The 144179-nt window shown below is 43.8% G+C and overlaps 2 protein-coding genes across 3 annotated transcripts; both read left to right on the top strand.

The window, feature by feature from the left end:
- The first annotated feature begins 19209 nt into the window (after positions 1–19209).
- On the top strand, positions 19210–31836 carry LOC311103154 (YTH domain-containing family protein 2-like). Its single transcript, XM_084144704.1, has 6 exons — positions 19210–19361; positions 19578–19602; positions 20927–21003; positions 21650–23293; positions 25653–25721; positions 31209–31836. The coding sequence occupies exons 1-6, from the start codon at positions 19335–19337 to the stop codon at positions 31230–31232; spliced, it is 1866 nt and encodes a 621-aa protein (XP_084000830.1). The 5' UTR covers positions 19210–19334; the 3' UTR covers positions 31233–31836.
- Positions 31837–96796: 64960 nt separating this feature from the next.
- On the top strand, positions 96797–143323 carry msrab (methionine sulfoxide reductase Ab). Of its 2 annotated transcripts, XM_084144370.1 has the most exons (7): positions 96797–96988; positions 102019–102087; positions 102375–102494; positions 108690–108794; positions 119798–119904; positions 137453–137653; positions 143240–143323. In XM_084144370.1, exons 1-6 carry the CDS (start codon positions 96808–96810, stop codon positions 137636–137638), a joined length of 768 nt encoding a protein of 255 aa, XP_084000496.1. In that variant the 5' UTR covers positions 96797–96807; the 3' UTR covers positions 137639–137653; positions 143240–143323. The 2 variants fall into 2 exon arrangements, with proteins under 2 accessions (XP_084000496.1, XP_084000495.1); XM_084144369.1 differs by lacking the exon at positions 143240–143323 and having other exon boundaries at positions 137453–137779.
- Positions 143324–144179: the final 856 nt, after the last annotated feature.

Here is a 144179-nt window from a genome sequence, read left to right as displayed (position 1 = left end):
AGGTTTGGATTTGATTTTCTTTAGGAAACCATTTAATGTAGTCTGGATTGTGGATAGAAAAACTTGACTATCAGCTTCCACGTCTGCATAGGACAAGAGATCATTCCAGTTAATTCCCTTAATTGCATTTTCAAAATAGCTTAATTCACTCTTAGGTATTCTTAGTTGATCAGGCTTTCTAACAGTAGAGAGGTTAAACCTGCTCTTAGACAGCTTTCTGGCTATAAGTGTCAGATTATGATCAGATAGCCCAGTAACTATATTGAATGATTTAGTCACTCTCTCTGGTTTATTACTGAACACCAAATCAATCTGTGTTTTAGAGCAACAAGTCACCCTGGTTGGCCCTTTAACTAGCTGTGTAAGGTCAAAGGTATTAGTGATCCGTTTGAGGGTTTTCCTACAACACTTGTCTTCATAATTAATGTTAAAATCTCCCATTAAGATGACCTCTTTCCCAAAATCACATTCCCTAAGCATGTTATTAAACTGATCAAAAAACACACTTTTGGTGGAAGGTGGCCTATACATTCCAATGAGGGTAAAAGACATTTGGGGAGACAGTGTAATGTTCAGGCCAATACATTCTAGTTCATTATCACCTGACCACTCAATTTGTTTACATCGGATATGTTCTTTAATATAAATCATCACACCCCCTCCTCTTCCTTCAGTCCTGTCTCTCCTGAAAACATTGTAGCCAGGCACAATCAAAGCAGCAGATGGAGAGTTTCTATGGAGCCATGTCTCTGAGAGGCAGAGAAAGTCAAGGTTGGAGTCTGTGAGTAGATGTTGAATTTGATCACTTTTTGGAATGACACTACGAATGTTCAAGTGCCCCCCTAGTAGTCCCTTGGGCTTAGCTCGTGGGTCCCAGATGACTCGAGAGTGATTGACACATTGAAAAAAGTTAAATTTTCTGTGTTTTCTGACGGCTGGGTTTAGGCCGTTTTGATTAGGGGCAGTTCGGTAGCGCAATTAACAATCCCTCCCGCCTGCACTGGATGCGGGAAACTAGTTAAAACAGCTTGCATACCAGAAGCAGAGTCAGGGATCGCATATAGCGACTTTGGTATGTTTGAAGAGTCAAAATCCATCCTGGAGCCGGGTGAGTCGAGAGAAACCACAGGACCATAGCACTCACCCACCTCCACAGCGGCGACGATCAGTGGACGAGGCCATCCACCACCCTCCACTCCGGTGCGTATCGCTGGCTCGGTGATGTTGGGCCCAGGATTTGAGTTGCACATCCCCGGAGAGCAGGAGGGTAGTGAACAGGTAGTTTAACAGTTTCCGATAAATGTTGGACTTGTGTTTGTTGCGCCTAAGCGCTTCAGTGAAATCAACTTTCTTGGTTGTGTGTGGTGCTCTCTTTGCTGAGGAAGATTATCGTCCAGGAGCTCCGATCACAGCAGGGTGTCAGATAGCCCAATAATGGACTAAAGGAGCCAAACATTACTCTTTATAGTCCAAGGACCTTACATATTCTGTTTAAAGCAAATTGGTTCTGGAAGGCAAAACAGCCAAATACTCCATCTAAACGTGAATCGATTCTCAATTGCGGTACGGTTCTAGAAACATAAATCCCTCTACTTTCATTTCACACCTAAATTATTTCACAAATACAAAATACACACTTACTGTACACTGTTTTAACCAGTTTTAACACAGTTGCAGCCAACTGTATTTTTCAGTGACAACGTGTTTGTGGCGTCCGTCTTCCGTTTATGACTCCGTTGGCAGTCATAATGTAAGTAACCTAATTTATGACCCTCTAACTTCCCTGAATGCCTCTGTCAATCCTACAGCTATTGTATGCAGTAATCATGCGCCTATGAACCTGAGTTATACTGTTAGCACTGAGGCGGTTTGCCCAAGTAGGAAGTCCATTGTGTGCAGCTCACCCTACACTATCAGCTCAAACATAAATATCACTGTCATGTCTACCTCTGATAAGCCTCCCAGTAAACAATAAAAACATTCAAGAATCCCTGAAAAGTGCTACAAATAGCCCACATTAACATACACTGAGTGTACAAAACATTAAGGGCACCTTCCTAATATTGAGTTGAACCTCCCACTTTTGCCCTCAGAACAGCCTCAATTCTTCGGGGCATGGACTATACAAGGTGTCGAAGGCGTTCCACAGGCGTGCTGGCCCATGTTGACGCCAGTGCTTCCCACAGTTGTGTCAGGTTGGCTGGATGTCCTTTGGGTGGTGGACCATTCTTGATACACACGGGAAACTGTTGAGCATGAAAACCCAGCAGTGTTGCAGTTCTTGACACAAACCAGTGAACCTGGCACCTACTACCATACCCCATTCAAAGGCACTTAAATATTTTGTCTTGCCCATTCACCCTATGAATGGTACACATACACAATACATGTCTCAATTGTCTCAAAGCTTTAAAATCCTTCTTTAACCTGTCTCCTCCTCTTCATCTACACTGATTGAAGTATATTTAAAATCAATAAGGGATCATAGCTTTCACCTGGATTCATCTGGTCAGTCTATGTCATGGAAATAGCAGGTGTCCTTAATTTTTTGTACACTCAGTGTATGTAGCCCAAGAAACAAGGTTAATGAAATCGACAACTTGCTAGTAACAGATAACATTCATATAGTGAAACTCACTTCAATTATACCTTTGATGATACAATGGTAGCAATACATTGTTTCAATATCTTCAGAAGAGACAGGAATGCCAATGATGGAGGTGTTGCCGTTTATGTTCAGAGTCATATTCCTGTAAGCTCAGAAAAGATCGCATGTCAAATGCTGTTGAAGTAATATGGCTACAGGTTCACCTGCCTTACCTAAAGCCCATTCTTGTGGGAAGCTGCTATAGACCACCAAGTGCTAACAGTCAGCATCTGGATAATATGTGTGAAATGCTTGATAATGTATGTGATATCAACTGAGATATATATTTTCTGGGTGACCTAAATATTGACTGGCTTTCATCAAGATGCCCACTCAAGAAAAAGCTTCAAACTGTAACCAGTGCCTGATACCTGGTTCAGGTTATCAGTCAACCTACCAGGGTATTTACAAACAGCACAGGAATTAAATCATCCACATGTATTGATCACATCTTTACTAATGCTGCCGAAATGTGCTCTTAAGCAGTATCCAAATCCACTGGATGTAGTGATGATAATATAGTAGCCATACCTAGGAAAACGAAAGTTCCAAAGGCTGGGCCTAATATAGTGTATAAGTGGTCATACAATAAGTTTTGCAGTGATTCCTATGTTGAATATGTAAAGAATATTTGCTGCTCTGAGGTGTGTAATGAGGAGCAACCAGACGCTGCACTTGACACATTTATGAAATTGCTTACTCCAGTTACTAAAAAGCATGCACCCATTAAGAAAATGACTGTAAAAACTGTTAAATCCACGTGGATTGATGAGGAATTCAAAAATGGTACTGTTGAGCGGGATGAGGCAAAAAGATTGGCAAATACAGTGCATTCGGAAAGTATTCAAACCCCTTGACTTTTTCCACATTTTGTTATGTTACAGCCTTATTCTAAAATGGATTGAATCGTTTTTTCCCCTCATCAATCTACACACAATACCCTATAGTGACAAAGCAAAAACGGAAATATAACATTTATGTAAGTATTCAGACCCTTTACTCATTACTTTGTTGAAGCATCTTTGGCAGCGATTACAGCCTCGAGTCTTCTTGGGTATGACACTACAAGCTTGGCACACCTGTATTTGGGGAGTTTCTCCCATTCGTCTCTGCAGATCCTCTCAAGCTCTGTCAGGTTGGATAGGGAGAGTCGCTGCACAGCTATTTTCAGGACTCTCCAGAGATGTTGGATCGGGTTCAAGTCCTGGCTCTGGCTGGGCCACTCAAGAGCATTCAGAGACTTGTCCCAAAGCCACTCCTGCGTTGTCTTGGCTGTGTGCTTAGGGTCGTTGTCCTGTTGGAAGGTGAACCTTTGCCCCAGTATGAGGTCCTTAGCGCTCTAGCGCAGGTTTTCATCAATGATCTCTCTGTACTTTGCTCCGTTCATCTCTCCCTCGATCCTGACTAGTCTCCCAGTCCCTGCCGCTGAAAAACATCCCTACAGCATGATGCTGCCACCACCATGCTTCACCATAGGCATGGTGCCAGGTTTCCTCCAGATGTGAGGTTTGGCATTCAGGCCAAAGAGTTCAATCTTGGTTTCATCAGACCAGAGAATCTTGTTTCTCATGGTCTGAGAGTCTTTAGGTGCATTTTGGCAAACTCCAAGCAGGCTATCATGTGCATTTTACTGAGGAATGGATTCCGTCTGGCCACTCTACCATAAAGACCTGATTGGTGGAGTGTGCAGAGATGGTTGTCCTTCTGGAAGGTTCTCCCATCTCCACAGATGAACTCTGGAGCTCTGTCAGAGTGACCGTCGGGCTCCCCTGATTGCTCAGTTTGGCCGGGCGGCCAGCTCTAGGAAGAGTCTTGGTGGTTCCAAACTTCTTCCATTTAAAAATGATGGAGGCCACTGTGTTCTTGGGGACCCTCAATGCTGCAGAAATTTTTTGGTACCCTTCCCCAGATCTGTGCCTCTACACAATCCTGTCTCGGAGCTCTACGGACAATTTCTTCGACCTCATGGCTTTATTTTTGCTCTGACCTTATATAGACAGGTGTGTGCCTTTCCAAATCATGCCTAATCAATTGAATGTACCACAGGACTCCAATCAAGTTGTATAAACATCTCAAGGATGATCAATGCAAACAGGATGCACCTGAGCTCAATTTCGAGTGATAGCAAAGGGTCTGAATACTTATGTAAATAAGGTATTTCTGTTTTTTATACATTTGCAAAAATGTATAAAAACCTGTTTTTGCTTTGTCATTATGGGGTATTGTGTGTAGATTGATGAGGGAAAACAATAATTTAATCAATTTGGAAAAAGTCAAGGGGTCTGAATACTTTTCTGAATGCACTGTAAGTGTGGCTGCACAGCCAATTGGCAAACATACTGTAAATTGAGAGATCATGTGACTAAACTGAACAAAAATAAAAAATAAACTGTACTATGAAACAAAGATAAATGATATAAAGAATGACAGTAAAAAAATTTGGATCGACTTAAATGAAATTTTGGGCAAAAAGGCGAACTCGGCTCCATCATTCATTGAATCAGATGGCTCATTCATCACAAAACCCACTGATATTGCCAACTACTTTAACCCCTAGAGTCAATGTCCGCGCCCCTGCGGAAATCTAATTAGCATAATTAAAAAATCCCCATAAAAATCTGTCACTTTAAACTAGAGATATCTGTTTTTGCATTGGATGCGTTTCAATCCACCGCATACACCGATGTTGCACTTCTGCATCTGCTGTGAAAGGTGACAGAGCTAGAGGGTGTTTATCAGACCATGAGACAACCCAAAAATCTTTCTTCTCACAAAATCATCTGTAGGGTCCGAAAAGTTTGGCCTACAAACTACTACACGATGGTGTTCTCCGTTTTGCTCTACGTCCCCCACAAGCATCTTGGGACTCTTGGGACTCTGCCAACTTCTGTCTGTAGCGTCCAAACAGTTTGGGCTACACACAATTATGACCCCTCTGTGGAAAGGTGAGACATGTACATGTCGTGTTGTTTTGCTCTAGGGCGCCCACAGGCCTCACAAGACTCGTCTGAAGGTCCCCGGTACCAGTTGAAAACATTTATTGAAGTATACAGTGGGGAGAACAAGTATTTGATACACTGCCGATTTTGCAGGTTTTCCTACTTACAAAGCATGTAGAGGTCTGTAATTTTTATCATAGGTACACTTCAACTGTGAGAGACGGAATCTAAAACAAAAATCCAGAAAATCACATTGTATGATTTTTAAGTCATTAATTTGCATTTTATTGCATGACATAAGTATTTGATACATCAGAAAAGCAGAACTTAATATTTCGTACAGAAACCTTTGTTTGCAATTACAGAGATCATACGTTTCCTGTAGGTCTTGACCAGGTTTGCACACATTGCAGCAGGGATTTTGGCCCACTCCTCCATACAGACCTTCTCCAGATCCTTCAGGTTTCGGGGCTGTCACTGGGCAATACGGACTTTCAGCTCCCTCCAAAGATGTTCTATTGGGTTCAGGTCTGGAGACTGGCTAGGCCACTCCAGGACCTTGAGATGCTTCTTACGGAGCCACTCCTTAGTTGCCCTGGCTGTGTGTTTCGGGTCGCTGTCATGCTGGAAGACCCAGCCACGACCCATCTTCAATGCTCTTACTGAGGGAAGGAGGTTGTTGGCCAAGATCTCGCGATACATGGCCCCATCCATCCTCCCCTCAATATGGTGCAGTCATCCTGTCCCCTTTGCAGAAAAGCATCCCCAAAGAATGATGTTTCCACCTCCATGCTTCACGGTTGGGATGGTGTTCTTGGGGTTGTACTCATCCTTCTTCTTCCTCCAAACACGGCGAGTGGAGTTTAGACCAAAAAGCTCTATTTTTGTCTCATCAGACCACATGACCTTCTCCCATTCCTCCTCTGGATCATCCAGATGGTCATTGGCAAACTTCAGACGGGCCTGAACATGCGCTGGCTTGAGCAGGGGGACCTTGTGTGCGCTGTAGGATTTTAATCCATGACGGTGTAGTGTGTTACTAATGGTTTTCTTTGAGACAGTGGTCCCAGCTCTCTTCAGGTCATTGACCAGGTCCTGCCGTGTAGTTCTGGGCTGATCCCTCACCTTCCTCATGATCATTGATGCTCCACGAGGTGAGATCTTGCATGGAGCCCCAGACTGAGGGTGATTGACCGTCATCTTGAACTTCTTCCATTTTCTAATAATTGCGCCAACAGTTGTTGCCTTCTCACCAAGCTGCTTGCCTATTGTCCTGTAGCCCATCCCAGCCTTGTGCAGGTCTACAATTTTATAATAATAATAATAATAATAATATGCCACTTAGCAGGCGCTTTTATCCAAAGCGACTTACAGTCATAATTTATCCCTGATGTCCTTACACAGCTCTCTGGTCTTGGCCATTGTGGAGAGGTTGGAGTCTGTTTGATTGAGTGTGTGGACAGGTGTCTTTTATACAGGTAACGAGTTCAATCAGGTGCAGTTAATACAGGTAATGAGTGGAGAACAGGAGGGCTTCTTAAAGAAAAACTAACAGGTCTGTGAGAGCCGGAATTCTTACTGGTTGGTAGGTGATCAAATACTTATGTCATGCAATAAAATGCAAATTAATGACTTCAAAATCATACAATGTGATTTTCTGGATTTTTGTTTTAGATTCCGTCTCTCACAGTTGAAGTGTACCTATGATAAAAATTACAGACCTCTACATGCTTTGTAAGTAGGAAAACCTGCAAAATCGGCAGTGTATCAAATACTTGTTCTCCCCACTGTATATGGAGACTGTTTGGTCACAAAAATAAGGGGTTAAATACATGTAAAATAAAAAATAAAAAAATATGCTTCTATCTCTCAGATAAAGGACAGACACTTCAGAACAAACTTATTTTTGGGGACCATCTGTTCTTCCATGTAGTGAATCTGTTATTCAATGTGTTTGTATGGGCTAATAGCAGTAAGGCCCCAAAATAATATCAGCAAACATTTTTTTGATACATCTAGGGATCTTAAAATTCTAAATCAAATAGCAAAATTATCCTTGTTATGACTTTTTTAAATGTATTAAAAAATATATTAAAACATACAATCTACCTGCAGTGAACCCGCTCAACATTTACATTACATGCAGTCATCTAACAGACTCCCATCCAGAGGGACCTACAGAAGCAACAAGGGTCAACCCTAACCCTAGATTTGTGTGTCGGGACTATATCTTGTGGAAGGTTGAACTAGTATGAATAAATTCATAAAAATAACAGTTTTAATGAAAATATGTCAATCATTATTTGAATATGTTGGTAACCCGTTGTATAAAAGTGATAAGGCCCTGGAAGCCGATGTTTGGAGGATATATTGGCACGATTTGCCGGCCCTCGACTTCGACTCAGGCCTAACAACATCTGTTCTAATATATCCTCTAAACACCGGCTTCTCGGGCATTATCACTTAATTAACAACAGTATTGTAACAAAGTCAGCAAATAAATGCTAGAATATGGACCTTAGCGCAGCATATTTACATAAAATAACACCTTAAACGTCATAAAACACATCACAAAGAAATTAGTTCATAACTGGAATATAATATATCTAACTCAAACGATACCATTTCCATAAAAATACCTTGGGAAAACAGGAATCTAATATCTGTAACTCAAACGATACCATTTCAGACGGACAGTCATTTCTCAACTACTTTCATCTTCTTAGTCACAGTCCTCTGATTCACTGTACACCTCCTCTACATCAGTCCTGATCATCCCCAGCCAACATTTGTCTGGAAGTTTGATAGAAATCTTTCATACACTGTACATATACCAATACAGTGGGACAAATATGATGGAGACAACATCCTAAAAAAGTGATTTACTTTTCAAGCGGAGTAGTCAGCTGTGTGTTCTTATCATCGGTGATTGTTGTTTACGCAATCCAAAAACGGTCCATTATAAATTGCAATCTGGTTCAGGTGGGCATGATTTGAAAGCTTGATCTATTGCCAACAAGACTAGCTAAGTTATAAAATATGATCTTAGTGTTAGGTTTTCACAATGCAATTCAGGGAAACATCATCATTTTGGTGCACAAGAGAGGATTCATGAGTCCAGGTGTGTGTGTGCCATGGCAAATTTTCTTCACAATAAACAAACATACAGTGCCTTCAGAAAGTATTCAGACCCCTTGACTTATTCCTCATTTTGTTGTGTAACAGCATGAATTCTAAATGGAATAAATAAATAAAACTCTCAGTCATCTACACACGATACCCCATAATGACAAAGTGAAAACATGTTTTTAGAAATGTTTGTAAATGTATTGGAAATTAAATACAGAAATATCTAATTTACATAAGTATTCATACCCCAGAGTCAATACTTTGTAGAAGCACCTTTGGCAGCGATTACAGCTGTGAGTCTTTCTGGGTAAGTCTCTAAGAGCTTTCCACACCTGGATTGTGCAACATTTGCCCATTATTCTTTTTAAAATTCTTCCAGCTCTGTCAAATTGGTTGTTGATCATTGCTAGACAACTATTTTCAGGTCTTGCTATAGATTTTCAAGTAGATTTAAGTCAAAACTGTAACCCGGCCACTCAGGAACATTCACAGTCTTCTTGGTAAGCAACTCCAGTGTATATTTGGCCTTGTGTTTAAGGTTATTGTCCTGCTGAATGGTGAATACATCTCCTAGTGTCTGGTGGAAAGCAGACTGAACCAGGTTTTCCTCAATGATTTTGCCCGTGCTTAGCAAAATTCAAAATTCAGTTTATTTTTTACCCTGAAAAACTCCCCATTCCTTAACGATTACAAGCATACCAATATCATAATGCAGCCACCACTATGCTTGAAAATATGGAGAGTGATACTCAGTAATTTGTTGTATTGGATTTGCCCCAAACATAACACTTTGTATTCAGGACAAAAAGGTAATTGCTTTGCCACATTTTTTGAATTATTACTTTAGTGCCTTGTTGCAAACAGGATGCATGTTTTGGAATATTTTTATTCTGTACAAGCTTCCTTCTTTTCACTCTGTCAATTAGGTTAGTATTGTTGTGTAACTAAAATGTTGTTGATCAATCCTCTGTTTTCTCCTATCACTGCCATTAAACTTTATAACTGTTTTAAAGTCACATGGTGAAATCACATGGTGAAATCACATGGTGAAATCCCTGAGCGGTTTCCTTCCTCTACGGCAACTGAGTTAGGAAGGACACCTGTATCTTTGTAGCGACTGGGTGTATTGATACACCATCCAAAGTGTAATTAATTGTCACGGTTTCGGCCGAGGCAGCTCCTCCTCCTTGTTCGGGCGGGTTTCGCCGGTCGTCGTCTCCGGAGTACTAGCTGCCACCGCTCCATGTTTCCTGTTTGATTAGTTTTGTCTGTTAGCCACACCTGTCTTGTGTTATGTCTCATTAAGCACCCTATTTAGTTTCCTTGTTGTTAGTGTAGTGTTGTGTGTAATTGTTTTGTGTCAGGTGTTTGTGCGTTACCCGTGTTTCGGTACGCCATTGCTATTTAGCGTCCTCCTCGGTTGAGGAGAGTTTTGCGCCCTGTGTTGTGCGCTCGTGTTTTGACGCCTGTGTGCGTCTTTTTGGCCTCTGGCTGTTTTGGATTTATTTTGCACTCTCCAGTAAAGTCTTGTTGGACTATCCATCTGCTTCTGCGCCTGATTCCACACCACACCATTTCTAACATCGTGACATTAATAACTTCACCATGCTCAAAGGGATATTCAATGTCTGCTTTTTTTAAATTACCCATCTACCAATAGGTGCCCTTCTTTGCGAGTTATTTGAAAACCTCCCTGGTCTTTATGGATGAATCTGTGATTGAAGAGATGAGGTAGTCATTCAAAACTCATGGTAAACACTATAATTGCACGCAGAGTGAGTCCATGCAACTTATTATGTGAATTGTTAAGAAAATCTTTACGCCTGAACTTATTTAGGCTTGCCATAACAAAAGGGTTGAATGTGTTCACCTTCATGTGTTTTAACACCAGCAATACAAGTCCATCGGCAGAAGGTCCTGAGGAGGAAACCGAGGCAAAGGAGGAGTTGGTGGTATTGCTAGACAGTATTCCAGGTTAGATTCCACGTGTTTTGCTTACATCTTTTGTTTATATGTAATAATCATTTTCTGCCCATTCAATCAGAGGAATTGGAAGCATTATGAAACAATTACTTTATGCAGATGTGCAAAAAATGGTGATGTAGATTTGTTTTTGTCATTGCTTGATCTATTTTAAATGTAAGAATATGTTGCAGATTTCAACTTTTAATTAGTGACTATGTAAACAAATAGAAATGTAATTAACAATGTTTTCAATATCCAACTTTTTCCTCTGTAATACTTTTAACAGTAGGTAATAAGCTGTAGTCAGGTGGTCATTACCAGGTTATGATGTCTTTACCAGGAGGCTACATAATATAGCACATAATAGTGGTCAGAATTATGACCAGCTGGTCAGATAAAGGTCACAATTACGACCAACTGGCCATATAGTGGTCAGAAAAAGACGTAATGTTCTGGTCAGTAACTGTAAGTCGCTCTGGATAAGAGCGTCTGCTAAATGACTTAAATGTAAATGTAAATGTCAGTAAAAATACCTTTAAAGAAACGTTGTCATAGTGACAGGTTTTGCCCACTGGGTTAGGTTCAGGGAAAAGTAAATGCTAAATATTATGGAATTCAAACTATCTGTTTACAGGTCCACAAATGTGTGTCTTTCAGAAATTGTCCCATTCAGCAGATGTCACTGCAAAATAAAACTGCCAACACCTCCAAAAACATTTGATGAAGTTTGCCATTGCTATTTCCTTTAGATACTGTACTGGCCTAATTCCAATACTTCCAAAGTATAGCCTACATCAAATAAGGGTGTTATTGTCACGTTGTTATTGTCACCATAAAAGGTTTATGATGGGCGTTGTTTCAGTTATGCCGTGTTCACGTGCTAGTCGGAACTCCGAAATGTCAGACTTGCTAACTAGTTGTATACTGAAGAAAAATATTAACGCAACATGTTGCATGAGCTAAAATAAAAGATCCCAGAAATGTTCAATTTGCACAAAAAGCTTATTTCTCTAAAATGTTGTGCACAAATTAGTTTACATCCCTGTTAGTGAGCATTTCTCCTTTGCCAAGATAATCCATCCACCTGACAGGGGTGGTATGTCAAGTAGCTGATTAAACAGCATGGTCATTACACAGGTGCACCTTGTGCTGGAGACAATAAAAGGCCACTCTAAAATGTGCAGTTTTGCCACTCAACACAATGCCACAGATGTCTCAGGTTTTGAGGGAGCGTGCAATTGGCATGCTGACTGCAGGTATGTCCACAGAAGCTCATCTGCGTGCTTGTTGTCCTAACAAGGATCTTGACCTGACTGAAGTTTGGCGTTGTAACCAAGTTCAGTGGGCAAATGGTCACCTTCGATGGCCACTGCCACGCTGGAGAAGTATGCTCTTCACTGATTAATCCCGTTTCCAACTGTACCGGGCAGATGGCAGACAGCGTAGCGTTTATGGCATCATGTGGGCGAGCGGTTTGCTGATGTCAATGTTGTGAACAGAGTGCCCCATGGTGGTGGTGGGGTTATGGTATGGGCAGGCATAAGCTATGGACAATGAACACAATTGCATTTAATCGATGGCAATGTGAATGCACAGAGATACCGTGACGAGTTCCTGAGGCCCATTGTCGTGCCATTCATTCGCGTCATCACCTAAAGTTTCCGCATGATAATGCACGGCCCCATGTCGCAAGGATCTGTACACAATTCCTGGAAGCTGAAAATGTCCCAGTTCTTACATGGCTTGCATACTCACCAGACATGTCACCCATTGAGCATGTTAGGAATGCTATGCATCGATGTGTACGGCAGCATGTTCCAGTTCCCGACAATATCCAGAAACTTCGCACAGCCATTGAAGAGGAGTGGGACAACATTCCACAAGCCAAAATCAACAGCCTGATCAACTCTATGTGAAGGAGATGTGTCGCGCTGCATGAGGCAAATGGTGGTCACAGCAGATTCTGACTGGTTTTCTGATCCAGTCATACCCTGGATCTAGTTTTGTCCCGTGAAATAAATATTGTGGATCAAAATGTTTTTCCTCATAATCCTGGACTATCAGACCACCATCTTATTATGTTTGCAATCGCAACAAATAATCTGCTCAGACCCCAACCAAGGATTATCAAAAGCTGCGCTATAAATTCTCGGACAACCCAAAGATTCCTAGATGCCCTTCCAGACTCCCTCCACCTACCCAAGGACGTCGGAGTACAAAAATCAGTTAACCACCTAACCAAGGATCTAAACTTAACCTTGAGTAATAACCTAGATGCAGTCACACCTCTAAAAACAAAAAACATTTGTCACAAGAAATTAGCTCCCTGGTATACCCGAGCCTGAAGCAAGCTTCCAGAAAATTGGAATGGAAATGGCGCTCCACCAAACTGGAAGTCTTCAGACTAGTTTGGAAAGACAGTACAATGCAATATTGAAGAGCCCTCACTGCTGCTCAATCAGCCTACTTTTCCAACCTGATTGAGGAGAATAAAAACAATCCTAAATGTATTTTTGATACTGTCGCAAAGCTAACTAAAAAGCACCATTCCCCAAGTGAGGATGGCATTCACTTCAGCAGTGCCCCCTCGGGCTCGTGCAATGGAGGTGATCTTCATGGGCTATACTCAGCCTTGTCTCAGGGTAGTACGTTGGTGGTCTGTTGATATCCATCTAGTGGTGTGGGTGCTGTGCTTTGGCAAAGTGGGTGGGGTTATGTCCTGCCTGGTTGGCCCTGTGTCCCCCGACCCCCCTGTCTCAGCTTCCAGTATCTATGCTGCAATAGTCTATGTTCCGGGGGGATAGGGTCAGTCTGTCCTATCTGGTGTAATTCTTCTGTCTCATCTGGTGTCCTGTGTGAACTTAAGTATGCTCCCTCTAATTCTCCCATCTCTCTCTCTCTCTTTCTCTCTCTCTCTACCCTCCTGGAGGACCTGAGCCTTAGGACCATGCCTCAGGACTACCTGACCTGATGACTCCTGGCTGTTCCTGTCCCCAGTCCACCTGGTCATGCTGTGTGACACTCTGGCTCCGGGACTTTTGTATTTGAGCCAGGGTGTATTTTGTTATGTTGGGTTTGGGTGTATTTTCTATGTTTGCTTTTCTGTTGGCTTCATTTCTAGGTTTGGTCTATGACTCCCAATCGGAGGTAACGAGTGTCAGCTGTTCGGCTCGTTATCTCTGATTGGGAGCCATATTTAATCTGAATGTTTTCCTGTGGGAATTGTGGGTTTTTGTTCCGTTTCGGTCAGTGTACCGTGGACTTCATTGAGTCGTCTTTTGTTTTGTAGTTCGATAACGTTTGTTTAATAAAGTCATGTTTCTTGGACACGCTGCGCCTTGGTCATACTTAGACGACATAGACGACCGTGACAGAAAAACCCACCATAAGAGGACCAAGCAGCGTGTCAAGCGGCAACAGGACCCAGCTCCAAAGGATTCATGGACATGGGAGGAGATACTGGCTGGAAAGGGTCCTTGGGCACAACCGGGAGAATATCGCCGCCCTCGTGAAGAGCTGGAGGCAGCTAAAGCCGAGAGGAGGTGGTATGAGGAGGCAGCACGGAGTCGAGGCTGGAAGCCCGTGGGTACTACCCAAAAATTTCTTGGGGGGGGGCTTAAAGGGAGTGTGGCGAAGTCAGGTAGGAGACCTGCGCCTACTCCCTGGACTTACCGTGGAGAGCGAGAGTACGGGCAGACACCGTGTTACGCAGTAGAGCGCATGGTGTCTCCTGTACGCAGGCATAGCCCGGTTCGGTACATTCCAGCTCCACGTATCGGCCGGGCTAGATTGAGCGTTGAGCCGGATGTCATGAAGCCGGTCCAACGCATCAGGCCACCAGTGCGTCTCCTCGGGCCGGCTTACATGGCACCAGCCTTACGCATGGTGTCCCCGGTTCGCCTACATAGCCCGGTGCGGGTTATTCCTCCTTCCCGTACTGGTCGGGCGACGGGGAGCATACAACCAGGTAAGGTTGGGCAGGCTCAGTGCTCAAGGGAGCCAGTAAGCCTGCACGGTCCGGTATTTCCGGCGCCACCTCTCCGCTCCAGCCCAGTACCACCAGTGCCTACACCACGCACCAAGCCTCCTGTGTGTCCCCAGAGTCCTGTGCGTCCTGTTGCTGCTCCCCGCACTAGCCCTGAGATGCGTGTCCTCAGCCCGGGACCACCAGTTCCGGCACCACGCACCAGGCCTATAGTGCGTCTCGGCCGGCCAGAGTCTGCCGTCTGCCCAACGGCGCCTGAACTGCCCGTCTGCCCAACGGCGCCTGAACTGCCCGTCTGCCCAACGGCGCCTGAACTGCCCGTCTGCCCAACGGCGCCTGAACTGCCCGTCTGCCCAACGGCGCCTGAACTGCCCGTCTGCCCAACGGCGCCTGAACTGCCTGTCTGCCCAACGCCGTCTGAACTGTCCGTCTGCCAAGCGCTGCATGAACTGCCCGTCTGTACTGAGCCTGCAAAGCTGCCCGTCTGCCATGAGCCTTCAGAGCCGTCCGCCAGACCGGAGCCGCTAAAGCCTTCCGCCAGACAGGAGCCGCTAGAGCCTTCCGCCAGACAGGATCAGCCAGAGCCTTCCGCCAGACAGGATCAGCCAGAGCCTTCCGCCAGACAGGATCAGCCAGAGCCTTCTGCCAGACAGGATCAGCCAGAGCCTTCCGCCAGACAGGATCAGCCAGAGCCTTCCGCCAGACAGGATCAGCCAGAGCCTTCCGCCAGACAGGATCCGTCAGCCTGCCATGAGCAGCCAGAGCCTTCCGCCAGCCATGAGCAGCCAGATCCGTCAGCCTGCCATGAGCAGCCAGATTCGTCAGCCGGCCATGAGCAGCCAGATCCGTCAGCCAGCCATGAGCAGCCAGATCCGTCAGCCAGCCATGAGCAGCCAGATCCTTCAGCCAGCCATGAGCAGCCAGATCCGTCGGCCAGCCATGAGCAGCCAGATCCGTCGGCCAGCCATGAGCAGCCAGATCCGTCGGCCAGCCATGAGCAGCCAGATCCGTCAGCCAGCCATGAGCAGCCAGATCCGTCAGCCAGCCATGAGCAGCCAGATCCTTCAGCCAGCCATGAGCCGTCCAGCCAGGATCCGCCAGAGCCAGCCAGCCAGGATCCGCCATTGAGTCCGGTGCTGTCCCTTAGCCCGGTGCTGCCCCTTATCCTGGTGCTGCCCCTTAGTCCGGTACTGCCCCTTAGTCCGGTGCTGCCCCTTAGTCCGGTGCTGCCCTTTAGTCCGGTGCCGCCCCTTAATCCAGTGGGGTTTAGTGGGGGGGTGGTCATGTGGAGGAGGCTACGGAAGCAGATAGTGACTAAGGTGGGGTGGGGACCACGACCAGGGCCAGAACCGCCACCGGGGACAGACGCCCACCCAGACCCTCCCCTAGACTGTATGCTGGTGCGCCCGGAGTTCGCACCTTTAGGGGGGGGTACTGTGACACTCTGGCTCCGGGACTTTTGTATTTGAGCCAGGGTGTATTTTGTTATGTTGGGTTTGGGTGTATTTTCTATGTTTGCTTTTCTGTTGGCTTCATTTCTAGGTTTGGTCTATGACTCCCAATCGGAGGTAACGAGTGTCAGCTGTTCGGCTCGTTATCTCTGATTGGGAGCCATATTTAATCTGAATGTTTTCCTGTGGGAATTGTGGGTTTTTGTTCCGTTTCGGTCAGTGTACCGTGGACTTCATTGAGTCGTCTTTTGTTTTGTAGTTCGATAACGTTTGTTTAATAAAGTCATGTTTCTTGGACACGCTGCGCCTTGGTCATACTTAGACGACATAGACGACCGTGACATGCTGCTGATTCAGTTTCTGCTGTTTTGCCTGTGGCTATGGAACCCTGGCCTGTTCACCAGATGTGCTACCTTGCCCTGGACCTGCTGTTTTTGACCCTCTCTCCCTCTCTCTCTCCCGCTCTACCGCACCTGCTGTCTCGACCTCTGAATGCTCGGCTATGAAAAGCCAACTGACATGTAGTCCTGAGGTGCTGACCTGTTACACCCCCTACAACCACTGTGATTATTATTCAACCCTGCTGGTCATCTATGAACGACTGAACATCTTGAAGAACGATCTGGCCTTAATGGCCATGTACTCTTATAATCTCCACCCGGCCACCCCTCAGAGCCTGGTTCCTCTCTAGGTTTCTTCCTAGGTTTCTGCCTTTCTAGGGAATTTTAACTAGCCACCGTGCTTCTACATATGCATTGCTTGCTGTTTGGGGTTTTAGGCTGGGTTTCTGTGACATCTGCTTTATAAATACATTTGATTGATTTGATTGATCCACACCCCTACCATTTTTTGTGACTAACAGATGCATATCTGTATTCCCAGTCATGTAAAATCCATAGATTCAGGCCTAATGAGTTTATTTAAATTGACTGATGTCCTTATATGAACTGTAAATTGTTGCATGTTGCGTTTACATTTTTGTTCAGTGTAGTTACAGTGAGGGAAAAAAGTATTTGATCCCCTGCTGATTTTGTACGTTTGCCAACTGACAAAAAAATTATCCGTTTATCATTTTAATGGTAGGTTTATTTGAACAGTGAGAGACAGAATAACAACAAAAAAATCCAGAAAAACGCATGTCAAAAATGTTATAAATTGATTTGCATTTTAATGAGGGAAATAAGTATTTGACCCCCTCTCAATCAGAAAGATTTCTGGCTACCAGGTGTCTTTTATACAGGTAACGAGCTGAGATTAGGAGCACACTCTTAAAGGGAGTGCTCCTAATCTCACCTTGTTACCTGTATAAAAGACACCTGTCCACAGAAGCAATCAATCAATCAGATTCCAAACTCTCCACCATGGCCAAGACCAAAGAGCTCTCCAAGGATGTCAGGGACAAGATTGTAGACCTACAATTGGCTGGAATGGCTGGAATGGGCTACAAGACCATCGCCAAGCAGCTTGGTGAGAAGGTGACAACAGTTGGTGCGATCATTCGCAAATGGAAGAAACACAAAATAACTGTCAATCTCCCTCGGCCTGGGGCTCCATGGAGTTGCAATGATCATGAGAACGGTGAGGAATCAGCCCAGAACTACACGGGAGGATCTTGTCAATGATCTCAAGGCAGCTGGGACCATAGTCACCAAGAAAACAATTGGTAACACACTACGCCGTGAAGGACTGAAATCCTGCAGCGCCCGCAATGTCCCCCTGCTCAAGAAAGCACATATACATGCCCGTCTGAAGTTTGCCAATGAACATCTGAATGATTCAGAGGACAACTGGGTGAAAGTGTTGTGGTCAGATGAGACCAAAATGGAGCTCTTTGGCATCAATTCAACTCGCCGTGTTTGGAGGAGGAGGAATGCTGCCTATGACCCCAAGAACACCATCCCCACCGTCAAACATGGAGGTGGAAACATTATGCTTTGGGGGTGTTTTTCTGCTAAGGGGACAGGACAACTTCACCGCATCAAAGGGACGATGGATGGGGCCATCTTGGGTGAGAACCTCCTTCCCTCAGCCAGGGCTTTGAAAATGGGTCGTGGATGGGTATTCCAGCATGACAATGACCCAAAACACACGGCCAAGGCAACAAAGGAGTGGCTCAAGAAGAAGCACATTAAGGTCCTGGAGTGGCCTAGCCAGTCTCCAGACCTTAATCCCATAGAAAATCTGTGGAGGGAGCTGAAGGTTTGAGTTGCCAAACGTCAGCCTTGAAACCTTAATTACTTGGAGAAGATCTGCAAAGAGGAGTGGGACAAAATCCCTCCTGAGTTGTGTGCAAACCTGGTGGCCAACTACAAGAAACGTCTGACCTATGTGATTGCCAACAAGGGTTTTGCCACCAAGTCATGTTTTGCAGAGGGGTCAAATACTTATTTCCCTCATTAAAATGCAAATCGATTTATAACATTTTTGACATGCGTTTTTCTGGATTTCTTTGTTGTTATTCTGTCTCTCACTGTTCAAATAAACCTACCATTAAATTATAGACTGATCATTTCTTTGTCAGTGGGCAAACGTACAAAATCAGCAGGGGATGAAATACTTTTTTCTCTCACTGTATACACCTGCCACATTCAACCAGATAGCAAGTTGGACATTTCTTAGTTTCCTAGTTCCGACTAGCACTTGAACACGGCATTATAATGCTCGTTCACGTGCGCACAGTTTTACTAAAGGTCTAATTTATAACGGGAAACATGTATGGCATGCGCCAAGTTTTTGTGCATGTGCAATCTTTTCAGAAATGGAGCACGCAGATATTTAGTGTAAAATGTACTTAATGGTTATAAAGAATGTATGGATGAAACTTTGTAAAAAAATAAAATAATTAAATGCTATGTTATGTGCGGGAAATGTATGCCTAAATCAATCAACTTTCCTAATTAAAGACAATCTCCCTTTGTCTATTATACTAATATTTCCAATAGCCTATTTTAAAAGCCTACATGCATAATATAGTTCCTCCATGCCATTGAGGGGCGCATTTTCGTAATAAATAAATGCTATCGATAAACCCGGCCTCTCAGCCATGTTGAGAAATCGCTCAGCGCTGAGAGAGCGAAGGAGCTGCAGCCCGCCATTGTGTAGATTCTAAGCTCTGTAGAGAGACAGGGGCACTTGGCTAACTCTCAAATATAAATTTCATACACCCTGCCGCTTAAATTAAAAACCAATTAAAATACAAAGGCTCCAGTGAGAAAGACATGTCAGCCAGCAGCCTTCTTGAACAGGTAAAGAGAGTCACTTTCTGAATATTTACGAGGCCAAATTTCCATCGAAACGTAGCTAGTTAGGATAGCTTGTTCCAGAGGCAGTGACTCTCTGTAGTGCAGTAGGCCTGACCACCTGCTAAAGGACTGACTGGTGAATATACATTTCTTCATTTATTTTTCCCTTCCTCTTTTCTCATAAATCAAACCTTCATGAATCACCTGGACCCAATCCAGAGACCGAAAGGCCAAGGAAACAAAGGTAAGCTATCGTAACATGACAAGTTTGCTGGCTCTGTATGCGGATCTTTTCCGTGTGGTGTGTTCGGAAACCCTCTTCTGCGTGCGCAGATGTGATGATGGCTCGCTAGCCAGCCAGATAGCAGGCCAGTATCACCAAAGCGGCCATTTAGCTTCTATAGTTGATTGGATACGTGAAGAAATTTCCGATAAGTTGGTAGTACTTACTTAGTTAATCATTTAGTTGTATTACATTTACTGTCAGTTGTGCTAATACACCATTTTGTATTTTGAGGCAATCCGTCAGCGCTAGCTTTAATGTTAGCTAGTTAGCCTGGCTAGCTTGGGAGTTAGCTTGCGCTACCTAACTGAGATTACTCTACATTTGCAAACTAGCTGGCTAGGCATTTCTAAAGCCAGACATCTAGTTGGTGGTTTACTTAGTAGTTGGTTAAATGCTAGCGACTACCTTATTAATTTGAACCTTCCACTCAAAATAAACCGGTTGTGCCTTGTAGTTCCTTGCTAGCTGGCTAACCTCGCGATTTAAAGGATTCTTCGCGCTCGTGAACATAAGCATGAATTGCCTGCCAATGACACGTCTTCGAGCATGCTGTTCTCACCGTACCAGTAGCTCAGCTATTTTCACAATAACCATTAACTTTAAATGTTTTGGTTCTGACTGTCAATATTTTGAGGTAACTTTGTTTACTAGCCAGGCCTGTTTTCCAGTTTGGCTATTCGTTTTCAGTTTCTGCTTATGTCAGGACGAATTGACACATGTCGGGCACAAATTAAACATATGTCATGACCCCAATCACTGATATTTAATACCAATCGATTGGGTTTACTCCTCGAAAGTTGCAGCTAGAAACAATATACTACAGCGACACATCACCTATTTCCATTCCCATTGGTGGCTGTCAAGAGACTTATGCAACTGATTCACTGTAATAAACAGGCCGTTTTCGCATGTTTTAACATATACCGCAGCACCTGACACAATTCATGCCTATGGCCTACAGTTATTTGTTTTAAAGGTGGAACAGTAGCAATAGGTCTAGCCAACATGAAAGACAACTGTTGTCCAACTCAACCAATCCACATGCATTTGGATATGCTACCCATTTTAGTGCATTCAAACAGCATATTGTGCCATTTGTGCCTGTGAACTGAAGTTGTGCAATACTAGGGATGTATTATTAAATGTAATGACTGCCTGACGCTTATTGTCATGCTCACCACCAACCGCAAGTGTGTAGGCCTATGACTAGTTGCAACAATTTCCACCTTATGCAAACCGATATATTCAATGTCTTACATTGATGTCTACTCCTCTTTTCCAGTGCAAAACGGAGCTGTGACCCAAAAGGATACTTTGAATGATGAGTTTGAGCCTTACCTGAACACTCAGGCCAGACAGGTGAGTACCACTTCCATCAGTTTGACTAGGCCACACACTGCTCCTAACATTTGCCTGCTTAGTCTGCCTTATTTATAGCATTCGTTCACGTAACATTTAAAAACCGCCTCAGTTTTAATATAAATAATCAGGATAATCAACAAGCTACATGACTCATAGGTTACGATGGTAAATATGCAAAACAGGGAGATTTTGCTCTATAGCTTTATAGTAAATTACTTTTATACTGTTGCAATTCATCATGTGTCCATGCCAGGGCATTTAGCGCAGAAAGACTCTTCTCTCCCGGTTTACTACGTAGTCCATTTGCTTTCCTAGAATTCCGACTCCTAATTAAACTGGCCTTCATCTTGTCGTAACGGCCTCGGTTGGCATCTATTATTGGGTGCCCCTCAGTAGAGTGGGCACTTCCCAGAAAAGTGGGCCACAATGGAAATAATGGAGCCTGTATTCCTCCAGTCAAAGGAATGCTGCATCCTTTTGTTGAGTAGCAATGCCACTGTTTCTCTTCATAAAGCAGTTCACTGGTGTGAAAATGGCCACTGTCGTCCTAGTCTAGGTGGCGAAAGAGGCTGAGGGAGATCCAGAAAAGGATGTAATGATTGAAATACAGTCAGCAGTCTAATTAGTGTTCTTCTCTCCGCAGAGCAATGCCTATACGGCCATGTCAGACTCCTACATGCCCAGTTACTACAGCCCTTCCATAGGATTCTCTTACTCCCTGAACGAGGCAGCATGGTCCACCGGCGGCGACCCCCCCATGCCTTACCTGGCCTCGTATGGACAGCTGAGCAACGGGGAGCACCACTTCCTGCCCGACGCCATGTTCAGCCAGCCCGGCCCGCTGGGCAGCAACCCCTTCTTGGGCCAGCACGGCTTCAACTTCTTCCCCAGCGGCATCGACTTCTCGGCCTGGGGCAACAACAGCTCTCAGGGACAGTCCACACAGAGCTCTGGCTACAGCAGCAGCTACGCCTACGCGCCCAGCTCGCTAGGGGGCGCCATGATCGACGGACAGTCCCCCTTCACCCAGAACGAGCCCCTCAACAAGGCCCCCGGCATGAACAGCTTGGACAGCTTGGCGGGCCTTAAGATTGGCAGTGGTGCCGGGGACATGGGGGCGCCCAAGGTGGTGGGCTCCGGCCTCCCCGGGGGACCCCTGGGTCACGGCCACAGCCAGGTGTCTGGTGGAGCTCCCAGCATGCCACTGCCCCTCATCTCCATCGCCCCCACCAAACCCGCCTCCTGGGCGGACATTGCCAGCAAGCCTGCCAAGCCGCAGCCGAAGCTGAAAACCAAAGGGGGCATAGCGGGGACCAACCTGCCCCCTCCGCCCATCAAACACAACATGGACATCGGCACTTGGGACAACAAGGGGAACATGCCTAAAGTGTCCACCCCACAGCATGCGCCTATCCCCAGCAACGGGCAGCCGCCCAACCAGGCCTCCCCTCAGCCCGGCGCCACGGTCGGAGGGACCCCGCAACTGCATCTCAGCAACGGACAGTTGGTGGCCCCTTCGGCCCAGCTTGGGCAGCACCAGCTCCCCCCCAATGGGCAGCAGGGCATGGGGGGGCAGCTGCAGCTCTCCCAGGGCCCCCCGCCTGCCACCCAGCCCCCTCAGCCCACTCGCTGGGTCCCTCCACGGAACCGTGCTAACGGCTTTGGGGATGGCGGGGTGGGGCAGTCTCCCCCCAACGTGGGCGTGGTGCCAGTACCTTCGGAGCCCCACCCGGTGCTTGAGAAACTGCGCCTGGTCAACAACTACAACCCCAAGGACTTTGACTGGAACCCCAAGCAGGGGCGCGTGTTCATCATCAAGAGCTACTCTGAAGATGACATCCACCGCTCCATCAAGTACAACATCTGGTGTAGCACGGAGCACGGCAATAAGCGGCTGGACGCCGCCTACCGCTCGCTGGGTGCTAAGGGCCCCCTCTACCTGCTTTTCAGCGTCAACGGCAGTGGCCACTTCTGCGGTGTGGCGGAGATGCGCTCGCCCGTGGACTATAACACCTGTGCTGGCGTGTGGTCGCAGGACAAGTGGAAAGGGCGCTTTGACGTGCGCTGGATCTTTGTTAAGGACGTTCCCAACAGCCAGCTACGGCACATCCGCCTGGAGAACAACGAGAACAAGCCAGTGACCAACTCGCGGGACACGCAGGAGGTGCCCCTGGACAAGGCACGGCAGGTGCTGAAGATTATCGCCGGCTACAAGCACACCACCTCCATCTTCGACGACTTCTCCCACTACGAGAAGCGCCAGGAGGAGGAGGAGTGTGTGAAAAAGGTAACGGCCTGCCCTCCACCCACCTGGGGAAATGAATAGGCCCTACACCTTGGCTGTATGCTTGGGGGGAGGGGCATGGGAAGCCGTGTGTGTGCGTAAAGGTTCTGAGAGCATCTGGAGAGCAAATAATTGTTGGAGTTATGTTGTTGATGTAGATCATCAGTCACTATGCATGTGTTAATCTTACAATGTGCCATTCCTACAGAAAATGTAGATATGCCAGAAACAAAATGCAGTAAATAATATTTGTTTATATATATACACACACACACTACCAGTCAAAAGTTTGGACACACCTACTCATTCAAGGGTTTTTCTTTATTTTTACTATTTTCTATATTGTAGATTAATAGTGAAGACATCAAAACTATGAAATAACACATGGAATCATGTAGTAACCAAAAAAGTGTTAAACAAATCAAAATGCATTTTATATTTGAGATTCTTCAAATAGCCACCCTTTGCCTTGATGACAGCTTTGTACAATAGAAAATAGTAAAAATAAAGAAAAACCCTTGAATGAGTAGGTGTCCAAACTTTTGACAGGTACTGTGTGTATTTATGTATGTGTGTTCCATGTTACTTTCAAAAAGTGTTGATCAGTAGTGTCTGTATGAAATTGAATGTATATTTCCAATTCGGTATTTAATCAATGAGCAATTTCACATTTTTTGTTCTGTTGGAAATGTATTAGGAATTGATGCATTTTGCATAGGCATTTACAGTTGAAAATGATGCCCTCTTTGCCTGAGCTGTGGTTTCTGTAATTATTTAGGAAATGGTTCAGATGCTTGGCTCACCAAATCAATGCTCTAGGCCAGTAAGGCCACTATGTTCCTATATACAATAAAAAGGTTTTTGCAAGAATCAAGTAAACCAAATGCTAAATGCCAGCAGTCACCCTTGTGACCACCAAAATGCATTTTGTTGACCTTTTCTAGTGACTCCCAAAATAATTAGAATATTCATTATTATGCTCAGTCTTTTCCAAAGGCTTCTATTCACATATGAAATGCATGTTTACATTGGCCCTTCAGTCTAAATGGCCATTGATGTATGTTCATCCTTTGTTTGGAACAAATGCTTGCTCAATGTACTAATGTTGATGACTTCCACTCACAGCAGTGCGACGTGACTTGTTTTGAAGATGATACATTGAAGGCCATGTTAGCAAAAGCTGTCTAAGTAGGATGATAACATATTCAAATCTTACCCTACAAGGTCCGGATTACTGCTGATTTTCTTTTTTACTTAGTCATTTATTGCACCCACCTGGTGTCCCAGATCTAAATCAGTCCATGATTAGAAGGAAATAATGTGGGGTGGGTGGGGGGGGGGGGAGCAGTGGAACTGGCTTTGAGGTACAGATTTGAATTTGAGGGGCCTATAGGCTAGCTTGGGTTCTGACTCCTTGCCAAGCTGTGTAAATCATAATAGATTGTCAGAAAGGGTTACACTCACTGTAGTTCTGTAACTCTGTATTACCGACCCTGTTTTTATACGGACTACAGAGTGCTTGTTTGTCAGATCTGAGATGTGGAAGCGGCTTTCTTTACATCAAAACATAGGCCTAGTTATTGGGTTATATTGGACAGTCCTGCCTGCTGTTGCAACAATATGTTGCAAATTTAAATTCTGTCTTGTATGTTTCCTTCAAGCTTATTTTGCTGAAACTCAAATCATGCTTCCTTACATGGTGCTATCTGATAACATTTGATTTATTTTGGAACTTGAAGCGTAGCGTACTTTCCCATCAGTAACTTCACATTGCATGACTGCGGTTGTGTGCAAAACACGGTCTGCATTATTTACTGCGACAAGGAAACTGCTCTGCACCTGGGGGTATTTCTCAGAGAAACTCCCCTGTAAATATTACAAAGACTCAATATTTACTAGTTATCAAAGATCAATGTATAACCAGTGTTTTTATCATTTAATTAAATATATTAACTCTTATCTAGAAAAAACGAGATGCGTGTTAATCATAGTTTTGTGGCTAACACATTGATCCCGGTGATTACCACTGATTTGGTATTGATGTAATATCAACATGCACTTAGGTTCAGAATTCAGAGTAGAGCTGAGAGGCATGTGCACTAGGAAGGCGATATACTGACAACTCAAATGAATGTTCCTTGCTGTATAATGTAACAATGAAACAAAATATTAATGTTTTAGATTCCGATCATGGTTGACTGATTGCGATTCAAATGTAATTTTTCATCTGTCCACTTAAAGACCACAAAGTCAATTTTTGTAAATCAATTGAAAGTTGATGCATGTATGCCTGAGATCGATTGAGGCCTCACATCCTTCCTGTCTTGTTCCAAAACTAAAGCCTGATGTTTTGTGTTACCAGGTGGAGGTCCAGGGAAGCGAGCCGTACCCCAGCAACCCAAACCCCAGCAGGAGTCATTACAGACTTCAGGTAACACGCCCTAGTGCTCCCACCTACCTCTCGTCCTCTTGTGCTAACCTTTTTGTATGGATTTTTACTTCATTAGGCCAGGTAGCCTAGTGGTTAAGAGCGTTGGGCCAGTAATCAAAAGGTCGCAGGTTCGAATCCCCGAGCTGACTAGGTGAGAAATCTCTCTGCTCTTGAGCAAGGCACTTAACCCTAATTGCTCCTATAGGTCGCTCTGGACAAGAGCGTCTGCTAAATGACTAAAATGTAATGTTATTAATGGGGTAGTGAAGTCAAAAACATGATTTACTGTTTTATTGCTGATATTTCCACACAGAGGTCGAAATAACACTCTGAAATTGTGAAAATGATCATCATGCCCTTTCAATTTAAGCTTTTTGAAAATAATGCCTGGAATTTCAGCTTGTTCAGGTGGGATGGTATTTTTGGCCCACAACATGACCAATAACCAGTTAACTTTTATTTGCATACAGTGCCTTCGGAAAGTATTCAGACCCCTTGACTTTTCCCACATTTTGTTACATTACAGCCTTATTTTAAAATTGATTAAATAAATATAAATCTTCAGCAATCTACACAAAATACCCCATAATGACAAAGCAAAAACAGTTTTTTACAAATGTTTGCAAATTTATAAAAAACGGAAATGCCTTATTCACATAAGTATTCAGGCCCTTTGCTATGAGACTCGAAATTGAGCTCAGGTGCATCATGTTTCCATTGATCATCCTTCAGATGTTTCTACAATTTGATTGGAGTCCACCTGTGGTAAATTCAATTGATTGGACATGATTTGGAAAGGCACACACCTGTCTATATAAGGTCCCACAGTTGACAGTGCAAAAACCAAGCCATGAGATCGAAGGAATTGTCCGTAGAGCTCCGAGACAGGATTGTCTTGAGGCACAGATCTGGGGAAGGGTACCAAAACATTTCTGCAGCATTGACGGTCCCCGAGAACAGTGGCCTCCATTATTCTTAAATTGAAAATGTTTTGGAACCACTAAGACTCTTCCTAGAGCTGGCCACCCGGCCAAACTGAGCAATCAGGGGAGATAGGCCTTGGTCAGGGAGGTGACCAAGAACCCTATGGTCACTCTGACAGTGCTCTAGAGTTTCTCTGTGGAGATGGGAGAACCTTCGAGAAGGACAACCATCTCTGCAGCACTCCACCAATCAGGCCTTTATGGTAGAGTGGCTAGACGGAAGCCACTCCTCAGTAAAAGGCACATGACAGCCTGCTTGGAGTTTGCCAAAAGGCACCTAAATGACTCTCAGACCATGAGAAACAAGATTGTCTGGTCTGATGAAACCAAGATTGAACTCTTTGGCCTGAATGCCAAGCGCAAACTACAGAGATCCTTGATGAAAACCTGCTCCAGAGCGCTGAGGACCTAAGCACACAGCCAAGACAACGCAGGAGTGGCTTTATTATATCTGTTTTGGGCTTTTTGCGGTCAATTTGCTGTCTACTAATAATTTGTAATTATGTTTGGGCCCCTGACCATCCGCAAGAAAACAACGGCCCGCGGCTGATTCTAGTTGATCCCTGCTCTAGAGTCTAGACGATCTTATCTGCTAATCAGGGCTGTGTACATAAACATACGGAACAAAAATATAAACGCAACGTGCTATGATTTCAATGATTTTACTGAGTTACAGTTCATAAGGAATTCAGTCAATTGAAATAAATTCATTAGGCCCTAATCTATTTCACATGACTAGGAATACAGATATGCATCTGTTGGTCACAGATCCCTTAAGAACCAGTCGGTGTCTGGTGTGACCACCATTTGCCTCATGCAGCGCGACACATCTCCTTCTCATGGAGTTGATCAGGCTGTTGATTGTGGAATGTTGTCCCACTCCTCTTCAATGGCTGTGCGAATTTGCTGGATATTGGCAGGAACTGGAACATGCTGTCGATCCAGAGCATCCCAAACATGCTCAATGGTTGACATGTCTGGTGAGTATGCAGGCCATGGAAGAACTGGGACATTTTCAGCTTTGTTTCAGAACATTCAATTCTCTGTTAACGGCTCTGGTAGTAATTCCTACAGTCAGCATGCTAATTGCACACTCCCTCAACGTGAGACATCTGTGGCATTGTTGGGTGACACAACTGCACATTTTAGAGTGGCCTTTTATTGTCCCCAGTACAAGGTGCACCAGTGTAATGATCATGCTGTTTAATCAGCTTCTGACTGTGGTCCTCTGTAGCTCAGCTGGTAGAGCACGGCGCTTGTAATGCCAAGGTAGTGGGTTCGATCCCCGGGACCACCCATACACAAAAATGTATGCACGCATGACTGTAAGTCGCTTTGGATAAAAGCGTCTGCTAAATGGCATATTATTGATATGCCACACCTGTCAGGTGGATGGATTATCTTGGAAAAGGAGAAATGCTCACTAACCGGGATGTAAACACATTTGTGCAGAACATTTGAGAGCAATACGTTTTTTGTGCTTTTGGAAAGTTTCTGGAATCCTTTTCTGTTCATGAAACATGGGACCAGCACTTAAGATGTTGCGTTTTATATTTGTATTCAGTGTACCTGACTTCGTTGCTAATGTATAAAAGAATGAGCTACCAAACACGCTTTGAGGTCCCTCTGGTCTCGACCAATTTAGGTAAGTCCTCCTTTAATTTTAGTGCCCCCCACTGTTGGAATAACCTACAAAATTCCTTGCATCTTGATTCCCTGGTGCCGCTAGGGCAGTTTAGGGCTCTGGTGTTGAATGAATTAATTGAGGATTTAAATTTTGATTGTAGTGGTTTATTTGTTGAAATTGTGGTTTTGAGGTTGTGCTTTTATTTGTTTATTTGTAATGTACATTTTTCACCCTGTTTGTGGAAATGTTTACTTGGGTCACCATTGGGAGTGAGACCATGGTCTCAATTGGGCTCCCCTGAATACAGTTTTATATATATAAATGATTTCACTATACACTGCACAGAGATTTTGGTGCATGCCAGAATTAGAAACTTTACGGACGTGTTGGTTAAATTTTGGTCTGGAGAACAAGTGGAGAGTAAACCCAGCCTAACAGGCCTGCTACAGTGAGGGGGAAGAAAGTATTTGATCCCCTGCTGATTTTGTACGTTTGCCCACTGACAAAGACATAATCAGTCTATAATTTTAATAGTAGGTTTATTTGAACAGTGAGAGACAGAATAACAACAAAAAAGAAAAACGCATGTCAAAAATGATAAATACATTTGCATTTTAATGAGGGAAATAAGTATTTGACCCCTCTGCAAAACATGACTTAGTACTTGGTGGCAAAACCCTTGTTGGAAATCACAGAGGTCAGATGTTTCTTGTAGTTGGCCACCAGGTTTGCACACATCTCAGGAGGGATTTTGTCCCACTCCTCTTTGCAGATCTTCTCCAAGTCATTAAGGTTTCAAGGCTGATGTTTGGCAACTCGAACCTTCAGCTCCCTCCACAGATTTTCTATGGGATTAAGGTCTGGTGACTGGCTAGGCCACTCCAGGACCTTAATGTGCTTCTTCTTGAGCCACTCCTTTGTTGCCTTGGCCATGTGTTTTGGGTCATTGTCATGCTGGAATACCCATCCACGACCCATTTTCAATGCCCTGGCTGAGGGAAGGAGGTTCTCACCCAAGATTTGACGGTATATGGCCCCGTCCATCCTCCCTTTGATGCGGTGAAGTTGTCCTGTCCCCTTAGCAGAAAAACACCCCCAAAGCATAATGTTTCCACCTTCATGTTTGACGGTGGGGATGGTGTTCTTGGGGTCATAGGCAGCATTCCTCCTCCAAACACGTTGAGTTGATGCCAAAGAACTCGATTTTGGTCTCATCTGACCACAACACTTTCCCCCAGTTCTCCTCTGAATCATTCAGATGTTCATTGGCAAACTTCAGACGGGTATGTATATGTGCTTTCTTGACCAGGGGGACCTTGCGGGCGCTGCAGGATTTCAGTCCTTCACGGCATAGTGTGTTACCAATTGTTTTCTTGGTGACTATGGTCCCAGCTGCCTTGAGATCCTTGACAAGATCCTCCCGTGTAGTTCTGGGCTGATTCCTCACCGTTCTCATGATCATTGCAACTCCACGAGGTGAGATCTTGCATGGAGCCCTAGGCTGAGGGAGATTGACAGTTATTTTGTGTTTCTTCCATTTGCGAATAATCGCACCAACTGTTGTCACCTTCTCACCAAGCTTGGCGATGGTCTTGTAGCCCATTCCAGCCTTGTGTAGGTCTACAGTTTTGTCCCTGACATCCTTGGAGAGCTCTTTGGTCTTGGCCATGGTGGAGAGTTTGGAATCTGATTGATTGCTTCTGTGGACAGGTGTCTTTTATACAGGTAACGAGCTGAGATTAGGAGCACTCCATTTAAGAGTGTGCTCCTAATCTCAGCTCGTTACCTGTATAAAAGACACCTGGGAGCCAGAAATCTTTCTGATTGAGAGGGGGTCAAATACTTATTTCCCTCATTCAAATGCAAATCAATTTATAACATTTTTGACATGTGTTTTTCTGGATTTTTTTGTTATTCTGTCTCTCACTGTTCAAATAAACCTACCATAAAAATTATAGACTGATCATTTCTTTGTCAGTGGGCAAATGTACAAAATCAGCAGGGGATCAAATACTTTTGTCCCTCACTGTATGTGAGACACTCATTCAAATAAATTACACTCGGGTTCTATTTTCAAGAATTCTATGCGTGGCTCACGCCCGAGAACACTTGAGAAAGTGTCTCACTTTCTCCTCACGCTGGCAAAAAATTACACTTCCAGTGTAAAACCTACTGTTTTCCTGCTCCCCTGTTAGACAGCCACCTTTGTTTTGGAATCAGAGGACATTTCATCAAGTTAAATTCCCTTTCTCTCAAGTGATCAAAATGCAGATGTACTTTGACATTTTGTGCTCAATGTACTCTTGACTGAATGAGGACAAATGGCCCATGTCTTGCCCTGGATGAATATTGCAAATGTCTGAAAAGGTGATCAGAACTGCATGTTGTAGGCTATACACATCCTGTTTATGTATTCGTGTAGAACTACTCGGTGGGACTGTTGGGACCTGGTGGTAGGGAGATGTTTAGCACCAGCAGACATGGGGCTTGCTTTTAAACATAAAAACAAAACAAAAAATGCAATTTATAATAATAATAATAATATGCCATTTAGCAGACGCTTTTATCCAAAGCGACTTACAGTCATGCGTGCATACATTTATTTTGTGTATGGGTGGTCCCGGGGATCGAACCCACTACCTTGGCGTTACAAGCGCCGTGCTCTACCAGCTGAGCTACAGCTACAGAGGACAAGGACATTTAAAGAATGACAAACTCCACTCTTAAATCCATTGATGGGAGTATAATAATTATGCCCACTGGTTACATTTAAAATTGGATCTAAAACATTCTGAAAAGCCCTAAATCTCTAACGTGTGTCATGTTTTGATGTGAGTCCCCAAACTGAACTCTTCCTGTTTTCTCTGTGTCCCACAGGAGCGCCAAGGACGTGTCAAGTAACAGTTACTGCTTTGGGCAAAAGACTGCAATAGCCCCCACTTTCCACCCCCATCTCACATTCAGATCTTTCAAGAAATGCAAAATGGGGGGGATTAACCAAGGACAAAAAAAAAACTAAATGAAGACTTTCTTGATTTCTTTTTACTTTAAAAGACTTACTTCGAACTTGTAGTAAAAGAAAAAGAAACGATTATTCATAGGACTACAACTTAATGCATAGTATCCTTAGGTGAATCTCTTTTGCCCCACCCCATTCCACTACATATGCTCTTTTTTTTTTTTTTTTTCCCTGGTATGCATTTCTTTTATCTTTTTTTTTTACATTGATCATCTGTTTTTACAGTCCGAGAGCAAGTCTGTAATTCTTCTCACACAAAATTCTAGTGGAAATGTTTAGTGTCGGCTACTATTAGTGCCCGGAAGTGAAGGCGGGCCGTTTGCCTAATTTCTTTGTAAACCCCTCCTGTGGAAGATGAAAGGATCCAACAGGACGCAGAGGGGTCTCCTCAGTGGATATTTGTCGTCGTGGGTACTTTCATCGCACCCTGCAAGAAGTTTGTTTCCTATGCTTCCATCTTCTGTCATAAAAAAGAACTAAAACGAATGTTTGAGATTACCCTATTTTTTTTTTGGGGGGGGGGGGGGGATTGAAACTAAAACATTAAGTTTAGAGCCTTGGTCATTGTATAATTATTTTCTAGTGTACAATTGTACAAAACGGGGCCCTGTTTGCAGTCTTCGGAACTTATTTACCCTCTTTCTTGGACCTGTTCATTAATGTTGCTTTCCTCTCGCCATATTTGTTTCTTCCTCCCCTTCCGTTTTCTTAAAGACCGCGCTGACGCGAGTGGCCTCGCCCTCACTCTTTCTATTAATCAGTTCAAAGTAATAAATGTGGTATACTCAGCAAGAACTTGTGCATTCCCCTTGTTTGACTGTAAGCACTTCTTGTCATGCTGTGTGCATCCTTTTTCTCTATTTAAGGGTAAATGAATGTTTTATTACTTGGTAATTAAGCCCTATACCCTCGCACTTAATTCTACCCCTAACACCCCTCTTGCACCACTATCCCCATCCACAATGTCCACCCCCCCCTTTTCTTCCCCCTCCCCAGCTGGCTGCTCAACCATAACACCACCACTACTCTCGCAGAATGTCAATGTTGGTGTAAAAAATAAGGTCCTCTTTCAAAAACGACTGGCTTTTAACTGTGGCATAATAAAGATGCTCCACAAAAGTCCAGTTTGCTATTTTCTCTTCTTGAAGCGAAGCTATGGGAGTTTTGTTAATGACAGCTTTGTTCATTGATTAGGCCAGTAGAATATTGAGTGGTATCTGTAGGTGTTTCCTATGTGCTGCTGTTTTCATGCTTGTTGTGATCTTTTCATTGTGCTCGACTCTGCATCTGTAACTACTACAACTCGGGTCACTGTCAAGTATGTGACTGGAGGCTCAGAGGAGGCATTGGAGTGAATTTCAGCCTACATTTTGGGCATTTCAGTCTCAAGGGAGGTTTGGGTGTTGTAATTGGAGATGCTGAACATGTAGGCCTATTTTATGACGCAGTCTTGCTGTTGAATATGTTAGTGAAACAACCTGTATAGCATTAGCACAGACGTGAGAAACATGCTTTCCGTATCTTGAATTCCCAAAGGTGCAGGGTCACTCGGTAGGACTCTGTTTAGGATCATCAGTATGCTATGTCTAACTCATCACTCTCACATTATGGCCCTTGAAATTACAGACCTCATTTAGTGTATGCCATAATTTTCAGTGTTAAGTACTATAATTAATCAGTCATACCTTGAAGTTATCACTGATCTGATGTCAGATTTGACCTGCAAAACATTGGCCTACTACTGGAAGTCTTGCTTATCAAAACATGTAAGATCAATGATTTACCATACTCAAATGGTGTGAAAAGTATTCTGACAGGGCTAAAGACTCATGTCAGTTCAAAAAGGTTAGAGACCAAGTGCTCTCCAACCTATGTGTTAGATCAGGGGTGTCAAACTCATTCCACGGCGGGCTAAGTGTCTGCAGGTTTTTGGTTTTTCCTTTCAATTAAGACCTAGACAACCAAGTGAGGGGAGTTCCTTACTAATTAGTGACCTTAATTCATCAATTGAGTACAAGGGTGGTGCGAAAACCCACAGACACTCGGCCCTCCATGGAAAGAGTTTGACACGTGTTAACTGCAAAGTACCTCCAGTGAAGTCCTCTTTCCTCTATAGGTTTTGCGTACCAATTATTATGTTTGCTATATATTTTGCCTATTGTCACTAAATGTATTCTCAATGTGAGTCCCTTCATGCAGGTGTCCTCAACACATACTGGTGATTAATCTGAAAATCAAGACTCTTTGTCAGGGGAGCGATACCTCACAGACCCCCCCCCCCCCCCCCCCCATCCATCCAGCACATGAGTCGGATTGTGCTTCAAGCCTTTAACACTTCTTCATGTAGCCTATTTTGCAGCCCAATTCAGATTTTTTTGCCCAATTATTGGTAAAATAACTATGGTCAAAAGATCTGAATTGGAAGGGTTAATAACCATGGCCTTTGTGTGCATTGATTACGTAGAAACACATTTTTTGGGGTGCAAGAGCACGTTCACTAGCCTCGCAAGTCGCCTGGTCTCATGAATGGTTCGCTACCACGGAATCATAGCGGTGCCGTGTTCGCGTCATGACGGAAACTGACACTTCTGACTTGCCAACCTGGACGGAAGATTCAAATCCAGAGTTTCCCACTTGGGAGGTACCATAATCAACCAATAGGAAGCTCTACGCAAATAACTTTTGTTCATGTTAACTCTGAGGTCCCGAGTTTCCGACATGATGTGAACATGGCAGGATAATACAGTGTGTTGCATTATGTGGATAACATTTGTCTGACGTGCCTACATGTCGACTGTATGAAAGAAAAAGTACAAAGTGATTGAAGGTCATTACATTTTGACTGCAAGTTTCTGCAGTTGCTCTTCACCAACTTCATCCTGCAGCCATCGCCTGGATTGTGGGAGGCTCTATTGTCAAGCAATTCTTAGGGTGTTTTTGTTTGATCCACGCGAAAGTGACCAAAGACATGACTGAAACAGGAACCAACTTTGCCGCGATTCATGTATTCAGTGGATATACAAATTAATTTAATATTTGAGGCTCTTTCAAATTAATTGATTGTGCAATCTACACATACAATTTAATTTTGTGAAGGTGTGATATGGGGGTTGGAGACATGTTTATTTCAACATTATTAAGACAAACTTCTATAAACAATGGCAACACTACCATGTTGATCTGATCCTTGCTGTTGGATAACCACATTATTGTCTGACTTTCGGCTGACACAGATGCACCTCCCCCGACTTCACTCCTCGACTTTCGTCTACGGTCTGTTGCTTCAGCCTTACCACTTAAACGCGCCCTGGGCTTCAAATCATAGGCGAAATTGCCACAGGGAATGGGGGGATATGTCCCCCCCCCCCCAATATATAGAACAGGTCTACTTAAAATCCCCTTGCGGTATGGGGTCCCCCAGATTGCATATGAACACGTCATAAGCATTAGCAAAATGTGTAGAATTGCAGGAAATTAGATTTAACAGTCGACTTCTGGGCACAAAAAATTGTCCTCTTTCTCAATTTTCAAACAGAAAAGGGGTGTGGTTTGGTGGTTCATCTGTGTCATTCTGGTCATGCGCGCCACGACCGTAGTAGCTAGTTCATTAGCTAAGCTAGTCACTTGTAACTAGCCAGTAACTCAGGGTTTCCCAAACTCGGTACTCGGGACCCCAAGGGTTGCACATTTTGGTTTTTGCCCTAGCACTACACCGCTGATTCAAATAAATACTAATCAACAAGCTTTGATCATTTGAATCAGCTGTGAAGTGTCAGGCAAAAAAACAAAATGTGCACCCCCTGGGGTCCCGTGGACCGAGTTTGGGAAACGCTGCAGTAACTCCTCCAGTATGTGTTGATGTCATTTCACAGGATTTGTTTTTGGACTGAAGCTGTAGGGATCGGTAATAAATGGCACATCCATAGCCAAATATCTTATTCATACAAAGAAATGTAAGCATTAAATAACCTGGGATGAAGGTGCATTGATCAGTTATACAGTTTAAAGCTGTTATTTATGCTTTTTGCCCAAAGACGACCTTTAAAGTAATTGTCCAGTGTTTCCAGATTTCTATGAAATATGACCTATAATTAATTATGAGTTAAATAGTTTTCCTTCCAAAAAATGGAAATGAAGTATGTTAAACAGCAGCTTTTCTGTGTTGGAACAACAGAATGGTGTGGACGTATACTGGTCATTAAACATTTTCATGTAAATAGACCACTGATTGGTCATCTATGAGGAAATAGCAAGCATTATTTACATGTTTGAGGTGGGGGTTTTTAAGTGTTTTTTCTCTCCAATTTATGCTTTGGCCACTAGAGTATAGGATGAGTCAACAACATTATTTGGGTATGAGTTAACAGAAAAATATATTTTAAAAGTGAGATTTTCACTGGACAGTTACTTTAAAACAGCATATTTTCCTCTCTGCCCCATGGCAAAATGTGTAAAATTCAGGAAATTAGCTTTAAAACTGCCAAAAAAAGTATCTCTGCCCCATTGGCAAAATGTGTTAAAATGCATGAAGTTAGTTATTTTCCTATATATATATTTGTAAAAATGTTGGGGGATGGGGGCCTTCCACTTATCCTTTCACTTATACTGTGTTTTCAAAATATCCCTCAATATACCCCTCAAAATACACCTCAAGAGAGGGATAATAAGTCAAGTCAAAATGTAAAAAAAATATCTGGGGGAGGAACCTCCATCTACTCCACAATTTCGCCCTTGCTGAAAATTAAAATGTATAGGTATTTCCGAGTGAATTAACTTACCATATGCCGGTTTTCAATGTATTTGACGGCCAAGAAGAAGCATGAAGCTGAATAGTAACCACCGTTTCATTAGAACTACACACATGAGCTACAACTCCCACCAAGTCTCTCTATACACCAAGTCACTTGGCTCTGTCATATCCTCACATGGTCTCTCCTATCATTGCTACGCAGACGACACACAATTCATTTTCTCCTTTCCCCCTTCTGATAACCAGGTGGCAAATCGCATCTCTGCATGTCTGGCAGACATATCAGTGTGGATGTCGGATCACCACCTCAAGCTGAACCTTGGCAAGACGGAGCTGCTCTTCCTCCCAGGGAAGGACTGCCCGCTCCATGATCTCGCCATCACGGTTGACAACTCCATTGTGTCCTCCCAGAGTGCAAAGAACCTTGGTGTGACCCTGGACAACTCCCTGTCATTCTCCGCTAACATCAAAGCGGTGACCTGATCCTGCAGGTTCATGCTCTACAACATTCGCAGAGTATGACCCTACCTTACACAGAAAGCGGCACAGGTCCTAATCCAGGCACTTGTCATCTCCCGTCTGGATTACTGCAACTTGCTGTTGGCTGGGCTCCCTGCCTGTGCCATTAAACCCCTACAACTTATCCAGAACGCTGCAGCCCGTCTGGTGTTCAACCTTCCCAAGTTCTCTCATGTCACCCCGCTCCTCCGCACACTCCACTGGCTTCCAGTTGAGGCTTGCATCTACTACAAGACCATGGTGCTTGCCTACGGAGGTGTGAGGGGAACGGAAACTCCTTACCTTCAGGCTCTGATCAGACCCTACACCCAAACGAGGGCGCTACGTTCATCCACCTCTGGCCTGCTAGCTCCCCTACCTCTATGGAAGCACAGTTCCCGCTCAGCCCAGTCAAAGCTATTCGCTGCTCTGGCACCCCAATGGTGGAACAAGCTCCCCCACGATGCCAGGACAGCGGAGTCACTGACCACCTTCCGGAGACACTTGAAACCCTACCTCTTTAAGGAATACCTGGAATAGTATAAAAGTAATCATTCTACCCCCCCTCCCCCACCCACCCATAAAAAAAAGTGGTTGTCCCACTGGCTATCATAAGTTGAATGCACAAATTTGTAAGTCGCTCTGGATAAGAGCGTCTGCTAAATTATGTAAATATAAGTGTATATGTCTCACTTTCGACACATTGCCAGTCCACAAAAATTGCATTTTTGCATTTTCAAAAGGTACTGGCTGGCAACGTTCAGTAAATAAAACTGCGTAATTTAATATATAACTAACAGGTTTTACCATCATGTGAGTCCTCAAGTCGAGCAGGCTAACAAGGCTGCAAGAGTTGTAGTTCAGGCATCGGGTATTAGCAAATAAATACACAAATATAATTTAAACAGTGCCTTCAGAAAGTGTTCACACCCCTTGACTTTTTCCACATTTTGTTGTGTTACAGCCTGAATTTAAAATTGATCAAATTGAGCTGTTTTGTCACTGGCCTACACACACAATACCTCATAATGTCATAGTGGAATCATGTTTTTCAAAAATTTCCCAAATTAATTAAATATGAAAAGCTGAAATGTTTTGAGTCAATAAGTATTCAACCCCTTTGTTATGGCAAGCCTAAATATGTTCAGGAGTAAAAATGTGCTTAACAAGTCACATAAGTTACATGGACTCATTCTGTATGCAATAATAGTGTTTAACATGATTTTTGAATGACTACCTCATCTCTGTACCCCACACATACAATTATCTGTAAGGTCCCTCTGTCGAGCAGTGAATTTCAAACACAGATTCAACCACAACGACTAGGGAGGTTTTCCAATGCTTCGCAAAGAAGGGCACCTATTGGTAGATGGGTAAAATTAAAAAAAGCAGACATTGAATGTCCCTTTTAGCATGGTGAAGTTATTAATTACACTTAGGATGGTGTACCAATACACCCAGTCACTACAAAGATACAGGCGTCCTTCGTAACTCAGTTGCTGTAGAGGAAGGAAACCGCTCAGGAATTTCACCATGAGGCCAATGGTGACTTTAAAACAGTTACAGAGTTTAATGGCTGTGATAGCAGAAACCTGAGGATGGATCAACAACATTGTAGTTACTCCACAATACTAACCTAATTGACAGAGTGAAAAGAAGGAAGCCTGTACAGAATGAAAATATTCCAAAACATGCATCCTATTTGCAACAAGGTACTAAAGTAATAATGCAAAAAATGTGGCAAAGCAATTAACTTTTGTTATGTTGGTGGCAAATCCAATATAACACATAACTGAGTACCACTCTCCATATTTTCAAGCATAGTGGTGGCTGCATTACAGTGCATTCGGAAAATATTCAGACCCCTTTTCCACATTTAGATATGTTACAGCCTTATTCTAAATACAGATATAGGCTGTAACATATACAATTGCCGCCCTGCTACCTCATAAGCTGTCTCAATGCCTTCACAAAGCCAGTGAGACAGCCTCTGTTTTGAAAGTGGTCTACCTAGTGCAGCCACACCGTGACACACAAACAACTGAGGCGATGACCTAATCGCTGCTGTGCGCTCGACGTAACACGCCAAAGCGCGTACCGGGCACAGGCGATGGAGCTTTTCCTCACTCCTCTCTCTATGAGGAGGAGGAGAAAAAGCCCACAGCTCCACGGTCTGTGACCTATATGAACTCTTAATAACCTTCGGCACAAATGCCGGGTTAGGACGTAACACTGCTCTGCTCAGGTCACCATTGATGGCCAGGCAATCAGGTCTCGTCGAAAGATCACACAAATCACTGACCCGCTTAGCTGTAGTCAAAGCGAGCAACAGTGCTGTCTTGATAGACAGCATCTTGAGGGGTATTTGATTCAATGGCTCGAACGGCGACTTATATAGCGTTTCGAGTACCAAAGCCAAATCCCACTGAGGAAGCGTGACTCTAGGTGTTGGCCTAAGTCGCCGCGTTCCTAATAGGAAGCGATTCACTAGAGGGTGAATAAAGACATTGTCTCTGCCAAAACCCTCATGACAAGCTGAAATCGCTGCTGCAAACACTCTAATCGTGGCAGGCGATTTTTGCTTATCAAACATGAGCTGCAGAAAAGAGAGAATACTCTCCACCTGACAGCTCATGGGGTCCACACTTTGTGTGACACACCATCGTGAAAACACGTTCCATCTACTGGCATACATCTTAGAAGTGGAACTGGCACGTGAACCCTGTATGGTCCTGATCACTGCATCAGATAACCCATGGCGCTCTAGCCTGTCCCTCTCAGCAGCCAGGCCTTCAGTGGTTGGCCGATTATGGGCAATTTCCCTATCGTGCCAGCCGCCTGAGACAACGCGTCCCGTCGATGTGGAATTGGCCAAGGTGGCGCAATCAACATCTGACTCATCTCCGCAAACCACAGAGCCCCCGGGCGATCGGGCGCTATCAGTATCACTGACAGCCCCCCTGACCTCACCCTGGCTAGCAGTGGGAGAATGCAGGACAGCGGAGGGAATGCATACAGGAGAACTCTCGGCCACGGTTGGTGCGCAAAGGCGTCCCTTCCCAGTGGCGGTTCGTCCTGTTCCCTCAGAGAGAACCACAGAGGACATTGCGCGTTCACGCGTGACGCGAATAGGTCCACCTCGGCTCTCCCGAATTGTTCCCAAATCTGGAGAACAATGTCTGGATGCAGACACCACTCGTCGTCTCGAGGACCCCCTCTTGACATGAGGTCTGCTCCTACGTTCAAGTAGCCCGGAATGTGTGCTGCTCTCAATGAGCGAAGGTGCTCGTGAGCCCACAGCCACAATTCCTCTGCCGCCCGATGGAGAGCAGGAGACCTGACTCCTCCCTGGCGATTTATGTGGGCTACTGTGGACCGGTTGTCTGACCAGACCAGCACATCGCGACCCCGAAGGGTAGACGCGAAGTGGGTCAGAACCAGTCGAACCGTTTCCAACTCCAGGAGGTTGATGTGACGACCTGATTGAGGCCACACACCTCCTATCGCTTGTGTCTGACATGTCCCTCCCCATCCCGTCAGGGACGCATCCGTGAATACTGGGATGTGAGAGGACACCTTTCCTATCGGGACTCCGTGCGTGAGAACGCGCGAGTTTCTCCAATAGTTTAGGTCTGCACTGAGCGAGAGGGGAACCACCACCAACCGATGACGTTGACGCAATGGGTCTAGTCTTAGTTGGGCGAACCATCACTGCGTCCTGCGCATGTGCAGGAGTCCCAGCGGAACCACAGAGTGGGCTGACGACATGAGACCCAAAAGTGACATGATCGACAGCGCCGTCACCGTGTGATTCGGACGACACTTCCTTAGGGCTAGCAACAAGGCTACCCTTCGGGGGTCCGAAATTCGAGCCCTCATCCTCACAGTGTCTAGCTGTATCCCCAGGTAGACAATCTGATGAGTGGGCCAGGGCGCGCTCTTTTTTCCAATTCACAGCAAACCCCAGACTTGTGAGATGCATCACTGTCTGTGTTGTGTGAGTGATCGCCAGCTCTGCTGACGGGGTGAGAACCAGTAGGTCGTCCAGGTAGGCTAGTAGCCGTATTCCCTGACGACGCAACGGTTCCAATGCCGCCTCCACACACCTGGAAAATGTGCGAGGTGCCAGGGCGTACCCAAATGGCATCCTCGTGTATTCGTATGCCACCCCTTGAAAGGCGAACCGCAGAAACTTCCTGTGACGCGGCTGAACCGGCACATGAAAGTACGCGTCCTTTAGGTCTATGCTCGTACAAAAGTCCCCTCTCTGGACACATTCCAGCAGACGTTTTGTCGTTAGCATTCGGAAGGGCCGTTTGGTTATGCTCTCGTTGAGAATGCGTAAATCCAAAATCGGCCTCACTCCCCCCGTCTTTTTGGGCACTAGGAAATAAGGCGAATATAGCCCTTTGTTCCTTTGCTCCCGGGGAACTACTGTCACCGCCTCCTTCGCCAAAAGTTCCGTAATCTCTGTCATCAGAGCGGCCACTTTGTCTGGCGTTTTCATCACCGTCTCCACCACTCCCCTGAACGGGAGTGGGGTCCGGTGGAATTGGAGAGCATAACCCTTCTGCAACGTCTGTTCTAGCCAGCGTGAGAGGGTGCAGCTTCTTCGCCACTGCCAGCAATGCAGAGAAAGTGGCTGGGCGCGAATCTGTGGTGCATCCAGTAGGAAGGACCTGTATTCCTCTATGGCCCTTACCGCCACTGTTCCCCAACATTGAAGTGGTGGAACAGCCCAAGGTGGGCCTCCCGTGAAAGGGAGAGGAAATGCGTTCTGAGAAAGAAAGAGGAGTAGGGACGTCGGTTAAACCCGTAACCGTCGTATTCCTGCCCTCCTTGAACGCATCGCGGGTCTGAATTGCGCTGACCGAGGCCACAGCCTGCGGCAGGGCACCATCCCCAGCGAGCGATTGCGTCATTTTAGGTGACTGCAATTCGCTATCAGAGCCCTTCACTACAGTACTCCTAGAAGTCTGTAGTATGAGGTCTCTATGAGGTAAAACAAGGCGGCGCCTTGATACCTTCTTAACTTTCACCTTCTGTGTGTGTTCAACTCTGCACCCCTGGTGGGTTGATTCACGCTCAGTGTGGTGAGTACTGGCTCGTTCTGTCAGGGGAGCTGATACTTTGGTTATACCCATAACGCTAGTAATCCTGCTCTCCGTGAACGTAGCATGGGTCTGAATCGCATTAACCGAGACCTTGGTCTGCGATAATGCGCCGTCCCCAGATAGCTGCTGTGTTACGATGCCTGGGGGCGCCGATACTCTGGGCACCTTGGTGACCGCGGTAATCGGGCCCTCCGTGAACGCAGCATGGGTCTGGCTCGTACTAACCGAGACCTTAGTCTGCGATAGTGCGCCATCCCCAACTAGCGGCTGCGTCATCATGTCTCCTGACTGAGACTGCAGCCTGCTATGAGAGGCACTCACTACAGTACTCCTTGGAGTCTGTAATGTGAGGTCTCTTTGAGATAAACCAAGACGGTGTCTTGGTATCTTTCCTCCCTTCACTTCCTGTGTGCGTTCAGCTCTGCACCTCTGGTGGGCTGAACTACGCTCAGTGTGGTGAGTATTAGCGCGTTCAGAATGAAGTGGGGGCGCCGATACACTGGGAACCTTCGTCACCGTGGTAATCGGGCCCTCCGTGAACGCAGCATGGGTCTGAATCGCACTAACCGAGACCTTAGTCTGCGATAGTGCGCCATCCCCAACTAGCGGCTGCGTCATCATGTCTCCTGACTGAGACTGCAGCCTGCTATGAGAGGCACTCACTACAGTACTCCTTGGAGTCTGTAATGTGAGGTCTCTTTGAGATAAACCAAGACGGCGTCTAGGTATTATTCCTCCTTTCACCTCCTGTGTGCGTTCAGCTCTGCACCTTTGGTGGGCTGAACTACACTCAGTGTGGTGAGCCTGGGCGCGTTCAGAAAAAGGTGGGGGCGCCGATACACTGGGCACCTTCGTGACCGTGGTAATCGGGCCCTTCCTGAACGCAGCATGGGTCTGGTTCGTACTAACAGAGACCTTAGTCTGTGATAGTGCGCCATCCCCAATGTGGTTATTATCAGCGCGTTCTGAGAGAAACGGGGGCACCGATACGTTGGTTACGCCCGTAACCGTAGTAATCAGGCCCTCCGTGAACGCAGCACGGGTCTGAACTGCACTGACTGAGGCGTTAGCCTGAGACAGAGCGCCGTCCCGAATAGCGGTCGCGTCATCATGCCATTATCTGGCTGAGACTGCAGCCTGCTATGTGAGACACTCACTACAGCACTCCTAGGAGTCTGTAAAGTGAGGTCTTTATAAGGTACACTTAATACCTTTTATATACCTGCCTTATGCGTGCATTCAGCAACGCACCATGGTGGGCTGAGCTGCACTCATAGTGGTAAGAGAGAGAGCGAGAGTGAGGAAGGTCGAACGCTCTCGGATGTATTATGGAAAAGGGGCTCTTTTTTGACAGTGTCAAGTAGAGCCAACTCTTTATTACACACATCAACAAAAAACATTCTCCTCCATACACTCAATGGTAGAGTGGTGGGGGACAGTGGGCTCGGTCACAGCAGGCGCTGTGCCGTCTTCCGTTCTCTCCCCCTCGCCTGTCATAAACGGCGTCTCTTCTGGCCACCCTTCGGGTGATGCCAGGATGACGCTTTAATGACCTCTCTCGCCGGCACCTCTGGCGCTGCAGGGGGGGCGTGGCCCGCTCCCTTGCTGCTGGAGGCCGCCGTCTGACGCCAAGCTGTAGCGAGAGTAACGGCCGCCCTTCCTCATATCCACTTCCGGGTTGGAGGGAATGGGGGGCAGCTTAATCTCCCGCTGTTTAGCAGCCCACTCAATGAGACCTGAGAATTCAGGCACAGAGAGGCTGTGGCGTCATCATCCAGGGATGTAATGACCTCACAATTTCCCGAAGGAAAAGGGGTGTTAAACATCTGGGTCAGTGTAATGAATTGTTCCAATAGAATATTCATTTCTTCCCCAATAGCCCTGTCATCTCCTGAGTCAGCGCCTTCAGATGATGCCTCAGAAGCTGAGACTAACACTGATAGCACATCCTCAAGAGGGATATCCTCCCTAAAAATGCCCAACGCTGCTTCCACTCCTTCAAAAAGGAGGGCGCAGCTGGCGCATAGTGGGGGATTAATGAAGCTGTCCCTGGCGTGCTGTGTCCCTCAACCCACGAAACATATGTCGGGGGGGTCGACAGCCGCCAAGGGGAACAGCGACATTGAGCTCTGAAAAGAGCTTTTGTTAAATACTTACCCTATGGATAAGCTTGGTGTGCTCATTGTAGGACGACGTCGATGATCTGGAAAATCGACGGCGTTTTCTTCGTCCTGAGTCTTCTCTTCGTCTCTTCTTGGCTTCTTCAGTCTAGTCCAGTCGCTGAAGAAAAAGGGAGGCTGATTGAGGGGAAGCGTCCCCTCTTATAGGGACACCTGTACTCCTATTGGCTGTAGGTGTGTGCATAATTTTGTCTCAGGCTGCTGCTGCCTTAGGGCAGAGGGTAAAACCATTAGGAGCAGAGCTCCCCTATGGGGCGGAGCTCCACGATATAGAACTAATTTACACAAGTATTCACCCGATTTGATATGGGACTCAAAATTGAGCTCAGGTGCATCCTGTTTCCATTGATCATCCACTCCTCAGTAAAAGGCACATGACAGCCCGCTTGGAGTTTGCCAAAATGCACCTAAAGGACTCTCAGAACATGAGAAACAAGATTCCCTGGTCTGATGAAACCAAGATTTAACTATTTGGCCTGAATGCCAAGCGTCACGTATGGAGGAAACCTGTCACCATTCCTACGGTGAAGCATGGTGGTGGCAGCATCATACTGTGGGGATGTTTTTCAGGACTCAGGATCGAGGGAACGATGAACGGAGCAAAGTACAGGGACATCCTTGATGAAAACCGTCTCCAGTGCGCTCAGGACCTCAGACTGGGGCGAAGGTTCATCTTCCAACAGGAGAACGACACTAAGCACACAACCAAGGCAACGCAGGAGTGGCTTCGGGGGAAGTTTCTGAGTGTCCTTGAGTGGCCCAGCCAGAGCCAGGACTTGAACCCGATCTAACATCTCTGGAGAGACCTGAAAATAGCTGTGCAGCGACGCTCCCCATCCAACCTGACAGAGCTTGAGAGGATCTGCAGAGAAGAATGTGAGAAACTCCCCAAATACAGGTGTGCCAAGCTAGTAGCATCATACCCAAGAAGTCTCGAGGCTGTAATCGCTGCCAAAGGTGCTTCAACAAAGTACTGACTAAAGGGTCTGAATACTTATGTAAATGTGATTTTTCAGTTGTTATGCTTTGTCATTATTATTATTATTATTAACCTTTATTTAACTAGGCAAGTCAGTTAAGAACAAATTCTTATTTACAATGACGGCCTACACCGGCCAAACCCGAACGACGCTGGGCCAATTGTGCGCCGACCTATGGGACTCCCAATCACGGCCGGTTGTGATACAGCCTGGAATCGAACCAGGGGGTCTGTAGTGACGACTCAAGCACTGAGATGCAGTGCCTTAGAACACTGCGCCACTCGGGAGCCCAATTATAGTGAATTGTGTGTAGATTGATGAGGGGGAAAAAACAATTTAATCAATTTTAGAGTAAGTTTGTAACGTAGCAAAATTTGGAAAAAGTAAAGGGGTCTGAATACTTTCCGAATGCACTGTATGTTATGGGTATTCTTGTAATCATTAAGGACTGGGGAGTTTTTCAGGATAAAGAAAGAAACAGAATGGAGCTAAGCACAGACAAAATCCTAGAGAAAAACCTGGTTCAGTCTGCTTTCCACCAGACACTGGAAGATTGATTCACCTTTCAGCAGGATAATAACCTAAAACACAAGGCCAAAACTACAGTAGAGTTGCTTACCAAGAAGACAGTGAATGTTCCTTGAGAGGAAGAGTTATAGTTTTGACTCAAATATGCTTGAAAATATATGGCAAGACTTGAAAATTGTTGTCTAGCAATGATCAACAACCAATTTGCCAGAGCTTGAAGAATGTTTTAAAGAATAGTGGGCAAATATTGTACAATCCAGGTTTGCAAAGCTCTTAGAGACTTAACCAGAAAGACTCACAGCTGTAACCGCTGCCTAAGGTGATTCTAACATGTATTGACTCGGGGGTGTGAATACTTACAGTGAGGGAAAAAAGTATTTGAGCCCCTGCTGATTTTGTATGTTTGCCCACTGACAAAGAAATGATCAGTCTATAATTTTAATGGTAGGTTTATTTGAACAGTGAGAGACAGAATAACAACAACAAAATCCAGAGAAATGCATGTCAAAAATGTTATAAATTGATTTGCATTTTAATGAGGGAAATAAGTATTTGACCCCCTCTCAATCAGAAAGATTTCTGGCTCCCAGGTGTCTTTTATACAGGTAACGAGCTGAGATTAGGAGCACACTCTTAAAGGGAGTGCTCCTAATCTAAGCTTGTTACCTGTATAAAAGACACCTGTCCACAGAAGCAATCAATCAATCAGATTCCAAACTCTCCACCTTGGCCAAGACCAAAGAGCTCTCCAAGGATGTCAGGGACAAGATTGTAGACCTACACAAGGCTGGAATGGGCTACAAGACCATCGCCAAGCAGCTTGGTGAGAAGGTGACAACAGTTGGTGCGTTTATTCGCAAATGGAAGAAACACGAAAGAACTGTCAATCTCCCTCGGCCTGGCTCTCCATGCAAGATCTCACCTCGTGGAGTTGCAATGATCATGAGAACGGTGAGGAATCAGCCCAGAACTACACGGGAGGATCTTGTCAATGATCTCAAGACAGCTGGGACCATAGTCACCAAGAAAGCAATTGGTAACACACTATGCCGTGAAGGACTGAAATCCTGCAGCGCCCGCAAGGTCCCCCTGCTCAAGAAAGCACATAGACAGGCCCGTCTGAAGTTTGCCAATGAACATCTGAAGGATTCAGAGGAGAACTGGGTGAAAGTGTTGTGGTCAGATGAGACCAAAATCGAGCTCTTTGGCATCAACTCAACTCCCCGTGTTTGGAGGAGGAGGAATGCTGCCTATGACCCCAAGAACACCATCCCCACCATCAAACATGGAGGTGGAAACATTATGCTTTGGGGGTGTTTTTCTGCTAAGGGGACAGTACAACTTCACCGCATCAAAGGGACGATGGACGGGGCCAGGTACCGTCAAATCCTGGGTGAGAACCTCCTTCCCTCAGCCAGGGCATTGAAAATGGGTCGTGGATGGGTATTCCAGCATGACAATGACCCAAAACACACGGCCAAGGTAACAAAGGAGTGGCTCAAGTTGAAGCACATTAAGGTCCTGGAGTGGCCTAGCCAGTCTCCAGACCTTAATCCCATAGAAAATCTGTGGAGGGAGCTGAAGGTTCGAGTTGCCAAACGTCAGCCTCGAAACCTTAATGACTTGGAGAAGATCTGCAAAGAGGAGTGGGACAAAATCCCTCCTGAGATGTGTGCAAACCTGGTGTCCAACTACAAGAATCATCTGACCTCTGTGATTGCCAACAAGGGTTTTGCCACCAAGTACTAAGTCTTTTGCAGAGGGGTCAAATACTTATTTCCCTCATTAAAATGCAAATCAATTTATAACATTGCATTTTTTAGGATTTTTTTGTTGTTATTCTGTCTCTCACTGTTCAAATAAACCTACCATTAAAATTATAGACTGATCATGTCTTTGTCATTGGGCAAATGTACAAAATCAGCAGGGAATCAAATACTTTTTTCCCTCACTGTATATAAATTAGATATTTCTGTATTTCATTTTAAATACATTTGCAAACATTGTTTTCATATTGTCAATATGGAAGTATTTGTGTAGATGGGTGAGAATAAAAATCATTTGAATCTATTTTGATTTCAGGCTGTAACAACAAAATGTGGAATAATTCAAGGGGTATGAATACTTTCTGAAGGCACGGTATACACACTATATATACAAAAGTATGTGGACACCCCTTCAAATTCGTGGATTCGGCTATTTCAACCACACCCATTGCTGACAGGTGTATAAAATCGAGCACACAGCCATGCAATCTCCATGACAAACATTGGCAGTAGAATGGCTTTAATGAAGAGCTTAGTGACTTTCAACTTGGCACCGTCATAGGATGCCACCTTTCCAACAAGTCAGTCCATCAAATTTCTGCCCTGCTAGAGCTGCCCCGGTCAACTTTAAGTGCTGTTATTGTGAAGTGGAAATGTCTAGGAGCAACAACGGCTCAGCCACAAATTGGTAGGCCACACAAGCTCACAGAATGGGACCGCCGTGTGCTGAAGCACGTAGCGCGTAAAAATCGTCTGTCCTCGGTTGCAACACTCACTACTAAGTTCCAAACTGGAAGCAATGTCAGCACAATAACTGTTCGTCGGGAGCTTCATGAAATGGGTTTCCATGGCTCGCCACCATTGGACTCTGGAGCAGTGGAAACGTGTTCTCTGGGGTGATGAATCACGCTTCACTATCTGGCAGTCCGACGGACGAATCTGGGTTGGCTGATGCCAGGAGAACGCTACTTGCCCGAATGTATAGTGCCAACTGTAAAGTTTGGTGAAGGAGGAATAATGGTCTGGGGCTGTTTTTCATGGTTTGGGCTAGGCCCCTTAGTTCCAGTGAAGGGAAATATTAGCTTGTTAAGGTAAGGGTAGGGGTTAGGGTTTAGGGTAGGGACGTCCCAAGGATTCTGGATAGCACTGACCAGTAGAAATCCCTGATCACACTTGTAGGCGATGTCATGGCGAAGTTGGCTAGCTAAGCTCATGTGCAGAAACATGTAATCAGATCTAATGATCGTCTCACACCGAACTACGCATGTGCAGGCCATCAAATCAAAGGCATTCCTCAGATATAGTGCCTTGCAAAAGTATTCATCCCCCTTGGCGTTTTTCCTATTTTGTTGCAATACAACCTGTAAATTAAATGGATTTTTGGGGGGATTTCATGTAATGGACATACACAAAATAGTCCAAATTGGTGAAGTGAAATGAAAAAAATAACTTGTTTCAAACAATTCTTAAAAATAAATAACGGAAAAGTGGTGCGTGCATATGTATTCACCCCCTTTGCTATGAAGCCCCTAAATAAGATCTGGTGCAACCAATTACCTTCAGAAGTCACATAATTAGTTAAATAAAGTCCACCTGTGTGCAATCTAAGTGTCACATGAGTATATATACACCTGTTCTGAAAGGCCCCAGAGTCTGCAATACCACTAAGAAAGGGGCACCACCAAGCAAGCGGCACCATGAAGACAAGGAGCTCTCCAAACAGGTCAGGGACAAAGTTGTGGAGAAGTACAGATCAGGGTTGGGTTATAAAGAAATATCAGAAACTTTGAACATCCCAGGAGCACCATTAAATCCATTATTAAAAAATGGAAAGAATATGGCACCACAACAAACCTGCCAAGAGAGGGCCGCCCACCAAAACTCACAGACCAGGCAAGGAGGGCATTAATCAGAGAGGCAACAAAGAGACCAAAGATAACCCTGAAGGAGCTGCAAAGCTCCACAGCGGAGATTGGAGTATCTGTCCATAGGACCACTTTAAGCCGTACACTCCACAGAGCTGGGCTTTACGGAAGAGTGGCCAGAAAAAAGCCATTGCTTAAAGAAAAAAATAAGCAAACACGTTTGGTGTTCGCCAAAAGGCATGTGGGAGACTCCCCAAACATTTGGAAGAAGGTACTCTGGTCAGATGAGACTAAAATGGAATGATGGATGGCGCTAAATACAGGGAAATTCTTGAGGGAAACCTGTTTCAGTCTTCCAGAGATTTGAGACTGGGACGGAGGTTCACCTTCCAGCAGGACAATGACCCTAAGGATACTGCTAAAGCAATACTCGAGTGGTTTAAGGGGAAACATTTACATGTCTTGGAATGGCCTAGTCAAAGCCCAGACCTCAATCCAATTCAGAATCTGTGGTATGACTTAAAGATTGCTGTACACCAGTGGAACCCATCCAACTTGAAGGAGCTGGAGCAGTTTTGCCTTGAAGAATGGGCAAAAATCCCAGTGGCTAGATGTGCCAACCTTATAGAGACATACTCCAAGAGACTTGCAGCTGTAATTGCTGCAAAAGGTGGCTCTACAAAGTATTGACTTTGGGGGGGTGAAAAGTTATGCACGCTCAGGTTTTCTGTTTTTTTGTCTTATTTCTTGTTTGTTTCACAAAAAAAATATCTTCAAAGTGGTAGGCATGTCGTGTAAATCAAATGATACAAACCCCCCCAAAATATATTTTAATTCCAGGTTGTAAGGCAACAAAATAGGAAAAATGCCATGGGGGGTGAATACTTTCGCAAACCACTGTATAAAGTTGTTTTTGACTAAAATTAATACGTGTCAGTTTGTCACTTCCACAAGGTTGGAATAATAACATGTTCAACGACATTGGCTCGAATCTAGGTTGTGCCTTTAGATTTCGAGAAAATTTACATCTAAGGAAGAATTTTACACTTCTTACATTGGCCATGTTCGAGAGGTTCAAAACCACAATGTATCATGGGTAAATTGTGACTGACTGACTGATCTACAAATAATAATGAGTTGTTATTAATGATGCAAGATCATTTGTAGATCTGTCAGTTTGGAGTCACCTTTATTGTCAATAAGAATAGAATATGTTTCTTAACACTTCCACATTAATGTGGATGCTACCATGATTACGGATAGTCCTGAATTAATTGTGAATAATGATGACTGAGAAAGTTACAGACGCACAAATATTATAACAGTGTTATGTTTGAGACCACCTAAAGCGAGACCAATTCAAGACCAAGACCTGAGCAAATCGAGTCCAAGTCAAGACCAAGACCGGAGGGGGGGGGGGGGGGGTTACCAGAAAAAGGTGAGTCCAATTCAAGACCATGATTGTAATTTTGTCAAATCACCACCATAATAAGAGTTCAAAATGTTCAGTATTTCTATGTTCATATTTCAGAACAACATATGTATTCTTTAGACATTCAGAATAGTGAACAAATGCATGCTGAGGGAAAATAGAGCCACTCTACAAATTATTACTAACCCAAACACAGTGAGGAACAATGGGCCTTCTACACCTTCAGAAGGATTTTTAAATAGTGATAATAATATAATAATGATAATGATATTATTTTCAATGATGTTCTCATTTAATCTCTTCAGTTTTGTTGGAAAGGGTTAACACTGAAGAGAAAAAAAGATCCAATCAGGATTTTTCTTTGCTGCTCTCTGGGGAGATAAATCTAGCTAGCTAAGTCAGCCATTTGCTAAGCCATCAGAAGCTAGATAAAGGCATCTGCCATTCAACTGTATTAGGGCAATATTTTGGAGTGACAGTGGAATCAACCAATCACACTTTGACTTAATGAGTGGGACCGTTTTTACAAAAACGTATGGAAACTTCTGCGTTCTTGAAGGCCAACAGGTCACTACGCAATAGCGAGCAATAGTTTTCCCACGGTCTAGCTAGCTAGTTTTTGTTGTCAGCTAGTTTGCAGCGGCTGCAGCAGGTGTTATCAAAGAGGATGTTGTTGCTAATTTGTTAGCTTCTCCCTTTTCAAGAATAACTTTCAACATGAAGTTTCAAATTATCATAATCTGGTGAGTGGAACTGTCTTTTAAAGTTTTAAAGTGAAACAGCATTTTAGAAACATGAAATATTATTAAAATCTGTTAATATAAACCCCCAGGAAGAATTACACTTTTTTAAAAATTCTGAGAATTGACCACTTAGATATGGTCATTTTCAAAAATTCTTAGAATGTTCGGGAATTACGTATACTAAGGCATTTGTGAAAATTCTATAGCAATATAGTGAGAAAGTGGCCATGCGTTTGGACAATTAATAGACACTGCAGTAAATAAAACCGAATAAAAACATCTGCCTTGTCAAATCAAATCAAATCAAATTTTATTGGTCACATGCGCCGAATACAACAGGTGCAGACATTACAGTGAAATGCTTACTTACAGCCCTTAACCAACAGTGCATTTATTTTAAACAAAAAAAGTAAGAATAAAACAACAACAAAAAAGTGTTGAGAAAAAAAGAGCAGAAGTAAAAATAAAGTGACAGTAGGGAGGCTATATATACAATAGAATAAAGTGACAGTAGGGAGGCTATATATACAGGGGGGTACCGTTGCATAGTCAATGTGCGGGGGCACCGGCTAGTTGAGGTAGTTGAGGTAATATGTACATGTGGTCAGAGTTAAAGGACCTGAGTCTACAAAGACCGGTGCGCTATAGCCAATCAGAGCTACAGTAGACCTTTATACAAACAAGCCATTTGCCACATGGGTCTGCCATCATTCACTTTGAACTGGACTGTGTGTTTACAGGCAGTTGCAACAGCGCGACTTTAGATCATTAGAACGCATTCGCCAAAAGCCACAAAATACACCTGAATGGATTTCTGCAAATATGTAAACACCACGGCAGTCCTCTTACATTTGGGAATTTTACAGTCTATTGATCAAACAACCTTGAAAAGATAGGCTCTCTCTCCCTCAGTTATGCACATCAACAACAACAAGATCAACAACTAATGCTAGCCAGAGCAAGATGAGCTAAAATCTAACAAAGGAACATTAGATAAACCCTTTTCAGCTAGTTGGCCATCAAAATTGCACTGATAAACGATGGGGAATTGTAGCCTCCTCGTCTTTCTGCAGCTTGCCTGCCAATGCATGCTTGTCCCAACCAAGCACCCAAGCTAACTGGCTAAAGTTGGCTAGCTTGCTATCCAGCTACTTCCAGACACAAATGAGAGAACACCTCACTCTGACCATTTTACTCGCCATAGCAGAGTTTACATCACAGGAGGCTGCTGAGGGGAGGACGGCTCATAATAATGGCCAGAACGGAGCGAATGGAATGGCATCAAACACCTGGAAACCATGTGTTTGATGTATTTGATACCATTCCACTGATTCCGCTCCAGCCATTACCACGAGCCCGTCCTCCCCAATTAAGGTGCCACCAACCTCCTGTGATTTAAATGTTATCTAGAGCGTTCTTGACTAACTATTACTTTTTTCGCCTAAGTTTACTGACACCGGTCATATTCAGCAGGTGTTGCGCGTTTGTAAATTCATCAGTTGTTCTGCACTCAGACGAGAGTGGTCTGAAATCGGAATAGATAGCCAGAGTAAATTTGCGAACGCAAGAGATATGCTAACTGTATAACAGTCGTTCAAGTTCTTGCTAGCTAACCAAATGACACCTGCATTTCTAGATGTGTATAGCCACCGAAAAACGAGGGGGAAATGTCACTCAACCACTCCTCCAATGGCATGACATGACATCCTCCTAGCAGCTAGCTATCTAGCTAATGTTAGGCTTTGTGTTTTTAGCTTGCTACATAAATAGATACACTAGCCTATTAGTCACATTATGACTGACTTGTGATCATTGCCCTTGCTAGTTTAATTGTATTGACATTCCCAGCCTTAGTTACATTTGTCTGTTTTTGTCCAGAATATTGAGTCATTGAAACTGAAAAAGTGCATCCCGAATGGAGGCGGTAAACAATGTAACAGGCCAGCTGTGATTTACAACCTGATAGCAATATTTTTGGACTACCAAGAAATGTATTGGTGAATTATATTAATCATGCATTGAACTGCATCCATCTATTCTGCCAACAATGCCTTAGTGTACGACATAGAACGTTGAGTCAAATAGAACCTATTTTTGAAACCTCTTGTAAAGTTGGTTTTCAAATCAAATCAAATTGTATTTGTCACATGCGCCAAATACTGCAGTAAATTACATTGTATTTTAGTGCTCTGTTGAGCCATGGAAGACTCTCAAGTCCATAAGATGAGTTATGCTGGGGATTTTAGTGTGGGTAGAGGGAGGGGTGTCCTTCCATTTACACCAATTGTACAGTCAGCTCCTGGGAGTAGAGCGTTTGCTAGTCCTGAGTTTGCAAGCACTGGGAGGGGTAGGCTGTTTATTCCACCTGACCAGGGTATCCCACCTCTGTCTTTTGATGTACCATCACCCACAGTCCTCAGTAATAATGTGACACCTCCGAGTCAGCTTAGTGACCTTATTAAGCAGATTGATTCAGAGATAGGAGAATCTATCAGAGCGAGTTTACTGCAGCCTGGGGTTTCAAGTCTTTCTCCTGCCTGTCCCCCTCACCAACCCCAGCAGTTTCCCCTGCCTGAGCAGTGTGGGTCAACCTTTATTGATGCGTCCAAGCTGAATCTGGTTGTGAAGTCAGATGTTAGTGCTCCACCTTTCTTTAGGGGTGATGGCTCAGATAAGTACTCTGTCCTGGAGTGGGAGGAGCTAATGGGAGTCTACCTAGAGAAGAGGGGTTACACTGGGTCTGAGAATGTTGGGGAAGTGATGTCTAGGCTCATGGGGAGGGCACGGGATGTGACCAAAGTCTGGATGCGTAACAACCCTGTTGTCACAGATGTTAAGGCGGTGTTCAGTGTTCTTAAGCAACACTTTGGGGATACTGTCTGCTCAGGTATGCCATTAGCTGATTTCTATTCAATCAAACCATATGCTAATGAGGGTCCACTAGATTTCTGGATTAGGATTAACAAAGCTGCAGAGGCAGCTGAACAGTACCTTGTAAGTGAGGGCAGGACCTTACCCAATCAGTGCTCAGAGTTGGCAGTCATGTTTGTACGCAACTGTCCTGATAAAGAGTTGGCCCAAGTGTTCAAGAGCAAACCCCTTCGTGACTGGACAGCCAGTGAGGTACAGGATCGGTTGGATGAACTGTTAAGGGAACGTAAAGCATGTAGAACACAACTTTCACAGCAGGTGGCTGCCATTTTTGACTCACCCCAGGAGGGAGTGGGTCCTGTGAAAATACCTAATGTGTCATCTTTTTCTCAATGTGGCCGTGAACCAGACCAGACGCCATCTGTATCTGAGGGTGGGACATTAGAGAAAGTTTTGACTTTGCTGGAGAAGGCTCTGGTCAGCAATACTCAGTCTGTGAACAGAGGGCCCCGTAAACAGTTCCACAAACGTCAGCGTGAGTGCGCTGTCTGTGGAAGCACTAATCACTGGACCAAAGCTCACTGTCAGATGCACCAGCTGTGCTTCAAGTGTTTCTCTCCGGGCCACATGAGTTTTGACTGTAGTGAGACTGGGCAGCGACAGAGCCCTGAATGTGGACAAACTGGCAGGTCTCAGGAAAACTCGAACGCCTCCATTCTGAGGAGGGCAATGTGGGGCAGTCTTATTTTTCCTCCACTGATGATGACATCCAATCTGTTTATTCTTATTTTTGTGAATCAGTACCCAAGAACAACACAGTAATTTTTCAGAACACAATGAGAATGACAGTTTGTTTTACACCACCATGCAAGTACAGGATAAAGTTGAGCTGAAGGGGATGTTAGATAGTGGGTCCATGGCTACTACTCTGCGCGCAGATATTGTACCTCGGTTGAGGGAGGCAGGAGTGGTAGAGGGAACTTTCTAGCTCCTTCAGACATCATCCTGGTGGGTTGTGGTGGGAAGCAAACTAGCCCAGTGGGCATGTGTGACTTAAAAATGCAGCTTTATCGCTTCAGCTATGTAGTCCCAGTGCTTATTGTAGATGGGCAGGTTGATGAACTCATTGTGGGCACTAATGTGTTGAAGTCTCTGATTAGACAGTTCAAATCAAATGACAGCTACTGGCGGGTGGTGGGTACACCAGGTTCCTCTAGCCAGTGTGAAGACAGCCACTTTCTGCGTCTCCTGACAAATCTGGAGAGATGGAGAGGAGACTCTATCCCAGATAAAGTGGGCACCATTAAGTTGAAGAGAGCAGTAACGCTCCAGCCCATGAGTGAGCATCTGGTGTGGGGCCGCCTACCCCCAAAGACAAAACTCTCTGTGGGCAGTACTGTTGTTGTCGAGCCCAGCACGTCTCGTTGTGTGAATCGACACATACTAGTGGGGAGAGTAGTTACGCCTCTGTGGGGGGATGGATGGCTCCCTGTGAAGATTGTGAATCCAACAACATCGCCAGTTACCCTGAGACGAAATGCTAAAGTGGCGGATGTGTACCCTTGCATTGCATTGGAGGATTTTGATGATGTCAAGCTGCAAGCAGCTTACCAGAACATGGCAAAAGTTCAGTGTGACAGCTCACATGGCAGTCTGACAGCTAAGAGTTCAGTTGGTGGCAGTGTAGTTAATGACAACAGTACACAGCAATCTTGGACTTCAAGGCCTGTCTGTTGAGGAGTGTCCAGTTTCACAGTTCTGGAAAGATAAACTTGTCAATTTAATTGGGAAGTATGACACAGTGTTCTCTAGACATAGCCTAGATTGTGGTGAGGCAAAGGAGTTCTGCCATCGCATACGGCTGACTGATGACCGCCCATTTCGATTACCTTATAGGCTTTCTCCAGCTCATTACCAAAAACTCAGGGAAACACTGGATGATGTGGAGGAAAAGGAAATCGTCAGAAAATCCAGCAGCGAGTATGCCTCACCATTGGTGCTGGTATGGAAAAATAATGGGGACTTGCACCTATGTCCTGACTTTAGGTGGTTAAATGCCCGCACAGTAAAGGATGCTCAACCCCTGCCTCATCAGGCTGATGTACTGGCCGCGCTGGGAGGTAATGCCTTCTTCAGCACAAAGGACTTGACGTCAGGGTATTATAACGTGCCACTGCATGAAGAGGATAAGAAATACACTGCCTTTTCCTCTCCTTTAGGCCTGCACGAGTACAATCGGTTACCTCAGGGCCTCTGCAACAGCCCGGCTACTTTTATGAGAATGACCTTATTTGGTGACCAAAACTTTCTAAGTCTCCTTTGTTATTTGTATGATCTGATGGTTTTTGCTAAGACGGAGGAAGAGAGTCTGCAGAGACTTGAGATGGTTTTTCAGCGGTTGAAGAAGCACAATCTTAAACTGTCTCCGTCTAAGTGCAAGTTTTTGAGGAGGTCTGTTATGTTTTTGGGCCACATCATTTCTCAGGAGGGTGTAGCCACTGACCCTGCTAAAATTCAAACTATTTTGAATGTGACTGAGAGTGAGATGATGGAAGCTGATGGTGTCACTCTGTCTCCTAGCAAAATCTGTTCTTTCCTTGGTATGGTAGTATACTATCAGCACTACATTGAGAATTGTTCCATGGTTGCTAGGCCATTGTTTCAGCTAACTACAGGTCAGAAGAAGCCTAGGAGAGGCAAGGGTAGGAGGAGGCCTGGTCCCTCTCGCAGGCTCACTGCTGCAGACTGGACTGCCGAATGTCAACTCGCTTTTGAAGCTTTGAAATCAGCACTAGTTGACCAGGCACTGCTGGCTCATCCAGATTTTTCTCTGCCATTTTTACTTTCTGAGGATGCATCTACTAGTGGTTTGGGAGCTGTACTATCCCAAGTGCAAGATGGGAAGGCCATAGCCAGGCCAATAGCTTTTGCTAGTAAATCTCTTCATCATGCACAATCCAAGTATCCTGCTCACCGGCTGGAATTTCTTTTTTTATTTTTTATAATATGTTTATTATTTTCCAATAAAAATAAAGTAAAAGAGACAGCAATACAAACAATGACATTCATTGTACTGTTGGATGGGATGGCCAGTTTAGAGGACAAAACAAAAGTTAACTCACACATACACAAAATAAAACAAAATCCTATTAGGTGGTACGTGTATAAGAAGACAGCATATAGTCATTACAAGCAGTGTAGTTCAGCCAAAAATAAATATTGAGTGGAGTACAGCACAGAGTAGCAGCAGATCGTCAGCCCAGTTATGAAGCGGGACTAGACCATTTATCCAGTATCGGCTGCCATATTTTGTAAAACAATGGACTTCTATTGGAGGTGTTGTATCGAATCTTTTCCATATGGATTACATTCCCTAAATCCCGTAACCACATTTCAAAGGTAGGTACAGTCTCCAATTTCCAAAATTGCAATATGAGCCTTTTGGCTAATAGAGTACAAAGAGAGACAGCTTTCCCCTCCTGGTTATTCCCATCAACTGTACCAAACAGAGCAATCAATGGGTCTGGGGCTAGAACTCTATCAAAGGCCTTAGATAAGTAATAAAAAATGAGAGCCCAGTAAGCCTGTAATTTAGGGCATGTCCAGAATAAGTGGGACAACGTCCCCTCCTCCTGCTTGCACCTCTCACACAGTGGTGAGGTGTCCGGGAATATTTTATGCAGTTTTACTTTTGAGTAGTGTAACCTGTGTATCACCTTAAACTGTACAAGGTTGTGTCTGGCATTCACTGAACTGTGGTTTATATTCCTGAGAGCTTCTATCCAGTCCTCATTTGAGATTTCTGAACCAAGTTCTTGTTCCCAAGCCCTTTTAATGGTGTCTGTGGATACCTCTATGTGGGCCTGTAGCACATCATACAGTCTGGAGACCGACCCTTTTGAATGGGGTTTGACAAGGATCAAGCTATCTAATGTAGGACTATTTGGCTTCATGCCATACTGTGGGATGTGTGTCCTTAAGACATTCCTGATTTGGAGGTATCTGAAAAAATGTGTTGTTGGCATGTTGAACTTTGCCTGTAGTTGTTGAAATGAAGCTAACTGACCATCTATGTATAGATTACCAATTGTTGTGAGCCCCTTCTCCCTCCACTGTGAAAACACCACATCATCCATTGCAGGGTGGAAAGCATGATTCCGGCTAATCGGGCTGTCTATGTACACAGTGGGTATGTTAAGAAAATCCCTAATCTGTTTCCAGATCCTAAGAGTATGACAAATGACTGGATTGGAGTCATAAGTGGCTTTTTTCACATATGATGGGCTATTAACAAGTGCAGGGAGTGAGGAACGTTGACAGGAGGCCTGCTCAATCAAAAGCCATGAAGGCATATCCTTCCGTCTCATCTCAGGTAAACTTTCCCTCCAGAAAGACACAATGTTCAGATTAGCAGCCCAATAATACAGTTTGAAGTGAGGAAGGCCAAAGCCCCCCTCTATCTTGTACTTGCATAAATGCTTCTTTGCAATTCTGGCTGCCTTGTTATCCCATAAAAATGGAGTTACTATTGAATCCAGTTTCTTAAAATAGCTTTATGGTATGAAATTGGGTAGACATTGGAAGAGGTAAAGAAACCTGGGTAGGACAACCATTTTAATAGCGTTTATACGACCAACCAAGGAAATAGGCAGAGTTTTCCAGAAATCTATATTTTGTTTAAGCTGATATATTTTCATGTCCCAATTCACTTTCAATAGCTGGTCAAGGTCTCTTGTCACTACAATGCCAAGGCTTGTGAACTTGTCCCTCACTGTTCTAAGCGGGGTAGATTGCAGAAATTGCATATCCACAGGCCGTGATATTGGCATCATCTCACTTTTTTTGCCAGTTTATCTTGTAGCCAGAGAAGGAGCCGAATGTGTTTATCAAGTTAAGTAATGGTGGAATAGACGTTTTAGGCTTGGACAAAAACAAAAGAACATCGTCTGCATATAGGGAAATTTTGTGCTGTGTGTCTTTTATTTTAACCGGCTGGAATTTCTAGCCATGAAATGGGCCATTCATGATAAATTCAGCCATTGGCTGCGAGGGCATAGATTTACTGTGTGGACCGACAACAATCCACTCAAATATATTCTTACAAAGCCGAGACTTGATGCATGCGAGCAGAGATGGGTTGCAAAGCTGGCACCCTTTGATTTTGATATCCAGTACATACCAGATCCCAAGAATGTCATTGCTGATGCTTTGAGCAGAGAGCCATTTGTCCGCTCCACAGTTCTGCACCGACTGATGTCCTGCTGGAGGAAGCCTGAGGCCTTAGAGTGGATGATGTTCAAGACATGTTCCGCCTCTCCTGTGAACAGCCCGAGGCTGGCTGTGGAACGTCTATGGCTCCTGGGAGTGAGTTGAGTAGAGCTGGAGCCAATGTCAGTGGGTTGGTTTCCTGTGAAGAGGTGTCTGCTGTCCTCCATGCTCACCGCCGATGGGATGATGGTGCCACAGTGAGGGCCGTTTCACATGTGCAGCACCTTGAGAAGTTGATGTCCATGGGTCAGAGCCCTTTACCTGTCTTTACACACAAGGAGCTGTATGATAACCAGTCACTGGATCCTGTCATCAGCAGAGTCATGTTCTTTGTAGATAGAGGCCGGCGCTCATCTAGGAGAGAGCGAGTCCTTGAAGCTAATGAAACAGTTTATACTCTAAGACAGTGGGGAAAACTCACCACGCGGTTAGGGATTCTGTATCGTGTCTCAAAACACCCACTGAGTAAGAAGAAAATATTCCAGTATGTCGTACCTGTGTCTTTGAGAGGCCTTGTGTTGAAGGGAGTTCATGATGATACTGGTCATCAGGGTCAGCAGCGCACATTGTGGCTAACGAGACAGCGGTTTTACTGGGACTCTATGGAAAAAGATGTCAAGGAATACGTGGCCCACTGTAAGAGATGCGTGTTGAGTAAAGCACCTGAGCCTGAAGCAAGAGCTCCACTTGTCTCCATTGTGACAACGGCACCTTTGGAACTTGTGTGTATTGATTTCTGGACTGCAGAAGATTCAAACAACAAGTATATTGATGTGTTAGTAGTGACGGATCACTTTACTAAGCTGGCCTGTGCGCATCCATGTCCAAACCAGTCTGCTAAGACTGTTGCTCGTGTTCTCTGGAATAATTTATTCTGCATTTATGGGTTCGCTGATTGTATCCATTCTGACAGGGGTGCTAACTTTGAGAATTCACTTATTGCAGAATTACTTCAGTTATCTGGTGTTGGAAAGTCCCACACCACACCTTATCATCCCATGGGTAACGGTCAAGCAGAACGTCTGAATCGCACACTGGGTGGGATGATTAGAGCTCTGCCACCTAGGTCCAAGGCAAAATGGTCTCAGATGTTGAACACATTGACATTCTCCTATAACTGCACTGTTCACGAGACTACTGGGTTTCCGCCCTTCTTCTTGATGTTTGGACGCACCCCTAGGTTGCCGTAGATGTTATGTTTGAAAGTGTGCTGTTGGATGGGGACATTGTAGTCTCTGGGTGAGGATCTGAGAGAGGCCATGACATTGGCCCAGCAGCATGCCAGTAAGCAACAAAAGAGACAAGCCGAGGTCTACAACAGACGGTCGAAGGGTCATTCGGTAGAGAAGGGAGACAGAGTTCTACTTGCTAACAAGGGAGAGAGGGGCAAGAATAAACTGGCTGATCGCTGGGACAGTGCAGTGTACATAGTGGTTGTGAAGAACATCTCACTGAACACATATCGTATACAACACCCTACCACTGGACGCATCAAAACTGTGCATAGGAACCTGATTATGCCAGTCAACCTTCTGCCTTTGCCTTCTTGGGAGGAACTTGAGGGTCACGGATCTCTATCGAGTGGTGACGTGATCTCTGAGATGTCTGCAGCGTCCAGCAAAATGGATGGGAGTGACGCAAGGACTGTCCACTGGGTAGCAAGCCTTCCTGAGTCTTCTGGGAGGATACTCCAAGAGCATGGTGGAGTCCCAGCTGATGGAAGTGAAGTGGAACAACCGTATGAAGTCCCCTTGAGTGAGGTGTGCTCAGCAGAAGTGGACCAGAGAGAGATCCCCAAAGCCTACAAGAGTTCTGATAGCGAAACTCCATTCAGTGGGGATGGTGCTGTGACAGATGTTGTTAACTTGGTTGAAGATGCTTCGTCAGTGTGGTCTGTGACAATCTACCAGGATTCTGATCAGTCATCTGACACTACTAGTGTTGAGTCTGTAACTGAAAGTGTGCTGGCTCCGGATATGCCGATTTGTAGTATTCCCCAACCTGAGGTTAGACCTCTGAGCACGGTTAGTGCTGTCCATGACATTCCTGCTAGGTTTTTGTGTGCGGGTGTTCAGACTAGACTAGGTAGACTTATTAAACCAGTGAATAGGCTAATCCAAACTATGTCTACACAGGAAATGAAACAGTTCTTGGTTTCTCAGTGATGGTAGGATATTGCCTACCTTTTATTTTTTTTATTTTTTTTGTGTATGTGGTAATCTAAGTGGGTCTTATAGTGATTTATGGGTTTGTCTAATGTTTTTGACAATTCGTGTAACTTTGTGTGTCAGCATAAAATGTATTTGGCATTTTTTGTATACGGTTGAATAAGGGATTAGCTACCTCTTATTTTTCCTAATCCTTCACGGGATAGCTTTCCAGCTGATTGACCATTTGTGGGTCTAGAATTAAGGGACTACACTGGGTTAGTCTGTCGCCCTGTGGGTGTGAAATGTTTTTTTTCTTTCTTTGCTTTGTTACCTTCGAGGTGATGTGTTTTGTTTTGTGCTTATAATCTAGTGTAAAACAGTGGGGGTGAATGTAGTAGTGTGATGTTGTTCCCCTAGATTATGCACCAAGTTGCACACAAGGACCAGTTCAAGTAGGCCAGGTCAAGAGGGGATGTTAATAAGTTAATAATAATAATAATAATTCAATGTGTTTTCTTTATTTAATTACAGCTGCATAGCTAATGTTATTTTTTGGTGTACAAACATTTTTATATATCTATATTGTAAATACACCTGATTGTAAAAGTTGTGTATATTTTGGTTTGGTCCATCGCGGGTTATCTGTATTTACGTACCCTCTTATTGTTCTCTTTTGCCTGACCTTCAACTAGCAAGGTGCCCGAGAGCTGTGACTGCACCAAGGGCTAACATATTGTTTGTTGTCTCTTCGTGTGCAGGGCAAATACAAATAATCCAACCAGCAGACCTCCAGTTGTGGCAGTGTCCTAATTAAAAGTACACAACGCAGAACGAACCACGCTACACTAACCTAACCATTACAATAACAGGGGAGGTTAGCATTTTTTGGGGGGTATGATATTTATGCCTCTGTAACTTCATCACTCATCATTATTCAGGATTCATTCAGGATTGTCCGTAATCATGGTAGCATCCCCATTAATGTAAAATATAAGTGAATTTGTCCCAATACATTTGGTCCCCTAAAATGGGGGGACTATGTACAAAAAGTGATTCACCCAATATGGATAAAAAATACCCTGAAATTAAAACTGACAGTCTGCACTTTAACCTCATGGTCATTGTATCATTTCAAATCCAAAGTGCTGGAGTACATAGCCAAAACAACCAAAAAGGTCTCACTGTCCCAATACTTTTGGAGCTCACTGTATGTCGCACAGCTGAGAAAGAGTGGAGACAAACGGATTCGGTTCAGTCAGTCGTCCTGATGAGACTAGCTTCCACAGCCAAAAGGTAGAAATTGGCCCATAAAAATTGCTTTTTGGTCTTAATTTAAGGTTAGGGTTAGGCATAAGGTTAGCAGTGTCATTAAGGTTATGGTTAGGGTTATGTTTTAAATCAATTTTTAACTTGAGAAATTGCAGAAATGGGTGGGGTTTAGCCATAATTATGACTTTGTAGCTATGGAAGCTAGTGAGGACCCCTGATGAGCCCTTCCCAGCTAGCTAGTTTATGCTTGTGGCTAGAAACTTCAGTGAGAATGAATTATTCTCAGTTTGTTTGCCAGCTCATAGAAATAGTCAAATAATAACATTTACTGCTTCAAAATGGAGATGGCCTCAATGGCACTACCCATGCTCTCACAGACGCCATGATGGGACAGATACAATGATGCGATGTCTATCTTGACAATTCTATGGTACAGCCTCTAATCTGGTGAAATGCATAGAAAATGGCGGGTGAAAATATACATAATGGCCACTGGGTGGCGGCAAAATATAATTTATTTGAAACCGTTCTGATCAATGATTTATATAAACCCTGAATTGCTGACCGCTATGTATATTGGCACTCCCCAGTATTTCAATTAAATGTTTTACAGTATTTCAATTACATGTTTCAAGGACAAAATTACATGTATTTAAGTATATTTTCATTGTATTGGGGACAGTAACGTTAGTACATACTTTAAAGAGGCAATCAGCAGTTGCTACACTGATTTTTAGACTTATAAATTAATGATATGTACCCATTGATTCTTGAAGAATATAACTTAGAAATGCCCCATGAGCTTAGTTCAACTGTCGTACCCCATCAGGACCCAAAATATAGGCTTGTTTTACTCCAATGTTTGTGAACAAACACTATATAGCCTCAAAACATGGTTAAAATTAAAATGTTTATATCATGGATGATCAATCCTTGCATCCATAGTAGCTCTGTCTATGAATTTGAGAGAGATTACATTTCTCCAGCCCCATCCCTCAGCTTTTACCGAACCAGGGGTTCACTTTGTTATTGTTTCTACTGCTGATTGCCGCTTTAAGTCATTTAGCAGACACTCTTATCCAGAGCAATTTACAAGAGCAATTAGGGTTAAGTACTTTGCTCAAGGGCACATCGACAGATTATTCACCTAGTCGGCTCAGGGATTCGAACCAGCAAACTTTTGGTTACCTGCCGCCCTAGTATGTATAAAAGTAGAGGGATGTTGGGGCCTGTAGGCTACTGAATATGCCGCTTTCACTTCTGAATTTCACTTCTGAATTGTTCACTACGGATTGAGCTCTCATATGACGTTATTACAAACCATACAGTCAACACCCACACACACACACACACACACACACACACAAACAGACACACACAAGCTTTGAGAAATAGCCCTGGAAACAAATATTGACCACATACTGTGTATGTGAATATGTGCCTATGATTTATTTGAACTTGTCTGTGTATTGCCTTCTTTCATTCGATACAGGAAAGCAGTTTCTTGGGATTCCCCTAGGTGTCCTACTATGACAATGGCAAATCTGACTGAGTGGATTACGGTGAGCAAGAAAGGAAGATGATGTTGGTTCCAATGCAAGTGTGCTGCCTGTCAGCACTCTCATTGGCTAAATTGAGCCTAAACCATGTAACTACATAGTGCATCTGTATTAAAGGCTCCAATGCTTTCACATTATTCTGTTTGATGACGTTCTCGATGACACATTTTCACAATAGGCTCATGATATCAGCTATGAATAATCACTAATCTGCAGTGGGCAATGAGAGACTAGTCTGCAATGTTCTCCAGTCTCACTGATGGATTGGGGTTACTTGTGAGGCGGTGGGGGCTTATTGGGAGAGGGTGAGAGTGGGTGGGGGTTGGTGGCACGTGTCGAGGAGTCTACGGTTGGTGCGTGAAACATGTAGCCTGAGGGGGCCTCCGATGACCCTTATCTGCGCCTCTCTGGGGACCCCTTGGCCCCTTGTGGGATGCAAATGAAAGGCAATGAAAGAGAGAGGGAACGGGGCCCAACGAGAAGATGAAGGAGAGGAAAGGAAATGGGACCATAGGGAATGACGGTGGAAGAGGGGGAGAATTGAAGTGTGGAAGGTCAGCGCTCATATCTTAAGAGCACATACTAAAGAATAAAGCAGCATGCATAAGAAAAATCTTGCCTGTGGTAAAAGCTGCCACGTTCTCTTCTTCCTCTGTCAAATGATGGTAACTGCTCCTACTGAGTCTACCAGGGTGCCTTTTTGCCCCTCAAACTATTTTAGCTACACATGCACCTCTTTTTCTCATATTCTTGTAGGTTATGGAATTGTATTGTTGTTGAATATTTCCTCGTAGGGGTTGTCCTCTTAAAGGGGCTTTCCTTTCTTACCATCTCTATGATGGTGATAGTTTAGTGTGTGTGTGTGTGTGTGTGTGTGTGTGTGTGTGTGTGTGTGTGTGTGTGTGTGTGTGTGTGTGTGTGTGTGTGTGTGTGTGTGTGTTTGTGTGTGTGTTCTCAAATCATTAAGTAAAAAAACTGCTTCATCATGGTTGCTATTTATTAGTGTGTGTGTGTGTGTGTTCTCAAATCATTAAGTAAAAAAACTGCTTCATCATGGTTGCTATTTATTTGTTAAATTGTGACATGGTATTTAGTATTTTATTAGGATCCCCATTCGCTACAGCCAAAGCTGCAGTTACTCTTACTTGGGTCCACACAAAACACAAAACATGACATAATACATATTAATTGACAATTACAGCTGAAGGACAGAACTACATAAAATAGAAAAATACATAACATTAACAGACAGGTACAGTACTACAAACATTTTAATGACATAAGACACTAAAAATTACACTTCATCCACATAGCCAACCCATGCTACAAAGACCCATATAGGCCTATCTCAGTTTTGGAACCATAAACAGTATCTCAGTTTATCTATAGGCTAGTCTTGATATTAAATACAGACTATACATTTATAGACAATACATGTCCTTGTTAGTTGAGAACTCTGGACATTACAGAGAACTTATAATTAAATACAAAATCTGGAAATGAAAAAACGCACGTTAGCCTATATGGTTCTTTGGTTGAAGGGTCAATCTTTCTAAAATCAATTGTAGGCTATCGGAGACCATCTTAAAAAACGCATTTCCTGATTGGCCACTATTGAATATGATATACCTTTTTTGTAGCAAATAAACATTGTAAAATAAGTGGTTGTTATGAAATGTTTAAATGACTCATAAGTCAAGGTGCATTCTTATTTTAACTTTTTGAATACAAGGTCAGGTAAGAAGATTTTAGAGCTGTTTAGCCAGATAGGTCTTTGTAGCGCGTGAGTTCCTTTTGCCCTCAGCAACGACACGTGCCCCTGATTATCATAAAGGCATCCATCTACTTCTTACATTAGTAACGCTTCGCCATGTCTAACCCCGACCCTTATTTACATCACAAAATTATACTTTCTTCTTTCTCTTTCTTTTGAACATAGGCCTACTGCGTGTAAGAATAGCCCATGGCTTGATAACATTTTGATGTTATAGATTTAGTAAGGCATTTTTTTTTCTTCAAAAGTAAAATAAAAAGTAAAATAAAAAGATATGACAATATTTGATTTGAGGGTATAGGTTATAGGAGAACTGACAATATGGTGTCAAAGCTATATTTCATTATTACAATTAAATGAATTCTTAATTATTTAGGGCAATTTTTGTGATTTTAAACATCACACATTTCGCTTATATTCTGCTTTATCACAAATTCGACAAGGCTATAGGCCTATCTTCATTTTCATCATGATTCTTCTGAGCTAAGCTACTTCATCGAAACTAATAGCCCATCAAGGTTATTTTAAGCCAATTATGTTTTTATTTGTATTTTAAAGACACTATTAGAAGTATTGACCTGGATGTCATATTTATGATATATATATAATAATATATATATATAAGAGTGCACAATGTAGGCTATTGAAGATCGTTAAAAAAACTATGTTCTATATGTGCCCTAGGCTACTTGTATTGTTGCATTAATGCAAATTATGGTCCTCTGTCCCATGAGCCTTATCTTAAAATATCATCCTTATCCTTTAGTTTTGCTTGGGGAGGGAAAGGCCCTAATTCTGCCATATAGCACGATATGGTGACATTCAGTTGTCCCAGTGTGCTGTGTCAATAGGCCTTTATCTGATTATCTAAAGCTACGTTTAGACAGGCAGGCCACTTCTGATCTTATTTTCACTAATTGGTCTTTTGACCAATAAGATTAGCTCTGAAAAAGATCTGATGTGAAAAGATCTGATGTGAATTGTCAAAAGAACAATTAGTGGAAAAAATATCCGAATTTTTGTTGTTGTACTATAGTCTTTGGACAAATGGGGTTACTATTTTCTACAAATTTCACGAATCAAGTCATGTGAATACATGTTCAAATGATCCGATACTAATAATGTTTTGGTATATAGATTTTCCGGACCAATATATACTGTATATATATACAGTACCAGTCAAAAGTTTGGACACACCTACTCATTCAAGGGTTTTTCTTTATTTGTACAATTTTTTACATTGTAGAATAATAGTGAAGACATCAAAACGATGAAATAACACATATGGAATCATGGAGTAACCAAAAAAGGGTTAAACAAATCAAAATATATTTTATATTTGAGATTCTTCAAATAGCCACCCTTTGCCTTGATGACAGCTTTGCACACTCTTGGCATTCTCTCAACCAGCTATTTGAAGTATCTCAAATATAAAATGTATTTAGATTTGTTTAACACTTTTTTTGTTACTACATGATTCCATATGTGTTATTTCCTAGTTTGGATGTCTTCACCATTATTCTAAAATGTAGAAAATAGTAAAAGTAAAGAAAAACCCTTGAAATGAGTAGGTGTATCCAAACATTTGACTGGTACTGTATATATATACTGAGTGTACAACACATTAGGAACACCTTCTTAATATTGAGCTGCGCCCCCTTTTGCCCTCAGAACATCTTCAATTCGTTGGGGCATGGACTCTATAAGGTGTCGAAAGTGTTCCACAGGGATGCTGGCCCATGTTGACTCCAATGCTTCCCACAGTTGTGTCATTTACATTTACATTTACATTTTAGTCATTTAGCAGACGCTCTTATCCAGAGCGACTTACAGGAGCAATTAGGGTTAAGTGCCTTGCTCAAGGGCACATTTACGTCATTTAGCAGACGCTCTTATCCAGAGCGACTACAAATTGGTGCATTCACCCTATAGCCAGTGGGATAACCACTTTACAATTATACTTATTTTTTTTTATTTTTTTTTGGGGGGGGGGGGGGGGGGGGGTAGAAGGATTACTTTATCCTATCCCAGGTGTTCCTTAAAGAGGTGGGGTTTCAAATGTCTCCGGAAGGTGGTGAGTGACTCCGCTGTCCTGGCGTCGTGAGGGAGCTTGTTCCACCATTGTGGTGCCAGAGCAGCGAACAGCTTTGACTGGGCTGAGCGGGAACTATGCTTCCGCAGAGGAAGGGGAGCCAGCAGGCCAGAGGTGGATGAACGCAATGCCCTCGCCTGGGTGTAGGGACTGATCAGAGCCTGAAGGTAAGGAGGTGCCGTTCCCCTCACTGCTCCATAGGCAAGCACCATGGTCTTGTAACGGATGCGAGCTTCAACTGGAAGCCAGTGGAGTGTGCGGAGGAGGGGGGTGACGTGAGAGAACTTGGGAAGGTTGAACACCAGACGGGCTGCGGCATTCTGGATGAGTTGTAGGGGTTTAATGGCACAGGCAGGGAGCCCAGCCAACAGCGAGTTGCAGTAATCCAGACGGGAGATGACAAGTGCCTGGATTAGGACCTGTGCCGCTTCCTGTGTAAGGCAGGGTCGTACTCTCCGAATGTTGTAGAGCATGAACCTGCAGGATCGGGTCACCGCCTTGATGTTGGCGGAGAACGACAGGGTGTTGTCCAGGGTCACGCCAAGGCTCTTCGCACTCTGGGAAGAGGACACAACGGAGTTGTCAACCGTGATGGCGAGATCATGGAACGGGCAGTCCTTCCCCGGGAGGAAGAGCAGCTCCGTCTTGCCAGGGTTCAGCTTGAGGTGGTGATCCGTCATCCATACTGATATGTCGGCCAGACATGCAGAGATGCGATTCGCCACCTGGTTATCAGAAGGGGGAAAGGAGAAGATTAGTTGTGTATCGTCAGCGTAGCAATGATAGGAGAGGCCATGTGAGGATATGACAGAGCCAAGTGACTTGGTGTATAGGGAGAAAAGGAGAGGGCCTAGAACTGAGCCCTGGGGGACACCAGTGGTGAGAGCACGTGGTGCGGAGACAGCTTCTCGCCACGCCACTTGGTAGGAGCGACCGGTCAGGTAGGACGCAATCCAGGAGTGAGCCGCGCCGGAGATGCCCAGCTCGGAGAGGGTGGAGAGGAGGATCTGATGGTTCACTGTATCAAAGGCAGCATGTCAAGTTGACTGGATGTCCTTTGGGTGGTGAACCATTCTTGATACACATGGGAAACTTTGAGCGTGAAAAACCCAGCAGCATTGCAGTTCTTGACACAAACTGGTGCGCCTGGCACCTACTACAATACCCTGTTCAAAGGCGTTTAAATATTTTGTCTTGCCCATTCAGCCTCTGAATGGCACACATACACAATCCATGTCTCAATTGTCTCAAGGCTTAAAAATCCTTCTTTAACCTGTCTCTTCCCCGTCATCTACACTGATTGAAGTTGATTTTTTTTCTCACCCATCTACACACAATACCCCATAATGACAAAGTGAAAACATGTTTGCAATTTTATTGAAAATGAAATACATAAATATCTAATTTACATAAGTATTCACACCCCTTAGTCAATACATGTTAGAATCACCTTTGGCAGCAATTACAGCTGTGAGTCTGGGTAAGTCTCTAAGAGCTTTGCACACCTGGATTGTACAATATTAGCAAAATATTTATTTTTACATTATTCAAGCTCTGTCAAGTTGGTTGTTGATTGTTGCTAGACAGCCATTTTCAAGTCTTGCCATAGATTTTCTAGCCGATTTAAGTCTAAACTGTAACTAGGCCACTCAGGAACATTCAATGTCATCTTGGTAAGCAACTCCAGTAATATTTGGCCTTGTGTTTTAGGTTATTGTCCTGCTGAAAGGTGATTTTGTCTCCCAGCGAACCAGGTTTTCCTCTAGTATTTTGCCTGTGCTTAGCTCCATTCTGTTTATTTCTATCCTAAAAAACTCCCTAGTCCTTGCCGATGACAAGCATACCCATAACATGATGCAGCCACCACCATGCTTGAAAATATGAAGAGTCGTACTCAGTGATGTGCTGTGTTGGATTTGCCCCAAGCATAACACTTTGTATTCAGGACATAAAGTTAATTTCTTATCCAATTTCTTTTGCAGTTTTACTTTAGTGCCTTATGCAAATCAAATCAAATCAAATGTTATTTGTCACATGCAGCGAACACAACAGGTGTAGACCTTACCGTGAAATGCTTCCTTACAAGCCATTAACGAACAGTGCAGAGTGAGAAAATATTTGCTAAATAAACTAAAGTAAAAAAAGTTACACAATAAAATAACAATAACGAGGCTATATACAGGGGGTACCGGTATCGAGTCAATGTGTGGATAAACGGGTTAGTCAAGGTAATTGAGGTCATATGTACATGTAGGTAGGGGTAAAGTGACTACGCATAGATAATAAACAGCAAGTAGCAGCAGCGTCAAAAAAAGGGGGTCAATGCAAATAGTCCATGTAGCCATTTGATTAAATGTTCAGCAGTCTTATGGCTTGGGGGTAGAATCTGTTAAGGAGCCTTTTGGACCTAGACTTGACGCTCCAGTACTGCTTGCCATGCGGTAGCAGAAAGAACAGTCTATGACTAGGGTGGCTGGAGTCTTTGACAATTTTTTGAGCTTTCCTCTGACACCGCCTGGAATCCTGGATGGCAGGAAGCTTGACCCCAGTAATGTACTGGGCCGTACGCACTACCCTCTGTAGCGCCTTGCGGTCAGATGCCGAGCAGTTGCCATACCAGGCGGTGATGCAACCAGTCAGAATGTTCTCGATGATGCAGCTGTATAACTTTTTGAGGACCCATGCCAAATCTTTTCAGTCTCCTGAGGGGGAATAGGCATTGCCGTGCCCTCTTCACGCCTCTCTTGGTGTGTTTGGACCATGATAGTTTGTTGGTGATGTGGACACCAAGGAACTTGAAGCTCTCGACTCGCTCCACTACAGACCCGTCGATGTGAATGGGGGCGTGTTCGGCCCTCCTTTACCTGTAGTCCACAATCAGCTCCTTTGTCTTGATCACAATAAGGGAGAAGTAGTTGTCCTGGCACCACACGGCCAGGTCTCTGACCTCCTCCCTATAGTCTCTCATCGTTGTCGGTGATCAGGCCTACCACCGCTGTGTCAACGGCAAACTTAATGGTGGTGTTGGAGTCGTGTTTGGCCATGCAGTCGTGGGTGAACAGGGTGTACAGGAGGGGACTAAGCACACACCTCTGAGGGACCCCTGTGTTGAGGATCAGCGTGGCAGATGTGTTGACTACCCTTACCACCTGGGGGCGGCCCATCAGGAAGTACAGGATCCAGTTGCAGAGAGAGGTGTTTAGTTTCAGGGTCCTTAGCTTAGTGATTAGCTTTGAGGGCATTATGGTGTTGAACGCTGAGCTGTAGTAAATAAACAGCATTCTCACGTAGGTGTTCCTTTTGTCCAGGTGGGAAAGGGCAGTGTGGAGTGCAATAGAGATGTCGTCATCTGTGGATCTGTTGGGGAGCTATGCGAATTGGAATGGGATGCATGCAATATTTTTATTCTGTACGGGCTTCCTTCTTTTCACTCTGTCAATTGGGTTAGTATTGTGGAGTAACTACAATGTTGTTGATACATCCTCAGTTTTCTACTATCACTGCCATTCAACTCTGTATCTGTTTTAAAGCCACCATTGGCCTCATGGTGAAATCCCTGAGTGGTTTCCTTCCTCTCCAGCAACTGAGTTAGGAAGGACGCCTGTATCTTTGTAGTGACTGGGTGTATTGATACAACATGTTCAAAGGGATATTCAATGTCTGTTTGTTTGTTTGGTTTTTACCCATTTACCAATAGGTGCCCTTATTTGCAAGGCATTGGAAAACTTCCCTGATCTTTGTGGGTGAATCTGTGTTTGAAATTCACTGCTCAACTGAGGGACCTTACAGATAATTGTATGTGTGGGGTACAGAGATGAGGTAGTCATTCAAAAATCATGTTAAACACTATTATTGCACACAGAGTGAGTCCATGCAACTTATTATGTGACTTGTTAAGCATATTTTTACTCCTGAACTTATAGAGAGAAATAGTAATGGCGTCTTTCTGTAGGCACTAACTCTGCCATGGTTCGTTGGACAAAGCATATGAGGAAAATGAATGCCGTTTTTGGAGGGTTTTTGGATAAACGCCGAAAATAAGATCTGTGTTAAACACAATCTTAGGAGATCTTATACGTTTTGTTCTATGAGATAATCTTCATCAGCTAAGGTCACTTTTAGTGAATTTTTTTGAATTTAAGTAATAATAAAAAACACATCAATCATATATGTCATTTTAACTGACTGCTATAATCTCTTAAAACAAAAAGTATAACATCTCCTAAACCTGTGTTAAAATCAGACCTTATTTCAAGCGTTTATACATTTTCAAATTAGGCTGTAACACAACAACATTTGGAAAAAGTCAAAGGGTGTGAATACTTTCTGAAGGCATTGTATATACAGTATATATATATATATATCTACACACGCTCTCACACACACATACTGTATATGCATTATAAGCAAATTCAATGGAGACTGGCGAGTGAGTCATTTTACAGTGTTTTCTCTCTTTCTCAGATCTTAAACATGTTCAAATCTTAATAATTGTCTGGACCAATATATAAAAAACAATATGTAAAGACATTCACACACACTCACACACACACTCCTACAGCAAATCCAATGCTAGTCAATGAAGAGTGATGCATGCTAAAGCATTCTCCCATTTTCTCTCCCTCCCTCCCTCTCTCACGAACACACACACACACACACACACACACACACACACACACACACACACAAGCAACACATGGTGGGAAAGCCACCCCACAATTTTTTTTTACAAATACAGGTCTGTGAAGCTAATCTTGTTTTGTCTGATGTCCTAATTGGTTTCTTTGATTGAATGTTTAGTTTGTGGGAACGGTATGATTTTAATTTTTTACCTTTTGCTGTGGAATAAGTGTGGGTCGTTCATATTATGAATTTTGTCATTTTTTGACTGCACCCTTTTTGATTTGAACGAAACCTTCCATACATGTTTGCCCATGGTAGAAGTGGTCAGAAAGTGTTTAAAGATGACCCATTTTGCATACCCCACCCTACCATGAGACACCCATGTACATGTCTGTGGTATGTTTGTACACACATGTGCTTGTGTAGAGAAAGAGGGAGAATGCTGTAGCAGGCCTCACTCTCCATTGACTTGCACTGGATTTGCTTATGCTGTATGATATACTATAGGAGTGTGTGTGTGAGTGTTTGTGGAATACTTTAGATATAGTTTTTATATATATTGGTCCAGACAATTATTAAGATTTGAACATGTTTAAGATCTGAAAAAGAGAGAAAACGCTGTAAAATGACTAATTCTCCAGTTTCATTTGAATTTGCTTATACTGCATATACTACAGGTGTGTGTGTGTGTGTGTGTGTGTGTGTGTGTGTGTGTGTGTGTGTGTGTGTGTGTGTGTGTGTGTGTGTGCGTGCATGCAAGTGCGTGTGCGTGTGAAAGAGAGTGTGTGTGGATTTCTTTAGATATAATTTTTATATATATTTGTCCAGACAATCTATATACCAAAAAATATTCTGATCTGATCATTTGAACATGTATGCTTATTTAAATTGCTTACCAAACAAAGCACACATTTATAATGAAATTGTATGCTATTATGTATTTAGATTTAATCTCATGCATGCAGATGAAGGTTGGATTATATTTTCTGTCTGTCTGGCGTCTGACAAATATTGTCCTTCTACGTGGCTTTTTGATCACAGGTAGGCCTAAATGTGAAAATATATTGTAATAAATGTTTTGTAGCCTACCGTTTGATATCTGATTTTGCTTGTTTTGGCATCGCTTTACGTGAATGGCTTCGCCTGCAACATTTTCGTATCAGGTCACCCCTCAATCTCTGTCGCTCTTGTTTTGCACGTAAGTTATATTTTGAAATGTATTTGTGTATTGAATTGGGAAATAATCAATAAGACCTTTCCTCTCATAGCCTTTTTGGTGTGTTTCATGCGCTCTCATCCAGGCTTTTGCTTTCATGGAACCATGTCCATTTTGGCATTTGAAAAATGTACAAAATGTAACAAACAGTAGTGTTTCTCTCCATGTTGCTGCTTTATTAAGGATACTTACAAAAATAGAGGTTATCATTTCAATATTTCATAATCCAAAATGCAAGGGCATATCTGTTGAGTATGATTTAACTTGCAAGGCTACGGGCAGATGCCTGCATAGGATTTAGCTGGAGATGGAGTTTCTATCAGCCAAACATAAATAGATTCACCAACCAGTTCTCCTTCACATCAAACTGAACTGGTTTACTAAATCCTGTCAACTATAAGTGTCCCAACAACTAGGGCCACAGTTGCCTAGGCTACCCTGCCGTCATTCAGAATCCTGTGAGAATTTGTTCTAGTTGGGACACTGAAGCATAAGGCTTGATTTGGTTGTACCTATCTTTCTCTCTTTGGCTCTCTCTCTCTCATTCAGATAGGACACATGTACCTTGGAGGCATGTGCACACATGCAGAAACACTGCCATTCGATTTCCACTTCTCGCCACATGGTCCGTGGCTACCCTGGCGTGATCCCTCTGTCCATTTGGCCATGGCGGTGCCCTATGTACGTATCTATTTCTCTCTCTCTCTCCCTCTCTCTGTCTGTCTCTTTATCCCCGGGTCAGCTCGCTGGTCTCTCAGGTGAGAGTAAGAGTGTGACGTCCATGGCTCCTCTCTTGGCATTCACCGCGTGCCTTAATTGTATTGAAATTAAATCAAGGTCCACTGTGAACACAAAGAGCTCAAACCCAAGTTCCAACCTCCTCCTCCTCTCCTCTTCTCCTTTTCCTCCTGCCTTTCTAGGCTACGGCGCTATCGCTTACTATCACTTTCTCCCAGTCGTTCCACCGTTGAGCTTTACATTCGCTCTGTTCTTTTCGCCCCTCTTCTCTTCTCTGTCCTATGTAGGGTCTTGTCTGCATGTAGGGTCTTGCACCCCCTGTGGAGTCTTGCACCCCCGTACGTGCCTGACTGTGCTTGACCTAGAGCTTCTAGTCCGTCCTCTCTGTTTTAGTCCATCAACTCTCCTCCCGCTCTCCTCTCTTCCTCACCTGTCCTTCTCTTCCTCTTGGCTCTGGTGCTGTTTCTGCGACGTCCTTTTTGCAAGTCGAAGCACCTCACAAGATAATCCCACGCACACATACATATATGCAGCCCCTTGGAACACGGAGAAAAACACGGACTCGCTACTATATACACACACATGCAGAGATACAACGTCTATATGCATGCCTATGCTGCTGCCTGCGTATGTGGTGAGTGTGCTGGTGTGTGTATGCATATGTGTATGTATGTGAAGAAGCGATTCCAACAATAAAAAACACAACATCCAGTCACAGTCAAAGAACCATTCATATGGAATTCCAAATACTATTTTAGCATGCTACTGCTACAGTAAATCATGCACCAGAGAGAGAGAGAGAGAGAGAGAGAGAGAGAGAGAGAGAGAGAGAGAGAGAGAGAGAGAGAGAGAGAGAGAGAGAGAGAGAGAGAGAGAGAGAGAGAGAGAGAGAGAAGAAATGTACCTTTGTTGCATCATACAGCTAGAGAGCAGCCCTGGTACCTGCTTGCTAGTTCATTCCTGCAGTCAGACCTTGCTAGTAGTAGCAAAACAAAGGATGACGACCCGCACCGTATATGAAATGGCTAGACAAGAGATGCTAAGCTATAAGCTATATCCATTATCCTTAGCGATAGGATTGTAGCCTGTGGTCCACGTAAAGGTGTTCGTAAGCTGTTAGACCCACACCAAGCATTTCTCTATCACAGTTTGTTACAGCTGTGCCGCGCTCTCTCCATCCTATTCCCTCCCTCCCTCTCATCTCTCTCTCCCTCACTGTCTCTCTCTCTTTCTATCTCTCTCTCCTTGCACAAGCATGTATAGCTCTTAAAGACATGTACAGAAAGAAAAACAAAAAAGTGAAACACCAAGATACTTTAAAGCGCCGTCCTCAATGAAATGACTAGATACACGCAAATAAATAAATTAATGAGTAAATACATGTGATATCAAACCAAAATAAGAATGAGAATGGTGCGACTACGCCAAGACTCTCACACATCCATATCTGCAGAAGCACTTAGTGATAATATACAATTCCTTTTTCTTTAAATCTTGACCAATGTGCTCGATTCCCTTGAGTATAGATTGAATATTAGACACAAGAAGAATACTGTTGTTTCAGATAATATCCTATTGGAGAAAAAACTGTCAGCGAGCAGAGTATTTCCTCCATATCCTTGGGTCCTTCGATCGTGGCGCATCTCCGTCCGGTGAAGCACCATCTGCGGCGGGAGTAGAGGGGTGCACGGGGGCTGTGATAGGGGTAGGGGTAGGGGTGCTGCTGGAAGGGGTCTGAGGGGATGGGATGCAGGCAGGTGTCACGCATGCAGTCAGGGTTAGAAGAGAAAGGGTAGGAAAGGGGACGATGGGGAGATTTCAGTCGTTACCCCCCTAAAAACATAAAAAATCCTCCCCGCCAAAAAAATCCATTTGGTTTCTGCTCGCAAGACAACCAAGAGAAAAAATGCCCAAAATGTAAAATATACATATATATATACATATATAAACCCAGAGAAAGGTATATATGTATAAGGATCCAAGGGAGGAGGAGGGAAACAGAGGTACAGGCGACTCGCTCACACACACACACTTCACGCAGCCAAGGCATGGGGCTTCAATTTATGCTCTCTGTTTCGACACCACCCCCACCCTCACTCCACACACACACACACACACACACACACTCACACCGTCCCGCCCCTATCTGCCCCTGTCCCTGTCCCATCCGGGTTGAGATGCGTGGCCCAGCTGATCTGTGCTGAGGGATTAGCCAACGGGGCCAGCTGGCAGGGATTACACAGGCGGGTGGGGGTTTGGGGTAGGCCCTAATGCTATGCTGGAGCAAGGGGGGAGAGACCCTCTCTTTCCTGGACACACACACTCCGAGCCCCAGTGATTATTAAAGGCGGGAGCAGCGGGGGGGGGGGGGGGGTGGGGTGGGGGGGGGGTGTTGTTAAATGTATGTAAAATGTATGTAAATGTTGCAGAGGGGAGTGTGTGTGTGTGTGTGGTGGTGGGGGACGGGGGGAGGACGTCTGACAATGCAAGGGGATGACCTCTGAACCCTAGCTCGCTCCATCATCCACACAGATCAGCTGATCCCGGGAAACAGGCAGCAGGCTGCAGGCTGGCAGGGAGGGAGAGAGGGGGGCAGGCAGCGTCCCAATCTCCTGGGGCACCTCCACCTCCCTTCCCCCCTCACTCATTCCCTCTCTCCATCGCTCCCTCTCAGCCATTTGCTCCTCGCTCTGTTCATCCTAATACATCAGTTACTAGCACATTGATTTGGACCGTGCTAAACCGTAGCTCGAAAATAGTGGCCTAGGTTCACCATTTACTGATTCACTGTTATGTAGTACTTTGTCAATCCTAAATATTCGTATTAGCGATGGGCATTTCCATGTAAAAAGCCCCATGAGCACTAACATGTGAGTTCATAGGAGCACATCAAAGTTGGTGTCAAATGAAAGCTAAGAGTCTATATTTCTGATAAATTAAGGCATACATACTTCTTTCAACCATTTTCCATCCCAAATAATTGGAATAAGCAAAGGCTTTCATATCTGGTCAAACAGATGGAAAATATGTCTTAGTAAACATATAACAGAAAAAGTCTTAAAAGATATTAGAAATACATCAAAACACAATAATGTTTAAGTAAAGACCCCTGCCAACTAATATCAACATTTATATTTAGTTTTGCTGAAATTATTTGCCTTCTGTAAGTTTAAGAAATATTGCTTAGTGTCTTGTCATTCTGTTAACAAAACACCACATATCTTTAAGATATTTTCACATTTCTCTACCTCATGAGGGAGGATAATGAAAGTTAACAGAAGTAACAAGTAAAGGTAGACCTACCAATTAGGTCTACCTTTTTTTTGGTTTATGATTTATTAAGTGGTTAAAACATGTAAATCTGTTACCAGAATTACTACACAATTGTGAAACATAGACATCTATGAGTGGTACAGATTTGGTCCGGTCCGAACCAACCAAATTGTGTCTTTTTGGGGGGCGGAGCTCATTAGAATAATAGCCAGTATGTAGAATAATACTCAAACATGCAAAGGAGGATATGACATTATTCAGGATAGCCTACATCACCATGGAAGAGAATGACATTCATAATGATGCATTTCTGTATAGTACAGATCAGGGTTCCATGATGTAATTCTGTTACCGGGTGTTGAGCCACTTCACTTACTGTAGTTCAATATCCAAAAGAGGATTTTTTCAAACTCAAAGTGTCATATCATAGCTGACACGTTTCTGCAGAAATCTTTGAATCTTAATTCAGAGTAGATATTTCACAGAGTTCTTGGAAAAAGTGGTCACATAAAAAACTGAGGGAGATTTTATTGTCATTTTGTTACCAAACTTTACATTTGCACTGTTCTTCGAGTAAATGTTTTTTGGAAAAATCTTCTGTGGAAAGTGTTAAAAATTATCCATAGAGTTGTATGGTTTATTTAACATTGAAATCAATGGTTTTTGTTGGGCATACTTTTAAAGTGAAACATCGGAGTCTCAGCGTCATTGCGTTACCGTGAAGTTGCCCCAATGTAATTGTGTTATAACTCTATATATTTTCATAATTGGTTGGGTAACTTGTTTGTAGTATGAACCCTTATTATTATTATTATATTAATTCCAAAAAATCAGACCCCGGCTGAGAATATACCTAAAAGGTAATGAGGCACATTTGAAGTAATTAAAAACATTTCTGTGCCAAACACCAATGCACTGATGAACAAGGCCTTCTTGACATTTTCTCTTTCTTAGAAATGATATATTGCAGCGGTGCATAACCAACAACAGCTGCTTGTTTACTTCATTTACTGTGTTATAACAATACACTGAACAAAAATATAAACGCAACATATAAAGTGTTAATCCCATGTTTCATGAGCTGAAATAAAAGATCCCAGAAATGTTCCATACGCACAAAAGCTTATTTCTCTCATATTTTACATCCCTGTTATTGAGCATTTCTCCTTTGCCAAGATAAACCTGACAGGTGTGGCACATCAAGAAGCTGATTAAACAGCATGATCATCACACAGGTGCACCTTCTGCTGGGGACAATAAAAGGACACTCTATAAACGTTTTGAGGGAGTGTGCAATTGGCATGCTGACTGCAGGGATGTCCAACAGAGCTGTTGCCAGATAATTTAATGTTAATTTCTTTATCATAAGCTGCCTCCAACGTTGTTTTAGAAAATGTGGCAGTACGTCCCACCGGCCTCACAATCGTAACCTGTAACCACGCCAGCCTAGGATCTCCACATCTGGCTTCTTCACCTGCGGGATCGTCTGAGGGGGGGTGGGAGGGGGTGCTGAGGTGTATTTATGTCTGTAATAAAGCCATTTTGTGGGGAAGAACTCATTCTGATTGGCTGGGCCTGGCTCCCCAGTGGGTGGGCCTGGCTGCCAAGTGGGTGGGCCTATTCCCTCCCAGGTCCACCCATGGCTGTGCCCCTGCCCAATCATGTGAAATCCATAGATTAGGGACTAATTTATTTATTTCAATTGACTGATTTCCTTATATGAACTGTAACTCAGTAAAATCTTTGGAATTGTTGCATGTTTATTACATTTGTAAAGCATCTTTCATTACACAAGAATAATCTCAAAGTGCAATGTGTTGGGGCATGAGATTGCACAAGTTATGATTGAAATGGAGAAATTACATCTGATTTCTGCATATAGACACATGCACATGGAAACAGCAAAAACATCCACGGCTTCCTTCCACGTGTAATGAACAGTTAATGTGTGATGGTGGTGGTGGTGGAAAAAGCAGGATTTGTTTGGTCATTGGTAGTGTGATATGTTCGAAGGAGACGTCGACCCTGTGCAGGCTAAACTGCATGATTTTTTTGCCCCTTGCAATTTGAGACACATTTCCCCCACAGCCTTTGATCTACATTTTTGGCAAAGAGAAAATCTCTCTCTCGTTATCACGCTGAATTGCGTGTATTTCGATTAAATTAAATGACTTCGAATTTGTGCCGTTGAAAAATTGCATTGTCCCTAAAGAGAGCCTGTAACTGTTAGGTAGATATTAGAGCAAATTCAACTGCTTCTTCAGCCACCACCATTTTGTTTTATTCTATGTAATTTTGTGTAGATATTCTATCTGTTTCTCCTCAGGCTATCACCAGAGGTCGGATCTTTAGGAATCGGAGATAAAAGTACAGAAAGCTCACTACTGTTTTCACTCTCCATCTTACTCGTATTCTCACACACACACACATGCACGCGCGCACACACACACACACACACACACACACACACACACACACACACACACACACACACACACACACACACACACACACACAGAGAGAGAGAGAGATGAAACACTTATAAACACAAACACATAAACATACTCTGCACATTGCACACACCGGTATCAAGAAAGATTATTGTAAAATCAAAGGGAGATTCTGAGCGGCCTTGCAGGCAGACGGCGTCAGGGTTTAATGGTGAACGTATCAAGTCACACATGGAATAGCTGCGACGCATAGAGAATGTTGAGGACTTTTCACATGAATAACACTGTAATGTTGCCTAGAGGTTTGGAGTGGGCTGATATGGAAAGCATGTGTTTGTTTGGAACTTATTAAGAAGGGGACTGAGCATTGGATTATTTGAAGTCCAAGCTCAAATGTGTGGGTTTTTGTAGAGGGTTTTAGCCATTCTTATTGCATTTTATGAAGAGAGTAAATATGTGCATTCTGTCATTTCTGTGTGTGAATGCATGTCAGCGAGAGGTGTGTGTTTACAAAGGACTTTGTTGGGTAAATACTTTGTGTGTGTGTCTGGCTTACATAATGTGGCCTACATAATGTGGCCTACACACGTATGTGTGTGTTTGTGTGTGTATGTGTGTGTGTAAAAATGTGCACGTGCACATGCTTGCGTATGTGTGTGTGTGTGTGTATATATGAGCCCATGCATGTGTGTGTGTTACAGAGAGGAGGAGGAGGAGATTTGGTATTTTTCTCTTCCACCTCTCCCTGCTATCACATCCCCCATTTTAACTGGTTTGCAGCAGAGTTTCTCTCCTCCATGGTTTGGTAATCTGATGGAGAGATTAGCACATAGGCAGCATTTGGCCGGATTATGATCTCATTACAAATGACTGGTGCTTCCCCAGCCCCTGTTGTACGTGTTAATGTGGCATTACACAGATTTCAGTCTATTTTTGTCAGCCATTTTGTAAGCAATCGACTACTCGTAGGACGAACAGATTTTATTTAATTCATCTTATGAATCGCATGTTTTTTTGTGGGCAGCTGCTGGCATAGCTAGGCACATGTCTTTGTGTTCTATTCCAAAACAATTGTTTCGTAAACTCCCCTTTCATTTAATTGAATACATTTATAATACTGTATGCGGTTCTTTTTATTTATTTTTTATTTCTTAATCTTGACATGACAACTGGTTTTTGTGAAATCCTCTAGTATTTTAGCAAATATGTTGGCTCTATTTTTATAAATATTTATCCAATTTATTAAGGAAATTAATGCATGTTGAATTTTTGTAGGCCTACTCTAAAATGTAGAAATATTAGCATTAAGGATAATACGCTTTTTGATTGCCCATGGTTAAATATAAAGATGTTATGTAAAGCTAAACCATCATTGTATGATTGCATCCTTTCAGCAAATAGGCCTATGGTTTAATATTACATGCTGATTTTGCGACAGATTTTATGTTAATCTACAGTGCCTTCAGAAAGTATTCATACCCCTTGATTTATTCCACATTTTGTTGTGTTACAGCCTAAATTCTAAATGGATTAAATCTTTTTTTTCTCTCCACCATCTACACAATACCCCATAATGACAAAGTGAAAACATGTTTTTAGAAATGTTTGCAGATTTATTGAAAATGAAATACAGATATATCTAATTTACATAAGTATTCACACCCCTGAGTCAATACTTTGTAGAGTCACCTTTGGTGGCGATTACAGCTTTGAGTCGTCTTGGGTATGTCTGTATCAGCTTTGCACATCAGAATTTCTGGATTTTCTCCCATTCTTCCTTGCAGATTTTCTCAAGCTCTGTAAAGTTAGATGGGGAGTGGCGGTGAACAGCAATCTTCAAGTCTTAACACAGATTTTCAATGGGATTCAAGTCTGGGCTTTGGCTGGACTTTCACATTCTTGTTCTGAAGCCATTCCAGCATTGCTTTGGCTGTATGCTTGGGGTCATTGTCTTGTAGGAACGTAAATCTTCACCCCAGTTTAAGGACATTTGCACTCTAAAGCAGGTTCTCATCAAGGATTTGCCTTTATTTGGCTCTATTCATTGTTCCCTCTATCCTTACCAGTCTCTCAGTCCCTGTTTCAGAAAAGAATCCCCATAGCATGATGCTGCCACCACCATGCTTCACGGTAGGGATGGTGTTAGACGGGTGATGAGCTGTGCCTGTTTTTCTCCAGACATAGCGCTTTGCATTCAGGACAAAAAGTTACATTTTTGTAACATCAGACCACATAATATTTTGCGTTATTCTCTCAGAGTCTTTCACATGCCTTTTTGCAAACTCCAGGCGTGCTGTCATGTGCGTTTTTCTCAGGAGTGGCTTTCGTCTGGCCACTCTCCCATAAAGCCCAGATTGGTGAAGTGCTGTAGTGACTGTTGTCCTTCTGGCAGCTTCTCCCATCTCAGCCAAGGAACTCTGTAGTTCTTTCAGAGTGGTCATTGGGTTCTTGTTCACCTCCCTGACCAAGATCCTTCTTGCCCGGTTGCTCAGTTTGGTCAGACAGCCAGCTCTAGGCAGAGTCTGGGTAGTTCCATATTTTTTCAATTTCCCAATGATGGAAACCACTGTGCTCTTGGACACTTCCCCAGATAAATGCCTTATCACAATTCTATCTCAGAGATCTACTGACAGTTCCTTGCACTTCATGGTATAGTTTCTGCTCGGACATGCACTGTCAACTGTGGGATCTTATATAGACAGCTGTGTTTCTTTCTAAATCATGTCCAAACAATTGAATTGCCCACAGGTGGACTCCAATCAAGTTGTAGTGACATCTCAAGTATGATCAAAGGAAATTGGATGCACCTGAGCTCAGTTTGGAGTGTCATAGCAAAGGGGTGTGAATACTTATGCTAAAATTTCTAAAAACATGTTTTCACTTTGTCATTATGGGATATTGGGCGTAGATTGGGTGAGAAAATAAATACATGTAATCCATTTTGAATTCAGGCTGTAACACAACAAAATGTGGAAGAAGTCAAGGGGTGTGAATACTTTCTGAAGGCACTATATGTAGCTGTAGTATCGTGCCGATCCACTGCAGTTCATGTGGCTTGTGCTGTACAAATATTCACACTAATATATTCTCGACTCATCCTAGATATTATTCCTTATGCTCTCCTGTATGAAAAACATACCTTTTTGATATTAGTCTTTCAGTTTAAAACAGTCCAGCAAATTACTTATTTATATCCATAAAGCAATTTCAAATGATGTCATCAAGGTTTGTAGTTGAACTGATTGCAGATGATTCTGGACTACACATCTCTGAGCCTATATGGCAATACAAATACAGCAGCTTTATCGACATCTCTAATGCATGGACAGACGCTGTGCACTGTCGCCTTGCCCAGATAAGCTCAACTAGCTTTAACTGACTGGAGAGTAGAATGGGAATTGCCTTGCATTATACGCTATGTCACATTCTGCTCTGATGTCTGATACAGCTGGATGTGTAGGTGGATAGGAAGACATTTTCAAGCGACTGGGTATGTGAGTGTGTGTGTGTGTGTGGGTGTGTGTGCAGAATGTAAATGTGTGTGTGTATGTATGAATAAAGCATGTGTGTGTGTATGTGTGTTTGTGTGTTTGAAACGAGCAGTACGGTAGGAGGGGGGAGGTGAGAGTAGCCATGTCCCTCGCTCTGGCACATGCCATAGAGCAGCTCGGCAAAATGGCTGATGGCAGCATGTGGTATTGTGTCTGCTGGAGCATGAAGTGCACCGCCTACTCATAGTGAGCTCTGTTTGCACACACGCATCCCAGCTCCTCGTAAGCACACACACACACACAATGACATACACATTGTGTTGAAGCTTTCACCTGATTAAAACAGTATCTCTATTGTATTTTTAACTACAGAGCTAAGCAGTCTCAATCTGTATCAAATAGGGGGAAATAGCGATGCCTTTTTAGTTTTGATATAGTGTGTGTGTGTGTGTGTGTGTGTGTGTGTGTGTGTGTGTGTGTGTGTGTGTGTGTGTGTGTGTGTGTGTGTGTGTGTGTGTGTGTGTGCGTGCGTGCGTGCGTGTGTGCATATGTTTATGTGCGTATGTGTGTGTGTGACAATTCCAGTGCGTGACAGAGTAGTTCATTGTGGACAGATCGATGACCTTGACTCTCAGTGGGTTAGACACTGATGTGCTCCAATGACCAGAATATCAGTTTCAGTTTCATTAGCGAGAGCAGACTGACTGAGTGGTTTGTGTGTTTGTGTGTGTGTGTGTGTGTGTGTGTGTGTGTGTGTGTGTGTGTGTGTGTGTTCGTATTTATCAAATAGTAAATATTTTTAGAAGATAGTTTAATGTGCCACTTGGTGCTAAGTATCCTAAAATGGTTAATCTGGCTATTTGTCTATAGTGGCCTAAATGGTCTCCACACAGCTAGTTAAATCTTACACAGCTTCTCCCCTGAATTAAGGGGAGAAAAACCTGCCCTCCCCAAACACAACACAACACAACAGTCAGAGAGGATACTGGGGTGTCTTCATTAATGCAGACCGTAGCAAAATGTTTCGTAACGGAAAACCTTTTGCTACGAGATTGAGAGTTTCTGTTCAGGTAGGTCCCTCCTGATTTTGTTCTGTTTGGTTTAGTTTGGTTCCTAATGAATACACCCCTGATGTTGAGGGGGACCAACCGCTTGACTGACACATATCGCATCTCTGACAGAGCTTCCTCAAACTTCTCTCTGCCTATGCATCATTCTGCATTCAGCATGACCCAATTTCCCCCCTCTGTCTTCCATCCTCCTCTTTTTCTCAAATAAATCGCTTAGTGACCTACTTGTGATTTTGCACCATTTTCTCATGTTCACGTATTATTCAGTATTATTCAGTAGTATTCAGTATTATTCAGTATTACTCAGTAGTATTCTGCTGAACAATATCATACGAAATTACATTTGTGCCAATAAGATTATTGATATTATCGGCACAAGTGTAATTCAATAATGTCAAAGAATATGTTTAAAAAAGAGGACAAATGAACAGGATTTGATTGTGTGTTGAATAAAAAAACAACAACATTATATTTAATCATTTAAATCTATTATCAGCTTTATTAAAAATGCTGAAATAACATTTTCGATTGTTTATCTGGTCTTTTATAGCTTAGTTGGTAGGGCATGGCGCTTGTAAAGCCTAGGTAGTGGGTTTGATTTCTGGGACCACCCATATGTAAAATGTACTGTATGCACACATGACTGTAAGTAGCTTTGGATAAAAGCGTCTGCTAAATGGCATATATTATCTGGAAATTGTTGTGCAGTTACAGCTTACATTTTTATGCATAGGCAATACATTATCCCCTTCCCATAAAACTGTATGTTTCAGATTTGTAATTACAACACATGGTTCATGGACGATGTCTTTTCTGAGTAACACATAGAATAACGGCCCTACTTTTAATAATAACAGTATGTCATAGTGATTGTGGGGATAAGGTAAATCAATTTTGCAGCCTAGTTAAGCAGAAAGAAGAGTGGCAATTTTTTTATAATGAGCGCCGCTTAATTCAATGGGCCACATAACATTGATAACTCGGTTAGGTCTGCACCAGTTGGTATTGGAGATGCTGTTTTTATTACTGTTCGTTTTAAAAAGCCATCACATAAAAGCGCTGGGGATGCTACCAGTAGCTACCACCAACAGTGGTTTTCAAGTAGGTTAATGTGTTTTTAAATTGTAGTAGGCCTATATTGTTCAAGAGTATGCTCTACTAGGCTAATTTTAGAGGGACATGGGGCATTTCTTGGCTAAACCAAAACAAAAGCCTACTGTATATATAATTTATTGCTACAGATATTAATGAATGTGTGATAGGTGTGATTGGTGGCAGAGAAACAAAACCAGAGTGTACAGTATCTAACAGTCACACCGTGATGATACAGTTTCACCCTGCCATTGTGTATTTTGACATGTATGCATGTGTGTGTGTGTTTGTACAGTGTGTGAGTTCGTGCACGTGTATGCTTGTGTGTGCACGTGTGTATACGTTTGTACGTGCTCGCGTGTGTGCATGTTTGTGTGTGTGTGAGTGTGTGCATGTGTGTGTGATAGATTGAGGCTCCTTCCACTATACCGTTTACCAGTCCCGAGGAGAAAAGAGGAGAGGAGAGGAGAGGAGAGGAGAGGAGAGGAGAGGAGAGGAGAGGAGAGGAGAGGAGAGGAGAGGAGAGGAGAGGAGAGGAGAGGAGAGGAGAGGAGAGGAGAGGAGAGGAGAGGAGAGGAGAGGAGAGGAGAGGAGAGCACTGGGGACACGGTCAACTCTGATTGATTGGAATCAGACTCCACGTGACGGCAAATCATTTTCATCCATTAAATATCTATCTCTCTCTGTCCATCCATACTCATCCTTCTCCTCCCTTGTTCTATCGCTTGCTCTGGTTTTTCCTCAAAGTATTCTGTGTGTGTGTGTCATTTCCTACTTCTCAATAACGGTAGTTGCACAAACTATCTAGCTATACTGTATGAACAACCGATCTAGTTGATTTGGAATGTCTTTGGTGTCAACTGCATTTGATTGGTACTGTTTTGCTGCATTGGTATGATGAGCCCAATCCATTAGTAATTTATGATACACTTTCATCTCCCCCTCTCTGTAGGGATTCCACTATAGAGATTCTCTCATGTTTTACCATGAGTGTTCAAGCTCAAGGGTATTTCTTCTTCTGCCCCTAAAGAATGGAACACAAAAACACTGGCCTACATCTTTTCTCTCTCTCTCTCGCTCTCTCTCTCGCTCTCTCTCTCTCTCTCTCTCTCTCTCTCTCTCTCTCTCTCTCTCTCTCTCTCCCTCTCTCCCTCTCTCCCTCTCGCTCACGCTTTCTCTCTCTCTCGCTCTCTCTCTCAACATGGCTTTCAACTCAATGTAGAGCTCTGCTTCAGGGTGAATTTGCTATTTATTTCAGAAGACAGAAATACAAAAAAGGACGATATAGTGTTTTGTTGCTCCCTCTCTCTCCTCTCCTCTTTTCTGCTCTCCACATCACTGTGCACTTTCTTCTTCTTACTCAGGCCTAGCAGGTTCCTCTGTCCCAGGGGTGATCGCACAGACAGAGTATGGAAGGATGGATGGGTAATGGGCGCTGGGGGTTGGGTGGTTTGGCGGGTGGGGGGGAGGGTGCAGGAGTAATTTCTAGACCATCGAAATTCCTTGGTATGTGTAGTCCATCGGAATTGTGCACACACGCACACATGCATGCACGCGTATGCACACACACACACACACACACACACACACACACTTGCTTACTCTGTGGTATTAAACCCACATGGTATTTTAGTTTGTGGTTAATTGTACTATACAATCATCATAGTTTGTGCACAAAATCCCAAGGTCTGTGTGTATTTCATACAGAGAAGAAATCCATCTAGTATTTGCTATATGTCCTGTATAATTTCTACTGGAGCGGGTCAGCTGGACAGTGATTGGCTTGGCCTGGGAGGAAAAGTTTACCCTAACAGCAGGCTCAGAGTCTGTGTGAGGAGAGGGGAGTGAGTCACTAAAAAGGATTTCACCCAAAGCCTCTTTCCAAAGGGGAGGGAGGGATGGGGAGAGGAGGGAGGGATGGAGGGATGGGATATTGGATGACACGAGGTCCAGATTAACCCTAATCCCAGGACTGGTGCTCCATGCTGGGTTTAGGTGAGGAAACCAGTCTGTAGGAAGGCAGCCACGCCAGGTGGTCATGATGGGGTTAAAACCAGGGCGGGGGATCGGGGGAGGCAGGGAGTTGCTAGGGAAGAAAGAGAGGGGGGAGGTCGGTGTGTGTGTATGGTGGGTGAGTGTGCGTGTGTACTTCGATGTGTGTGTATGTGTGTGTGTGTAGGCAGCAGGGTGAGGAGTGGTGACAGTGGCACATGCCTCTGGTGTCTGTGGGATTATGCACAGGGTGTAATCTGCCCTGTGTATGTAGGGCAAGAGTGGCTTAGCCGGGCCATTCTTAGCACGGGTCGATTGGGTTCGAGTTTGGGGAGGGGCAATGGGCTCTCCCCCTCTCTATAGATATGGGCAGGCCCATAGTAACCCGCTATGTTCCATTGCCATTGTACACAAGCGCAGAGCACTCATGCATGCTTGCAGTCCATTACCGTACACTCGGTTGGTGTGAGCGGTTGGCTAAACTTGCTGAATTGTAGGCTGCTTGGTACGGGATAGTGATCTTGATCTGCCATAGACTTCCCTCCTCCTCTCCCTTTCCCTCTCTCTCTCTCTCTCTCTCTCTCTCTCTCTCTCTCTCTCTCTCTCTCTCTCTCTCTCTCTCTCTCTCTCTCTCTCTCTCTCTCTCTCTCTCTCTCTCTATCTAGCTATCTATCTATCTCAGAGGCAGCGAGATGTCACGCGGGTGTCACACCTACAAGGTCACCTTGTGCCGCTACTGTACCGACTGCTTCTGAATGTACTTACTTCTTGCAAGTGAGAGTTAAGACTACACATGACCTGGACAGAGCCCAGAATACACTCCTCTGTACCTATTGTGTCATTCAAAGAGCTTCCTGTCTCTCTCACACTCTGTCATAGGTCACTTCCTGTTTCTCGACTCCGTTAAACATTCCTTACTCAGATCAAACAATGTACGAGATAAGGCCTTCACCCCCCTGATTCATTTCACACATACTGTACGTCCTTGTGTTTGAATAGCCTGTTTCTAGTTCTCTCTCTCTCTCTCTCTCTCTCTCTCTCTCTCTCTCTTCTCTCTCTCTCTCTCTCTCTCTCTCTCTCTCTCTCTCTCTCTCTCTCATGCGGCTAGCCTAAACACCTCTATGAAATTTGAAGATACAATATCATCAAGTAGAATGAGCCATGATGACGTAAGGCCCTATTTGATCTCATAATGTGACCTGGAAAAACCCCTGTCCTTAAAGACATAAAGTCAGTAGGTCACCTGAGGCAATAAATAGGCAAAATTCTCACGTGTCAGGGTAACTGATTATTTTGGATTTGATCAACTTTGCATATTTTGCCAATCACGTCTATGTCACCACGGCAGTGCCTAGGAAACACTCTGTCAGAGAGTCACATTACATTATTAAGCACAGACATCATCAGTCCCTTTGTTTATTGGTGCCGACCGTGCCACAATCCCACCTGCCCAGGAAGAGGAGAGCTCTTTAGAAACAGCGAGTGAGGTGGTGTGATTGGTGATTTATAATTTTAATGAAGGCCCTCAGCAGTGTGACTAGCAAAAGCAACAATTACGCCAAAGTGTCAAACAGTTTGCTGCCTTTTTCAAATGCTAGTTAGAATCAGTTGTGGAGTCAAGAGGCAAAGATGAAAGAATGGCAGTAGTGGCCTATCTGTTTCTGACACACCTGGGGCCCATTCCTTATTCCCTTTAGAGTTGTTAAAAGTAGTGCACTATATGGGAAATAGGGTGCCATTTGGGACGCACACCTAGACTGACACATACTGTAGGTAGTCTCACTAATAATCAAATGGGGAAGCATGCTCACAAAGTATCTGACACCACACACACTAAATCAAATGCCCCAAACGATGCACCCATGTACACACACACACACATAACCCCAAACCTGTTTTCGTCTGAATGAGACGCTAGGTTTTTTACAACTTATATAACCACCACTGCAATCAAACAGAATGGATGAGCCATTGAGTTCAGTGGGTTTGTTTATTCCAGGTCATTTGGTAATCTCTTTGATGCTCAGCCCAGATCTGCATAACCGCTTCTCCTGACTGACAACAGCTGCCGTGTTTTTATTTCTTCCTCGCTCTCCTGGGACCTCATTTATCAAAGGTGCATGCGCACAAAAAATACTCTAAACCTTGCGTGCGCCAGTATTCCCGTAAAGGTTGGTATTTATCAATGTTGAACTTGAAGAGGAAATGTGCGTATATCCACGTAAATCTCAGAACATGCGTGGCTGATAAAGCAGATGCATTTGATAAAATGATGAAACAGATGCATTTTCCATTGGTAAGGAGATCACATAGTAGCATGTGTTTCTTTGAGTTTTATTATATGGGCCTGAATCATAATCATATTTTCTGACATTACTGGTTTATTCCTGTTACACAACAAATATTAGGATACCATTTATAAATATACCAGTAGCCTAGACAGGATGGGTAGGCTGTAGTATTGCTAAATGGCATAATGGCATATTATTATTATTATTATTATTATATTGCTGTGAGATAGGAGCGCGACATCATAGCCTATTTAATCTACAGTAAGAGCCTATACCAAGAAAGGAGACAGAAATACAAACAGCTATTGACAAACTAAATATTGAACAACAATTATTATTTTGCGTAGTGTTTGCTGTAGCATTTACTTTTAAATTGTTTGAATAGACAATCAATCATGCAGAATGTGCGGCCAGTGTTTGGCACTCACTCTATAGGCGGCATGCATTTTTTGTTTGAAAAAGTAACTTCAAAAGATTAAAACATTCTGCCCACACCTCTACAGAAATGTGATCAAATTTGCTTATTTTAGAAACAGACATGGCCCAGTTCCAAAATGTCCAAATCATACAGCAAATTAAGATGTTTTTGTTAGGTGAATAGAGGGCGTTTTCCAGGCAGGGTTTTAGCGCTCGTTTATGAGCACACAAATATAATATGGTTCTGATTTATCAATGAAAACATGCGTATTTATACCATGGCATTGTTGAATACTTGTCTCTGATTGGCTTGAAGGGCATTATAGAGCGTGCATTATTTCCCTATAACGCAATGTATATTTGCACGGTAGAATTCAATGGCTATAGTTCATTCTTACATTTTCTATGTTTGAGCTGCTTTTGAAAGCAAAAGTCAAATTGAAAATATTATTGGCATTGTTGAATTAGATTTTCATAATGGCAAGCTAGGAATTATGGTTTGGTTAGCTAAACTAGCAAGTCTGTTTGTTTGGTTACCCCGGCAACAACTCTAGTAAACTTGCTAGCTACTTCAGTGGATGTTGAACACATTTCTACTGGCAAATTAACACATTTCTAGCAGCAAATGTGTTAAATGATGGTATAAAAGGGATAATCAACTCGGGGCTCTATGCGTTCTCTGGGAAATAATGGAACGCTGTGGAAGGTCAGTTCCACTCCGTGTCGTTCATTATTTTCCATAGAACGCATAGCCCCTCGTTGATTATCCCTTACATGTTGCATAGAACAGTTTGAGAAATCCCAATAATTTGTGGCGCACGCAAATCCTAGAATCTATACATACGCCAACATTTTGTATGAAATGCACACACGGTTGATAAATGAGGCCTTTCCTACACAACACCCCTCCATTTTTGCCCTTCATTCCGAGTGCTCCAATCAGTCAGCATCAACAGGCTTGTGAACCTTTCACTTCTCTCCCCGTCGCTTTTCCTTCTTGCTCTATTTTAGCCTGCGCCGCCTTCCACTCACTCTCCTGGCTTTAGGTAATTACCTCAGATTTGCATCGCAAAGTCCCCCGAGCAGCCCTCAGATCCCCTCAGCTCCTCCGCAGGTGATTGAGCTTCAATATCTACCATGACAGAGAGAAAGAGAGAGAGTTATGGAGAGGGTGATGTGATGTTATTTGTGGATTACATAGCCAACCTATATGTTCCATATCCACTCTGATAGACAAAAAGAGAGAGGGGGGAGAGATAGGGGGAGAGCGGCAATTATGGAGAGGGGCGATGTGATGTTATTTGTGGAGGACATGAGGGATAGCCTTCCTACACGTTCTGTTCTCCCATGAGCAGTTTGATATATGCAGATCATATGTGATATGATTCGCTGACATAAGTAGGCTACATATGTACACTGAGTGTACAAAACATTCATTTCCATTACATAGACTCACCAGGTGAATCCAGGTGAAAATTATGATCCCTTATTGATGTCACTTGTTAAATCCATTTCAATCAGTGTAGATGAAGGGGAGGAGACAGGTTAAAGAAGGATTTTTAAGCCTTGAGACAATTGAGACATGGATTGTATATGTGTGCCATTCAGAGGTTGAATGGGTAAGACAAAATATTTAAGTGCCTTTGGACGGGGTATGATAATAGGTGCCAGGCGCACCGGTTAGAGTGTGTCACGAACTGCAACACTGCTGGGTTTTTCACGCTCAACAGTTTCCCATGTGTATCAAGAATGGTCCACCACCGAAAGGACATTCAGCCAACTTAACACAACTGTAGGAAGCGTTGGAGTCAACATGGGCCAGCATCGCTGTGGAATACTTTTAAACCATTGTAAAGTCCATGCCCCGATGAATTGAGGCTGTTCTGAGGGCAAAAGGGAGTTATATAATATACAGTTGAAGTCGGAAGTTTACATACACTTAGGTTGGAGTCATTAAAACTAGTTTTTCAACCACTCCACACATTTCTTGTTAACAAACTATAGTTTTGGCAAGTCGGTTAGGACATCTACTTTGTGCATGACACAAGTAATTTTTCCAACAATTGTTTACAGACAGATTATTTCACTTATAATTCACTGTATCACAATTCCAGTGGGTCAGAAGTTTACATACACTAAGTTGCCTGTGCCTTTAAACAGCTTGGAAATTTCCAGAAAATGATGTAATGGCTTTAGAAGCTTCTGATAGGCTAATTGACATCATTTGAGTCAATTGGAGGTGTACCTGTGAAGGTACCACGTTCATCTGTACAAACAATAGTACGCAAGTATAAACACCATGGGACCACGCAGCCATCATACCGCTCAGGAAGGAGACGCGTTCTGTCTCCTAGACATGAATGCACTTTGGTGCGAAAAGTGCAAATCAATCCCAGAACAACAGCAAAGGACCTTGTGAAGATGCTGGAGGAAACAGGTACAAAAGTATCTATATCCACAGTAAAACGAGTCCTATATCAACATAACCTGAAAGGCCGCTCAGCAAGGAAGAAGCCACTGCTCCAAAACCGCCATAAAAAAGCCAGACTACGGTTTGCAACTGCACATGGGGACAAAGATCTTACTTTTTGGAGAAATGTCCTCTGGTCTGATGAAACAGAAATATAACTGTTTGGCCATAATGACCATTGTTATGTTTGGAGGAAAAAGGGGAAGGCTTGCAAGCCGAAGAACACCATCCCAACTGTGAATCACGGGGGTGGCAGCATCATGCTGTGGGGTTGCTTTGCTGCAGGAGGGACTGGTGCACTTCACAAAATAGATGGCATCATGAAGAAGGAAAATTATGTGGATATATTGAAGCAACATCTCAAGACATCAGTCAGGAAGTTAAAGCTTGGTCACAAATGGGTCTTCCAAATGGACAATGACCCCAAGCATACTTCCAAAGTTGTGGCAAAATTGCTTAAGGACAACAAAGTCAAGGTATTGGAGTGGCCATCACAAAGCCCTGACCTCAATCCTATAGAAAATGTGTGGGCAGAAGGAGGCCTACAAACCTGACTCAGTTACACCAGCTCTGTCAGGAGGAATGGGCCAAAATGCACCCAACTTATTGTGGGAAGCTTGTGGAAGGCTTCCCGAAACGTTTGACCCAAGTTAAACAATTTAAAGGCAATGCTACCAAATACTAATTGAGTGTATGTAAACTTCTGACCCACTGGGAATGTGATGAAAGAAGTGAAAGCTGAAATAAATCATTCTCTCTACTATTATTCTGACATTTCACATTCTTAAAATAAAGTGGTGATCCTAACTGACCTAAGACAGGGAATTTTTATTAGGATTAAATGTCAGGAATTGTGAAAAACTGAGTTTAAATGTATTTGGCTAAGGTGTATGTAGACTTCTGACTTCAACTGTATAACGTAATATTAGGAAAGTGTTCCTAATGTTTTGTACAATCAGTGTATATGCGTATTAATACACTCTCAAAAGCATAGTACACTCTAAAAAGAAAAGGTTCATGGAGTATCCTTTAGGGGTTCTTCAAATTGAAACTGTGGGGGAACCCCTATAAGTTTGTCGAAGAACCCTATAAAAGGGTTCTTCAAATAACCCCTTTTAAGAACCCCTTTTAATGGTTCATCAAATAACCTTTTGAAGAAGAGTTTGGGGTTTGTTTTTTAACTAACCCCCCCCCCCCCCCTTATTATTATTAACATTATTATTAATAATAATAATAATAATGCACCTAAAATAACAACAGTAACATCATATTTTAGTTGTCAGTGTTTATTATGATTTTAGTGGCAAAGCAGAATTAAAAAATCTAAATATGAGGTAAACTCCCAGCAGAGCCTCAAGTATAATGGGTATATCCTCTGGCGTGTTGATGTTAGTGTTGATGTTCTCCGTATCCGTAGCCAGAATGATTTTGCAGTGCATGGTGATCGAACAGGTTTCCTGTTATATTCATCAGAGGTGTAAGGAGGGTGAAGTCTGTGAATCCAAATATGTTTTATTATACAGATGTTTAACAAAGCATGCACACAACAGTATTCATACCTTAGTTTTTTGTGGTAAACGTGAATGAAAAAAACTGTTTTGATAATGGTTTTCATACACATACCTTGTCCATAATGTAGAGACCTATGGGATTTTCATTGAAGTGGTAAGGGAGGAGGATGGTACATGTGATCTGCATAACATACCAATACCAATTGACATACCTTTGTATGCCTCCTCGTCTGTATACCTGCAGACACAGACACAAAAGTGAGCAGTTCAGTCATCTGCACCCAATACAGCTAGCCTTCAACATATTCTTATAGCATACATATTCTTACCTCTTTGTTGATTGATATCCATTTAATTGTGTCCATTTTCTTTTTTTAGAAAGATTTGCACAAATTTGAAAAGATTGATGTTTTCATCATAAAACAATATCAATTTAGATCATACAAGGGACAAACATTACCTTAAATTAAAGAGATCTTTACATTTTTCAGTTAAGTGCCTGCACCTGCTGTCCTTTCAAATTCAAATCCAAATGTTTCAGTTGGGCAGTTAGGTTCCTGCAAGAACCCCCACCCACTAAGGAGGTTCCTCGATTAACCCCACCTCCTATGGCATTCTTGGAAGAACCTTTTGGGGTACATTTTCAGTGCCTAGAAGCCTAAGGTTCTTCAAAGAACTTTGAGGATCTTAGAAGAACCCTTGTTGAACCCCTCATTTTTTTTTTGTATACTTAGTAAAGCTCTCTCACTGCCTGAGACAGCTACTTAAAAGCAATTATGAGTCAATGTACAGGTATGTTCTCATGGTTTGTGATTGTAACATCTAGGTGAACAAATTAAATAAGGTCTTGTGATTGAAATATTTCATCTTCTTCCTTGTATAATGGTAGTTTTAGTTTATCTTCAGAGGCTACACATTATGAAGAGAGCACAAGAAGGAATTCCACCCTCTCCTTGAAGAAAAAGGTCATTCTAAAGGTTATTCCAGCAAAATGTATGGCAAGCTTGTTATTGACAAAGTGTCCAATGTCAAAATACATACTAGTTTTGGAGCTCTTGATTTCCTAACAAAATAAGAAGGGTGGCTAAAACAGCTTAACACAAAATGGGTCTGATGATGGACTTTTCTGCCTCACCCATTATCCCCTTGTTTTTGAGAGAAACCCACAGAGCACAGACTTCAATTCAACTTCTATTGGTTCAATGTAATTTCATTGAAATGTGTGCCTGGTAGGAACATCAGTGGCCATATCATAATCCACAAGTCTGTTACAAAGGGATTTTTTTGTTGTTGCCGGCGATCCAATTTACTTTACACTATACACAGGTACCGGCACTGGAGCAATAATAAGCCTAAACTATAAACAGTGGAAGAAAATGCATGGTTATTTTATTTTAATAACCATGCATTTTCTTCCAGTGTTTAAAGTTTAGGTCTATTATTGCTCCGCAGACACAACATTTTCCAGATTTGAATGCTCAACCATTTATCTTTCGTTTCAAATATTTAATCCACTAGTCTTTGAATCCTCCTATATTCACCAAGAACCGTCACTCATGCAAATGTTAGTGCCATTTTGTTTAGGAGATTGGTGAAATAATTTTCAAGATTAAACCCAAACATAAAACACATTAATTACTTGATTGGAAATTACTAAAGAAAAAAAAATCGAGTCTGCCTTTGCCCTTTGCTGCATTTAAACAGATGCACCGCCCTGAACTAACCCGCAGAATGAGCGATGGAGGATGGTGAAAAGCTCATTTGCATGCTGAACGGCGTTCTTAATGTGGATATTTATTTAAATTTAATTTATTTCACGCACACACTGCACTGTAGGCTTTTGTGCCAAAGTCATATTAACCCCTGCCTAGTTATTATTCAGTGCACGACGTCCCGCACGCACGTTGAATATTCATGTTGATAGCCATTCGCTGTCGTTTTACTCCTCCCATATCCCAACGCAACAGCGGCGCGACGCAGGGCAATGGAGACTGTCAAAGTACAGAAGAAGCTATATTTACTGTTATTCGCTAAAGCACAAATACTTGTCGCTTGGCATCTTCTTTTCATTGTGTCACTCGCTGTCGCAGACATGGCAGACACAACAGCCATGCCCACCAAAGACTGCGCTCTGAAAGGAAGGGAGGAAAAAATTGTCGTGGCAGGTAAATGAAATCACGTCTCTCGTAAAACTACCTCGTGCCACAGAATATGTTTGTTTACAAGTCCTCCGGACACAGCAAAGTCAGATGACGATGCACACACTGGTTTAAAGTTTTCCATGATTGTCATATGACTTTTATAAGTTAATATATGGTTATTCACCTCTCTGGTTCAACCATTGGCATATGGGTTTAACGACCAATGAGGGGTGGTCCTGAGCCTAGTTTTGTGACGTATTAGGCTACGCCTTATCAGTCATAGCCAAAGTTATCCCAAGCTATTTACTGTATCACTTTATAATGCACATAGTTTGCCCTCAGATCATTGAAAGTGTTGTTTGATTTGGTCTGGACAAAATATTTTTGGGACAAAGTAGCCTTTGCAAACTTTCCCCTCCACTGTGGTGTAATTCTTTAGGGGTATTCATTTTAGATAATTTGAGTGAGTTTAATGCTTATGAGAGTATGTGCTTGGATGGTGTCTATAACTATTTATCTAACTTGTGTTTGTAATAAGCATAATCACCAATTTCAAGATTCCAACCGCATAAATCTGCACACAATGTGACAAATCAGATTGTTGGCATTGATTATGCAATGCGTCATCCATCCTGAGATTGCAAAGAGGATGATTTTGAGGTCCGGTTGGACCCCCCCCCCCCCCCCCCCCCCCCCCCTCCCCGCCAACTAGCTGCTTACTGCATGGCCTTGAGCACCACACCCAAAGCATTTTGGGTAACTCTGCAGCCCACTGCAGCGTCCAGGGGCCCATCTGTGCATTATGCGCATGAGAAGCTCCGCCCTGTCGTAAATTCCCGGGCCGTCTGTCGGAGCAGCTCGGAGACACCGCATGGCGGAAATCTGTTCCTCCCCTAGTCACCGTGGGGGGGTTGGGGGGGGGAGGGGAGGGGGACTGAGAGAAGGACGCCCTGTTCCTGGCCAACTTGGTCCTAAATATGTCATGGCCCGTTTTCACAAAGGTTCTCAGATTAGGAGTGCTGATCTAGGATCAGGTCCCCATGTCCATGTAATCATATTCATTATGATCTAAAAGGCAAAACTGATCCTAGATCAGCACTCCTACTCTGAGAACCTTTGTGAATATAAGCCCGAGGCTTGTAGCTCAGCAGTAGAGCGTTTGCTTCGCATGTACTGCACGAGATTTATCCATGGTTGATGGTTCAATCCTCAGAATATATCCTAATCGTGGTCTTGTTGCTTGTAGGCGTTAACCAGAAACACCTAGCATTAGGATGGACGGACAGGGTGTCACTACTATCCTAAGTCAGACTTTAATTTGGGGCCTTCATGGAGGGAAGTGCACATAGGCTATAGTGGTGTGAATGTCTACACACTGTGCATTGCCGCACTTGCCTAACTTCCGTTCTCTGAAAGGAACTTGTAATGTAATTGATCTGATGTAGGCTATTGACCAACATTTGGCCTGTCAATGCAGGGAAGTCATGTTTCCTACATGGTGTCAATATCCCTGATATGACCCAGTCTCTACTCAGTGTCCCAGGTGGTCTCCCATCCAGGTTCTGACCAGGCCCAAGCCTGCTTAGCGTCAGATGACAGACAGCAGAGGGAATGACTAATTGGTTTGTATTTGGTTTGATATGGCATCATAGGAATAGCCTCTGACAGGCAGGATATAGCCTTCTGTAGAGAAGGAGTCATAACTGAGGAAGAATCCACATGCTTTTGTTTTGGAATAGAAACTACCTTAACACGGTTTGCTCTTTGGTTTTCCCTGTAGCCTAGTGTATTTGTCTTTTCTTCAGTATTCTGTAGCAGCTCCATCTTGCTGACTGTAGCAGTCAAGATCAATTGGGTGATGGGGCGGGAGTCCTCTCCATAGCAACCGGAAATGGTTGCTAGGATACACATTGTATGGGACGCATGGGGGATGAATGTTCTGACAGTCTGTGGTCTCCCCTTCTCCCTCACTGAATAAATGTTAGCACAAACTGGCCCACGACCCTAGTTTTCCCACTTAATGCTGTCTCGCCATGGCTGAGCTAGCGAAAGCCGGTCGCTTTTAATGCTTTGCTACTAGTGACCCATTGCAAATAGCTTTTTGGAACTTTTTCAAATATGCTGACCGTGTAGGTATACCAATGACTATTCTTACTCACAGAAAAAGATAGTATAGTATGTTTTTTCAAACTTTCAGCCACAACACTCCAAATGAAAAACCATTGAATTTGCCATGTCTTTTTTCTCACTCAGAAGAGCTCAATGCTTCACTCACCTCTTCTTTCCAATAGTTCTAAAACTACAGACCACCATCACCACCACCATATTGTCCCACCCCACCTACCTCTCCCCACAACGCCCCGCTTCGCCTCATCCCGACTTATCATCCCATGATGCTTTGCGGTGCAGCAGAGGGTCGTTGGCACCAGTAGAAAGCGCCAACCTCCGCCTCGTGCCGGACTGTCTGCCAGCCTGTGTGAGGGGACAGAGAGAGAGAGAGCGAGAGAGAGAAAGAGAGAGACAATGCCACTTGGGAGAAGTTAACCGTCTGGAATGCAACCTCTTCATCACAGCATTGGCATGGAATCCTGGATTCCCGGGAACCTGGATTCTCTCATATTTACGTGTGTGGCAGGAATCTGTTTCCGCGGACGAAAAATGCAGGAATGTCACAGTGGCACGAAAGGGTAGCGAAGAAAAACGCCAGTTCGGTGACGGAACTGGACATAATATCTGGTAGCAAAAGAGCAAAGTTAGCCCTACCATGACCGGTGGAGAGGCTGGCTAAAGCGGGTTTTGACCGAACGTGGTAGCCGATGGTTTGCGGAGTTGTTTTATTTCTACCACCACAATTAAAAACCAAATGAGCCAACAAAAGCTGTCTGAATTCTGCTTACTACTGCTTTACGGTTTGACTGTAGGCGCTTTTCAATTTCCTCCAAAAACAAAGGACAAAGAAAACGCCCATATTTCATCCAAATCACACAAAAAATATTTTTCACACATTGTATCCTTTTGTAAGCTCACTACCACCCTCCCTTCTTTCTTTTCTCTCCCTCCTCTCCATTGTTGGCATATTCAGCCAGTTCTTTTGCCTCCTTGGTGCTATTTGTAAGGTGGGGTGTTGTTGGCAAAGGCGCCCGCTGGCATTGACGGGGGGATTGGGCTCAGTGAAAAGAGCCATCCTGGAACCGTCTGGACCTCTGCCAGGGCTCCATGGGAGAAATACCCACAGCAGAGGTTGGTGTGTGTGCTCCAAGGAGACGTAGCTTTCGTGTGTGTGTGTCTGTGTACTGTATGTGTGTAAGGGAGAGAGAGACTGATGATAGGAACATGGTGGGAGGAGAGGAGGGGGTGTGAAGAGAGAGATGGCAGGAGAATGGCAGGAACACAGAGAGAGAGGGAGAGCGATTTTGGCGCTGAGCGAGATTCTGTTGACGACCGCTATGTGTCGGCGTGTTCTTGGCCTTCTCTGTTTTTGCCTTTTTTTCCCCTTGTTTGTTTGTTTTTTCGACCCGTTCGCTTTTTGGACCGGGCGCCCGTGCCAGTGCGTTCATCTGCTGCCCAAAGGCATGGCGGTTTCGGAAGCCAAAATAATCTCGCCATCCATCCCTCTGCCACGGTCATCTGTTGCTTCTCCCTGGCGATTTTCTTTTCTCTTTTTTTTGGCATCCTACACTCCTCTTCCTCGTTTTCCTCCTACTCCTACTCCTCCCACTCCATTGCTTTCTCTGTCCTCTCCACTTATTTCTCCACTCATTTCCTTCTTGCAATACTGCGATACTGCTGTTTGCCTGTTTCTGTCTTTTTGAGAGAGGGTGGTGGGTGGCAGGGGTACGAGTGTGCCCATGAATAGGGTGGCAGGGCCAGTCTACCTACTGACTCAAGATGTGACCTGGCACGGGTGAGCGCAGTAAGACGAGTGTCTGCTTGAAGCGATCTATTTCAACATTGGGATCAGGAGTTTTTCACTATTCAGGTCAATGTCAAACATGATCCGAAATCCACTCAGATTTGACACTGACCAAAAGCAAATGCTCCCATTGCACTCTGGTGTGTGTGTGTGTGTGTGTGTGTGTGTGTGTGTGTGTGTGTGCTTGAATGTGTGTTCTCACATTCACAGCCGTTTATCCACCAACTAATATTAGTCTGTGAAGCAGTGCAAACCAGCCTGGCTCGGTGAGAGATTTACACACTAAGTCACCTCAGTCGTCTTAGCGCTAATCTGTATGCTGTTTTATTCTTTCAGTTTTAGCGCTTTCATTCCATTCCATTTATTCCATCCATATCGGCACAGTTGACATCGACGCACTGCCCCCACAACCACTTCGTATATGTAGCATATCATTTGTTTTTCAGGTTCTATTCAATATATATATATATATGTATAACAGGGGTTACAGCTTGGCATGACAGTCCATTCCACCATGTCACCAGGGTCATACAAAGACAGTGTATCTTCCACCTTTTGACCTCGTTGTTTAGCCCCAGATGGTGGGCTAAACCCTTGCCCTCGACCGAAATGGCCGCTGTTTGGTTTGGAGTAGGTGAGGGTGAGGCCAGAGGGTGGGGTTAGGAATGGGGGTCAGAACCGTTTCATCTCCTAAGTGTCTTCCAACGTTAGAGCCACCTGATCCCGCTTAGCAAGAACAGGCCGGCTTGCCAAAGCTGTCGCTAATCCGACCCATCCAGCATGCCACCGTTTCAGTTTACCTGGGGAGAGGAGGAGGGGGGAGGAGGAGAGGGGGAGGAGGGGGAGATTTGACTGGGACATCGCCTGACTAGTGCCACTTTACCCCGCTTCGCTGTGGTGACCTTTGCCCTCCTGACCTCCTTGCACTACTGTTAAGCAGCATGGCAAAGATAGGACACAAACACATACTCTCACAATGACATGTTGATGTCGCCACTCATTGGTTAGGGATCTGATGCTGTGATGTTGATGGTCTCATATGAATAATTTTCATTGAATTGCACAAAGCATTTTATACACCAAGATACTGATTGTAATTTCTCTCTCTATCTCTCTCTCTCTCTCCCCCCCCCCCCCATAGAGAAGCATGCTGTCAATGGCAACCCCACAGTGGAGCCGTTTCCAGAGGGCATGGAGACCATCATGTTTGGTAAGCCTCAATCTCTTTCAAATGACCGCTACCACTGATGACCGCTTTCACTTTTCATTGGTTCTCATTAGCTGTTGTCATATTACAGTCTTATGAACAATAGTATCAGTATTATTAGTATACTATAGTAGTAGTGTTATACGGAGGAACACAGTAGTATTGATAGAGTATGTGTTTTTGACCATCTAGGATCAGCTTACCGTCGCCAAATCCTAACCTTAACTATGAGGTAAAACCATGTCAAACTGACCTTAGATCATGTCTAAGTATGTCTCTCTCTGGGCCAGGTATGGGCTGTTTCTGGGGGCCTGAAAAGCTCTTCTGGCAGAAGCCGGGGGTGTTCTCTACCCATGTGGGCTACGCAGGGGGACACACACCCAACCCCAACTACCAGGAAGTGTGCTCAGGTAACACACACACACACAAACCCCACCCTTCTCACACACAAACACGTCTATGTACACTAGTGATGCGCGGGTCAGCTGTTTGTTCACCCGCACCCGCCCGCAATTGCCAATAACCCGTCCGCAACAGGCCGACTAAATGTGATGAAGTGAGAATCTGAGGTCGCACCCGATCCTAACCCGCAAATATAGAAAATGTGCTGTACAGTCAGAGATGCTGGAATGATTTTTTGACAGGGGCTATTTGTTATTCAACATGCCTATAATTAGATACATGCAGTTTCTCTTCTGTCATTACTTGGGACTCAATCAGATCTTCTTTAGACGACATCCAGCGGTTGTTTTGGTAGTGTTGGAGGTGGAACTGCGTAAGAGCTGTCAAATCCACAAGCGGCTCCTGGCATTATACCTAAAGCGGAGTCGCATTAAGAGAAATCCCATGCGGCCTTATTTATAAGTTGGAACACTGGAATGTGAGCTGTAATCTACACCTGATAGAAATCCTCATTATTTTGTTGAATGATTTTCAATTTGAGCGTCATTATTTCTATATAGCCTACACTTTCTCGTTCTGAACTAACGTGAGTGGGACGGGTGTAGCTTCGTGACAATGATCAAGAGCAGTGTCGGCTATCGCCGGTTAATGCTTGATCAGATTGAATCTAGATAAACTCTTGCTCACCAGAAAATATGTCATACATCGATAGAATGAATACTTAATCTGGAAAGTTCTCTTTCATCTCTGCTTCTCTCGCACAGCGAAGACATGGAACGGGAGAATATGCAATTAAAAATGGGAAAGATTTGAAATGACATCAGTTTCACCGGTTTTAAGGGATGTGAAAACGACCCAACATATTTCTGATAAGATTTCAGTTCGGCTTGTGGTTGAAATACTATCAGCTTTTTATGCTGCTGATAAAGATAGCACCTTTATAGACGGTCCCTAACCGCGCATTCGTTCTCTCCACTCCTGTTCCTGAGTCAAAATTGAAATTTGTTGAATTATTTTACTGCAAGAACTGCTTAATTCTGCAGGAGTTAATATTAAGGCTATGTGAGCGGTCAGTGTCCAGATTTCAGTTACTATTCCATTTAACCCATCTGAACAGTTCCCTTGACGTTCCATATTTGAAGTCCCTGTCTTGTGACTGTGGAAATTGTATAGCACCTCACAATCATCACACATAACATCTTTCCCAAACGTTAGTCTACTGTTCTGGCCCTCCCTTCTCTTTATTTTCAACTCTCCATTTTGCAGCTTTTCTCTTATTGAATTAAACTCAAACGTTGTCCTCTTTGCCTCAGTGGATCGACATTAACCTTTTCAGCCCAAGTTCCCAAAAGCATTTGGCAATTGGCATGTATTTGGTGAGCGTGTACAGTTAAGCCCTAAAGCTTAGGCTTACGCACTAACGCAAAATAAAGTCAAACCGTGCATCACTTATGTACACCATGTCTCTGTTAGTGTGTATGGGTGTATATGTCTGCAGTGTTTGCTTATGTATGTCTGTGCTACACCTGAGTATCTGGGCAGAACATATACTATACAGTACCAGTCAAAAGTTTGAACACACCTACTCATTCAAGGGTGTGCAAAGCTGTGATCAAGGCAAAGGGTGGCTATTTGAAGAATCTCAAATATAAAATATATTTTGATTTGTTTTTGGGTTACTACGTGATTCCATGTCATAGTTTTGATGTCTTCACTATTATTCTACAATGTGGAAAATAGTAAAAAATAAATAGTAAAAAATGAGTGGATTCAGGTATTTGAGCCACACAAGCTGCTGACAGGTGTATAAACTCGAGCACACAGCCATGCAATCTCCATAGACAAACATTGGCAGTAGAATGGCCTTCCTGAAGAGCTCAGACTTTCAACGTGGCACCGTCATAGGAAGCCACCTTTCCAACAAGTCAGTTCGTCAAATTTCTGCCCTGCTAGAGCTTCCCCGGTCAACTGTAAGTGATGTTATTGTGAAGTGGAAACATCTAGGAGCAACAATGGCTCAGCCGTGAAGTGGTAGGCCACACAAGCTCATAGAACGGGACCGCCGAGTGCTGAAGCGCGTTGCACGTAAAAATAGTCTCTCCTCGGTTGCAACACTCACTACCGAGTTCCAAACTGCCTCTGGAAGCAATGTCAGCACAATAACTGTTCGTTGGGACTTTCGTGAAATGGGTTTCCATGGCCGAGCAGCCGCACACAAGCCTAAGATTACCATGCGCAATGCCAACCGTCGGCTGGAGTGGTATAAAGCTCGCCACCATTGGACTCTGGAGCAGTTGAAATGCGTTCTCTGCAGTGATTAATCACGCTTCACCATCTGGACTAATCTGGGTTTGGCGGATGCCAGGATAACGCTATCTGCCCCAATGCCAACTGTAAAGTTTGGTGGAGGAGGAATAATGGTCTGCGGCTGTTTGTCATGATTCGGGCTAGGCCCCTTAGTTCCAGTGAAGGGAAATCTTAACGCTAGAGCATACAATGACGTTCTAGATTATTCTGTGCTTCCAACTTTGTGGCAACAGTTTGGGGAAGGCCCTTTCCTGTTTCAGCATGACAGTGCCCCCTTGCACAAAGCAAGGTTCATACAGAAATGGTTTGTCGAGATCGGCGTGGAAGAACTTGACTGGTCTGCACAGAGCCCTGACCTCAACCCCATCGTATACCTTTGGGATGAATTGGAACGCCGACTGCGAGCCAGGCCTAAAACCCCCAACATCAGTGCCCGACCTCACTAATGCTCTTGTGGCTGAATGGAAGCAAGACCCCGCAGCAATGTTCCAACATCTAGTGGAAAGACTTCCCAGAAGAGTGGAGGCTGTTATAGCAGCAAAGGGGGGACCAACTCCATATTAATGCCCATGATTTTGGAATGAGATGTTCGACAAGCAGGTGTCCACATACTTTTGGTCATGTAGTGTAACATCAAAGTCTTTCTACCAACTGATGGTAATATGTGAGTACACTAAATGCAGTAAACCCACGGACAGGCGCAGAGTCTCAGACCATTTGATTACACACACACATTGCACAATTCTAAGTTTTTTCCAGTGGCTAGCATGGACAATAACATGCCCAGAATACGTCTAAACCACTTTTGACGGCCACACAGAATGGCATGGCATCCCCTCCTCTGACTGTCCTCCACCCTGATAATACCAGCTTTATCACCAATTTCAAGATAATACCAGTACAATATCCCTGCATAGGATAGCTAGAGTGGGTAGTGCCACCCTACTCCTCAGAAGGATCAGTCCGAGTCAGAGAGAAAGAGGGCGAGAGATAGACGTTCTACAGTAAAGCTCTCTGGTCCTCCCTCCCTCTCTCTGCTTCTCTTTCATCTCTCTCCCCCCCCCCCCCGCCCCGCCTGTGACCTACTTGGAGGGATTGGGTTCTGTACTGCGGCGTTTTGCTCTACACTGGATCCTGTGCCACCTTCGCCACCACTGCCATCCACTGCTAATGTACTCCACCACTACTCCTCTCACATTTACATTACATTTTAGTCATTTAGCAGACGCTCTTATCCAGAGCGACTTACAGTTAGTGAATACATATTTTTTTATACTGGCCCCCTGTGGGAATCGAACCCACAACCCTGGCGTTGCAAACGCCATGCTCTATCAACTGAGCTACATCCCTGCCGGCCATTCCCTCCCCTACCCTGTGCGCCGCCCATGAGTCTCCCTGGTCGCGGCCGGCTGCGACAGAGCCTGGATTCGAACCAGGATCTCTAGTGGCACAGTTAGAACACTGCGCCACTCAGGAGTAACCCACTCTCCCTACTACACATACTGTACCTCAACCCTGCAGCTCAGCCCAAGGCAATGGCCCTGTTCAGTTTGAGTATGGCGAGGCGCAGAATCGCTGGTCTTGATCACATAATGAGAAGTTCTTTGGGATGCACATTGATTTGTAGATCCAGGATTCCCTGCAATCCGACGTTTGTAGTTGCACTCACACTGTGTAGCTCAGTTGGTAGAGCACAGCGCTTGCAATGCGAGGGTTGTGATTTTGATTCCTGTGGGGCACCAGTACAAAAGAAAGTTATGAAAATGTATGCACTCACTACTGTAAGTTGCTCTGGATAAGAGCGTCTGCTAAATGACTAAAATGTAAACCTGCAAAATGGAGGACAGACAGACACCTTAAACCTGCAACAGAGGACAGACAGACACCTTCACCCTGCAATGGAAGAAAGAGAGAGAGGGTTGGGATGAAAAGCGGAGGGTGAATGTAACGCAAAGGATTTCAGACTCCATCCTTGGGCTGGTTGGCACTGTGAAGTGACAGCCTATGGGAAGAGTAATTAATTAAAATAGATTCATTAATATTGATTGATACTGATTCATATTTGGCCATGATAGTCATTGTGGCCATGTTCGAAAAGTCGCTCAAACTGAAAACCTTACATATGATACTGCAGAGTTACCATTGATTGGTTTGGTTAGCATAACACTTCCTAGCTCAGTTCATTGGTGCATTGGAAGATTTAATGTGAACAATACTAAAGGGTGCAATGCCCCTGTTTTATAAATGACTTATGAAAGAGTTAAAACAATCCCAAATATAATGAGAGTGTTTGACTGCGGAGCTTCCACAGTCACTTTGGGCGCCCCCGCCGCTCAAGGCATTGGAATGCAAGCGTGAGCGCGGGCGAGCAGGGGGGCGAGCAGGCAGGGAGTGAGCGGGCGGCGAGAGGGGCGCTTCTGGCTTGGCTGGCGGACCTTCTGAGTGGAATCCCTTTGGGGGGTGCGAGCTCCCTCTTGCTGGCAGCCCCGAAACAAGCTGGGGGGGGGGGGGGGGGGGGGGGGAGGGAAGGAAAGAAATAAAAGAGAGTTGGGCACAGCGGAGGAACTGGCATCGCTTCACTGGGTGTGACGGATCCAACCGCTGCTCTGGAGACAGAAAGGAGGAGAGGAGCTGTCCACAGAGTCACGGGAGGGGGAAGAGAGACAGAGACAGGGGTCCAGTCCAGTGTGTGTGTGTGCGTGTGAGTGAGTGTGTAAGACAGAGGGAGAGAGGGACTGACAGCTGGGACTGCTTGATTGATGCGTATGTCAGTATTACCGGGTCCCTCCTGTGTGTGAGTCCCACCTTTGTTTCTAGCTTCACACCTGATTCCTCTCTTGTGTGTGTGTGCATGCAGCCGTGTGTGTGTGTCTGTGCATTCTTTCTGTTTTTCTTCTGCACACTTGATTCAGTGTGTGTGTGTGTGTGTGTGTGTGTGTTTCATAAACCTGATTTATTTCTTTATTTTCCATGGATATGAGCCTCAGCTTGTTTATTGCTTTGTGTCTGCTAATGTGGATGTGAGTCTTGTTGCACCAGCTGAGTGTGTGTATGTGTGTATATGTGTGTATATGTGTGTGTATGTGTGTGTATGTGTGTGTGTAACAGCTGACCCTGAGCAGGCCCCACTTTCCGAATGCCTCCAGGCGGCTTGTTGAAGCTTTGGGGTCCTGGCAGCTGCAGGCAGCCAGAGAGGTGCCCCCCACAGTGCCTGTGTGCTTTTGGCAACATCCTACTTGAAACAGAAACAGTTGCTGTGCTCCCACGCTGCCTCTAGCAATAACATGTATCTCAAGTGGATTCGCGCGCGCGCGTGTGACTGTGCGCTCCTCTTCACACAGAGGCTACATTCTATCAGGCAACGTTAATGGGCAGACTTCCAAACACTAGCGGTGCTGAGCATCTCAAATTGAATATATTACATGTGATGCTGGGTGAATATCTTCAAGCGCACTCCGTAAGATTTCTACATTCAGCTAGACCATTATATCTATGTAATAGCTGTTTGTGTCAATCAATTGATTTCATAGGAGAAAAGGAACACATTTTAGAAAATCATTTCTATAGTTTGAAGTATAAGCGGGGCATGCAAAATACCTTACAAGATAATGATAATGATAACACATAAATAAATGATCAATCAGACTCCTCACAGTAGGATAGATGAAAAGATGTGTTCCGCGATAATATTCTATTCAATACAGACCTATTGAATGGAAATGTAAGGGTTCATGTGTGACTATGATGTGTTATACTCTGTTATGGCCTAGGCTGCATTCCTTTTGTCACACCGTAGAAAAACATTTTGCAACGGGAAAATACATTGCACCTCCCCATTTCAGAACATTTTCTTCCGTTTCATGCCAAATGAACACAACAGCCTGGTTTGTCCACAGGTTTGACAGGACACACTGAGGTGGTGAGGGTGGTCTTCTCCCCCGAGGACATCAGCCTGGAGGAGCTACTGAAGGTGTTCTGGGAGAGCCACGACCCCACTCAAGGTAGCACCTTACACACACACCCACACGGATGCACATACAGACAGACACACACACACACAGATGCATATACAGACACACACACATCCCGGGGGGCGCAGGGTGTATTAGAGCAGAAGGAAGCATGGGTGTGTGTGTGTGTTTGTGTGTGCCTGCGTGCGTGTGTGTGTGTGTGCGCGCGTGTGGTGGCAATGGGGGTTGGGTGGGTCTCAGGAGGGTAAGTCAACGACAGACTGTGTTAATGTGTCTGGGAGCCAATCATCCATGAGACCAGTGGCGATTGTAGCATGTAAATCTTGGTGGGGCAAACAAATAAATATGTGGGATGCAACCCAGCAAAGCCACTACACAACACAGCACTAAACAATACATTAATTGCACTATAACGGTGACAAACGGTGCCCACAAACTGCTCTCAAAGAAAGAGAAAGAGGCCGGATTTACAATTCCGAGTTGGATGACCGTTCAAAACGTGTTTTCCCAGTCTGAGTTCGTTTATTCCCGACTTCCCAGTTGCAATGCTTGCAGTTAGCCACTGTCACCGATTCCTTCCAAACCACTCACTGTTGAATTTGCGATTTCCAACTTGTTGTGTAATGTTTATGTCCAATGGCCGATGAGCACCGATATGTTTTATCTATAATTTCTCTTCATTATTTCTCTTCATATGACAAGGATTAAAAAGGATTTGCCAGTAGATTGTTGACTTGATTCATGATGATGACTGCTAGCTAAGATTTTGAAAGTAAGATGTTGACATGATCAGTCCAATCAAAGCTACTGTACATATAACGTGATTTGATGTCATTTTATCTGTGGCCAATGACCTTGAGGCTTCTTGGATGTGCACTTCTAATGTAACTCTATGGCAGGACACAAAGGGCTTGAATTTTCGATGTCTACCCTTACTAAGGACTTAGACTTGGTCGTGACGTAGTGTCCCCATGAGTGACGGAACACTGAGCCAATCACGGCGCAACGCTCCTATTTTCTGCTGGCTTGCCCCACCACAACAGAAAGCACTGAGCTGGACTAAAACACCTGCATTTTGGAGCTGCCTTACTCAAGAAAACAAAAAAGAGACCATGTTTGTATGCGGCTTTATTAACTCAAAGATATATATTTTTTTACAATGTTTGCAAACTGATATGTGACACGTATTAATGCCAAAATAACATGCAAAACAGGCATTTTCTGCCACACCTGCCCTGCATGAGACGGAGGGCCGGGGCAGTTTGTGTTCGTTCCTCAAACCTTCCATGACTTCCACCAAATAATATAATAATACAAATATATAATAATATATGGTTGTGTATGGTCAGGTTCATTCGTACGTCAGAGTTGAGCATCAGGACAGAAGGGTTGTGGACATACTGTAGGACAGAAGGTAGCCTAGCGGTTAATAGCGTTGGGCCAGTAACCAAAATATTGCTGGTTTGAATCCCCGACCCGATTAGGTGAAAAATCTGTCAATGTGCCTTTGAGCAAGGCACTTAACACTAATTACTCCTGTAAGTCGCTCTGGATAAGCGCGTCTGCTAAATAACTAAAATGTACGACTTGGTTTGATTCCTCCTACCTACCCAACAAAAGTGGAGTGGCTAGCAACGCTTTTCACCATTCTGAATTCACCTTGTAAATGACCCCCCGCACCTTCTTTTACAGTCTTTCCCGCTCTTTCTCTCCCTCCTTTTCTCTGTTCTTGGGAGAAGGTGATGTAACAGCATTAGCACGAGGCACTCTGCTCAGTCACCCAGAAGAGAGATGGGGAGAGAGTTCCATCAAAGATTCACGAGGCCTGACCTCCAGCCGTCAACAGCGTCAACTCCTGCCGTGTCTCCTACGTTACCTCAACCGCGTTTCCACTCGCATGTGTCCAGCCATTCATGTTACCTTTCACCCATGTCAACTCCGTTTCCTTAACCAAGTTACCTGTCACCTACGGTCATTTTTTTGGTCATTCGCGTTACCTCTCGCCGGGGTGTCACCTCCGTTACATCAACCATGATTATTTTACCCTATGTCACCTCCGTAACCTCAATAGTAAATTCTCCCGTGCGCTACTCCCTTTGGGCCAATGCATGGACACAGTAGACAACCAACCGCTATTTATACATTAACCCTGACTCACTCTCTCTCTTGGCTCATAATATATTTATTAGTTTGCCGCTTTTGTGTCATATGTGCACTGCCATTTTGTAGATGTTTGGCTTGTACCGTATGTACATCCCTTACATATACAGTAGCATTGCATTCCATTACGAAAGCACGGATGGCGCTACCTTTATTCAGGGTTTTTTTCTCCAGCGTTTGTCATTTGTGTGACTTAAAAATGTATACCTCCTCCTTTTGACTTTCAGTTCACGTGCGGAAGAATTTGTCTGATTTGACAAATGTGGCATGGAGTGGTGGAAACAACCCTGTAGGCAGTTCCTCCACGCCTGCTTAACCCCCAATTTATTCCATCCACCTATGAGTCTGTTAAAACTGAGGGAAGAAATGAAGAATATTCCCTCTCATTTCAGTGCACTGATTCTCACTCACACATGCATACATACACATACGCCTTCAGAAAGTATTCATACCTCGACTTATTTCACATTTTGTTGTGTTACGCCTGAATTCAAAATGGATTAAACATATATGTTTTCTCCCCAATCTACACACAATACCCCATAATCAAAATGTGAAAATATGTTTTTAGAAATGTTAACAAATGGATTGAAATTGAAATAAAGAAATATCTCAACCCCCTGAGTCAATACTTTGTAGAAGCACCTTTGGCAGCGATTACAGCTTTGAGTCTTTCTGGGTAAGTCTCTAAGAGCGTTCCACACTGGATTGTGTAACATTTTCCCATTATTCTTTAAAAAATGCATCAAGCTCTGTCAAATTGGTTGTTGATCATTGCTAGACAACCATTTCCAGGTCTTGCCATAGATTTTCAAGTAGATTTAAGTCATAACTGTAACTTGGCAACTCAGGAACATTCACTGTCTTCTTGGTAAGCAACTCCAGTGTAGATTTGGCCTTGTGTTTTAGGTTATTGTCCTGCTGAAAGGTGAATTCATCTCCCTGTGTCTGGTGGAAAGCAAACTGAACCAGGTTTTCCTTTAGGATTTTGTCTGAGCTTAGCTCCATTCTGTTTATTTTTTATCCTGAAAAACTCCCCAGTCCTTAACCATTACAAGCATACCCATAACATGATGCAGCCGCCACTCTGCTTGAAAATATGGAGAGTGGTACTCAGTAATGTGTTGTATTGGATTTGCCCCAAACATATCACTTTGTATTCAGGACAAAAAGTTAATTGCTGTAATTGTATTACTTTAGTGCCTTGTTGTAAACAGGGTGCTTGTTTTGGAATATTTTCATTCTGTACAGGCTTCCTTCTTTTTACTCTGTCAATTAGGTTATTATTGTGGAGTAACTGCAATGTTGTTGATCCTTCCTCAGTTTTCTCCTATAACAGCCATTAAACTCTGTAACTGTTTTAAAGACACCATTGACCTCATAGTGAAATCCCTGAGTGGTTTCCTTCCTCTCTGGCAACTGAGTTAGGATGGACGCCTGTATCTTTGTAGTGACTGGGTGTATTGATACACCATCCAAAGTGTAATTTAATAACTTCACCATGTTCAAAGGGATATTCAATGTCTGTTTTTAGAATTTTTACCCATCTACCAATAGGTACCCTTCTTCGCGAGGCATTGGAAAACCTCCCTGGTCTTTGTGGTTGAATCTGTGTTTGAAATTCACTGCTCGACTGAGGGACTTTACAGATAATTGTATGTGTGGGGTACAGAGATGAGGTAGTCATTCAAAAATCAAGTTAAACACTATTATTGCACACAGAGTGAGTCTATGCAAACGTATAATGTGACTTGTTAAGCACATTTTTACTCCTGAACTTATTTAGGCTTGCAATACCAAAGGGGTTGAATACTTATTGACTGAAGACATTTCAGCTTTTCATTTGTAATTAATGTGAAGGGAAAAAAATTTGATAAACATTCCACTTTGACATTATGGGGTAGTGTCTGTAAGACAGTGACAGAACATCTCCATTGAATTCATTTTAAATTCAGGCTGTAACACAATTAAATGTGGAAAGTCAAGGGGTGTGAATACTTTCTGAAACCACTGTACGTACGCATGCACACGCACAGTTCTTCCCATTGTGTGTATTTGTGCGTGCATGGTTGTGTGAGATCTCTGCCTTTTTGCCTTGCCTCAGTTCAGAAGGGTTTAGTCCCGACAACGTGATGTCGAACTGCATAGCCTCCACCAATCATGGCTAGGATAGCAACATTCGCAGCCAACCAGATACTCCCAGCAGCCTCCTCTTTGTGCCCTGTTTCCATATTCAGTAACACACTTAATCTGGTGGGTTCTTTTGGATGTTGCATAAAGACTTACGTGCATACCCTCAACACAAATTAGAAGTTTGTTCTTTCTGTCTACTCACCAACACCCTCCATTCTCTCTCTTTCTTTCTCTCTCTCTCTATATATCTCTCTCTCTCTCTTACACACACACACACACACACACAAACACACACACACACTCACTCTACACACATACACACACTGCTGTGTCGTAAAATGATCAAACCCTGAATGTGACATCTGCATAAGGAAATACTCAAATGTAACGTTTGTTCCTGTGTGGATTCGAAAAACAGGAACTGATGACTACTGTACTGTTAGAGAGCTTTGTAGATACTCTTGGGCGCATATACGCAGGTACATCATCACACAAAATACATGTACGCACTCTCAAAAAGCATTCACACACATGTACTCTCATAACACACACACACACAGAAACACACACACATACAGAGCACACACACACACGAAGAGACACATACACACACACACACACACACACACGAAGAGACACATACACACACACACGTACAGAGAACACACACATACGCTTGGCTGCTTCAGCAGTTCGTTACTTCCTTGTTAAAAGAGGGACCCAACCCCCTGTTCTCTCAGCAGACCCCGGGGCTCTCAATCTGTCTGGAGGATAAGAGCATCTTATCTCCCCCTTCCTTACCCATTCACCCCTCTCCACCTCCCATCCCTCCATCCCCTTCTCCTCCTCATCCCCTAACACCCCAGAGCTGATGCTTTACTCTCCTCTCCTCTCCTCTTCCCTCCTCTCATTTCCTCTCCTTTCCTCTCTCCTTCTCTCCTCTCCTCCTCACCTCCTCCCCATCTCCTCTCGTCCCGTCAGCACATCCGCAGAGCAGAGCAGCGCTATGAGTCGACCGCTCCCCCGAGGCCGTCCCACTCCCCTTTTATCTCTTAGTCACTCTCTCCTCTCCTCATCCTCTCTCTCTTCCCCCATCATCAACCCCCACTCTTCATCTTAACATGGGTTTCCCCCCCCCCTCTTTGTCTCCTCTTCTCAGTTTTTTATCTTCCTCCTCTTTCTCGTTCTTTCGTCTATTTTTTGAAGACATGCAGTATTTATGTGTCTGGCTGCCGATGCTGCTGTGTCAGTGAGCAAGGCAACAAAATGGCCGACGCAACCGTTTTCTTCAGATGATAGCGATGCACTCGCTGTGTGACTGTTGAAGTGATAGACCTGGGCCACGTTCAGTGGGCTCCATGTGTGAAACGTTACAGATAGAAATGGCATGAATAGAGCTGACGTGATTCCTTATTCTACATGTCAGAGAGGCATGTTTGTTCTACATAATGTATCTGAATGTGCCACAATGTTGTGTCCTGCTCAATGCGGGCCTGTTTATGCTTGTACAGACCAAGGAAAGACCTAGCTCTTGTATTTGCATTGATGTATTTTCCATATTTCTTTTCACTAGGTTCCATTTGTTTCTTTTTTTGTTCTGTGAGTTAGCTTATGCATGGACATACACAGAGGTAAGAGATTGGTGTTGCAGTATATGGTATAGGGCATATAAGTATGTGAATACCTCCCTCTATCTCCCACACACATGCTGAAGACGGCAAACAACGTACTCTTCATGGATGTGAATGTCGAGATGATTCCACGTGAATCAAATCGCCAAATGCATCAACTAACTGCGGGCCCCTTTTTATTTGATACCTTTCTACCTCCCCCTATAAACCAGTGACGACATAACAAATTAATCTGCTACCATCCTTCCCATTTTACCTCCCCTCCTCCCCAGCTGGAAAAGACACGCGTCCCTAATGACACGCATCTCCCCCCATCATATTTTAGGGGAACCCCCTATCTAAAGCGAGAAGCCCTCTAGGGAGGTGACCTTTAACCCCTGCCCCCCCTCCCACACCCCTCTGTCATGCTGAAAGTGGCCTCCTCCCCCTCTGATTACCACGTGTCACTTCATTACTGACGACGGGTTGGGTGACAGGTCGAATTTATGGAGATTGTCTGGCATTACGTGTGTGTGTGTGTATGGTGGTGGTAGTAGTGGTAGTAGGTGAGGCTTCCCGGAATGGCGTTCATTTCTCATTGAGGAGATGAATTAGCATGTGATGAGACACAACAAATAATCAACAGACATGTACCCGGTGAACCCCCCCCCCCAAATACAAATACACCAATATGTGGTGATAGGAGGTGAGGGTTTTGTAAACACACAGACTAGACTGATGCTTGAAGACCCCAAGTGGTGTGCTGTGCATTGATATAAGGGCCATATTAGCAGTAGCGAATGTGGTTGTACAGATAGTAAAAGCACCAAGCTTTATGTTGTTAGTAGTGGTGAATGTGGTGTAGATGCAGTCTGCCTTAGTGTAAAGCAGTAACAGTATGGTTTTATTTAGAGCTCACACACACACACACACACACACACACACTCACAGGGTCGTGTTATTATAGCGGGAAGACTTGGACTAGACAGTGAGGAAATCAAATCAAATTGTATTTGTCAGAAGCGCCGATTACAACAAGTGTAACGTTTACCGTGAAATGCTTACTTACGAGCCAGTTCCCAACAATGCAGTTAAAAAGTTAGAACATTAACAAATAGATCCAAATAAAATAGTAACACAATAAAATAGCACAATAACCTAACAATAACGAGGCTATATACAAAGAGTACCTGCAGACAAACAGAGCATCTTCCCCTGTCTCTCTCCATGATCCTCAGCGTGTTTGTGCATGTCGGTCTGCCAACCCTCTGCTGAGCAGCTCTGTTCTAGTCTAGCAAGGTTAGCTGGAGGGTTAGCTATGCCCTCTTCCTCACTGATTCCCCACTCCTAACCTCTACCCTCTCACCCAGCCAGAGAGAGAGAGTGCGTGGTGGAGTGGGTGGAACGTGCGACTTTGTGTGTGTGTGTGTGTGTGATTGCCATCCTGCTTGTGCACATTTACACGCACTTTTCATTGCGTATGGGTCCTGAGGGTTCTTTCTTACATTTCCCTCTCCTGTGCGTCAGCAACGGGTTACATAAGACAGGGGCAAAAATAGCAGCAGTGAGTGGAGCGGTTGGTCTCTGGGTTGGCACGCACACAACTCAAGCAGTCCCGCGGGCCACAGCGCTACCTGGGTACTTTAGTAGCACTGCGGCTCTCCTCTGTAGTACTATTGTGCTCCTTAGAATAGAATACAATTTGAATACTAGCTATGAACGAAGGAGTTTGGCTTGTGTTTTAGGGTGTTTTTTTCCTCCAAAATAGAAGAAGTGTTCTTGTGTGTGTAGATATTACTGTGGGCTTAGTTACGCTATTCTTATCACATCGGCTAGCCTTACGCCTAATGGGCTTATTTCTCTCTTTATTTTTAATGTGAGTCGATTTGAATAAAGTGGCCTGTGTTGTCGTGGTTGTGTTCTCTGGTTTAAATTATTGCGAGATGTGCAGGGATAGTGCTGCAGGATTGCATTGGCTGTTCTGCTCTGTCCTAGCTGCTGACTGTGACTCTGAGTGACTCTGAGTTGTCCTCGCCTCTGCTCCAATCTCTGCCAGGCACGAGGACATGAGTGTGTGTGTACGTATATTTGCGTAGAAAAGCACGTTGAAGGGTGAGAAGGGAACTAAAGAGGGGCCAGAGAGGAGGAGAGGAACGGGGCGAGAAGGAGTGGCTAATCGGAGCACTTTAAGTTGATAACGGGATAAGGGACTATTCCTGTAAATATGCCAAAGAGGACTTAGCTGGCCGGGTTCAGGGCACGAGTTCAGGACGGTGGGGGCGGGGCTGGGGCAATGGGGAGGATAAAGGCTGTCGGATGGGGACACATATACACCGTAACACCGTCTCCATCAAACATAGTTTGTCGTCTTTTGGCTTGAGCGTTTTAAACAAAGCTTGTTTAGTACCGAGGTGGTGGTGGTGTCTGCCATTTTGTTTTCTGAATTATGGTTCCTCATCGTTTTGAGTAGACCTTCTTTCTCCCTCTGTTCTCTTCCCTCTTTCCACCCCTCCTCCTCATCCGTCCTCCCGTTTGCCATGGCTGTCTTTTCATAGCAGCCGGCGTGCCTCTTAATCTGATTAACTTCTTACCGTTTCATCCTCTTTTTTGCCTGCAACCGAAAAACACACAAATCTGTGCAAGGCCTACACAAAGGTGCACACACACACACGTTTCACATACACACACACACGCTCAGACCTATGCACACACACACACACATACCCACACACGTTTCACAGACAGACACACACACACACTCCTCATCTGGCCACGCGATTTCATCAGGGTGGCAGAGAGAGATGAAAGAAAGAGAGGGGGGTAGAGAGAGAAATAGAGGAAAGAGACAGAAAGGAAAGAAAGAAAGAAAGAAAGAGGAGGCTTTTAGGATGTGTCCACATCCAACAGCCAGAAGTAGGAAGCTAGCTGCGGGGACGATAGGGTATACGTGCGTGCCAGAGTTAGTGCTGAAAGAGATTTTCTTTGTGGAGAATGGAGGAGTAGGAAATCTCTTGAGGGTTTAAAGCACAACCAAGAGGGCTGTATACCAAATAGCAGCCGATTCCATCTATTTCTGGCCCGGGGCCCATAAGGCTCTGGTCAAAAGTAGTGCACCATATAGGGAATAGGGTGCCATTTGGGACGCAGACGAGATGTGTTGTTGGGGAGAGTAGTCACTACTAACTAGTCATCTCCCTAGAGCTCAGGAAAAAAATGTTTTTACCACACCTCTTTTGTTGCAACATTTTGAGATTTTTTTTGGGGGGGTTCATTTTTTGGGAAGGGGTTCTTTTTTTTAAGGACCCAATTTAAATTAGGGCTTGGTTGGGCATAGGTTAGGTGGGTGACCTTTTGTGAAATGTGGGGTGGGTGGGTAACCCCTAGCCCCCTCTACACCCCCCCATTATCCCCTCTGTTTTCAGAAGCAAGGCACTCATGAATTATTCAAGAGGAACAGGGAGGCTCTCATTAATAATTTCTGATGCTCTTTGATGGATGGTGGAGAAAAATAAGGGCCCTTAAAAATAAAGGAAGAGGAAGAGAAGGAAAGATGGGGAGTTTTTAAGTATTTGATTATTTTTTGGGCTCTGAGGAGTTCTTAAAGGAAGAGTAAGAGGTATCAAATGTGACATGATTTACCATATTTAATCGTGATATAGGGCGAAGTGTAATGACGCCGTGGATAGTGTCATGTATTCCTTGGTTTCGTCATTGTCTCCCTCTCCAACACAACATCCTAAGTGAAAACTATTACATTCTATTTATTTAATTTATTCTATGTTATTCCATTCTATTCTGTTCTATTATATTATATTAATTCCATTTAATTCTATTATATTTTATTATATTCCGTTCTATTCTACCTATCCTATTCTATCTATCTGTTCTACTCCAATATTCATCTCTCCCCTCTTCCCCCTTTATTTATAAAACCCAGTTTACCTGAGTCCCTTTTGCTTCCAAAATATTTGTTATCGACCGTTTGACATCCTGTCTCATGGTGAAAGCCATGTGGGGCGTGAAGTGGCAACGGCGATGGTTGCCGTGGCGGTGGCTGGTTAGGGACCCTAGGAGGTCACACGGGAAGGTCACGGGAACGGTCGGCGGCGCTGCGGGACCAGCGCTGGGGCAGCCAATCAGAGAGCGTTGTTGTGCCCTTTGATGAAGGCGGTGGCGGCAGCCATAAGCCTTTTCACACTGACGGGAGCTGGGGGTAAGATGGCCTGCATCCAGCACTGCAGAGAGCTAGAAGGAGAGAGAGAAAGAGAGGGAATGAGAGAGTGGGAGAGAAAAAAAGGGAGGGATATGAGGGAGGGATAGATGGAGAAAGGGATGAGAAGAGGGACCGAGAGGGGAAGCGATAGAGAGAGAAAGGGAAGGAGATAGAGAGGGAGAGAAAGGGAAGGAGAAAAGGTTGAAAAGAGGGACAGAAAGTGATAGTGAAAGAACAGATAGGAGAGTAAAATTGAGAGGTAGGGATGGATGGAGAAGGGGATGAGAAGGACCAGAGAGGGAAAAGATGGCGAGAGAGAGAGAGAGAAAGAGAGAGAAGGAGAGAGAAAGAGATAGATGCATAGAGGGACAGATTGCCTAAGAGAGACTCCGATGCCATTCGATGCCAAACGTCCCCCAGGATAGTGGCATTTCGAAAGTATAAAATAGAAGCAAGCTATTTGGCCGCTTAGCAGTACACATACGGGAGCCAAGTCTTCTCCAACGTGTCTGATGTAAAGCTGATGAAAATATTGACAAGCTGCAGAGCACAGCTTGACAAGCCGTGCTAGCAGACTGAGAATGGGAAACAGATACACTCTACTACTGTATCTACAACACAAGAGAAAGAGCTACACTTTTATAGAAATAGATATATGGAGATATTTAAATTGCTAACTCAATGACAAATGTAATTTCAGTTCAGTTTAAATGTTGACTTAGTTTAGTGAGCATACATTACAATCTGAATAATTGATCATACAATATGGAAATGTGGCTAGGTGGTGTAGAAAATGTATGCTAAAATCTTGAACAATTAAGTCTGCTCTTTCATGGCAAAAATATGATGTGTATATCACTATTTGTTAGCACTTCAACTATAATTACCTGCATTGTCTCCCGTCTGTGTGTTTTCAGGTATGAAGCAGCAGGCAGACCATGGAACCCAGTACCGTTCAGCCATTTACACCTCCAGTCCCTCTCAACAGGAGCTGGCTCTCAACACCAGACAAGCCTACCAAGAGGTACTGAAACCCTTCTAACACTACACTAACTACACTAACAAACAAACACACACACACACACACACACCCGTGTGAACTCACACACACATAGATGCATGCAAGCGCACACACACACACCAGTGGCGGTCTGTGCCGTTTAAGATGAGGTGCACACAGGTCGAGATAATTTTTTTCGGTGACAGACAGTGACACATTCAATACCGCCTTGCACACTCTTGCCTATATCAAGCTGATCTAGGGTGTGATCATTAGTCCAACAGTTGCAAACAAGAGTTTCTATTGGACAAATTCAGGTGTGTTTATCCCCGTTTCATTCCGTTTGCTTCCGTTTAAGATTATTTTTTCAACAGAATTAGTGGAATGAATACACCCCTGATCACACGTAAACACAGTCCACTTTCATAGCAGCCACATTGTATTCCTTCTCGCATCTAGGCACTCTCCTCCTCTCACCTTTTCCCTTCACTTGTGGACTTCAATGCACAACACATCAGCTGTCTGTGACCAGGCTAAAAAATATTTCCAAACCAAACCATATCATAACCGCTACACACAGCCTACATCGTTGTCACCATATTAGCTAAAGTAACGTCATAATCAACATACTGTAGCTAATAGAACTAACGCGTTAGTAAACCCGCTACAATCATGCAGTACAGTGTGTACAGTCAGTAAGCAGTTTAGCAGTTACACGTAAATTAGTAAAACCAAAAGCTTACCTTGACTTGGAAGAGTTACAGTGTTGGATAGTCATAGCCAGCTAGCTAACATAGCATCCCTCTGTTTGAGCCGGGTGTTTGAGTAGGCTAAACTAGCTAGCTGCATTTGCTAGCTAAGTAAGTGAAAGTGAAAAAAAATGACTCTCTCACTCTTTTGCTTCTCCTTCATTTTTGAATAAATTAATTTGTTCAAAACTGTTCAACTACTCTCTTTCTCTCTCTTTGAGTCAACTAGTCACCACATTGTATGCACTGCAGTGCTAGCTAGCTGTAGTTTATGCTTTCAGTACTAAATTCATTCTCTGATCCTTTGATTGGGTGGACACCATGTCAGTTCATGCTGCAAGAGCTCTGACAGGTTAGAGGACATCCTCCGGAAGTTGTCATAATTACTGTGTAAGTATATGGAAGGGAGTGAGAACCATGAGCCTCCTAGATTTTGTATTGACGTCAATGTACCCAGAGGAGGACGGAAGCTAGCTGTCCGCCGGCTACACCATGGTGCTACCCTACAGAGTGCTGTTGAGGCTACTGTAGACCTTCATTGCAAAACAGTGTGTTTTAATCAATTATTTGGTGATGTGAATATATTTAGTAGAGTTTTATCGAAAAAGGATAGCTTTTTAAATGTTTCACTATTGTAATTTTTATGAATTTCACTGAGGATGATGGTCCTCCCCTTCCTCCTCTGAGGAGCCTCCATTGACACACACATATGCACACACACCAAAGGGTTTAACCAAACTCAATGTCACTACCAGAGCTGACACTGAAATCCTTCTTACGCTACATTACACAAACACACGTTAAGTGTACAAAACATTAGGAACACCTTTCTAATATTGAGTTGCACCCCTTTTGCCTTCAGATCAGCCTCAATTCGCCGGGGCATGGACTCTACCAGGTGTCGAAAGCATTCCACAGGGATGCTGCCCCATGTTGACTCCAATGCTTCCCACAGTTGTGTCAAGTTGGCTGGATGTCCTTTGGGTGGTGGACCATTCTTGATACACACAAGAAACTGTTGAGCGTGCAGTTCTTGGCACACTCAAACGGGTGCTCCTGGCACCTACTACCATGCCCCGTTCATAGGCACTTAAATACTCTGTCATGCCCATTCACCCTCTGAATGGCACACATACACAATCCATGTATCAATTGTCTCCTCCCCTTCATCTACACTTATTGAAGTGGATTTAACAGGTGACATCAATAAGGGATCATAGCTTTCACCTCCTGGATTCACCTGGTCAGTCTGTGTCATGGGATAGAGTAGGTGTTCTTAATGTTTTGTGTACTCACATACACTATTATCTAACACTTCGCTCTTACACTAGGCTAACAGTTTTGGTTTTTGCCCTAGCACTACATAATAATAATAATAATCAACTCATCATAAAGCTTTGATTATTTGAATCAGCTGTGCAGTGCTAGCGCAAAAACCAGGGTCTCCAGGAACGATTTTTGGAAACACTGGTTTAAACAAACCTGAATCTCTGCTTTACGTTGACATTACGTCATTATCAGGGAATTTTGATATCACGAATGCTACTGTGTAAAAACACTGAATAATTTTTGCTCCTCAAGTTCACTTGTCTCCAGCAAGTCATGATTCATTGCTAGCAAATGATAACCCTTCAATATCATAGAACCACTTGCATTCATCTCCAAAGTAGCCATGTTATGGTACAGACACACAGAGAAATCTTACTGCCGATAGGTACTTACTGTAGCACAGCAGGAGGCTGTTTCTTCACTTGCTAGAACAAACGATGCCCCTGCTGTGTACCGACCTGGTACCGACGAACCTGCCATTTGTACTTGTAGAATCGCAATGCTTGTCAGTGGCCGAGAACTTGACTTTGAGCCAATCAGAGAGCACAAACCTCCATGTGGGGAAGCCAACAGAAGTGACAAGAAAAAGGAAAAAAGAGGGCACTATTCCTGGTGTTTTCACAAGAATTGTTCTAACTAAAACAATAAAGCTGCATAATATATACACATCTTTACATCTTTTACATCTAGCAAAGGATTTATGTGCTTGAAGAAGGATTTTTCTGTTAGGTTCAGTTTGATAATGTGCATCTGCTCATTAGTTAGTTAGCAAGCTAACGTTAGCTTGCTAACTGAACCAGGCAGTCACACACACTTCATATGAAACAAATGGGGTGGTAAGTGCAGCACAATGCACAGAACACTAAATGCTTTACCAAGCTAGTGATCTAGCAAGATTATGATGAAATAATTTAATTCACTCTCCATTATCCCATGATTAGTGCTCTCTGGGATCCTTGGGACATCCCTACCCAATACCCTAACCTTAACCATAACCATAACCCTTACCTAACCCTAACCTTAACCCATTGTCAGAAGGCGACAGTGAAATGCGGTAGGTGAAGTCAAACGCAGGACACAGAGCTTTCTGGAAACGTACTTTACTCGAAAGTAACCAGAGAAGAAACAATCTCCAACATAGGAGGAATAAACGACCCGCACACGAACACTGCCGATGACGAAATACAATAACACACAACACACAATGCACGACAGAGGGTTAAATAGGGAATACAAACAACATAATGGGGAACAGGTGTACACAATCAGGACAAAACAAGTCAAACACCGAAACATAGATCGGTGGCAGCTAGTACTCCGGGGACGACGAACGCTGAAGCCTGCCCGAGCAAGGAGGAGGAGCAGCCTCGACTGATTCCGTGACACCCATACCGTAACCATTTTACATTTCAAGGATTCCCGCTTAGCATTATCCCTTCCTGATCGCTAGCTAAAATTAGCTAAATGGTTAGCATCGCCATTTAGCACAACATAGCTAGCTAGCTACTCCGCCAACTCTCTACAGCTAACAGGCAGCTTCATTAAAAAACAAATCCATTGTGATTGAATTATAATGATGCTAGTTATCTAGTTGAGGCCATCTGGTTAATACTACTACAATTCTAGCTAGCTAGCAACAATGTTAGCGCAGCTTGATAGTTAGCTTAATAGCTACAGGCACAAGCCAACAAGCCACTGCCACCTTGTGGCCTGGAGTATTTAAACTAAGCAAATTGGAGGTAAAACTGTTCTATGTGAACAACAAAAAGTTAACTTCTGACACTGAGCAGAGGTGGTAAGTACCTATCGGCAGTCAGATTTCTAATTGTGTCTTACCCTTTAGGCTACCGAGGCACCATTTTGGGCCTCTCTGCATCAGTTGCACTGAGGACAGTGAAATGTTTGATACATCAGAGGCCTCAGCAGGGTTTGTGACTGAAGGGGACTCTGTTGTCCCTCTTGTTTTCTGTTGAGTCAGGTCACTGGACTCTTGGCTGACACTGAGGTTACAGAAGTGACAGGGCCTCTTGTGCGTGTCCTACTGTCCTTCTGTGACAGTCTGGACGGATAGACGGACCTAGCCCTCCACCGCCCTCGTCCCTTGGGTTCTGGGGGGTCAGGATAAATGTGTGTGTGGTGGGTCCTGGGGTGTGAGGGTCATGTGTGTGTGTCTCATTACGATTTGGGAAAGGAAAGGGGATACCTAGTCAGTTGCACAACTGAATGCATTCAATTTGTCTTCCGCATTTAACCTAACCCTTCAGTCTCGGCTCTGTGATCTGATTGCGTCCCCCCCTGTCCTCCTCCTAGCCCCCCTCATCCCCTCTCTTTGTCCCAGCTGCCACCCCTGCCTGACATTTGACCCCTGCCCAAGGCCAAGGCTGGGGGGGTGGGTCACTGTCACGGCAACCTGACAGCCCCCTGGTCCATGACCGCTGACCCTGTGAGCGATCAGTTACCATGGCGCTCCCATTCCCCTCATTTCCTATGAATCCCATTTAGGACGGGATGGAGGGATGGATGAGGGAATACATGTGCATCTGAGAGTCGGTTTGGATTAATGTGCCATTAGAGAGAGAGAGAGAGAGACAGAGAGAGCTAGAGAGAAAAAGAGAGAGAGAAGCGCAGTGTCATTCTAAGATGGGGTGAATAGGCAAGATGGCTTGTTTCACAAACTAGCCTCCAATGCAAAAGGTTAGGGCTCCATAGGCTAAATGTTAACCCCAGTAATTGTCATTGAGAGGTTAACTGCTAAGCCCAGTCATTGTCATTGAGATGCTAACTGCTAAGCCCAGCCATTGTCATTGAGATGGTAGCCGCTAACCCCAGTCATTGCCATTGAGAGGCTAACTGCTAAGCCCAGTCATTGTCAATGAGATGCTAACTGCTAACCCCAGTCATTGCCATTGAGAGGTTAACTGCTAAGCCCAGTCATTGTCATTGAGAGGTTAACTGCTAAGCCCAGTCATTGTCATTGAGAGGCTAACCGTTAAACCCAGTCATTGGCTGTATGTGCAGATAGGCTGCGGTTGGGGCCGTTCAAGATCACAACGGTCAAAGCAGTTAACAATAAACTGTCGAAACAAATGTTTGCTTCTCAGGGAGCTTGAGGCCTTGTTGGTTAGTTTTGGACAATTGCATATTGTAGAGAGAGGTTTGTCTTGTAAGGCACTGAATGGACAAAAACGGACTGAAACAGAGAAGGACTACTAGGACTACTTGTCCAATAAGAAACACTCATTTCAGTTTTGCTAAACGTTTTTTTTTATGTTTTCCGTTGCATACCTTAATGAATAGAACCCTGCCATAGAAGGACTTCTGTCTCGCTATGATAACTTAAATGGTTAGTCTTTTCTATATACCCCAAGTCCTCATTCGTACAGTGCCAAAGCACATCAGATGGATTTCAAAGAATCTGTCCGTTGCGTAATATCTGATGTAATGAAATTACTATTGCTATGCCGTCTCATTATGATTTGGAGCTCTCTGTGTGTGTGTGTGTGTACTGCACGCACGTGCACTGCATGCATGACTGTGTGTGCTTGTGTGTGTGTGTGTGCCTCCCTAAAAGCACATCCTCATCCTTGAAGAGATGTGGTTGGCTTGGCAATAGGTACTAGAGGCTGCCCAAGAGACTGTAAAATGGGCATCACAACAAGACCCAGGTTCTACCCCACTGCCAACCTGCCAGCGTGCCACACACACACAGCCCAAATAATAATTAACCCTTACAAGGCTCCTTCCTTCTGCAGGGCTTTCAGTTTCTTAACTTCAGCACAGCGGCACAAAAAAAGATAGTGTGCATATTTAAAGCAACAAAAAAAAATAGAGAGGCAGAAAAGCTTGTTTAAGCGTGAGAAGAGGGGAGGGCATGGAGGAGAGGAGAGGAGGAGGTGGGGGGTTTGCTATAATGACATTTGAAATTTGCGGAACATCAAAGACTTCTGGAGCAGCGCTGTGCTAAGGAGCACCATAACGCTCTGCCCCCCTTCCCCTCCCACACACACTCTATGTATCTCTCTCTCTCTCTCTCTCTCTCTCTCTCATCTCCTCTCATCTCTCTCTCTTCTCTCTCTCTCCTCTCTCTCCTCTCTCTCTCTCTCTCTCTCTCTCTCTCTCTCTCTCATCTCTCCTCTCTCTCTCTCTCTCTCCTCTCTCTCTCTCTCTCTCTCTCTCTCTCTCTCATCTCTCTCCTCTCTCTCTCTCTCTCTCTCTCTCTCTCAATTCAATTCAATTCAATTCAATTCAATTCAATTCGCTTTATTGGCATGACGTAACAATGTACATATTGCCAAAGCTTACTTTGGATATTTACAATATAAAAATAAATAAAAATGAGAATCAAAAATTGTCAACTAACCATACATTCAACAATAACAATAATCATACAGTTGAGGACATGTGCAGGTTTATTGGTCTGTCAGACACTGTCCCTCAACTTATGGCAGGCAGCAATGTAGTGCGCTGCCAACCCACAGCTCTCTGCGTCCTCCCCCAACAGGATGGGTAGCCTATCCTCATCAGAGAGGTCTTTAAAACCTTGAATAAGGATTTCAAATTTGGGGAAATGACACTCTCTAATTGTTTTATATTTTTGACATTTTGTCAGGAAATGCAGCTCCGTCTCAGGTTCTGCTGTTGTGCAGTGGTTGCACAGCCTTTCCTCTACAGGGAGCCAGGTTTTCCTGTGTCTACCCTTCTCAATGGCAAGGCTGTGCTCACTGAGCCTGTACTTTGTCAAGGTTTTTCTAAGGTTTTGATCAGTAACCATGGTCAAATATTTAGCCATAGTGTACTGTCGATTTAGGGCCAGATAGCACTGCATTTTGCTTTGTGTTTGTGCTTGTGTTTCCCAATAAGCAATGTAGTTTTGTTTTGACTGTGTTGTAATTTGGTTTATTCTGATTGATTGGATGTTCTGGTCCTGAGGCTTCAGTGTGTTAGTAGAACAGGTTTGTGAACTCAGCCCCAGGACCAGCTGGATGAGGGGACTCTTTTCTTTGCTCAGCTCTTGGCATTGCAGGGCTTGGTAATGATATGAGAGGGGGTCACTGTATTTTAGATGTTTCCAAAACTTAATTGCTCTTTTTTGAGTTTTTATTATTAGTGGATATTGGCCTAATTCTGCCCTGCATGCATTGTTTGTAGTTTTCCTCTGGACACGTAGGAGAATCTTACAGAACTCTGCATGTAGGGTTTCAATGGGGTGTTTGTCCCATTTGATGAAATCTTGTTTTGCAAGTGGACCCCACACCTCGCTGCCATAAAGTGCAATTGGTTCAATGACATATTCAATTAGTTTTAGCCAAATTTTAATAGGTATTTCAATTTGAATTTGCTTTTTAATGGCGTAGAATGCCCTGCGTGCTTTCTCTCTCAGTTCATTCACTGCCTCATTAAGGTGTCCAGTTGAGCTTATTTTTAAACCTAAGTAATTGTAGTGTGTACAGTACTCTATATATTTTGTACCAATTGAGAACTTTGGTCTAATTCCCTGAGATCTGGATCTTCTCTGGAAAATCATTATTTTAGTCTTTTTGGGGTTTACTGCCAGGGCCCAGGTCTGGCAGTACTGCTCTAGCAGGTCCAGGCTCTGCTGTAGGCCAGGTGCTGTGGGTGACAGCAGGCATAGGTCATCTGCGAAGAGTAGGCATTTAACTTCTGAATTGTGGAGACTAACACCAGGGGCTGAGGATTTTTCTAGAATAGTGGCCAATTCGTTAATGTAAATATTGAAGAGTGCAGGGCTCAGATTGCAACCCTGACGAAGGCCCCGCCCCTGGTTAAAGAATTCTGTCCTTTTCTTACCAATTTTAATGCTGCACGTATTGCCAGTATACATTGATTTAATTATGTCATATGTTTTACCCCCTACACCACTTTCAATAACTTTGTAGAACAGTCCTGTATGCCAAATAGAATCAAATGCTTTTTGGAAGTCGATAAAGCAAGTGTATATTTTGGTATTATTTTGGTGGACATGTTTATCTATCAGGGTGTGTAAGGTGTAAATATGATCAGTTGTGCGATGTTTTGGTATAAATCCAATTTGGCTTTTACTCAAGACATTGTGCTTATTAAGGAAGTTTAGAACTCTTACATTGATGATACTACAGAAAACCTTCCCCAGGTTACTGTTCACACAAATGCCTCTGTAATTGTTAGGGTCAAATTTGTCTCCATTCTTAAAGATTGGGGTTATGAGTCCTTGATTCCAGATGTCAGGGAAATAACCTACACTCAGGATCAAATTAAACAATTTTAATATAGCCAATTGAAATTTTGCACTAATGAGTTTGAGCATTTCATTTAGGATGCCATCAGGTCCGCAGGCTTTTTTAAATTTGAGAGCCTGAAGTTTCTTATAGAGCTCCTGGTCAGTAATTGGGGAGTCCAATGGGTTTTGATTGTCCTTTATAGCTTTTTCTAATCCATTCAACTTCTCATGGATTTGGCGTTGTTCTGCGTTTGTGTCAATTTGAACGGTGTTGTAGAGTGTTTTGAAATGGGTTGTCCATATGTCACCATTTTGTATTGCTAATTCCTCTTGTTTAGATTTTTTTAGTTTTTTCCAATTTTGCCAAAAGTTGTTTGTGTTTATGGACTCCTCAATTAGTGTCAGCTGCTTGCTGTTGTACTGTGCTTTTTTGGTTCTGAGTGTACGTTTATAGAGTTTTAAAGTCTCACAGTAATGAAGGCGTAATTCACCATTATTTGAGTCTCTGTGCTTTTGGTTGGATAGTGTTCTAAGTTTTTTCCTTATAATTTTACAATCTGCATCAAACCAGTTGTCATCTGTGATTTTTTTAGTTTTGTTTTTTATCAATTTCAATTGTGCTTCTTTTGCCGTTTGCCTGAATATATAGTTGATGTTTCGTACTGCTAGATTGATGCCTTCTTTACTGTGAGTGAATGTGGTATCCAGAAAGTTATCTAAGAGTGTTTGGATATTTTGGTTCCAGGTTGCTTTCTGGTATTCTTCTGTGCTGTTTTGGGCCCATCTGTATGAATTTCTGATGTTGTACAGCTTACTGGGTTGTGAATGTGTGGTTGTTTCCAGGTCTGTTCTTTTGAGGAACAACGTAATTTGGCTGTGATCAGACAGAGGTGTTAGTGGCTTGACAGTGAATGAGCTGAGAGAGAAAGGGTCCATGTCTGTGATCATATAGTCTACTGTACTGTGGCCAAGAGGTGAGCAGTAGGTGAATCTCCCCAAAGAGTCCCCCCGTAACCTACCATTGACAAAGTACAGACCCAGGCTTCTACAGAGCTGCAAAAGATCCCTTCCGTTTTTGTTGACGGTGCTGTCACTGTTGTTTCTATGGGGGAGATTAAGATAGTTAGAAACAGTATGGTCTGTAATAAAGCTGTCCCCTCGTGTGCTCGTTAGATCAGGTAGTGTTCCTGTGCGCGCATTTGTGTCCCCACAGATGAGCACATTTCCCTGGGCCTGGAAATGGCACGTCTCTTCCTCGAGGGTGGGGAAGATCTCCTCTGAGTAATATGGGGATTCTGAGGGGGGGATATATATTGCGCAAAGGAACACATCTTTTCCTGTCAGTACAAGTTCTTTTTTTAGTTTTAACCAAATGTGGTATTTGCCAATTTTGAGGGGATCAATTAGATTTTGTAGTTCGGATTTGTACCAAATGATCAATCCTCCAGAGTCTCTGCCTCTATTGACAGAGCTGTGTTTCTGTGATGGCACAATGATCTCTCTGTAGCCTGTGGGACAGTGAGTGACAACGTCAGCCTTACACCATGTCTCCTGCAGAATGATGACGTCAACATCTTTCAGATTTTTGTTGAACTCCAGTGCTAAACTCTTCAGACCAAAGGTTGATGAGTTTAGACCCTGAATGTTCCACATGCTAACTGATAGTGATTTCATGTTGCAAAAAGAAGGAGTAGCAGTCAGAAACACAGTAACGATTAACTAATAAGTTGTTAAGAGCGAGATAAACAGGATATCAGCTAACATTTATTCTGTTATTCTGTTAAATATTCCTATTCATTGAACAAGTAAATTCTAGTACAATAGGTGTGTGTGTGTGTGTGTGTGTGGTGTGTGTGTGTATGCGTCCGTGTGTGTTTAGTGCAGTTTAGTGCAGATGTATTGGAGGAGCTGTTTAATCTCACTTAATCCTACAGGGTTCTCCTGTCCTCTGACGACCTCCGCGTAGCTGCGCTGGTCCTGCTGTTGGGCCCTGTGAGGTGGAGGGGGGCCAGGTCTGGGCTGTGGGACTTCCTCTCTGGTCTGGTAGGGGTGGTGGTCTGGTGCGGGATAATAGGCTGGGCCCGGTCTGGTCTGGCTAAGCCGATGGAAGTGGTGATGCTCTGGGGGTGGGTGGGGCCTGTGGGGTGCACTGGGTCTGGTGTGGCGTTGAAGGGGCCTGGGGCTCCTTGGTGGTGCAGTGGTCTGGTAGGGGTCTCTGGGTGCTCCTCTGTCCAGTACAGCATGGGGTGTTTGTCTACCAAGTGCTACGTCCTTTAGGGACTTGGCAAACATCCCTACTGTCTGCTTCCTCAGGTGGGAGTGGTCGTGTAGATGCTCTGGGGTGATTGTTGGGTGGTGAGCAATGTGTATGTTCGGGAGTAGGCCACACCCTCTGGTGATGTCAGCGTTGGCTTTCTGGATGGTACGGGGATGAAAGTCTTTGCGGGGCAGCAGAGTGGAGATGGTGATGTGGGAGTTGGGGAACCACTCAGAGGCCCTCTCTGCTACTCTGTTGACCAGGCTGCCTACTCTCTCCTGCTCCTCTCGCAGGTTGTTGGTGCCGGTGTGAATAATAATGTGGCCTGGTGTGCCAAAGTCAGGCTGGGACAGGATGTGGAGTGCATCTTGTGTTTTTGGGCACCATATTTTGCGCACCTTGTGTTGGGGGAAGAGTTTATCTTCTTGAATGAATTTCCCATTTGAGTCAATGAGGATGGCCACCTCAGTGGGTTTTACCAGATTGGTGCGTTTTCGGTCTGGGGCTGGAGTAGACAGGGCCTGTGTACATGGAGGGGTGTGTGGGGGTGTGTCAGGGGGGGCCAGAGAGCTTCTCTCTGTAGTAGTTGTCTCAATGTGGGCCTCTTTGTTGACTGGGGGTGTGGGTAAAGTGTTGTCGGTATGGGGGGGGATTGTGGGTAAAGGTGGGTCAGTGGGGTTGTTAGGGGTGGTGAGGGGCTGCAGCTTCTCTCTGGGAGTCTCTACAGTCTGTTCTCTCTGCTGTAGCACCCTCTTGATGACAGACAACTCCTTTGCCATCTCCTCCTTTACCTGCACTAGCTCTCTCCTCATGGTGGCCTTTACCTCCTCAAGCGCTGTGGTAAGGCTCTCTCTCAGCTCCTGGACAGAGTTCTTCAGCTGGGTCCTGCACTGGTTGATCTGGTCCTGTAGAAGCTCTGTGTCTGGGCTGGGGGTGGTGTAGCTGGGGGGCTGCTCCTTCAGCTCAGTAACCCATACCTCTAACAGAGCCAGCCTGTCTCTCAACAGGCTGATGGTAGTGTGGTCTTGGCTCTGGTGGTTGTAGGCAGGCAGGGGGGAGGATAGTCCTGCTGTTGGGGTGCCTGAGGTGAGGGGAGAGGTCAGGGTGCTGTCCTTGTCTTTTTTACTTTCTGCTATCTTCATTAGGGTGGGGAAGTCCTGCACAACAGAGCTGAGTGCAGCCTCACTGCCCTGGACCATGATAGTACCGTTCTGATACATGTTTACCGTCAGAAACCTGTTTTCCTGGTCCTTATCGCTGTCCTCAAAAATGTGGATTTGTCTTCCCTTGCAGATGCCTTTCTTCGTGGTGTAGCTGAAATGGCTAGTTACAGCTGTATGCCAGGCAGTAGTGTGGTCTGTGTAAAATAGCAGGTTTGTAACAGTCCCGTTTTGTGAGCAGTCAGCAAACAAAGTTTCTGGGTTTTCCCTCAGAATTCGGTGTTTAAAGTTGATTCTTCCCTTCTCTGATTTTATTTCTGCTGGGTATTCAAAAAACAACGGAGAAAGTCTCTCAGTCTCTGCCGTTACTATCGATGCTAGCGCTGCCTCAGTGGCCATGTTGCTATGGTTACCACCAGTAAACGGTTAGAGCTGGACGGTGAGCTAGCTGACAGATTTTAATTTGGCTAGCTACCACGATGAAGATTGGTCTTTTTACTCACTCTCTGTCAATCTTTTCCTCCTGTTTTGATCTTCAGTTGTACAATTAGATTACCTATACATTTTTTTGCTAATTTAGTCGTGTCAATCTCGCTCTTAACAACCAAAAAGTTATAACAAGTCAGGAGCTGTTCTTCTGCATGACTTCTCTCTCTCTCTCTCTTTCTCTCTCTCTCTCTCTCTCTCTCTCTCTCTCTCTCTCTCTCTCTCTCTCTCTCTCTCTCTCTCTCTCTCTCTCTCCATCTTCTCTCTCTCTCTCCATCTCTCTCTCTCCTCCTTCTCCTTCTCTCTCCCTCTCTCTCTCCTCTCTCTCTCTTTCTTTTCATATTTTCTCTCTTTCCTCCATCCATCCATCCATCTCTCTCTCTCTCTCTCTCTCTCTCTCTCTCTCTCTCTCTCTCTCTCTCTCTCTCTCTCTCTCTCTCTCTCTCTCTCTCTCTCTCTCTCTCTCTCTCTCTCTCTCTCTCTCTCTCTGCTGCAGTGTCTCTTTCCTGAGCTATGGGGAAGAGCGGAGGGATGGGAAGGTTTGATTAGGGGGAGAAGCGTGGCGGGGGGGGGATGGGGTGAGGTGGGCTAGGGGGTTTGTAGGAAGTTGGGGGAGGGTGCGACCGCGTTCCGTTCTGTGTGTAGAACAATGGTTTTTAACAAGCCAGCCAGAGTGCATTGAGTGAATGTGTATGTGTGTGCGTGCGTGTGTGTGATAGGAGCCTTGGTGAAGCAAGTGTGCCCTCTGATAAGAGAGCCTGGCTTAATGAGCTGTGGAATGCCTTATCCAATTCCTCACTTTGGTTTGGTCCATAAAACTCATGTCTTTCCCTATGTGAGGTCTTTGACTATGTGTCTGTCTGTGCGTGTCCATCAATGTGTCTACGTATGTCCTTGTTGTGTCTCAGCATACTCTTGAGTGTAACTATCAGTGATATCTATCCCGATTATCCCCATAGTCTGTATTCCATCATACACACACACACACCTTACACCTACTTATCCACCCACTAGTTTATAACCGCCACAATGAAAAAGGCTCTGAATGCTACTAAAATCCCCTGCCATTCACTATTGAACATGCAAAACCCATGCAGGTAACACATGCATATACTTGCGTGCATTCATATGTACATGTACAGAATACTTTTAAGTATTTCAAAAGTCATGCATAAGTAGAAATGAAATAACTGTTCATAGGTGAGCTGCGTGATATCGCAGCGTGCAGCTGGAGTGCTGTGGCTGTGGAAAAGCACAACCACGCTTGTTGGTCGCTCGCTGCCTCCCTCACAAAATGTAGGACCGCACTCTGGCTGCAGATTAGAGAGGCAACCTAAAATGGATGCCTGACCCACTCTGTGAGTGGGATGAGCGGAGACGATCCTACGTGCACAGATGCGCACTCACACATACTCACACACACACAGAAATGAGCATGCACACTCACACACTCACACTCTCACAGAGGATACACAGAACTGAGCACCCACTCACACAGCAAATGTACTTTACATATGTGATGTGCGCTGTCAGTTCACTATTCCCAGATCCCATAAAGAACAAACGGCATAATCAGTTTTCTCCTCGTCGGATTTCCTTTTGGAACCATTTTGTCAAGACGCAGCTTCCTTTTTATTTCGCTCATGCACCGACACACTCCTTTCCTCGATGTATGTGAGGAGAAGGGTGTGTTTGTGTGTGTATGTGTGTATGTAGGGTACCACTAGAGGTACATTGGAGAGTAGGGATACACAAACACACTCAAAAGTGTTTTTGGCTCTGTCGCTGTCCCGAACCTGTCAGGAGAAAACATTGCTAGTCAGGCCTCTAAAATGTCTTCTCTCTACTCCGTTTCTCTGTCCTCCTTTTTTCCCAGAAAAAAAAGAGAAGAGCAGGGGGCTCCTCTATTCTCCTCTCCCTGTCTATCAATCTTCATTCCCCTCTCCTATACTTCCCTTTCCATCTCCCCCTCTCCCTCAGGTCATTTGGTACACTGTCATGGTTGCCCTCTTTGTCTATCTGGATAACAATTGTGTCGAAACCTCTCCCTTCCCTTTATCTTTCAGCTATTATTTTTCTGTTGATCCTCTACATAGGGCATGATTCCCCAACTGGCGGCCCGCAGGATTTTATTTGGCTCTCCAAGTTTTCAGAGCAAAAAAAAAATAATATATATATTTTTTTTATTTATTTAAATGTTTTATTGTTGGACAAAAAAACTGTAAAAACAGCAACAAATCAGATCCATGTAATTTCATTTTTGGAAATCTGTTCCAAAGTATTCCCACGCATAATAGAGAGATATATGTGACCGTATACAAATGTAAGCAAGCTTTGAAATGATTATGTTTTAGTCAAATGTTAGATCTGTTTGGGCTTGTTGCGGTCACTTTGCAGTCTACTAATTCTGTAAGTCGCTCTGGATAAGAGCGTCTGCTAAATGACTCAAATGTAAATGTCAAATGTTCCAGCCCCCTGACCATCCGCTCCAGAAAAATCATCCCGCGGCTGAATCTAGTTGATGATCCCTGACATCTCTAACATGTCAGGAGCATCATATTATAATATTATATCACAATGAGGTATTGTTAATGAAGATGTGATTTTCAAAACATTTTTTACAAAATATTGTAGAGTGCATTGTTGGGTGAAGATGAGAAAATACGTGTATTTTTTTAGCAACCTTTATTTGATTGAGTAACGTATTTTAATTGTAGTAACATTATTATGGATGCTGTGTGCTCTGTTTAGATATTATGGTATGTCATTTATCTGTGACGCATTACCCAGAAGAGGACTGGGAAAAAAAGGAACAGTCCTTTAGCTTGCTTTTGACAGAACCGTCAACCATGTTTTTTAAATGATCGCATAAATGACAATGTCCATGGTGAGGGCAAAACTCCTCTAAAAATGTCCTACTGATGACTCAGTATGTTTGTGTGTTTCACTTTCTCGCTCTCTGTCTCTCGCTCTCTTTCTGCAGCATGGGCCTTCCAAAGGAGAGAATACAGTACATTTTAGTCATTTAGCAGACGCTCTTATCTAGAGCGACTTACAGTTAGTGAGTGCATACATTATATATGTTTTACTTTTTTTCATACTGGCCCCCGTGGGAATCGAACCCACAACCCTGGCGTTGCAAACGCCATGCTCTACCAACTGAGTTACATCCCTGCCGGCCATTCCCTCCCCTCCCGTACCAATTGTGCGCCGCCCCATGGGTCTCCCGGTCGCAGCCGGCTACGACAGAGCCTGGATTCGAACCAGGATCTCTAGTGGCACAGCTAGCACTGCGATGCAGTGCCTTAGACCACTGCGCCACTCGGGAGGTAGATAGATAGAGAGTGAACCTTTCTTTTTTTTCATCCCGCCTTACTCGGTGTGTCACGTTTTATTTGTGTCCGGGGGGGCTGTCCGTCTCTCTCGCTAGCGGTGCAGGGTGGGGGGGGTCTCTTGCTTTCTCGCTTGACTGGAGCGGCGGTGAAGCTCACTCTCCGCGGTCCTCCCGTCGTCACACAGGGGAGAGAGACGCGCTCGCTCGGCCGTAGTGCCTTTGACAGCCGAGCCTTTCCGACAGGCATGAAGATGGCCTGACTGAGCTAGCTCGCAATACAGGACTCACTGGGGCTAGTGCAGCGCTAAGGTGCCCTGCACTCAAAGACAGTTCAGTCAGACCCATTGCTAACACAAGCGCTAGCTGATTCTCCAGCCGCAGTGAGCATCGCAGATCCACTACGGGGTTTTGACATGATGTGTCTGCATGCATTCTGATTTATGTGCACAAAATGGCCGCCATATTGTGACTTGCATTGGAGTCAGGCTTGAGAGTGTAGCCTATTCCTTCTCTGTTATCAGGCAATTTCTTGGACATTGTATTCCTCTCATATAAAAGCAAACCTCTAATGCATCTGATGCCCTGGGGCTTTCTGTCTTTAATGAGTGGGTAGTAGGCCTATTTATAGTCTGGAAAAGCTGCCCTCCATTGTAAAATATGCAAAGGGTGGGCAATCCCTTTGCAGCTTTCATTGGGGAATGTGTATATTATAGCAGTGCATTTGCCATAGGCATATCCTACATTTGATGTAAGTGTAATGCTTTTTGACCATCAACTTCTCCAAATGTGGCGTTTGATTTTGATGCGATGTCAGTCAGAAATATCTAATCACAAACCGTATTGGCCAGTGAGGACCGATGGTCTTGAATCCTGTTTTGAATGTGCTCTGGTTCGAAATTATCCATGGGCTACAGATCTAGGAACAACTTACCTTCCCAAATACTAACCTTAACCATTAAGTGAATGACGGAAAACTGATCTAGTGAATCACGGAAAACTGATCTTAGATCAGTTTCTAGGGGCACCTTCATCCTACTCCATCGAAATCAGCCTTTTTTCTGGGGCAGCCAGTGCTTTGATGTAGAGAGAGAACCACCACCTCTGCGTCACCTCCAGCACAATGCCACTCTAAATACTACACTCCTTCCTTGTGGCTGAAGACTGGTACTGCATGTTGCAGCTTTATTCTTTCTCCCTCACAAATAAGACACTAATATTGACTGCTCTGTAGTCTAGTCGGCACGTGTACAACTTAGGCTCAATCTCAATTCGTCTTTCAGTGATTTTTGGCATCCTCTCTCCTCCTCTCGGACCTTCCAATGTGTTTTGAGAACGAGGCCAAGAAAACAAGGATGCAAGGAATCGAGGAAGGATGAAGTGATGATCCCTTGTGTCGGTGAACAATCCAGCACACCTTAGAATTGTTGTTTGTTAGGGTTTCCAGAGTGCTAATCTTTAAAGGTATTTTGTGGTGGAAGGAAGCCGTGTGTTTTGCTGCAATGGAGTAATCCCTCAGCAGGTAGTGTGTTTGAATCCTGCTCTCGAGGTGCTTACACCATGTTGCAACGCTTATGGAGAGCTCAAAGCAACCGGAGACTCTTTCATGCTTTGTCCCAGGGCGCGAGGAACAGAGCCAACGCTATAGAGAAACAGAGTCTGTTTCATGTGTCAATCAATTACGCTGCTTTTTAAGTCAGAGAGCAAATCCACTATCTTTGAAAAAGCCTATTTTTGGTTCAGTGTACCTGGTTCATGTTCTGGGCACACCGTAGCAAAACATTTTTAAAATGTTGCGCAATGGAAAATGCAAATGAGCAGTTTCGCTCCATTTCAGACGACTTTCTTCCATTTTCTGCCTAGTAAACAAAACCCTGACGTCAGTTGTTGTTATGATTAGGGCAATTCCTGACCCTGTAACCTGACCAATGCCTCAAAAACTAAATCTAGAATTGTTCCTGGTCAGGTCACATGGTCAGGAGGGAAATCTCCTGGCTCCATTCATGATACATTTCTTGTATTTTTATCTTGTGTCCATTTCAGGTGTTATCTGAGAAGGGCTATGGATCCATCACCACAGAGGTTCTGGAGGGCCAGGAGTTCTTCTACGCAGAAGACTACCACCAGCAGTACCTGAAGAAGGTCCCCAAGGGCTACTGCTGTCTGAAGGGGACCGGGGTGAGCTGTCCCATCGGAGCTGAAGCAGACGATGACAAAGACGAGCTGTGAAGAGAAATAGCGGGAGTAAGAGAAGAAGAAAAAGGGAGTGAGAGAGAAAAAGAGAAAGGGAATGCGCAAGAAGAAGAAAGAGAGAGAGAGAGAGAGAGAGAGAGAGAGAGAGAGAGAGAGAGAGAGAGAGAGAGAGAGAGAGAGAGAGAGAGAGAGAGAGAGAGAGAGAGAGAGAGAGAGAGAGAGAGAGAGAGAGAGAGAGAGAGAGAGAGAGAGAGAGAGAGAGAGACATATCATCTCTTTATGGCCAAGCTAGGATACTTTTTGGAACATTCTTGACATTCTATAAACAATCAGCAATAGTAACACTAAGGTATGGGTTGAAAAATGTATCCACTCCTGCGCTTATGGTGCTAGTACCTAAAGTGTTTCTGAACTTGCTTAGCATTGTGTTAATTTGGCTAATTGGTTAAATAATTTCAAAAATATTTAGCAATCTGTATGAACGGTATTTTATACAATGATAATTGTATTTTCTAATTTAAATTGAAGTGTGTTGCAATTCAATATAGCCCATATCAAGGTTATTTTATTATGATATTGGTGCATGGCATGAGACCTCTTTGTATGCGAGGCTGCAGTACTGATATCCACAAGGTGGCAGTAGTTACCAACCAACTTAACCTCTCAACAACACAGCCTTAGGATTTCATTCCATCCACTCAATGTGACACCCTCACCCTTTAGGGCCATCTTCCATTAAGAGAGAGATAATAACCTTCCCATAGAAGGGATTTGCACGTTGTGGTGGAATCACATACTTTTTGTCTCCTTCTTCCATTGTCTCATGCTCAGAAACATATACTGAGTATACCAAACATTAGGAACTCCTTCCTAATATTGAGTTGCACACCCCGCCCCCCCCTTTTTCCCTCAGAACAGCCTCAATCCGTCAGGGCATGGACTCTACAATATGTCAAAAGCATTCCACAGCGATGCTGGCCCATGTTGACTCCAATTCTTCCCAAAGTTGTATCAAGTTGGCTGGATGTCCTTTGGGTGGTGGACCATTCTCGATACACACGGGAAACTGTTGAGTGTGAAAAACCCTGTAGCGTTGCAGTTCTTGACACAAACTGGTGCGCCTGGCACCTACTACCGTATCCTGTTCAAAGGCATTTAAATTTTTTGTCTTGTCCATTCAGCCTCTAAATGACACACATACACAATCCATGTCTCAATTGTCTCAAGGTTTAACAATCTGTTTTTAACCTGTCTCCTCCCCTTCACCTACACTGGTTGAAGTGGATTTAACAAGTGACATCAATAAGGGATCATAGCTTTCACCTGGATTCACCTGGTCAGTCTATGTCATGGAAAGAGCAGGTGTTCATAATGTTTTGTACACTCAGGTTTATGTGTGAGAGCATCCCTGGTTTTCAGCAGAACAAAATCAATTCAACGTTTATTGGTCGAGTACACAGTTTAGCAGATGTTGTAGTGGGTGCAGCGAAATGCATATGTTATGGGCTCCTAACAATGCAGTAAAATGTAAAAAATAAAAAGCACACAAATAATTAAATTGTTAAAAAAACTAGAAATCAAGAACGTCGGGACAAACCCAATTAATAACCCAAATAGCACTGTAACAGTAATCAAAATGCAATCTATACGTATGTACACTGGAAGAATTTAGACAAGATATACTATACTGAATAAAAATATAAACGCAACATGCAACAATTTCAAATATTTTACTGAGTTACAGCTCATATAAGGAAATCAGTCAACTGAAATAAATTCATTAGGCCCTAATCTATGGATTTCACATGACTGGGAATACAGATATAAATCTGTTGGTCACAGATACTTTTTTTTAAAAGGTAAGGGCGTGGATCAGAAAACCAGTCAGTATCTGGTGTGACCACCATTTGCCTCATACAGATGCGACAAATCTCCTTCGCATAGAGTTGATCAGGCTGTTGATTGTGGCCTGTGGAATGTTGTCCCACTCCTCTTCAATGGCTGTGCGAAGTTGCTGGATACTGGCGGGAACTGGAACACGTTGTTGTACACATCCAGAGCATCCCAAACATGCTCAATGGGTGACATTTCTGGTGAGTATGCAGGCCTTGGAAGAACTGGGACATTTTCAGCTTCCAGGAATTGTGTACAGATCCTTGCGACATGGGGCCGTGCATTATCATGCTGAAACATGAGGTGATGGTGGCGGATGAATGGCACGAATATGGGCCTCAGGATCTCGTCACGGTATATCTGTGCATTCAAATTGCCATAAAATGCAATCATGTTCATTGTCCGTAGCTTATTCCTGCCCATACCATAACCCCACTGCTACCATGGGGCACTCTGTTCAAACGTTGACATCAGTAAACTGCTCGCCCACACAACGCCATACGAAAATAAACACATTGCAAAGACAGGCAATCCAGCAGCATGTCTACACACTGTGTCTGTGTGGAGTCTGGAGTCGCTAGGGCAACAGGCCTGCCTGCTCTGCTTGGAGAAGAGGGGGGAGGAGCAAACACCAAGAAAGAAGAGGAGAAAAAACTGAAGGAAATCAAGATAGCAGTGGCAGCTGCTTTGCCTTCTCAAACACGGCAGAAAGCTAACATAATATGATGCCCGTCACCTTATTAATTCAGCCACTTACTTAGATAGCAAGTTAAACTAGGGGTCGTGTTAACACATAATTCTGCATTTTTCACGCAGGAAAAAATAACGCATAAGAAATATCTTGCTGCGTTTTGAAAAACGGATCTAAAATGCTTCTCATTGTGGCTTCTGCTCGGCATCAGACTAATGTTGTGCTTCAGTTGCACTTCTAAACTCGGATGAGAATTCATTCTATCAGCAGACAGCTCCGACTGATGTGTAGCTTCTTTTAAAATGCAAAACATTAGGAAATGTAGCTGGCTACATTATTTCTATTATAGGCCTAAACATTTGAAATGTGATGGCCATGCATAGTTTTTGCAAAACATACCTTGCTTTTCATTGTAAGCTCATTTACTGTACTTGTGTGGCTGCCAGCCAAATAGCGTTGCACTTCTGTTGTCATCTGATTAAAATGAAGCTATTTTATGTTAAATGTGTTGCACTTAAATATTTTCTGTGAAGGAAAACTATAGTTGCACGTCCCTGATCACTGTATTGAAGCAAAAAAAACACTGTTGACTTTCAATATAAAATGCGACCCCTGTCAATACACAGCTGGACTCACCTGTTCTCGCTTTCTACTGTTGTGCTATTTACAAACAAATGCGTGACTGGCTCAACTGTGCTGGGGAACTAAGTAAGGTTCATAATGTAAAATAATGTGACAGATGAAATAAGAACGTGATCTGCTTTATCGCCTAACGCATTGCACAAGTTGACTGCATGTATTTACTTAAAAAATAGCTACAAATATTTAAAATGTATTGAAAAACTTCAAAAGAAATAGTTTCAACGGTATTGACGGTATTGAAAGACCATCCCGTGGCTATTTCCAAATACCCAGTATACGGTATATACAGAATACCGCCCAAGACTAGTATGTACAGTGAGGGAAAAAAGTATTTGATCCCCTGCTGATTTTGTACGTTTGCCCACTGATAAAGAAATGTGGTCCTCTGTAGCTCAGCTGGTAGAGCACGGCGCTTGTAACGCCATGGTAGTGGGTTCGATCCCCGGGACCACCCATACACAAAAAATTTATGCACGCATGACTGTAAGTCGCTTTGGATAAAAGCGTCTGCTAAATGGCATAATATATATAATAATATAAATGATCAGTCTATAACTTTAATGGTAGGTTTATTTGAACAGTAGAGACAGAATAACAACAAAAACATCCAGAAAAACCCATGTCAAAAATGTTATAAATTGATTTGCATTTTAATGGGCAAAATAAGTATTTGACCCCCTCTCAATCAGAAAGATTTCTGGCTCCCAGGTGTCTTTTATACAGGTAACGAGCTGAGATTAGGAGCACACTCTTAAAGGGAGTGCTCCTAATCTCAGTTTGTTACCTGTATAAAAGACACCTGTCCACAGAAGCAATCAATCAATCCGATTCCAAACTCTCCACCATGGCCAAGACCAAAGAGCTCTCCAAGGATGTCAGGGACAAGATTGTAGACCTACACAAGGCTGGAATGGGCTACAAGACCATCGCCAAGCAGCTTGGTGAGAAGGTGACAACAGTTGGTGCGATTATTCGCAAATGGAAGAAACACAAAATAACTGTCAATCTCCCTCGGCCTGGGGCTCCATGCAAGATCTCACCTCGTGGAGTTGCAATGATCATGAGAATGGTGAGGAATCAGCCCAGAACTACACGGGAGGATCTTGTCAATGATCTCAAGGCAGCTGGGACCATAGTCACCAAGAAAGCACATATACAGGGCCGTCTGAAGTTTGCCAATGAACATCTGAATGATTCAGAGGAGAACTGGGTGAAAGTGTTGTGGTCAGATGAGACCAAAATTGAGCTCTTTGGCATCAACTCAACTCGCCGTGTTTGGAGGAGGAGGAATGCTGCCTATGACCCCAAGAAAACCATCCCCACCGTCAAACATGGAGGTGGAAACATTATGCTTTGGGGGTGTTTTTCTGCTAAGGGGACAGGATAACTTCACCGCATCAAAGGTACGATGGACGGGCCATGTACAGTCAAATCTTGGGTCATTGAAAATGGGTCGTGGATGGGTATTCCAGCATGACAATGACCCAAAACACACGGCCAAGGCAACAAAGGAGTGGCTCAAGAAGAAGCACATTAAGGTCCTGGAGTGGCCTAGCCAGTCTCCAGACCTTAATCCCATAGAAAATCTGTGGAGGGAGCTGAAGGTTTGAGTTGCCAAACGTCAGCCTCAAAACCTTAATGACTTGGAGAAGATCTGCAAAGAGGAGTGGGACAAAATCCCTCCTGAGATGTGTGCAAACCTGGTGGCCAACTACAAGAAACGTCTGACCTCTGTGATTGCCAACAAGGGTTTTGCCACCAAGTACTAAGTCATGTTTTGCAGAGGGGTCAAATACTTATTTCCCTCATTAAAATGCAAATCAATTTATAACATTTTTGACATTCGTTTTTCTGGATTTTTTTGTTGTTATTCTGTCTCTCACTGTTCACATAAACCTACCATTAAAATTATAGACGGATCATGTCTTTGTCTGTGGGCAAACGTACAATATCAGCAGCGGATCAAATACTTTTTTCCCTCACTGTACAGCAGTAGATATATTAGAGTAAGCTATGTTAAGAATCCAGTATATAAATAAATTTGCGGTGTGTATAAACAGTATAACTAAATATAAAGTACAATAGTAGAAATATTAGAATGAGCTACAGTATGTCGGGAATGCAGTATTTAAATACTCAGTGTGAAACAGGAAGTGTCCAGTGGTTCAATGTCTCTGTGACATGGGGCAGCAGCGTTGGTTGTGTGTGTGCATGTGTTTTTGAGTATGAGGTGTGTGTGTGTGTGTGTGTGTGTGTGTGATAGCTTGTGTGTGTGTTTTGTGTGAGTGAGTGTGCATCACCTGGTAGACGGCTAGTGATGGCTGTTCAACAGTCTGATGCCTGGTAATAGAAGCTGTTTTTTTGTCTCTCGGTCTTGGCACTGATGCACCTGTACTGTCTCTCTCTGCCAGACGGTAGCCGAGTGAAAAGTCCGTGGCTCTGTTGACTGAGGTCCTTAATAATCTACAGAGTGGCCATTAAAGCTGACATCCGAGATAGGCGGAACAGCGCCACTGGATGCCCCTAGGCACATTTGTTATTGTTTTTGTTTTGAGGAAATGAGCATCCAGCATCGTGGTGAAATAAAAACGTAGTACATACTCTGCTGTTCTATCGTGCGTGCAATGATGTGCAATGATGTCAAAGGGGAAGAAAATGTGTTTGTTGTTTGAAGTAACGTCTCTGTTGTAATATCGCAAACTGACATGGCAGTTTCACCTCTATTGATTCCAGCTTTAATGGTTAAAATAAGTGAATTAATCTCTTTCTACATTCCAAGAAACCAAGCTATGACCTCTTACGTTATCATAACTCCATGTTGCAAGACTGCTTTTGGTTATTAAGGTTTTATAACATACAATGCATTCAGAAAGTATTCACACTCCTTGACCCTTTTCCCCATTTTATTGTGTTACAAAGTGTGATTAAAATTGATATAATTACATCTACACAAAATACTCTGTAATGTCAAAGTGGAAGAAAAAATCTAACATTTGTAAAACATTCATGAAAAATAAAACACTAATATAACTTGATTAGATAAGTATTCAACCCCCTGAGTCAATACATGTTAGAATCACCTTTGTTAGCGATTACAGCTGTGAGTCATTCTGGGTCTCTCAGAGCTTTGCACACCTGGATTGTGCAACATTTACCCAATATTATTTTCAAAATTCTTCAAGCTCGGTCAAATTGGTTGTTGATTGCTAAACAACCATTTTCAGATCTTGCCATAGATTTTCAAGCAGATTTAAGTCAAAACTATAACTCAGCCACTCAGGAACATTCACTGTCTTTTGGTAAGCAACTCCAGTGTAGATTTGACCTTGTCTTTCAGGTTATTGTCCTGCT

This window comes from Coregonus lavaretus (assembly GCF_964263955.1).
Source record: "Coregonus lavaretus genome assembly, chromosome: 27".
Classification (NCBI taxonomy): Eukaryota; Metazoa; Chordata; class Actinopteri; order Salmoniformes; family Salmonidae; genus Coregonus; species Coregonus lavaretus.
This window is presented reverse-complemented; position numbering and strand designations above follow the sequence as displayed.

What these genes read in the sequence shown, in the direction of transcription:
- LOC311103154 (XM_084144704.1), top strand. Translation starts at nt 19,335, where the DNA reads ATGTCAGCCAGCAGCCTTCTTGAACAG. An exon ending in TGAACACTCAGGCCAGACAG is followed by an intron (nt 21,004 to 21,649) that starts GTGAGTACCACT and finishes TTCTCTCCGCAG; the next exon opens with AGCAATGCCTATACGGCCAT. An exon ending in GGAGTCATTACAGACTTCAG is followed by an intron (nt 25,722 to 31,208) that starts GTAACACGCCCT and finishes TGTGTCCCACAG; the next exon opens with GAGCGCCAAGGACGTGTCAA.
- msrab (XM_084144370.1), top strand. Translation starts at nt 96,808, where the DNA reads ATGGAGACTGTCAAAGTACAGAAGAAGCTATATTTACTGTTATTCGCT. An exon ending in CTACCAGGAAGTGTGCTCAG is followed by an intron (nt 102,495 to 108,689) that starts GTAACACACACA and finishes GTTTGTCCACAG; the next exon opens with GTTTGACAGGACACACTGAG. An exon ending in CCAGACAAGCCTACCAAGAG is followed by an intron (nt 119,905 to 137,452) that starts GTACTGAAACCC and finishes TGTCCATTTCAG; the next exon opens with GTGTTATCTGAGAAGGGCTA.